Below are 144179 nucleotides of genomic sequence, written 5' to 3'. Positions count from 1 at the left end.
AAATAATATATATTATGGTCATGATACATAGAAACACTTGGTTGCCATAATATCCTTAAGAAGTTCATTAAATCTGAAGCAAGCATGATCCATCAAAGGTTAACATGTTTAGACTACCTAACTAAGGTGTAGCTTAACCACATTTACTTGAATGAAAAACTATCAAGCCCTAGATAAAATGGTGAAGCACATGAAGGTAAGAAATAAGCATAAATCATCAAAGGTTTCACTTAAGCAATGATATATCAAAGTGCTTATCAACATGCCGTTAAACCATTTCATAACCTTGCTTCCATTCTCACCATAAAAACTTAAGCAATAGGATTAATATAAGACATCATCTAAAACAAGATAATCAACTTAAAGAAATCATCCATACATATATCAACATTCATTACAAGAAATGAAGTGCTCTTGGTTATGAAAAGACCATAAAAATATACATTGTAATCCCCAAAATATAACCTAAATTAGAACATGTTTACAAGGGAGGGGCCTCATCACCTCCCTAGATGGAGGTTTAGTTACCCATGGGAGCCTTAGAAGAAGGAAGAAGCTTGGTTACAACCTCCATTTTCGAGCTCCCTTTCCTTGGCTTCAAGAACTCTATCTTTTTCCTCCTCTTTCTCTCTCCACAAATCTTGCTAAGATCATATATGATGTTATGTGTGGTCCTCTTCCTTTTGTAGACATTCCTCTCCACCAAACAAGGCTCAAAACCCCACCAAAAGACATCTCCAACCAACCCATAAAGATAGAAATCAGAGATGAGGGAAGCAAGGTGCAAGTGAGCTGAAGTGATGGTTCCCGGAGAGTAGTCTGCCCATAGTTTGAGCGCTCGAACTAAGCACTTCGAGCGCTCGAAGTTAGACCAGTATACTCCTTCCTCTTGACCTGCTTTGCACTACTTTGGTAGAACAGCCATAACTTTCTGCTCCAAACTCCAAATGACGAACCATTTGAAGATTTGGAAACTTAATTCAAAGCTCTAAATATGTTATGTTTTAATGGAAGTCCAGTTCTCGAGTTTGATCACTCAAAAATGGCGACCAAAGTCAGATTCCACTGTTGCCAGAACTTAGCCTTGGGCACATTGCTATTCAAAGATTGAATAAAACACCATTTTTGCTCCTTTTTGGCCAATGAACCTAAAAATATATAAAAATGTGCAAATAAAGATAATTTATAAAGAATAATCAAATAATGGATTTAACTAATGCAGCTAAAGGCGCTTGAATATGCAATATTCGGCGCTTATCACACCCCCAAACATACATTTTTGCTAGTCCCTTAGCAAAACTAAAATGAAAAACTCAATGAAATGACAACAATGGGAATGCTACCACAAAATCAACTATGGCAAAATGAAATTTATACATAGCTCAAATATAACTCGAAACAGACACAGGACTGTAGACGGGGTCATTGAGTAGACTACCATACATATATGAAGTATTGATACAAAAATTGGTTAAACATATTTCAATATACATGCATCAACATCCTAGTCTATATAAATAACTCAATTGTCATCTCTTGACTGGAAATTAACCCTAGCTTCAGTGAAAGTGGATTGGATTCACAACATGCGGCTTTTACTTTTTATTTTCCAATTTCAAGACACAAGTCTTCAAATCATTGAATTCCATTTTAAATGAAGTCCCTAAGGCATGAATTAATTTACAAACAACTTTGTTACTTGTTGACAATTTATTTTAACTCAAAAATGATACATAAAATGGTTGTGCAATGCTGAAATCCTTTAAGCTTTCTAACCAACCCATATAGCAAGCGTTAGGCCAACAACTCCCAAACCAGATGGCTTTAGGGTGCTGAGTGTAGAGACACTCGTAGGGCTTAATAGCTCAAATTGGCAAGGCTACGAACTCCAACGAACCATGTTTATAAAAATATTTTTGAATGACCGTGCAATATCCAAGTCTTTTAAGCTTTCTGACCAACCCATATAGCAAGTGTTAGGCCAACAACTCCCAAACCAGATGGCTTTAGGGTGCTGAGTGTAGAGACACTCCTAGGGCTTAATAACTCAAGTTGGAAAGGCTACAAACTCAAACTGGTCATTATTTTCTTTTTCTTCTTCTTTCTTTTTTTTTTTTTTTTTTTCACACCAAAGGTATCCATCTATTAGGTTCATCAATTCAGATTAACTAGGTCAAGATCACGGTTAATCAAGTTACATGCCTCACGGTTAAGTTTCCAATGTGCATCTGTGCATTGTGAAGCATAAAAGAGTGAAAAATCCAGCGATAATCTAATTGAGACATTTATACAGACTAATTTGAATCCACATGATCACTTTAAATTCACATTTTTCTTTATTTTCAAAAATTCACAATTGCTTCTATATACACAGTATTAAACATATGTTTTATCTCCGACAAGTTTTAAATTATACTGTCATTACTTAGCAAAAATATGGAACCATTAAATTATACTGTTATTGCTTAGCAAAAATATGGAAACAACAATGCAACTTGCACCCCCAAACTGGAAGTACACATTGTCCTCAATGTGGGAGACAAAGATGGATAAATAAAGGGCATAGGGGATAAAAGGAACAAAAATACCAAGTGGAGCGACGAAGGCAAAGGTTTTCAGCTATATAAAAGCGCAAAATGCTTCCCCCAAACTTGAAATGTGCCACCTGTAATGGGACAGGAAGAAAAGGCAGAATAACGACAAAAATAGTAACAAACAGTAAAATATGGACGGAAAATTGCTGAAAAGAAGATAACAGAAGTGCTAAAGGATTTTCATTCATAATAACATGATTACAAAAGGAACTGAAAGTCAATCATGTTGAACCAGAGCAACTTGTGCATAGCACAATCCTAAAGTTGAAAAGTAAAACAAAAACAGAAAGGAAACATACACAAATACGAAACAAAATGATAAAGTCCAACACTGGCAACTATCTACGGGGCCGGGGGAAAACAGGCGAAGATGGCATTGAGGAGAGATTGAGTCTCACGCCGGTCCTCCTGTGCCACGTGACTGTCCTCCGCCGCAACACGCTGGTCGTCTGCAGCAAGACGACGGTCTTCTTCGGCACGGAAGTAGTCCTCACGCACAATCCGAGTGTAGTCGGCCAAAGAAATCTCAAAACGATCCATCCGCTCATGAATACGGGCAAGAGTAGCCCGGATGAAGGCCTGGTGTGGCGGAAGATCAATAGAAGGCTCATCCCTTTCAGCGTCCTCCGCCATGGGGTCATCCTCAGAAAAATGAGGAGATGGAGAGTGGGGCAAAGGAGGAGCAGCGAGCCGAGGGTTCCGAGAATGGCTTAGAACATTGGTCCACCGGCGGAGAGTAAAAGTTTGAATCTTTTTGCCTCTTGGTTCATGAGGAGGAACAATGAAGCCTTTGTGCTTCAAGAGCTTGATAACGAAAAATGGTAATGGCAAAGGCCGATTTTTAAGACGCTGTTGCCGTGCGTTGATACACTCGTCCCAAAACCGCATAAATGTGTCCCAAATGAATTCCGGGACAGAGAACCATTTGCCTTGGTCCATGGCATACAAGGCTTGCAACATCAAGCCTCGGCGCTCGGTGCTATGCACCAAGGCGTAAACATTATGCTTGAGAACGGAGTCAAGGAACCAAACTCTTTCCGGAAGGGTGGATTTGAGGGTAAAGCTCCGAGGTCGATGAGGGTCATCCACGTTGTAAATGGCAGCGACAACCTGCTCCACAGTTAAAGTATCCGGCTCCTCATACAAAGGGAGATTCTCACGATTGACAATGTCATCGGGGCACTCCAGAGGACAGCCAGAGACCGTCACCATGTCAGCAAGAGTGAAGGAAAAAGGGATGCCATCAATGGATGTGGTGAGAGAGACCGGCGGCTCTTCGGGGCAATTAAGATTCTAAAAGAAGAGCCGCACCACACGGGGGTAGGTGACCTTTGCAACGGGTTGGCAAATGTGCTGAAGGCGCCGGTTAACTAGTTCCGCGGCAGCCCATGAAGTGGTGGGAAGAGTGTCAAAGACACCCATGAGCGGGAAGAGAAGCTCATAATTGAGCTTTTTGTCGAGCCAAGGGGCTCGGGGCTGTTCATAAGGAACGACGGGAACATCCTCAGAGGGTCTAGAACGACAGGAAGGGCCGGCACGAGACATTTGGAGAGGCGGACTTGGTTGGGGAATTTCAGCGAGCACCTGGTATGCATAAAGAAAGAGAGGATGTGAGAAGGAGAGGAATTGATGAAGAAACCCAAAAAATTTTAGACACAATGCTCTCTATGGTAGAGCATAGCAACAAGCACAACTAAACTCCAAGGATTTGATGCCCATACTCCTTAAATGTAACATAAATGGAACACAAAGATTGAAGAGAAAGAGGGAAGAGACATACCTTGAAAGAGGAGTGGAGAGAAGCACAGATGGAATGAGGAGGAATAGTGGGGGTGATGGTTATATATAAAGGGATGGATGAAGAAGAAGGAGGGGAGTGAAATGGGTGGATGAATTATGGAAGGAAGGGGAAGTTGGAAGGTTGGAGGTCGTGGGTTGTTGGTAAATGAAGGAGAGAAGTGGGATGAGTTAGGAGTTAATGGAGGAAGAAAGGAAGGTAGAAAGGTTGAGGTTGTGGGTTGATGGAGGGAGTGGGGGGGTGAAAGGGAAGTAATGGGAGAGAGGAAGTTGGAAATGGAGGGAGGAGGTCGTGGGTTGAGGACCTGGAAAGACGCGGGAGAGAGAGAAAGTTCAGATTTAAAAAGTGAGGAAGGAGGGTTCGAGCGCTCGAAGTTAGGCCTTCGAGCGCTCGAACTTGAGGCAGTGAGTTTCGAGCGCTCGAAGTGAATACTTCGAGCGCTCGAAGTAGAGGCAGTGAGCTTTTATGGATGTTCGAGCGCTCGAAGTGTGTCTTCGAGCGCTCAAACTTGAGCCAGTAGGCTCTTGAATGAAAAATGGAAGTTTCGAGTGCTCAAAGCTTGGACTTCGAGTGCTCGAAATTTGACCAGTGAGTAAAAGCCTGGGTAAAATGACTGAAATTGCCAATTTGTCAACATCTGTTCAATGCATGGATGGAATTTGGAGTAAATTTTCGAACTTTGCAACATCACTCCAATACATGGATGGAATTTGGGGAACCATGATCCAACAATGTATTAAAAATGAGAGTTTACACACATGTGCAGTATTCTAAAGATCCGATGAAATTGCTGGAAAGAGATGGAAACATCCGGGAATGAAAACAAGGGTTGAGAAGGTCTAAGAAAACCAGCCTGAATTGCGGGAACACATTTTAAAATAGTTCTAGATAAGGTTAAAGTTTTGGCTTTTCTTAACCATTTCTTAGAAAATTTCAAGGCTCAGGCAATTGGAAATGTAGAGAAGCCTGAAAATAGAAAGAATTGTTTCCCTTGCTTTGCTAAATTTAAAGTCGATAGCTAGACGAAGCTAGAGCAGGCATCAATCCTCGTAAATTGGGTCCGTCAAGAGGACTTTCTCAATTTTTCGGGTTGGGACTATGCCGTCAATGCAAGGCTTAAGCCGTTGGCCATTAACTTTAAAGAGCGATCCTTTTGCCGGATCTTGGAGTTCGATTGCTCCATGAGGGAAGACAGTAGTGACGATGTATGAACCATCCCATCTTGACCGGAGTTTACCGGGAAAGAGTTTCAAGCGTGAATTGAAAAGCCAAACCTTTTGTCCCGGGGCGAAAGACTTGCTAACAATGTGCTTGTCATGAAAAGTTTTAGTCTTTGCCTTATAGATTTTGGCATTTTCATATGCATCATTTCGGATTTCCTCAAGTTCATTCAGTTGCAAAGCACGATTAAAGCTGGCCTGTTTGAGATCAAAATTTAGCCTTTTTATGACCCAAAAAGCACGATGCTCTAATTCTACTGGAAGATGACACGCTTTGCCAAATATAAGTCGATATGGCGACATGCCAATGGGTGTCTTATAAGCCGTCTGGTAAGCCCAAAGTGCATCGTCTAGTCTTAGTGACCAATCTTTGCGGTCCGGTCGAACCCTTTTTTTCAAAATGTGCTTTATCTGCCGGTTAGAAACCTCTACTTGACCACTCATTTGAGGATGGTAAGGTGTAGCAACCTTATGGATGACGGAATAAGATAACAATTTCTGAAATATGATCCACCATCGCTGATGATTGCTCGGGGCGTACCAAAACGACTAAAGATGTTAGATTGAATGAACTCGATCACAACTTTATGATCATTGGTTCTAGTGGCCGCGGCTTCCACCTATTTGGAAACGTAGTCCACCACTATAAGGATGTACTCGTAGCCATAAGAAGGTGGAAATGGTCCCATGAAGTCGATTCCCCACACATCCAAAATTTTAATTATTAATATGGAATTGAGGGGCATCATGTCTCTTTGGGACATGGATCCGAGCCTTTGGCATCTTTCACATGATTTACAGAAATTATATGCATCTTGAAACAAGGAGGGCCAATAGAATCCGCTTTGAAGAACTTTGTTGTAATACCCCTAGTTTTCAAAAAGATAGGATTGGAAATTTAATTTTATTTTTCATTGATTAATTGATTTTGTTATGTGACTTAGTTGTTTTGTTTTTCTTAAGTGATTAATTGTGTTTGTTTAATTAATTTAATTGATATTTGTGTGTATTTAATTTACATGTTAATTGAGATTGATTTAATTATATTATTTTAATTTATTTAAATTAATTGCCTTAGTAATATGTAACTTAGATTTATTACCTGTTTAATTACTATACTTGTTGAATTGTTTTATTTAATTAATGTAATGTTTATTTATTTTCTGTATGGTAACTTAGGGTTATAGTTATATTTTTTTGTCTTATAATTCACGTATAGGTGAGCCGCCGTAGGTTAGAACTGAGATAGTTTCATGGGCCGGTTAGGATAGGGATTAGTGCTTAGTCTCTAATTATTCGTGGACTAGGGTATTAATATACACCTATAAATATAAAGCAATACATGGTTTAGGGTTTGGAGAACAGAATAAACGTATGTTCTGTAAACTACAAACAGAGCCCTAAATTGGTAGTGAAAACCAGAAAGATACAGAGAGAACTGGAGTGGGAGTTTGGGTGGTTCACAAAACAGAATCAAGGACGGAAGTTTGGTGTGTATTACTGGACTGTAGTAGGAGCAGCAAGGGTGGTTTAACACTCAGAGACGTGGAATTAGCTTTGCAAGTTTGGGTTTCAAAGGCAAGTCTTGTTTTTACTCTTTCCCTTTAATTCGTGTTCTGTACGTGCCTAGTTAAGACTCCAGGGATTAATCAAAGATTTAAAATAGATGAAACTAATTCTGTATGCATGTTTAAACCAGTTTCTGGTTCCATCGTAGTACTCTGCCTTATTGTTGCTTAAAAGTATTAACTGGATACTTGTTGTCGATTGCTTTCAAATCTGGTGTTAGATTCCTATTGTGATCGCATATTAATGTTGGAGGATTAGTCTGAGACATTAAACGAGCTCTAAAATAAGTACTTAAAACAGTGTTTGAATTCACCAAAATACTCTGTTGTGGGTTGTTTATAAATTTCAAACTAAGTTTCTATGATCAGTGATTCTAAACCTATTTTTCTATGCATGCTATCATTACGTATAAGTGATTTAAAATTTATCTATGACTGAGGTTAAACCTAGAACAGAGATTTAAAAGCATCACAGAAGCTTCGTTAATCACCGGAGTTGGAGAAGAAAACACAGAAACAGTCGACGGCGTCTAAGGGAGTGAGAGCAGGCTCAAAAAGGGGACAGAGCCGGCTCTGTAACCCTTAGAGCCGGCTCCCTAATGTTGGAGCCGGCTCTTGGCAGCCTTAGATCCGGCTCTTAGGGCCATAGAGCCGGCTCAATCATCCAAAGAGCAGGCTCCATTTTTCTAGAGCCTGCTCTTGTCCAGTTTTTGCATTTCTGTGAGGTTTTGGGCGTGTTTGGGCTATACAGTGTTTTCAGAAGCTATTTAAAGGTTATTGTAAGGTGTAATTAAATTTTGGGACTTATTAAAATAGTGAAAAACATTATTACAATATTGGATTAAGGAAAGGAGTAAAATACAGCTCAAGAAAAATCTATATGCTGCACTATTTTTGCTAAGAGATTTAATTACTGGAACTTAGCAAATTGTTGGTATATAAATTAATTATATTTAATCATATTGTCCACCATGTTATAAACATAGTGGATTAACTGTAATTTCAACTATGATTGGGTTGGAATCAATTGGTACTCAATGGTTGTTAAATGGTATCAGTTTATGGACTATATGTGGAATTTAAATGCTATGACCTATTTTAGCTACTTAAATAATTGGATCATGATATTTAGGTTCTGAAGTGAATACCTAATGCTGATATATATGTATGAATTCATATTGGTGCACAAATTTTGAGGATGGCAGTTAATTATATAGTGTTGTTTTAGTAACTATGCTATGGATTCGCTAGTTTTATATATTGGAGCTTAACAAGGTTGTTAAATATGATTTAAATATATATAATAAATCATATTTCTGGGGTATTAGAAGTAAAGTGAATTAACTGGAATGACCTGTGCTTAGCTTGGGTGTAGTTGATGCTTAAATTTCTGTTAACTGTATCAATTCATGGATTATGATGGTGAATGTGAATGCTTAAATTTATTGTAGCAATTTACATTATTGGAGTTGGATTTTAGGCTGTATTGAATGTCTAATATTTATGTATATAGATTAACTTATCTTGTGCATACTGTGGAGTGTGGTCGATGACTACTTAATATTGTTTTGTCAACTATGTTAACTGGAGGATTGTATGTACCGGTATGGGACGGTGACATACTAGGTATGGATTAGCTCAAGCACTAAATCCTACCTAATTTGGAATGAGTTGGATTAACCATAAAAAGGTTAAGTCCTACTTATATGGATATATATGAACCGGTATGGGACGGTGTCATATTAGGGATGGCTTAGTTCAAAATACTAAGACCTACCTATATTGGGAATGGATTAGTTCAAAACACTAAGTCCTACCTAATTTGGATTAAGGTATGGATTAACCATAAAGGTTAAGTCCATCACCTACTTGTGTCATGTCAATCAAATAAATTAAATGACCTATTATGATTTTAGGATGGATTTGTTATACATATATTAGACCACTATACAGATGGATGATATTTTGTATTAGGAGTATAAGGTTTTTATATATATATTATATGTGCCATGGTATGAGCCTGAGTCTCAGGACCATGGTTAGGGCGCGTATATCGCCTAGGATGGATAACTGGACATAGGTGTTATTCCCTGGTAGGTGTAGGTACTCATGCCCACCTTAGGGTGCATATTCGCATGTTGCCTTCTATTCAGGCTGAGACAGACCTACTGGACTAGTGAGCGTCCTATAGTGTGTACTATATATACATATATGGACTACTCTAGATATTGTTGAGTCTTTCTAGGATGTATCTGCGTATCGGATTACTGTTTGGATCATAGTAGATCAGGACTTGCATGTGGGCCTGACCCACTCTATTATTTTTCAGGTGTTCGACAGTACCAGGCTTAGAGCTTGATCGGGTTGATGCAGATACAGACACTCACTCTTCCGATTACATAGGATTTCCTTTCTATTTTAATTTTGGATTTTAATTCTGTAAATTTATTCAAGGATTTGGGATTAGGGGTCCACTAGGTGGATTCCCGAGTTGTACGGTTTTAAATCATATTAATTAATTTATTTCAAGTTTGAGGATTCTTATGTTAGATTTCTTTCAGCGTATTATTAATTTGTTCTTAATTCAGTTTTATTTCTACTTGTTTACATATTAATTGTTTGGTATCCCTCGGATCTGTGCTCGGACTTGATCACCCGTGGCTCTAGAATCGAGGGGTATCACATTTGTGAGCGGTCCTTTTGGCACTGAAATGGCCTCCACAAGCAAGAGTATGAGAGAAATTGAGGATGCTTGTGGTCTCAGTTTCGGGAATACATCGCCGGATGATTTGGTCCAGGCAGTATTTGAATAGCTCCGAATCTTCCCAAAAGAAATGCTTGACTTGGGAAAAGAACCGGTCCTTCTCTTGTTTGGACCAATGAGTTGGAATTTTACCTACCGCAAGGTAGTTAACAATATCCGCAAACCAAGGAAGATTTGCATGGGAAATCTGGAAGAGTTGCTCATCTGAAAAAGAATCACGGACAACAGCGAAATTGGAAGATTTTTCAATGAGTAGGTGAGAGAGATGATCGGCGACAACATTGTCTGCCCCTTTTTTATCCCAGATTTCAATGTCGAACTCTTAAAGTAAGAGTATCCATCGAATCAAGTGGGGTTTGGTCTCTTTTTTTTATAGCAAATCTCGAAGGGCGGCTTGATCCGAGAAAACTATGACCTTAGAACCTAAAAGATAGGAGCAGAATTTGTCCAAGGCATAAACTACAGCTAGCAACTCTTTTTCAGTAGTTATGTAATTTAATTGAGCATCAGAAAGAGTTCGACTAGCGTAATATGCCAGAAGAAGTTGTCAATCTGGTGCGCATTCCTTGCCCCATCATACTCCTTGGGCTCTGGCGCCTTCTTCTTCCTTGGCTTTACAACGACCTCGCGCGACTGGGAGAACTCCTTCTTGCACTCGGCAATCTCCACGCGCAAGTCGTCTACCTGATCATACAAGTCCCTTTCCTTCTCTCGCACCTTGTTGGCAATGCCGTCAATCAGCTCGTAGAGTTTCGCCATCTTTCTCTTGAGCCTGTTAAACTTGGTCTCCGTGTAAACCAAGTGTGTGGCAAGTTTCTCCTCCAAGCTCTACTCCAAGACGTGGACTTGGTGGTCTCCTCCGTTAGCCATGTCTACTCCAACAAAGCTCCCTTGACGAACCTGCTCTGATACCAACTGTCATGGACTTAGAGTTTCAGCACCACTCTAGCTACTCCCGTGCGGCACCAAGACGTTGCTTCCACTCTCGCAAGGACTTGGTCAGCCTAACTCCCGTGCACACCTTAACCAACACACTCCCCTCGTGCGCTTACTAGTGTTGTAGTGGCCCTCGCCCTCTCCTCACTTGGCTTGCACACTCACACACACTAAGGCACTTAAGTTAGCAAGGAAAGAACACTTCTATTACTTCAAAGAATGCTTTGTACAAGGCTAGCACTCAAACTCTCTACAAGGCTCTCAAGACTCACTCTAGGACTTGTTGCCTACAAAATAAAGTCCTACTCCTATTTATAGGCATCCCCATCCCTAATGGATGGCTAGGATGCATTCCAACCAATGGTGGAGATCGATTCTCTAGAATCTTCTCCCACTTTCTTCACACTTCCATACATATCTACTAGTATCTACAATATTCTAGAACTCTCCATACTACTCCACACAATTCTGGAGAACTCTAGAACCTTCCACACATTTCTACAATATTCTACACATTTCTATACATATCTAGAATCTTCCACACAACTCTAGACTACTCCGGAAGATTCTAGAAACTCCCATGCCATGCAGTCGCTATGCAGCATCCTACTCACTGCCTGCGTGTCGCCTACGTGGCGTAACCTCCATAGGCGGGGCGTGACAATAAGGTTTAGTAATTATAAAAGACAAGACAATTTAGTTGATGATACTCAAGAAGACTTTTTAACTACACTAATAGAGATATAATCTCCTGAGGAAATAAATGTCTTTTATGATAGATTAGAAGATGAAATTCTAGATAAAATAATGTACGATTTTGATAATTTAGAATTAGAAGCATTGCAAGACAAGTATCCAGAACCAAAATACCAACTTATCAAAAGTATTTATATAGGACAAGGAAATAATGATGATATTAAGAAAAATATTCTAAGTGTCGGATTTGAATCCTTCTATACAGCATTAGAATTAAATACAGTAAAAGAAGAGTTAAATGTAATAGAGCATAGAGAAGGGAAAGAACCAGAAGGATCAGACTCTCAGTCAATTGACCAAGAAATGAGTGACCAAAGAAAGACTAACACCTCAGGTAGTAATACCCTAAGTGATGACTTTACTACCAAACAAAGATTAAATCCCTCACGAGAAACTTATGTAGAAAATATAAATATACCAGATATGTACACATTAACACAATATCATAGACAATATGATAATATACTAGTGCAACAATCAGGAACAATATTAGACATAGCAAGGCACGATCCCCAAGACTGGGCAAAGGTAATTGAAAATTGGGAACAAGATTGTATTCGGCAATCTATTTTGAGCAATTTTGACAATAGAACTCGAGCCTTAACCTATTGTGAAACCCTATTGAGAGGAACCATTAATGACTGGTGGCAGGCTTATAAAGTAATTTATCCCAATGATTATGCCATCTTATGTGATAATTTTACCATTCAAAGCTTTACCAGCCTCATTAAAAAGGTATTAGTTGGTGAAGATAGATTATTAGATGACACCTTAATAAAACAAAACGAAGCCTTACGCAATTTAGAATTACTACAGATTTGTGATTTTAGATACATAAAAAACTACACCAATAAGTTTTTTGAGTATTTTGCAGCCACTGGTAAAACAGGTGATAAAACATTACTTGATCGATATCTTCAGAAGTTACCCGGAAGCGTATGAACTAAAATATGAGAAAAATGGTTAGAAAATCCTAGAAGTGATACGCTAACCATAGGAGATAGAGTTAATCATGTGTATAACATGTTAAAAGCAAAATGTCGACAACGTAAATAGTCTAAATAAATCAAAAAATAATTCTAATATACGTGTAGACAAATAGATTTTCCACCCCAGTATGGGTGTATACCTCAGAAAAATTACAATTATAAGCATAATAAACCTAAAAAAATATAATCTGCGTAAAAGCAAGACCTATAAGAACTTTCGTAATAAAAAAACCTTATGTCAGAAGTAACCCTAGGCCATTCAGAAAGTGGCCGTGGTTTAAAAAACAAAAGATAAATAAAGATAAAGACAAGGATAATAAGGTAAACACTTTACCCACAAAAGAAAGACACTGCAAATGTTTTATTAGTGGAGATCCAGGACACATTAGACCAAATTGCCCTCATCGATACAAACAGAATCATATTAAAAGGATACAAGAAAAGATCAACATACTTGAAGATCTTGAAGAACAGATAGAGGAATTATATGAACTAGAAAGTATTTATGATTCTGACGATGATAATGAAAGTATATATAGTATCGAGAGCTTAAATAGCAACTTTGATAATGATGAAGACTTTGAACAAGGGCTTCATTCACTAGAAGATTTTGTTTACACTATAAGTAATCCATCATGTCAGTATAGCTTAGTTAGTTTTTAATTTTTTTCTTATAATTGTAAACAGTGCAATACATCTATTAAAAAAGGTCATTACTGTGAAAATCATTGTAAAACTTTATTATGTCATAATTGTTACACAAAATATGAAGATAAGCAAGAAGATATTCTAGTTGAATCTATAGATTCAATATATAAACCATCTAGTCTAATTCAATTCCCAGTAACATTAGAATTTAGAGAAAAATTAGTTCAAACTTCAGCTACGCTTGATACTGGAGCATCTAAAAATATAATTCAAAAACATTTAGTCCCAGACGAAGCCTTAGTAGAGTTAAATTATAATGTTAACATGAGCCAGTATAATAATGAAAAACTTCCAATAACCCATTGTGTTCAAAACATTCCTATATTGATTAATAATGAAAAGTTTGTTTTACCCCAGACTTATGTAGTTAATAATATTCCTAGCACCTATGATTTTATCTTAGGATTAAATTTTATAAACTCACTTACCGGAGAATTTATGTATACCCCTACAGGTTTACAATTTTTTAAGAAATGAACCTTTATTCCATATAGAGATCCTTATAAAGAAAAAGGAGCTATTACATATATTAATACGTTACCTATGACAGAAGAAACGACAGAAAATTTATTTGATGTATCCGAATTTTTAGAAGACGTTTCTAAAGCCTTAATGTTTCTTAGTCATCTAGATAAACCAAAGATTTTCCTTAATAATAAAGGTATATTAAAAAACCCCAAACTAAATATTGATAATCTTATAAGATTAGCTGAAACCATAGAAATTTTAGGTGAAGACCCCCAGAAACACTGGTATAAAAATAAAATCGAAGCAAAATTAAATATAATAAATCCTTTTATAACTATAAAGACACAAGATAATCCTCATACCTTAGACGATCAAGAAGAATTCCAAAAACAAATTAAGGAACTGCTATTACTAAAAGTAATAAGAAAAAGTAATAGTAGACATAGGAGTCCAGCTTTTATGGTTAGAAATCATGCCGCAATAAAAAGAGGAAATACCTATGATGATAGTTATAAAATCCATAATAAAGATGTTTTAATAAATCGAATCCAAGATACAAAATGGTTTTCTAAATTTGACTGTAAATCAGGATTTTGGTAAATCTGGATGGCTGATGAATCCATTGAATAGACAGCGTTTACATGTCTTGAAGGACATTATGAGTGGTTTGTTATGCCTTTTGGATTAAAAAATGCGCCACAAGAATTTCAGCGTAAAATGGATGCTATATTTAATAAACACTCAAAATTCTATTGTGTTTACATCGACGATATCTTAGTCTTCAGTCAAACTAAAAAAGAGTATAGAAAACATCTTGAACTTATATTCAACGAGTTATAACACAAGGACTCATTATAAGTAGTAAAAAGATGATATTAGAAAAACAAGATATTAAATTCTTAGGTTTATACATAAAAGATGAAAAAATAGAATTACAATCTCATATTGTCAAAAAGATTTTAGACTTTCCTGATAAATTAGAAGAAACCAAGTTGTTACAAGCATTTTTAAGATTATTAAACTATAGTCGCAATTTTATTCCAAAATTAGGACAACTAGTAAGACCTTTATATTCAAAACTCGGAAAACATGGTAAAAAATATTTCAATACCCAAGATATAGAGTTCGCTAAGAAAATTAAAACTTTAGTCTCTCGGTTAGCCCCTTTATAACTCCCACTTGAGAAAAGTTATAAAATTATTCAAACAGATGCCTCATCTCAAGGATGGACAGGATTACTTCTTCAAAGACCAACAAAAGAATCTTCTCGAGATGAAGAACAAATTTGTCGCCATGCTAATGGAACTTTTAATAAAGCACAAACTATTTTACCCTCAACAGATCTAGAAATTCTAGGGGTAACCAACTCTATTAAAAAATTTCAGATATTCCTTGATAAAGAATTTCTTATACGAACAGATTGTAATAACATAGTAAAATTGGCAAACAAAGCAAAGCAACAACGGATGTCTGCAAAACGATGGATTTCCTTTATTGATTGTATTACTGGAAGATGTTTTAAGCCCATATTTAAACATGTTAAAGGAAAAGACAATTATTTAGCAGATATTCTATCCCGTTTACTAATTGATTGTTAAATTTTGCAGGAATGGCAATCAAGAGCAACAATAGCTATAGCCTTATACCAAGCACTTCTAATCTTCTTTTAATTATCCAAAACCCAGCTCAATAGTTCAGCGCTAGACATAATCTTTTTCCTGACCAAAAACTTATTTTAAATAATATTTGGTTTTCTAGAAACAACCCCGATAGAACCCTCGTCAGAAATCTAAACACTTTAAGTGAATATTTCGTATCATCTAACAAAGCGTATCAGAATTTATAGGAAGAATATGAGACGCTTATATCTCATTATAAAAAGTTAAATTTAGCTTACCAAAAGACGACAGCAAATCCCATAGAACTAACTATTTCTGAGCAACAGACTGATGAAGATGAAAATCTTCAGAAGGTTCAATTTCTGCAAGTACAAACCAAGTATGCCAAGTTATTACCCATGTTTTCTCCCACATACAGAGAAATCCTGAGACAACAAGTTGAGCTCTTTCCAGAAGACATCAAAGAACTTATCCTTGAAGAAATTAAGTTAGGTGGGCTCAAGGAATGGTTTGATATGCAAAATTACCTCAGAAACAACAGTCCATCCAAAGGAACCCGTTATAACTATACTTTCATACGATTAATACAAATAGGCACAAACATACCAATAGCCATTATCTTGTTAAATGTAGACCCTATTTTCTTTATTCCTTTTGAAATAACCAGAAAAACCCATTTCTCTACCAAAACAACCATTTGTTATTTAAGCAGGCTGTTAGAACTAGGAATGATATACAGTGTCACTATACCTAAGGACACGCCCTTAGAATATCTAAATTCTTTATATAATTTTCCCAATCGTATAAACCAAGCCATTGCCTTCGAACAGAAACTAACCCAAAATTTTATGCCAGAAAGTCCAATTCTCCTTCAAATCCACAGTACTCCCCCAAAAAACGTTGGTGACTTCTACCAACCATCCCCTCCTGTTTAGTCCTACTCCCATCTCGATATAGGAAGTGGCTAAAACCTCCAGTGATATCCAAATATTAATTTTCCACCTTGTTTGCAGATGATACATTTAGAAACAGTGATATACATGTCTCTATCCGTACCGGCTCACCAAGACGAACCTGATAAGTCGTACTATACTCCTATCCATTTAACCGTAATGCATAATTTATGAATTTTACACCTCAGTCACTCCGACCCTACTAGAATCAGAAAAACAACCACTACACCTCCTTCAGTACCCTAAACTCATCGGATTAAGGTACTACCTCCTATAGGGTCAGCCCAAACATTCAACGTTGATCGCCTCCAATTTCCTGGTAATGGCAAGTGTTATTGTTTTCTCATGCGAAAACTTAACTGACTTTCCAAAATAATCCACCCAAGGTTTAATTACCATAACAGTTGATAAAATCAACCTTCTCCCCAGCACCTCCACTAGACGCAACTTCATGCAAAGTGTGAATCACCACACCTATCCATCTAAGCCATCTCGTGATCTGTACTATTCATAGGAATTGATATCTTACCAGTTCTAAAATAGTCAACACAAAGCCGATTTAATTGTATCAGTCACCCAAAATCCTGATCCCTGTGTAGAATCAACAATCGCTCATCTAGATCCGTAGAAACTACTCTGTCAGGCCCGCTCTAGCACGAGAAATGGCCATAAGGATCTAATGATTTCTGATGGTCCATCTAGATTATTTACTAGATATCAGACTTTGCGACAAAGCATTATGTCCCTCCTCTTACTTGCCTCCCAAATTTGTCTAACGACAGTATCCCTAGTCTGGTAACACCAGCTCCCACATTTAGATGTTCGATCACACCCTTAGGAACAAAATTCATGATTAAGGATAGACTAACGAATAGTTAATCCCGTCTACTATCCTCAATTGGTGACGTTCCTACAAGTACCTAAACCAGTACCAAAATCCTCCTGCTGACTTGGAAACACCCGCTTAAAGTTTCCGAGAAGATATTCAGCCAAGTCATTTCTTCCGACAAACGTTACAGTCTATCAAATGAGTCTTTATCATTTGACTGGAACCACTAGGTTACCCATCCAATCCTTAAAACGTACTATAACTACGCATGTCTAAGTTCATTTGATTGACTAAAGTTAGATATACTAACCAAATCCTATGATCACATGCCTAAAATCCTAGCGTAATTAACGTTATTCCTCTAAAACGGTAATTAACTGATCACTCACTTGTGTCCTCAACTAAACCGTAATCTCGATCCTGAATTATTAACGAAAAGGAAACACATAAAGCACACACAATAAAACACGATAGAACCCTACGTAAAACATCATTCCTCCTAGCAAAGAAAATCTCCTTTTAGCAATCAACTTTACCTGATTGGTTCACAATCTCCCTTTTACAGTTTCAGAGAAAATCATCCAACATCAAAACATAAGCTCAAATCATAGCTCAACACAATCCATTTGCTTCAGCAATTTCCAAAGGCTTAACCTTCATCCTCCATCTACATGGAATACCAACTGTCCAAAGTAACTTTGTAAAGCAACTTAGAACGTCCCAGCCTAATCCCAATACTCCTCGGAACGTGATATAAAATCATCGCTTCGGTCTGAGAAGAATTCCATCTGATCTTAAACTCCTAAAGAGTTCACTTTATCTACCTTTTCTAAAGGAAATCCCTAAGGTTAACTATCTGTAGGTCGATCCATGCCAACTCTACTAGTATCGTTCACTATACTATTAGCGAACAAGATCACTCTCGCGTGATCCTTGCTTTTCAACATTCAAGTCCCTCTTTCTTGGACATGTTGAAATCTCCTCTACTAGAATCCTCTTTGGACTCCCATTCCTCAGTTGTCTCCTTCATGAGAACCACTGAAATCATATTGGTCTCGTTATGCAGTGACCTAAAACGTACTCCTATATCCCTCTTTGGCTTATACTTCTAAAAGTAGCGCCAACCGAAACTAAACCTTCAATCCCAAGTTCTACTTCTGATCGAGAACTCGATAATGTACTCCTCTACTCCTTCGGGTCTAATTCGCTGTCGCCGCGAACCCCATCCTTCTTCTAGTGTCAACCAATTCATAAGGACGAAAAATAATTGACATCAACTCCTCCTAACGAACCGTAAAAGAGTACAACGAATCCTAATATGGCTCTAAGTTTTTAAGAGACGCAACGCGGAAGACTTCTAACGAAAGACACTCCTAAGGACACTAGAACCTAGCTCTGATACCAACTGTGATACCCCTCGATTCTAGAGTCACGGGTGATCAAGTCCGAGCACAAATCCGAGGGATACCAAACAATTAATATGTAAACAAGCAGAAATAAAACTGAATTAAGAACAAATTAATAATACAATGAAAGATATCTAACATAAGAATCCTCAAACTTGAAATAAATAAATTAATATGATTTAAAACCGTACAACTCGGGAATCCACCTAGTGGACCCCTAATCCCAAATCCTTGAATAAATTTACAGAATTAAAAACCAAAATTTAAAATAGAAAGAAAATCCTATGTAACCGGAAGAGTGAGTGTCTGTATCTGCATCAACACGATCCAACTCTAAGACTGGTACAGTCGAACACCTGAAAAATAATAGAGTGGGTCAGGCCCACATGCAAGTCCTGATCTACTACGATCCAAACAGTAATCCGATACGCAGATACATCCTAGAAAGACTCAACAATATCTAGAGTAGTCCATATATGTATATATAGTACACACTATAGGACGTTCGCTAGTCCAGTAGGTCTGTCTCAGCCTAAATAAAAGGTAACATGCAAATACACACCCTAAGGTGAACATGAGTACCTAGACCTACCAGGGGACGACACCTATGTCCAGTTATCCATCCTAGGCGATATACGCGCCCTAACCACGGTCCTGAGACTCAGGCTCATACCATAGCACATATAATAAATATATAAAGTCCGTACTCCTCCTAATACAATATACCATCCATCTATGTAGTGGTCTGATATATGTATAACCAATCTATCTTGAAACCACAGTAGGTCATTCAATTCACAATTGATATGACAAATGTAGGTGATGGACTTAACCTTTATGATTAATCCATACCTTAATCCAAATTTAGGTAGGCTTAGTATTTTGAGCTAAGCCATCCCCAATATGACACCGTCCCATACCGATTCATATATATACATCCATATAAGTAGGACTTAACCTTTTTATGGTTAATCCAACTCATTCCATTTTAGGTAGGATTTAGTGTTTGAACAAATCCATACCTAGTATGTCACCGTCCCATACCGGTACATACAATCCTCCAATTAACACAGTTGACCATACAATATTAAGTAGTCATCAACCACACTCCAGAATATGCGCAAGATAATTTAATGCATATACATAAATATTAGGCATTCATTACGGGGCCTAAACGCCAATTCCAATAATGTAAAGTGCTATAATAAATTCAAGCATTCACATACTCCATCATAGTCCACGAATTGATACAATGAATAAATATTTTAAGTATCAATTTCACCCAAGCTAAACAAAGATAATTTTAGTTAATTCACTATACTTACAATACTATGGACATATGATTTATTATATATATTCAAATCATATTTGACAACCTTGTTAAGCTCTAATATCTAAAACTAGCAAATCCTCCAGTACAGCATAGTTACTAAAACAATACTATATAATTAACTGCCATCCTCCAAACTATACACCAATATGAATTCACACATACATATCAACATTAGGTATTCATTTCAGAACCTAATTATCATACTCCAACAATTTAAATAGCTAAAATATTTCACAGTATTTAAATTCTACGTACAGTGCATAAGTTGTTACCTTTTAACAGCCCTTAAGTACCAATTCATTCCAAACCAATCATAGTTGAATTTACAGCTAATTCACTGCATTCATTACATGGTTGAAAATATGATTAAATATAATTAATTCATATACCAACAAATTGCTAAATTCCGGTAATTAATTTCCTTAACCAAACAGTGCAACGTATAGACATTTCTTTGAGTTGTTCCTTACTCCTTTCCTTAATCCACTACTGTACTAAGTGTTTTCAACTTTAACATAAGTCCCTAACATTTAATTACACCTTACAATAGCCTTTAAACAGCTTCTGAAAACACTGTATAGCCTAAACACGCCCCAAAACCTCACAGAAATGCAAAAACTGGACAAGAGCAGGCTCTAGAAAAATAGAGCCTGCTCTTTGGTTGATTGAGCCGGCTCTATGGCCCTAAGAGCCGGCTCTAAGGCTGCCAAGAGCCGGCTCCAACATTAGGGAGCCGGCTTTAAGGGTTACAGAGCCGGCTCTTTCCCCTTTTTGAGCCTACTCTCACTCCCTTAGACGCCGTCGACTGCTTCTGTGTCTTCTTCTCCAACTCTGGTGTTTTCCCAGACCTCTGTAATGTTTTTAATAGTTGTTCTATGGTTCAATCTTTGTCCTAGATTAATCCTAACCCGCTGATATGCAACCACGAACTGAATTAGACACACAAGTCTTGAAGCAACGATTACAGAATTTCTGATAGCAACTTTAGGCAACTTACAATAGATTTATTTAGTAAAAATCTAAACTATCTTAAGATCTTGTTCTAAGGTTTAAACTCACTCCTAGATTGGTTACAAGGCATCTAACATAGAATTTACAAACCTTAGTTTAAACCAAACTTAACCTTTACCACAGAAAGAACAGAGTATCACAGTTAAGCAAAGCAGTTAATTCACGAGTACTAAACCAGATTCGTATATACATAAAACTCTGAATTAATGACTTTACCAAATTCATTTCCGTTTTCGTGTTGCACAACTTCATTAGATGAGCTCCACCAAATTCTAACATATCCAACAATATACCATGTATAAGAAAAAACATATTTGTACAACTCCCAGATTGTACCTATCAACGAACCCATCGTACCCCCATAGATCAGACGCACAGAATTCTGATACATGCAGCGCTTTAACAAGTTGGTAACACTATAGTATAAGCAACTGCCTAACTCGTTTACCAAAATCCGTGAAAAGGCAGTGTAATACAGAAAACTAACCTTCCTCCAAAACAACCATTTCCTGATAGAGAACTGTTATGTACGAGTTCAACTATCTACAAAATCCGATTGCCGCCTCAAAACCATACACACTCCTGACTAAAAGAGAGTATGTTTCTCTAATGTATCCTTACATAAAGTCAAGGTATTATAATATAACCTCGCTTCTAGGCCGGACCAACCAGTGAGAGATCGGCACCACCTACTATCCAAAATCCCAGACATTGTCGCACGAACCCTCTTGTGCCAACAATAGCGCAGATAATCTCTGAAAAGCTAAGTAACGTTTCCAATTACCCATGCTAACCTAGGATAAATCCTAAGCATATTTGTCGTGATTTAAATATAATATCACAATCGTATATCCCGTCTAGAGATGCGAAGCATAGTTGTTGCTCCAACACCTTCAGAAAACTCCTTGGACACAGCACCGGTTATCTTCTATATTGAATAACCACGTGCTATAACTCCGTTATCAACGCAATGGAGAACGGATAAGAAGCGTCAAAGTCAACGCCACTAAAGTGTAGTCCTTAAGCGAACTTGCTCTACCCACTATTCTTAAACCATATGGAATTAAAATTCCAACTAATGTTTGTGACTTCTACCAACCATCCCCTCCTGTTTAGTCCTACTCCCATCTCGATATAGGAAGTGGCTAAAACCTCCAGTGATATCCAAGTATTAATTTTCCACCTTGTTTGCAGATGATACATTTAGAAACAGTGATATACCTATCTCTATCCGTACCGGCTCACCAAGACGAACCTGATAAGTCGTACTATACTCCTATCCATTTAACCGTAATGTATAACTTATGAATTTTACACCTCAGTCACTCCGACCCTACTAGAATCAAAAAACAACTACTACACCTCCTTCAGTACCCTAAACTCATCGGATTAAGGTACTACCTCCTATGGGGTTAGCCCAAACATTCAAAGTTGATCGCCTCCATTTTCCTGGTAATGGCAAATGTTATTGTTTTCTCAAGCGAAAACTTAACTGACTTTCCAAAATAATCCACCCAAGGTTTAATTACCATAACGGTTGATAAAATCAGCCTTCTCCCCAGCACCTCCACTAGACGCAACTTAATACAAAGTGTGAATCACCACACCTGTCCATCTAAGCCATCTCGTGATCTGTACTATTCGTAGGAATTGATATCTTACCAGTTCTAAAATAGTCAACACAAAGCTGATTTAATTGTATCAGTCACCCAGAATCCTGATCCCTGTGTAGAATCAGCAATCGCTCATCTAGATCCATGGAAACTACTCTGTCAGGCCCGCTCTAGCACGAGAAATGGCCATAAGGATCTAATGATTTCTGACGGTCCATCTAGATTATTTACTAGATATCAGACTTTGCGACAAAGCAATATGTCCCTCCTCATACTTGCCTCCCAAATTTGTCTAACGACAGTATCCCTAGTCTGGTAACACCAGCTCCCACATTTAGATGTTCGATCACACCTTTAGGAACCAAATTCTTGATTAAGGATAGACTGACTAATAGTTAATCCCGTCTATTATCCTCAATTGGTGACGTTCCTACAAGTACCTAAACCAGTACCAAAATCCTCCTGCTGACTTGGAAACACCCGCTTAAAGTTTCCGAGAAGATATTCAGCCAACTCATTTCTTCCGACAAACGTTACGGTCTATCAAATGAGTCTTTATCATTTGACTCAAACCACTAGGTTACCTATCCAATCCTTAAAACGTATTATAACTACGCATGTCTAAGTTCATTTGATTGACTAAAGTTAGATATACTAACCAAATCCTATGATCACATGCCTAAAATCCTAGTGTAATTAACGCTATTCCTCTAAAACGGTAATTAACTGATCACTCACTTGTGTCCTCAACTAAACCGTAATCTCGATCCTGAATTATTAACGAAAAGGAAACACATAAAGCACACACAATAAAACACGATAGAACCCTACGTAAAACATCATTCCTCCTAGCAAAGAAAATCTCCTTTTAGCAATCAACTTTACCTGATTGGTTCACAATCTCCCTTTTACAGTTTCAGAGAAAATCATCCAACCTCGAAACATAAGCTCAAATCATAACTCAACACAATCCATTTGCTTCAGCAATTTCCAAAGGCTTAAACTTCATCCTCCTTATACACGGAATACCAACTGTCCAAAGTAGCTTTGTAAAGCAACTTAGAACGTCCCAGCCTAATCCCAATACTCCTCGGAACGTGATATAAAATCATCGCTTCGGTCTGAGAAGAATTCCATCCGATCTTAAACTCCTGAAGAGTTCACTTTATCTACCTTTTCTAAAGGTAATCCCTAAGGATAACTATCTGTAGGTCGATCCATGCCAACTCTACTAGTATTGTTCATTATACTATTAGCGAACAAGATCACTCTCGTGTGATCCTTGCTTTTCAACATTCAAGTCCCTCTTTCTTGGACATGTTGAAATCCCCTTTACTAGAATCCTCTTTGGACTCTCATTCCTCGGTTGTCTCCTTTACGAGAACCACTGAAATCATATTGGTCTCGTTATGCAGTAACCTAAAACGTACTCCTATATCCCTCTTTGGCTTATACTTCTAAAAGTAGTGCCAACCGAAACTAAACCTTCAATCCCAAGTTCTGCTTCTGATCGAGAACTCGATAACGTACTCCTCTACTCCTTCGGGTCTGATTCGCTGTCGCCGCGGACCCCATCCTTCTTCTAGTGTCAACCAATTCATAAGGATGAAAAATAATTGACATCAGCTCCTCCTAACGAACCGTAAAAGAGTACAACGAATCCTAATATGGCTCTAAGTTTTTAAGAGACGCAACGCAGAAGACTTCTAACGAAAGATACTCCTAAGGGCACTAGAACCTGGCTCTGATACCAACTGTGATACCCCTCGATTCTAGAGCCACGGGTGATCAAGTCCGAGCACAGATCCGAGGGATACCAAACAATTAATATGTAAACAAGTAGAAATAAAACTGAATTAAGAAAAAATTAATAATACGCTGAAAGAAATCTAACATAAGAATCCTCAAACTTGAAATAAATAAATTAATATGATTTAAAACCGTACAACTCGGGAATCCACCTAGTGGACCCCTAATCCCAAATCCTTGAATAAATTTACAGAATTAAAAACCAAAATTTAAAATAGAAAGAAAATCCTATGTAACCGGAAGAGTGAGTGTCTGTATCTGCATCAACACGATCCAGCTCTAAGACTGGTACTGTCGAACACCTGAAAAATAATAGAGTGGGTCAGGCCCGCATGCAAGTCTTGATCTACTACGATCCAAATAATAATCCGATACGCAGATACATCCTAGAAAGACTCAACAATATCTAGAGTAGTCCATATATGTATATATAGTACACACTATAGGACGTTCGCTAGTCCAGTAGGTCTGTCTCAGCCTGAATAGAAGGTAACATGCAAATACGCACCCTAAGGTGGACATGAGTACCTAGACCTACCAGGGGACGACACCTATGTCCAGTTATCCATCCTAGGCGATATACGCGCCCTAACCATGGTCCTGAAACTCAGGCTCATACCATGGCACATATAATAAATATATAAAGTCCGTACTCCTCCTAATACAATATACCATCCATTTATGTAGTGGTCTGATATATATATAACCAATCCATCCTGAAACCATAGTAGGTCATTCAATTCACAATTGATATGACACATGTAGGTGATGGACTTAACCTTTATGGTTAATCCATACCTTAATCCAAATTTAGGTAGGCTTAGTATTTTGAGTTAAGCCATCCCCAATATGACACCGACCCATACCGGTTCATATATATACATCCATATAAGTAGGGCTTAACCTTTTTATGGTTAATCCAACCTATTCCATTTTAGGTAGGATTTAGTGTTTGAACTAATCCATACCTAGTATGTCTTCATCCCATACCGGTACATACAATCCTCCAATTAACACAGTTGACCATAAAATATTAAGTAGTTTTCAACCACACTCCAGAATATGCGCAAGATAATTTAATGCAAATACATAAATATTAGGCATTCATTACGGGGCCTAAAAGCTAATTCCAATAATGTAAAGTGCTATAATAAATTCAAGCATTCACATACTCCATCATAGTCTACGAATTGATACAATGAATAAATATTTTAAGTATCAATTTCACCCAAGCTAAGCATAGATAATTTTAGTTAATTCACTATACTTACAATACTATGGACATATAATTTATTATATATATTCAAATCATATTTAACAACCTTGTTAAGCTCCAATATCTAAAACTAGCAAATCCTCCAGTACAACATAGTTACTAAAACAATACTATATAATTAACTGCCATCCTCCAAACTATACACCAATATGAATTCACACATACATATCAACATTAGGTATTCATTTCAGAACCTAATTATCATACTCCAACAATTTAAATAGCTAAAATATTTCACAGTATTTAAATTCTACATACAGTGCATAAGCTGTTACCTTTTAACAGCCCTTAAGTACCAATTCATTCCAAACCAATCATAGTTGAATTTACAGCTAATTCACTGCGTTCATTACATAGTGGAAAATATGATTAAATATAATTAATTCATATACCAACAAATTGCTAAGTTCCGGTAATTAATTTCCTTAACCAAACAGTGCAACGTATAGACATTTCTTTGAGCTGTTCCTTACTCCTTTCCTTAATCCACTACTGTACTAAGTGTTTTCAACTTTAACATAAGTCCCTAACATTTAATTACACCTTACAATAGCCTTTAAACAGCTTCTGAAAACACTGTATAGCCTAAACACGCCCCAAAACCACACAGAAATGCAAAAACTGGACAAGAGCAGGCTCTAGAAAAATAGAGCCTGCTCTTTGGTTGATTGAGCCGGCTCTATGGCCCTAAGAGCCGGCTCTAAGGCTGCCAAGAGCCGGCTCCTACCTTAGGGAGCCGGCTCAAAGGGTTACAGAGCCGGCTCTTTCCCCTTTTTGAGCCTGCTCTCACTCCCTTAGACGCCGTCAACTGCTTCTGTGTCTTCTTCTCCAACTCCGGTGTTTTCCCAGACCTCTGTAATGTTTTTAATAGTTGTTCTATGGTTCAATATTTGTCCTAGATTAATCCTAACCCGCTGATGTGCCAATACGATCTGAATTAGACACACAAGTCTTGAAGCAACGATTACGGAATTTCTGATAGCAACTTTAAGCAACTTACAACAGATTTATTTAGTAAAAATCTAAACTATCTTAAGATCTTGTTCTAGGGTTTAAACTCACTCCTAGATTGGTTACAAGGCATCCAACATAGAATTTACAAACCTTAGTTTAAACCAAACTTAACCTTTACCACAAAAAGAACAGAGTATCACAATTAAGCAAAGCAGTTAATTCACGAGTACTAAACCAGATTCGTATATACATAAAATTGGTTGTTATGTTTTTTTTTACAATTGTTTTAGCCTTTCTTAAGTCCCTGGGGTCTAACTAGGCATGCAAAGAACACGAATTAAAGGGAAAGAGAAGAACAGATACTTGCCTTGAATTTCAAATTTGAAACTTAAATCATCGTCTCTGAGGTTTTCCGACCACCTTCTAAACTGTCGTTCCACGCCTCTGCTACTCTTAGTTAAACCCAGAAGCAACCCCATTCCTTACTCTTTGAACCTCTCTATTAAACTCTCCAGGTTTACTCTCTGTTTTTCCTAAAATTCATCTCTGTTGCACTCTGTAATTTCTCTCTGTTTCTTAGGTACGTGAGAAGAACCTTTTGTATTCTCTAAAACCCTAAACCCCCATAAATATATATTTATAGAACCAAAATCTTAACCTAACTTTAATTCGTTTACAAACAGGAAAACAAAAACCCTAACATTCATTCCTTATTATGTCGGCGACATCCGTGTAAAATAAAACCCTAAGTTTCCATAAAGAAAAATACAGTACATTAATTAAATAAAACAATTAAATCACTATTAACAATTAATCAAGTAATACATTCAAGTTACATAATACTAAGGCAATTAATTCAAATAATATAATTAAAACAATCGCAATTAACATGTAAATTAAATACACACAAATATTAATTAAATCAATTAAGCAACCACAATTAATCAATGAAAAAAAAATTAAATTAAATTTCCAATTCTATCCTCTTGAAAAGTAGGGGTATTAAATTCTTCCCCCCTAACAAAAGGAATTCCGTCCTCGGAATTCACAAAACTCTGAATTAATGACTTTACCAAATTCATTTCCATTTTCGTGTGGCACAACTTCATTAGATGAGCTCCACCAAATTCCAACATATCCAACAATATACCATGTATAAGAAAAAACATATTTGTACAACTCCCAAATTGTACCTATCAACGAACCCATTGTACCCACATAGATCAGACGTACAGAATTCTGATACATGCAGCGCTTTAACAAGTTGGTAACACTCTAGTATAAGCAACTGCCTAACTCGTTTACCAAAATCCGTGAAAAGGCAATGTAATACAGAAAACTAACCTTCCTCCAAAACAACCATTTCCTGATAGAGAACTGTTATGTACAAGTTCAACTATCTACAAAATCCGATTGCCGCTTCTAAACCATAAACACTCCTGACTAAAAGAGAGTATGTTTCTCTAATGTATCCTTACATAAAGTCAAGGTATTATCATATAACCTCGCTTCTAGGCCGGACCAACCAGTGAGAGATCGGCACCACCTACTATCCAAAATCCCAGACATTGTCGCACGAACCCTCTTGTGCCAACAATAGCGCAGATAATATCTGAAAAGCTAAGTAACGCTTCCAATTACCCATGCTAACCTAGGATAAATCCTAAGCATATTTGTCGTGATTTAAATATAATATCACGATCGCATATCCCGTCTAGAGATGCGAAGCATAGTTGTTGCTCCAACACCTTAAGAAAACTCCTTGGACACAACACCGGTAATCTTCTATATTGAATAACCACATGCTATAACTCCGTTATCAACGCAATGGAGAACGGATAAGAAGCGTCAAAGTAAACGCCACTAAAGTGTAGTCCTGAAGCGAACTTGCTCTACCCACTATTCTTAAACCATATGAAATTAAAATTCCGACTAATGTTGGTGACTTCTATAAACCATCCCCTCCTATTTAGTCCTACTCCCATCTCGAAATAGGAAGTGGCTAAAACCTCCAGTGATATCCAAGTATTAATTTTCCACCTTGTTTGCGGATGATACATTTAGAAACAGTGATATACCTATCTCTATCCGTACCAGCTCACCAAGACGAACCTGATAAGTCGTACTATACTCCTATCCATTTAACCGTAATGTATAATATATGAATTTTACACCACAGTCACTCCGACCCTACTAGAATCAGAAAAACAACTACTACACCCCCTTCAGTACCCTAAACTCATCGGATTAAGGTACTACCTCCTATGGGGTCAGCCCAAACATTCAAAGTTGATCGCCTCCATTTTCCTGGTAATGGCAAGTGTTATTGTTTTCTCATGCGAAAACTTAACTGACATTCCAAAATAATCCACCCAAGGTTTAAGTACCATAACGGTTGATAAAATCAGCCTTCTCCCCAGCACCTCCACTAGACGCAACTTAATGCAAAATATGAATCACTACACCTGTCCATCTAAGCCATCTCGTGATCTGTACTATTCATAAGAATTGATATCTTACCAGTTCTAAAATAGTCAACACAAAGCTGATTTAATTGTATCAGTCACCCAGAATCCGGATCCCTGTGTAGAATCAGCAATCGCTCATCTAGATCCGTGGAAACTACTCTGTCAGGCCCGCTCTAGCACGAGAAATGGCCATAAGGATCTAATGATTTCTGACGGTCCATCTAGATTATTTACTAGATATCAGACTTTGCGACAAAGCATTATGTCCCTCCTCCTACTTGCCTCCCAAATTTGTCTAACGACAGTATCCCTAGTCTGGTAACACCAGCTCCCATATTTAGATGTTTGATCACACCCTTAGGAACCAAATTCTTGATTAAGGATAGACTGACGAATAGTTAATCATGTCTATTATCCTCAATTGGTGACGTTCCTACAAGTACCTAAACCAGTACCAAAATCCTCCTGCTGACTTGGAAACACCCGCTTAAAGTTTCCGAGAAGATATTCAGCCAAGTCATTTCTTCCGACAAACGTTACAGTCTATCAAATGAGTCTTTATCATTTGACTCGAACCACTAGGTTACCTATCCAATCCTGAAAACGTACTATAACTACGCATGTCTAAGTTCATTTGATTGACTAAAGTTAGATATACGAACCAAATCCTATGATCACATGCCTAAAATCCTAGCGTAATTAATGTTATTCCTCTAAAACGGCAATTAATTGATCACTCACTTGTGTCCTCAACTAAACCGTAATCTCGATCCTGAATTATTAACGAAAAGGAAACACATAAAGCACACACAATAAAACACGATAAAACCCTACGTAAAACATCATTCCTCCTAGCAAAGAAAATCTCCTTTTAGCAATCAACTTTACCTGATTGGTTCACAATCTCCCTTTTACAGTTTCAGAGAAAATCATCCAACCTCGAAACATAAGCTCAAATCATAGCTCAACACAATCCATTTGCTTCAGCAATTTCCAAAGGCTTAACCTTCATCCTCCTTATACACGGAATACCAACTGTCCAAAGTAGCTTTGTAAAGCAACTTAGAACGTCCCAGCCTAATCCCAATACTCCTCGGAACGTGATATAAAATCATCGCTTCGTTCTGAGAATAATTCCATCCGATCTTAAACTCCTGAAGAGTTCATTTTATCTACCCTTTCTAAAGGAAATCCCTAAGGTTAACTATATGTAGGTCGATCCATGCCAACTCTACTAGTATCGTTCACTATACTATTAGCGAACAAGATCACTCTCGCGTGATCCTTGCTTTTCAACATTCAAGTCCCTCATTCTTGGACATGTTGAAATCTCCTCTACTAGAATCCTCTTTGGACTCCCATTCCTCGGTTGTCTCCTTCACGAGAACCACTGAAATCATATTGGTCTTGTTATGCAGTGACCTAAAATGTACTCCTATATCCCCCTTTGGCTTATACTTCTAAAAGTAGTGCCAACCGAAACTAAACCTTCAATCCCAAGTTCTGCTTCTGATCGAGAACTCGATAACGTACTCCTCTACTCCTTCGGGTCTGATTCGCTGTCGCCGCGGACCCCATCCTTCTTCTAGTGTCAACCAATTCATAAGGATGAAAAATAATTGACATCAGCTCCTCCTAACGAACCGTAAAAGAGTACAACGAATCCTAATATGGCTCTAAGTTTTTAAGAGACGCAACGCCGAAGACTTCTAACGAAAGACACTCTTAAGGGCACTAGAACCTGGCTCTGATTCCAACTGTGATACTCCTCGATTCTAGAGCCACGGGTGATCAAGTCCGAGCACAGATCCGAGGGATACCAAACAATTAATATGTAAACAAGCAAAAATAAAACTGAATTAAGAAAAAATTAATAATACGTTGAAAGAAATCTAACATAAGAATCCTCACACTTGAAATAAATCAATTAATATGATTTAAAACCGTACAACTCGGGAATCCACCTAGTGGACCCCTAATCCCAAATCCTTGAATAAATTTACAGAATTAAAAACCAAAATTTAAAATAGAAAGAAAATCCTATGTAACCGGAAGAGTGAGTGTCTGTATCTGCATCAACACGATCCAGCTCTAAGACTGGTACTGTCGAACACCTGAAAAATAATAGAGTGGGTCAGGCCCACATGCAAGTCTTGATCTACTACGATCCAAATAATAATCCGATACGCAGATACATCCTAGAAAGACTCAACAATATCTAGAGTAGTCCATATATGTATATATAGTACACACTATAGGACGTTCGCTAGTCCAGTAGGTCTGTCTCAGCCTGAATAGAAGGTAACATGCAAATACGCACCCTAAGGTGGACATGAGTACCTAGACCTACCAGGGGACGACACCTATGTCCAGTTATCCATCCTAGGTGATATACGCGCCCTAACCATGGTCCTGAAACTCAGGCTCATACGATGGCACATATAATAAATATATAAAGTCCGTACTCCTCCTAATACAATATACCATCCATCTATGTAGTGGTCTGATATATGTATAACCAATCCATCCTGAAACCATAGTAGGTCATTCAATTCACAATTGATATGACACATGTAGGTAATGGACTTAACCTTTATGATTAATCCATACCTTAATCCAAATTTAGGTAGGCTTAGTATTTTGAGCTAAGCCATCCCCAATATGACACCGTCCCATACCGGTTCATATATATATATCCATATAAGTAGGACTTAACCTTTTTATGGTTAATCCAACTCATTCCATTTTAGGTAGGATTTAGTGTTTGAACTATTCCATACCTAGTATGTCACCGTCCCATACCGGTACATACAATTCTCCAATTAACATAGTTGACCATACAATATTAAGTAGTCATCAACCACACTCCAGAATATGCGCAAGATAATTTAATGCATATACATAAATATTCGGCATTCATTACGGGGCCTAAACGCTAATTCCAATAATGTAAAGTGCTATAATATATTCAAGCATTCACATACTCCATCATAGTCTACGAATTGATACAATGAATAAATATTTTAAGTATCAATTTCACCCAAGCTAAGCATAGATAATTTTAGTTAATTCACTATACTTACAATACTATGGACATATGATTTATTATATATATTCAAATCATATTTAACAACCTTGTTAAGCTCCAATATCTAAAATTAGCAAATCCTCCAGTACAGCATAGTTACTAAAGCAATACTATATAATTAACTGCCATCCTCCAAACTATACACCAATATGAATTCACACATACATATCAACATTAGGTATTCATTTCAGAACCTAATTATCATACTCCAACAATTTAAATAGCTAAAATATTTCACAGTATTTAAATTCTACATACAGTGCATAAGCTGTTACCTTTTAACAGCCCTTAAGTACCAATTCATTCCAAACCAATCATAGTTGAATTTACAGCTAATTCACTGCGTTCATTACATGGTGGAAAATATGGTTAAATATAATTAATTCATATACCAACAAATTGCTAAGTTCCGGTAATTAATTTCCTTAGCCAAACAGTGCAACGTATAGACATTTCTTTGAGTTGTTCCTTACTACTTTCCTTAATCCACTACTATACTAAGTGTTTTCAACTTTAATATAAGTCCCTAACATTTAATTACACCTTACAATAGCCTTTAAACAGCTTCTGAAAACATTGTATAGCCCAAACACGCCCCAAAACCTCACAGAAATGCAAAAACTGGACAAGAGCAGGCTCTAGAAAAATAGAGCCTGCTCTTTGGTTGATTGAGCCGGCTCTATGGCCCTACGAGCCAGCTCTAAGGCTGCCAAGAGCCGGCTCCAACATTAGGGAGCCGGCTCTAAGGGTTACAGAGCCGGCTTTTTCCCCTTTTTGAGCCTGCTCTCACTCCCTTAGACGACGTCGACTGCTTCTGTGTCTTCTTCTCCAACTCTGGTGTTTTCCCAGACCTCTGTAATGTTTTTAATAGTTGTTCTACGGTTCAATCTTTGTCCTAGATTAATCCTAACCCGCTGATATGCAACCACGATCTGAATTAGACACACAAGTCTTGGAGCAATGATTACAGAATTTCTTTAAGCAACTTACAATAGTTTTATTTAGTAAAATTCTAAACTATCTTAAGATCTTGTTCTAGGGTTTAAACTCACTCCTAGATTGGTTACAAGGCATCCAACATAGAATTTACAAACCTTAGTTTAAACCAAACTTAACCTTTACCACAGAAAGAACAAAGTATCACAGTTAAGCAAAGCAGTTAATTCACGAGTACTAAACCAAATTCGTATATACATAAAACTGGTTGTTATGTTTTTTTTTACAATTGTTTTAGCCTTTATTAAGTCCCTGGGGTCTAACTAGGCATGCACAGAACACGAATTAAAGGGAAAGAGAAGAACAGATAATTGCCTTGAATTTCAAATTTGAAACTTAAATCATCGTCTCTGAGGTTTTCCGACCACCTTCTAAACTGTCGTTCCACGCCTCTGCTACTCTTGGTTAAACCCAGAAGCAACCCCATTCCTTACTCTTTGAACCTCTCTATTAAACTCTCAAGGTTTACTCTCAGTTTTTCCTAAAATTCCTCTCTGTTGCACTCTGTAGTTTCTCTCTGTTTCTTAGGTACGTGAGAAGAACCTTTTGTTTTCTCTAAAACCCTAAACCCCCATAAATATATATTTATAGAACCAAAATCTTAACCTAACTTTAATTCGTTTACAAACAGGAAAACAAAAACCCTAACATTCATTCCTTATTATGTCGGTGACATCCGTGTAAAATAAAACCCTAAGTTTCCATAAAGAAAAATACAGTACATTAATTAAATAAAACAATTAAATCAGTATTAACAATTAATCAAGTAATACATTCAAGTTACATAATACTAAGGCAATTAATTCAAATAATATAATTAAAACAATCGCAATTAACATGTAAATTAAATACACACAAATATTAATTAAATCAATTAAGCAACCACAATTAATCAATGAAAAAAAATTAAATTAAATTTCCAATTCTATCCTTTATTAATTAAATTTCCAATTCTATCCTTTTGAAAAGTAGGGGTATTACAGTATAGATCCTAGAATTTTCTTGAATCCAACCAGTACAAGCTGCCTTAGTATCAATTTAGCAATTTGTTTTGTGAGTTGACTCGAACTGTTGGCTTGTTGGCCCGTTCTTGCCGGTGTTCAAGCGTTTTTACAAGGCGTTATCAGAGCGTTATCAGGTTCGGCAGTCATTTCTGTGATTTAATTGTTAAATTTATTCTATGTTATTTTGCATGCTTCTATCTGATTAGATCCAACTCAATTTTGGTATCAGAGCCTATACTGTTTCGTTAAATTTAATTTATATATATGATCTTTTGTCTAAAGAAGTCTCTAAGTCCATATTAATCTACTGTGAGAAATTTTAATATTTAATACGTATTCAAGGATCTTTTGGGAAGCGTATAGGACAATATAAGATAAAAGTATTGTTTTAGGTCTTTAATAATAATATAGTTTGTTGTGTGGTCTAAAGTATAAAGTGTGATACCCCCTAATTTCAGAACACGGGTTGATCAAGTCCGCGCACAAAATCAGAGGATATCAAAACAATTAAAGTATTTAATCAAGCACAGATTACAAAATGAAATAAAGAATAAAATAAACCGCTGAAGAAACTAATGAATAATAAATCCCTTAATAACTTCCAAATGGTTACAACTCGGGAATCCTGTAACTCAAGGACCTCTTAAACCAAAAATCCATAATCCAGAAGTTCATTATCAAATACTAATAACAAAAGAAGAAATAAATATCCTACTTTTAAGTAAACCAAAAGAGTGGATAAGTCCTCCAACTGCAGATCCTCAACCTTGAGACTTGAACTTTTAATAACCTGAAAATATCGTAGGTTAAACCCTACGAGCAAACTCTCTCTACCAAGCCTCTGAAAACCAATAAACAGATCATCTCTACCAAAACCATCCTAATATAAGTTTTAACTTTAATGTACGATGGTTCATATAAATATATATACTTATTTATATACAATGATCCTATCCATTAATAGGTTCATTAAATTATAAAACCACTAATCAGTGATTAATAAATAATCATACCTAAACCGATCCACCAACATATATTTCTTTTAAAAAGAAACTCCTCCAATCTTAACTCCCCCAGACAATAGCTTAATTAGACAACCAATTTGTTTTTTTAAAAATAACACAATACCACATTTAACCAAAACAAATAATTATTTTAATTATTTTTATCACATAGTTCATGTCTATGCTTTGACAATTAGTCCATATCTTTATCATTATTACTTACTAAAATAATAAAATGATAGCTAACATTTAGATACTAGACTATTCTAATTAAAACACATCCGGTCCTAATTAACTTATGCGTTCCATATCCATAGATGACTTTTATATCATCTAACACATCACAATTTTATTGTGATGACCTTGTGGGCGGATATGCCGTGGACAGGTGCAGGAGACACTGTCAGGATACCACACTGGCGAGTTAAGGGTGTACAGTCTCACATCGCCTGGGTAGAGGAAAGGTGAAGTGCTTATATATAAGCGTGTCATCTCCAATTGGTATAAGGCCTTTTGGAGTAAAGTTCAAGAGCAAAACCGCACGAGCTCAGGCCTAAAGCGGACAATATCATACCATGTGGTGGAGTGGATCGTTACATAAAGTAAAGTTCATTTTAGAGAAATATTGTGGTGGTCAATCCATTATTTGAAACTTCAAGACCTTGTTTCCATTTTAGTGTAACGTTTGGGCCTTATGCCCATGTATTAGTAAAAATCCCTTTTTTCAAATTTTAAATCCAAAAGGTCAATTCAATGCTTCCACATATAATATTAGGTATAAAGTAATGCTATTAAGTAGCGCCCCCTCTAGTACACTAGAGAGTTCTTTCTTTTTAGCAGTTGGATTTAAGAATATTTAGAAATTATTGAAAATTTATGACATCTGTGATTCTGTGACATGTGAAAAACAGAGTTAGTTTCCTATAAAGTAAGTATTATTTATCATGGAGTATAAAATAAAAATAAAAAAAGGAAACAAACATTCTTTTTCACCAAGGTTTACCACTTTCACATACCTCTAAACTTTCCTAATCTAACAACTAAAAAAGGAGAGAACTTGTCAATCCACTAAAGAGGGCGTCCTCTAAATAATATAATGTCACTGGCCCCCTATTGCTGACTCTAACTTCCTAAGTCCTAATAATATGGGTGGGGGGTCGACATGCCAAATCCACTGCATATTGTTTTAAATTTTGTACAAGCCATTGCTAAAATTAGTATGGAAGGCTTTATTTATTTATTTTTGGAATTAAAAATCTCAGACATGTTGCTTGCACATGATATTACCAATTTATCAGTACTCTACATATGTCAAAATTCAAAAATAGGACTCAAACATGATAGGTAGTTAGCCTGTTTGAATTGATTTTAACAGTGTTTACGTAATTATATTGTCTACTAATTTAATTAAGGGTAAAATGCAATAAAAATAAATAAATAAATAAGTAATGATACTTTGTTCGACCAAAATGACCGAATGTAAGTCTAAATTCCATGTAGTTGTTCACCTCATCACTCTATGTGCAAAACTCTTTAACGCGAGAATGACCCAAAATTTCCAAATAACTTGATCATTACGAAGGGAATACTCTCTATCTCTATCTCTCTTCGTTTGGCGTTATCAATTTCAATATTATTGACATAGCGGAAGCGATAAAAGCGTTCACAAAAAACAGGTTACTTTGAATCCACAAAGCAGGGTTTTTTGAATCCACAAAATAAGAGATAAATTTATAAAAAATTCTGAAATAGCATTGATAAAAGGTTGTATTTTGCTCTTACAATACATGAATATTTATAATAGAGAAAACCTAACACTAGAATGAAACTAAAATATAATCCTACAAGGAAATTAATCATAGAAATAAGCATAAAAATAAATTCTCTCTAAAAAAATCTTTAAAAATAGAATAAGAAACCTAATAAATAAAAAATATTAAATCTAAAATTTTAGAGCAATCCGATTTCGTTAAAGCCTTGAATAAAAATCCCGAAATAATTAGCAAGCCTAGTATAAAATAATAAAACGAGATTTTGGAGCCCTAAACGAAAGTTTTCAGCCGAAAACCACATGGAGCACAAGCTAAAGCTAGTAGGTTTTTCTCAATGCATCGTTTCCACCCAAAAAAACACTATTGGTTTGTCGAAAGCGGATTTGTCGAACTATTTAGAATTATGTCCTACATCAATTTTTGTCGTCAGTACCAAAACTCCATCAAGTAGATACAATCAATATGCATATTATGCCAATCAAAGCAACTAGAGTGAGAGAAGTTAAATGAAGAAAAGGAATTGATGGAAAAATTAGAGAGAGAGAGAGGGGTCGGGAAAAAAAAAAAAAACTCTTCAGTTTCTTTCTATATTTTTGGTTTCTCAAGGACCATTAAAATCTTCACGATTGAGGGAATGATGATGTGGCAGTTGCACGTGGGATTTGGACTAGTAGTCGGCCTCAAAGGTGGGACATGACTCAATAAATAAATAAATCTGTTCTAGTTTTAAAATAAATAATAATAAAGTATCCCTACATTTTTCAAATTGAACAAATAAAGACATTTTGTTCATTTGAAGACTGAAATACATAAAATTCCCTTAAGACATTGATTTCATAAAACATTTGATTATTAAGGGTATTTTGGAATTTTTAATAAAACATTTGGTCAAAATTCACGATGAAGAAAAAATTTGCACATATTTTCAATTGTTATTGATTTATATGCACATTCTAAACTACAACGTTGTTTTTTGCATGCTTTTTATATAGCAGTGATTTTTTTACACGTCTTTCAAAAAGTCCATGTTGTTTCGTGTTTTAGTCCTCAACCTGTTTAATACGATTAAAATTGTTTAATCAATCGTGTAGTTCAACCTGATTAATCCGTAACTTGTTTTAACCTAATTATTATGGATATTTTTATTTTTTCATTAGAAACCTAATATGAATATTGTATTTTTTATTTTTTAATTATATATATATATTGTAATTGTTTTGTCCCAATTATCCTCATTGTCGTGCATTTAGTCATTCATTAAGTAATTTTTTTTATTATATTTTGCATCTTATACTTAATATACGTGTCACATAACCCATTTAATTCAAACACTAATAGGTTATAAAACTAGTCGTATGGTCTTATGAGTTACACAACTTCTTTATTAAACGAGTCACACACAGAGGTTGTGTTGTACTATTATTTATTTAATAAACAAGTAGTGTTTGTATCAAATGGATTGTGTTTAATTTTTATATCGACGCCAACACAAATGTAACCTATATCGACATATCGACATGAATTCTCATTCTAATTATTAGTCGATATTATATATGCTGCTGCACTCAATTGTCGTAACAAAAAGTCCTAAACGTGAAATTTTATTATTCCATCGATTCTAAAATAAATGCCCCTTTTCAGGAATCTAACTTTTTAAGAGATTGAGTTTTAGTATGTTTTTATTGTATTGATAGTAAATAAATTACCAAATCTATTCATAATGGATCCGCAATGTGATGCTTTACTTTTTATAAGTTGAATGCAAGAAGGTTAAATTTGTAATACTATAAAAAATAATACTTTGACTTTTCAATTGGGATATTTATTTTGCAATAGCCGAAATTGGAAAGGTGACATTTATTTTGGGACGGAGGCAATATATGATTCAGAACTATATAATCTTGTTTAATTACATCCGGCTACATAAGTAAAAAGCTGACACATGTAGAAATTTCTCCTTTTAACATTGTTATTTAACTGACAGTCGGTATGTGACGACCCAAATCTGGGGGATCCGGATTGTTAATCAAGTCCCTACTCGGACCCGAGAGCACAGAGGGGCAAAACGGTAATTTCAAAGCAAATATAGGGACTAGTTTAGTATAAGTAGTCAAATAGGACTCTCTAACATCACATTAGCCAGTTAAGTCCACTTCATAAGTTCCTAATGACCGTAGGTATAGTTTCCCACACTTACCTACTCTTGGTTTAAAAGATTCTCCGACACCTCTTCACTAAAACAAAAATAAATCTCAGTGTGATTAGAATTTGAGGATGAAATTGACATCATTCGAAATATGACTTTTATCCGGTCAATTTAAACTGAAGAATGACCCAATTTGGGTTTAAAATGGGGGAGTTATGGCCATTTGAAATTTGGGTTAACAATCAGTGAACATGTAAGAGTGCTTGATCGATTGAGACCAACCTCGATTGACCAAGTTCAAGCTCGAACGGTGGGGTCGAGAGTATGAAATTTGAGTTTTTATCGTTTTTTCTAAGTATAGGAGGCTCGATCAATCGAGTGTAGACTCAATTGATTGAGTTGAACCCTGAAAATGGCCATTGATCTCCAAAAAAGCCGTGGTTGGTTTCTACATTGAAATTAAGACAATTGACATTCCATATACTTAAATTATGTCCTAAAGCAGTTATAGAAACATAGATACACCCCCAAAACATCATCCATATATTATAATGGTTCAAAAATACATTATTAAAGTTCATACCACCGTAAAACTTCAAAAGTATGAATATAGTTATCATCATCATGACTTTCATTCCCAAATTATACAAAATATTGTCCCAAAAGTATAAGTTGTAAGTTTAGACCCTTGAGGTCTTAATTATATCGCTTTACAAAATAATTGTCGTCTAACAGGCATTGATTACAAAAAACTACAAAGCATTACAAAAGATGGTTTCATTAACTTTTACTACACTCATGGAGGAACGTTATCAACCACTTCCTTGCTGTAACCTGAAAAATGTCAAAGGAATGGGTGAGCATGGAGGCTCAGTAGAAGATGTCTAAGGCGCCAACTTTAGGTTCCTTTGGCTCACACAACACACAATAGGGTTTAAGAGAAACCGGGATCATACTTGGGAGATTTCACGGAATTCAATTCACATTTCAATCCAATCAATGGCATAAATACAACTTCACATATTATGGATGAAAATGCAATGCAATGTATAACCATTCCTAAACTTGGTTCAAACTAACCCCAATTCACACCTAACGCTAACTGACTTTACCGAGGCTAGATTAGTTACTATCCCTGACCTCAATATGCTGACCATTTGGGGCCTAGTATCAATGTTACACGACCTATATTCAACACACACTCCTTCTAGGTCAAGTTAGCACCAGGCTTGCGATACCCAATCCATTTCTAAATTCTTCTTTCCCGCCCATTTAAAAATGGCTTACTTGTCAATCTTATTCAACTTTCACCATTCTATAATGGCCTAATGTCCTTCTCCTTCAATTTACCCACCATACCATGTATATGATTCAATTGCATCAACTTAATCCCAATTTCACTTATAGGATAACTATAGCATTAAATAATCAACTTCAAAAAATTCTTAAAATGACCTCGTCACTTCCAATTGGCTTCAAATAATTAAAAATGCATTTCTACAACCCCCAGCTCGAGGAAATACTCTAAACGGCCCTCGGGGACCGCATGGCATGCAAAATGAGGCACAAAAAATAAATAAAAGAAAAATTCGGGACATTACAATCTACCCTCCTTAAAATATTTCGTCCTCGAAATATACCCTTCTTAAGAAGAGGGCCCCTAACCATTCACTTTCCTTGAAGGATGCCTCATAAGAATGCCATCTCACGACCTTTAATGCCTTTGACACCGGATGTCAATAGGCAATCCCGCACCACCATCACCAGCAACATAATGCTCACCACCCTATGTGGGTTCTCACCATGCAACATCCTACTTCACAGACGATTGGATTCTATACCTGGTTTTAAAATGACATTAGCACACTTAACACATCTACACAAAGCCCCGACAATCGCAAAAAAAATGGTCACAAGTCCACTGAACACGACGACATCCAACCTCAGCTCATCTTTTAAAGGATACGCAAAACTCAAGGCAAAGGATCCCGACTACCACTTAATAAGTCTCAATCTAAGTCAATACATCCCTGACATACCACACATATGCTACTTAACACGTAACTACGTTATCACATAACCATACAATTAACCGCAAAATCTGTAATCAACTTACTTAATATCTCTCGAAATGGCTAAGCAGCAAATCCTCCAACGACTGCGTAAACACGAGTCACTCAAACAGTAAAATATCAAGTACTCAGGATACAAATCCCTAAAACATAACTCAAGAATCGAATGATCAAACCATCAAACTTCATTAGACACGTAACCTGCCTAAAGAACTTCGTCATCCGAAGCAAACTATTTGAATCCACAAAACACTACTGTCCCCAAATGAAAGTCTTTTTCAGACCAAATCCACACTGTCATGCTTGCTTAATGCACAGCACCACGTTCTCACTATCACTAATCACTCAGAACAATCATTGGCCTTTGACCCGACATCGTGTTAAAGAATGACCGATTCAAGAGAAATGTTTTGTGATACCCCCCAATTTCAGAATGCGGGTTGATCAAGTCCTCGCCAAAAAACTAGAGGATATCAAAACAATTGATAATAAATAAACACATAATACAAAAGAATAAATAAAGAATAGATAAAATACGGAAAGGAAAACTAAAATGATAATTAATAATTAAAATCTCTTAAATAAATTCAATAAATAACCAACTTCTCTAATACCAATAATCCTCTAGAATATAACTCGGGAATTCGAACATCATAGACCCCTAATTATCATCCAACTGAAAAAATGATAATAATAAATGTCTAGGCAATAAACTAAAGACATGAAAAGGATCGTACGTCGATGACACCGAAAGAGTGATGATAACTGGCCTCTACTCTGCATAAATTAACTTTATACCTGGTACTGACAAGGACCTGAAAAGATAACAACAAAAGTGCATCAAAACCCATGAACAAGTCCTTTATACTACATCCCAAATAGAGACTCGATAAATGATACATCCTAGTCAAACTCATGCAATACATAGTTAGTATTTGTAACGATCCAAACCTAGGGGTCCAAATCGTTAACCGAGTCCTTACCCAAACCCAAAATCATGCAAGAGTACTATAGTCATTTCCCATTAAATTAATACTTTAAGGCCGAACAAAGGCAAAATGGTCATTTAAACATAATTATGATGGTTTAAGACCCAAAAAGGTAAAACGGTCATTTAATAAGGTCATCCCATGATTATGATGAAGTTCGGGGGTAATAGGGTCATTCCTGTGGTTAAAATATAATTAATGTGTTTTACTATATCACATGGTGTGTAATGATATCCTTAAGTGAGTGGAAAAGGGCAAAAAGGAAAAATAAATCACAATGGTAAAATAACAGGAACCGATCGACGTGAAACACTTACACGTCGACTGATTTGAGTGAATCGAAGTGGCTCACGGTCTCTGCAAATGGGCGTCAAGGCACAAAGTATGACATTTGTTTGGGGATGTTCAGCATTTTTGGTTGTTGGCAGCCATTGAGAATAATGGCTTTGTTTGTGTCTTCTGCTTGAGCCGGTATTCTTTATTTTGGTTATGTTTTTCTTTGTATTTGCAGTGTAAAAAATAATAAAAATAGGCAACATTGTTGCAATGTATACTTCCAAATTGTTAGAATATGTCAAAAAAACACTTTTTGTATTGAATTACATGTTGAACAGGTACATTAGGAGCCTATTTATACATGAAAGCTAAATAAGTAAAGTGGGTTGGTGAGCGTCCTACCAGGCAATGGTGTGGTGTTCAAAGAAACATAGTGGTAGGTGAGGTGAGGGATACAATAGTAATATATAATTTAACACAAATTAATGGCATTGTTGGTAAAATATAATTGTTCTTTTATATATTATTTCAATTTCATTGGGGCTAAAAAATATTTCTATAAATAAATGAATCTGAGAGCCCATAACATGGGAAGAAGATGGAGGTGAAAGAGGAAAACATAGACGGATTTTCGTAAATTTAATTTAACTCACTACCCGTGTTTTGTGAACATGGTGAATTTATGAACATGTTTACATTGTTTAAAGTTTTCAGATATATATATATATATACATGGGTTCATTCTATTCATTTACTCATTTTATCATTATCATTCTATTCATTTACTCATTTTATCATTATCATTCAGCTTGCATGCATATATATATATGCATGCAAGCTGAATGATAATGATAAAATGAGTAAATGAATAGAATGAACCGATGTATTTATATATATATATGCATGCAAGCTGAATGATAATGATAAAATGAGTAAATGAATAGAATGAACCGATGTATTTATATATATATATGCATGCAAGCTGAATGATAATGATAAAATGAGTAAATGAATAGAATGAACCGATGTATTTATATATATATATGCATGCAAGCATGCAAGCTAATGATAAAATGAGTAAATGAATAGAATGAACCGATGTATATATATATATATGAAAACTTTAAACAATGTAAACAATTTTGCTTTGCTTGACAGTTGAGAGTCTTGAGAAATATTTCAAAATTTTAGGAAATGGTCCTGTTTTTATTTTATTTTATTTTTGGTGATTACTACATTACACGCTCCCCATGTCGCACCACTCATTTGTGCATCCCGGCATTCGAAGAATTTCATGTCCGTTGCATGAAGTCATTCATCTTGCTTCTTTTTTTTTAGGACTCAGCACTTGGTTTCAAGGGCGGAGCCCGTGTATGCCTAGGGGAGGTACGTGCCTCCTGATCTGGCCCCTCTTATTATAATACATATACTAAGTTCATAAATTTTTACATTTATATATGAAAAAATTCGTATGATGCCTCCTAAAATTTTTATTTTATAAAATTATCTCTTAAATTTTGTATTTCTTCTCTGTTTTACTCTTTAAATCCGTTTAATTTCCTTTTAAAAAGTCAAATTTTCCTTTTTGAATCAAATTCCAATTTTTTTCCTTTCAAAATTCTCTCATTTTTTCTGTCCTTTTTAAATTTTTGTTAACTGTTTATCTTTCTTAAATTACTCATTAATTGACATATTATTTCGAGTAATTTTTTTTATTTGTCTCTTGATTTATAGAATCTATATTTATTGTAGTGATTATTTAAATTTTTTTTTTTTTTTTTTACACTGTGCCCCCCCCTGAATTTAATTTCTGGCTCCGCCCCTACTTGGTTCCATACAATATAATTGGTCTAATAATGTTTCTTTAAAATTTTCCTTTACCTTATGTGTGTGTTTTATTTTTTAATTTTTTTTATCACATAATATACCCCTAGCTTTTCTCCACGTTGTCCAATCCACTAAAATTTAATTAGTTGTGTCACTATCATCATTTTTTATTAATGATTGTAAAAATGCTTGTTTTAAATAATTTTTTGATTTTGGAGTGGGATCATTAGATTTTAAATATTCATATCTTTATTAAATTACATTCAATGCAGTCAGTTTTTAATCCGACTAATTTTTAATCCTTTTGATAAATAAAATTCAAAAAAAAAAAAAACATTTTCCCACATTTCTAGTTTCATTTTTTAGTTCCCTTTAAAGGTATCCAATAACATAATATGATCATGCACCATAAAAACTAGTTTCTCTGTATATGGATGCATGCATTCACGTAATCCCGACAGTCCGTGGAGTCTTTTCTTAGATGTATCAAGAAGTTGTGCCTTCTTAGATGAATTGCAATTGCTTTTTATATATTATATAATACTCCGTATATGAACAATACTTTTCTATCTTTTCCACAAATTCTAATCTCAAGTTGTTGACACAACCTCTGCCACCCTTACCAAAGCTGTCTACATTTCGATTATTTCAGTCCTACGCTAATAGACTTTTAAAACTTCTATCACCTTCATCAAAATCTTAGATTCTCAGCTTCCATCTAAAATGTCCAAAATTCCTTGTTCGCTCCAAATCCTTTTTGGGTATGTTTGGCAGCAACGTATTGGGGCTTTGGAATAGGGATTGGCGGCCCAATTCCAAATACATTGTTTAAACCAACTTGGGATTGGGATTGGGATTGCATTGCAATCCCAAACACCCCAAATCAGCAATTTGAATCCCACAGTCCAACCAAAGATTTTCAATACCAAAACAAGCCCGATCGCAGAGCTCTCTGCAACACACGATCGCTCATTCCACCAACACTACTTCTCTTTGTCCATCGCTCACTCGACCAAGGATGGCTACACTTTCATAACGATTGGGGTTCGGATTGTAGATCTTTTATCTCAATCGAGCCTTGCAAACCCTTGGTCAAGTTCAGGTCTCTCTCTTTTGCTCTCTCTATGTGTGTTGATATTTATATGTTGATTTACAATGGTGGTAGTTATTTCCAGGTTCAAAATCTGAAATCAACTTCAATTTATCAATCGATCTAAACCTCATTTTATCATTTTTTAGCTCATATGATCGTATCCCTTCTCTAGTTAGAACTTTCATCAGTAAATGACTCAGAGACTTAGAAGAATGGGGAATTCTGCACGAGGCTTAGGAAATGGGTAGTTGGTCCCTATTTTGGGCTGAATAGTGATGGGACCATGGACAGTGGCTCGTGACCAGTCACCGTGGGCATTGCAAACTTAGGGTTCATCTATTTAAACATCTGGATTTTCTTTTGTAAATTAAGCTTTTCAATTAAGTTGCAATTGCTTGTCTTAGGAAATCCACTTTATGGGTGTGATATATATTTTAAATTGGATCTCCTAGATGTACAAATGTTTTTTTGGAGTTTGTTTGTTGCTCTTCGTTTGGAATTTTGATCATTCTATTGATATGTGAACATGCAATTAGTGGTGTATATAATTAGTGGTCTGTTTAATTATTAATTTTGGCCTTTATTTGTTGTTCGGACAACCTGTCACATATTATTGAAGTTTTTTGTCACCCAATTGGTGCTTGTGCTGTTTATGCCTACTAGTAGTGATGTTTGGTGCTTGAATTTGTTTTGCTTACTAGTGAAATTTGGACTTCTTAGCTTCACATTATTCTTCGGTGAGATAATCAAATATATCTAATATCAGCATGTCCATGATGAGCTATTTTAGATTTCTTCCATGCCTCGGGATTTTACAGCATGTCAGAATTCCTGTTTCTGTGCTGGCCATTAAATTTGAAAATTTGTAGACAATGTTGCTTATCATTTTCCTCAGAGCTTTCAACTACTTTTTGTTAGTCGCCATGTACATGAATAGCTTGCTGAACTGAATGTGTAGCTTTGTGCTATTGCCAACTAATAGTATGTGGTTCAACTGGTAGCAAAATGGAAAAGCTATGTTCATATTTTACTTGTGTTTCAGGTGATGTGTGTAAAATGATTATTTTGTTTGGCACAGCAATCTTTAAAACACTAGTTCTGTGAATTTTTCAGATCATACCTGCATTCCGAGTTTTAGTTAGAAGATATGGTGAGCAGTATTTTTAAGTTCCTGCTTTTCACACAGTAGAAGCTAAATTTGGAGCATAAAAAACGGTATGCCTTTTCCCTCTCGACATCTTCTCTACCACTCTTTTTGTTTCTGCATTGTTTTCTTGCAATATAGAGCTCATAAGCAAGAGTTGCAACTTTAGTCTGAAAATTTCAATTTTGTGGATCAGATAGAAACATGAAAGCTCCATAGCCATCACCTTTTCCACTGGAATAATTAAATCTACTTAGTCATCATTTCTGTTATAGTGTTAGCTACTTAGTTTCAGCAATAGTGTTATTTATTTTACTATTTGCAGTGGCAAGTTTAATTGGGGTGATCTTATGTAATTGATTTTAACGTGTTGAAATAATTTGCCGGGCATGGAAATCAGAGAGGGGCAGCATGGAAGGGATGTCAGCAAGATACTTTACATGGGCTGTTGAGATGGATCGTATATTGTCAGTTTTGTTAATTTGCTTAGCAATGGGTGATGGAGATTCTTCCTTTTAAACAGCATTTCCTGCAAATTGTTTTCTCCTCCATGTTGTCCTTCATAGGTGTCAAACAAAATATACATGCAAAACTTTCTATGATCATCTCTCTGTTGTGTATGGTGTGAAAATGCCCCTTGTGCATGCCTATAGTATCACTTAATATCTATGCATCAAGTCAGAAGGCAGTGAAATCTAAGGCAGAGGGTGAAATTTACCTATTGTCATTTTGTTGCAGGGCATTGTGAGATGTCTCACTTGAAGTAATAGCTAATTTTAGGTCAAAAGTTTTTTCTCTGCTAAAGAATCCATGAATCAGAGATCTTGTGTAGCCTGATTTAGTGGGCTTGGTTAATTAAGAAAAGTTGTGTCTTTTTTATATGTTGATTATGGGTTAATTAGGAATGGTCTACATTAGTTTAAATGCATGTTGACATATTGTAGTGTGTGTGTGTTTTTCTGATAAGGACATTCAAGTTTTCAACTGTCACCATGCTCATTAGGCACTTGCTGTGAGACATAATTTGCACTGGCAAACCAAGCAATTCTTTGTATTGCCCTTCCAGTGGTGAGAGGACCAAGCAATGACTTCATTAAACCTGACCAGGTTTACACCTTAAAGTCAGCACTAGGTTACTTAAATAAAGCTGTGTTAAAAGTTTCAACATGACTCTTGAGTTCATGTTTCATCAATTTCTTTAAGACATTCAAGTACTAGCAAGTAGCTCTTGACGCGCCAATTAGGTCTACCTAGTTTGACCTAAGATCTAAACACTTAAACATGAATTCATACTACCTCCATTGCAAATTAAGTGTCTACTTTGGAAATGATGACTCACATTTTTGTGAGTCAAATGTGAGTTACCGTTTCCAAAATGACAAAGGAAATATTTAAAAGCCTCAAAATACCACCACACCTTTCTAGTCTCTTGTGGCTTGAACACATTAAATCTACCCTGGTCATGGACTTGAAACTCCATTGATGCGTTTGGCCAGGGCCGGCCCATTGCTGACTACTAAGTCCTAATATTGCATACTAATTTTAGCCTAGCACATTATATTATCAGCAGTGTCATAGCAAAATTCAAAATGGTTCAAACAGTGAAGTTAGTAAGTTTGAATTGTTTTTAATCGTGTTTGTAATTTTAATCATGTTTGTATAATAACGGTGTCAACTCATTTAGACCTTGTTTGGTTTGTGTTTTATTTTTGGTATTTAGTTTTAACGTGAAACGAAATAAGTGTTTTGAATTGCATTAATCTCCCTTGCGCTATCAAAAAATTGCAAACTAGCTTTCTATACTATTTTTGTCACCAACAAACCCCTCAACCTTCCAAAAGTTGCAACATGACCCCCTTTAGCAAACAGCGGTCAGATTTGAGCTGTTAAAATGGCAATTGCTACATCTTTTGATAAAAAAAACCCTAGCAAAATTTTATCAGAAGTTTCTTTATTTGATGGTTCACATTCGTCTTAGCATAAATATTACTTATAAGAGATTCGCCAGGTGTGCAATTTTTCGCCAATTGGAATGCTTGTTTTGTATAGAATCTAGAGTGATTCAAATTATATTTACTCTTAACACTGTTATTTGTCCCGCTTAATCACCTGCGATCACATAAACAAAAATTATACTTGGGCACACGTAATGGTCGAAACCACGTAAAAATTTATCCCTAAACAATTACTCTTTGAACACTGATATTTGTCTCGAGAGCCGGTAACACGACTACTTACATTGGGCCTGTCTACCATGCATTTTGTTTGTGGTGTTTTTGTTTTTGTTGGGTTCTGTAACAGTGAACAGTAAAAATAAATAAAAAATGTTTGATAAAAAAATATTTTGTGTCGAAATGTTTCTTGAATAGAAGCCAAAAGTCAAAACATCAATTTAGGCCCTGTTTGGATTGGCTTTTCAAACGCTGTTTTTGGCTTTTTTAAATTGAAAATCATTTTAAATAGTGTTTGACTAATTTTTCAAAAGAGTTTTTGAATTTTAGAAAAGCGTTTTGAGGAAGCCGGAGGGTCCAGCTTCCTCAAAACACTCTTCCCAAAAAACACGGGAAGCCAAATGATGATTTAATGAAACTTTTAAAATTTCAAGTGTACCTTTTTTATTCGTCGCTAAGATAATAAATTCCAAGTGTGTCCCTATAAAAGGCTATTTTTTTTCAGAACCCTAATACGTCAAGACTCTTGCTCTGTCAATACGACGTTCATCATCTGATAAATTCTGAAGTTTTCCTCTCAGGCAACCATGGTTTCAGATTTAACCGACGAGGACCATCGACAAATCCCACTAGAACAAACCATTGAAATATTTTACGTTTTTTTTTTTTTTTTTTTTGATATTGTAATTGGGTTTTTGTTTCAAAAAATTTTTTTTTTCATTATCCCAGTCATAGATTTGATTTTGTTGAGATTTTAAGCAAGAGGAAGAGGAAGAAGAAATCATAAAAATTACAACACAAAAGAAGGAATCATAAAGTTACTGTTTAGCCATTTAGAAATCTGTTTCCATTGACATTTGTTTCAAAGGAAATTAGTAAACAAACAAACAAGTTCACATATATATATATATATATATGTATGTATATATGTGGATGATTCTAGTATATACTTGGAGAGAGAGATCACGAGCCGTCTTCAGAAAAGCCTTCGGGAACAGTTTGGGCATCGCGGATGTGTTGATTGTGGTCATCAAACGGCTCAAATTTGTCGACGGAGTACTGTGCTTTTTGGAGAAAGGGTTTGAAACTGATCTGTAAGGTCAGGTATCCGAAAGCTAAAGCTCCGACCACATCGCATTCTTCGGGCTCTCTCTCATTCCTACTTCTTCCGTTCTTCGTCTTCTTCCTCTCCCTCTGGGTTCCAGTATTTTTCCTTATGTTTGTTGAAAAGAATAGAGTTTCTATATGATGTATGCTAATTTATATATACAATATGTTAATTATTATTTAATTAAAAAAATTGATTTCTCAAAAATAGTGTACATCCATGGTTATACAGCTAGCTATAGTTTTCAGTAACAGCACAAAGTGACAAGTATATATGCAGCAAAATACGTTTGAATTGCAGCTTTGTTAGATCAGTGTGGAAATGATTTGACAATCTTGACTAGATAGGAACCAAAGGATGCATGGAGGTTCAAGGACGGAAGCATTTGATCTTTTCGAGGAATGTCCTCTTTTAATGTTTTTACATATTTCCACGTAACATGTATTGTAGTAATAAACAGTACTAAAAAAAATACTTAAATTGAAAAACTCTAAAATAACCTTTTTAAAAACAAAACTTTTAATATTTTTTACTAAACATGTTTTTATAGTTTTCCTTCTAAAATTTTTGCAACAGATAGACATTATCAAACATGTTTTCAATTATTATTAAATATATCTTAAAAAAAATAATTATTTTGTTTTGAATTAAAATAAATAAAAAAAAAAAAAAAAAAAACAAGTACCAAACAATTCCATCACCTATGAGTGTCACCATATGATGACTTGCGTCATGATTGTGAGTAGTCTGTACCAAGTATCACAATTAATTAAAAATAAGTGCTCTACGAGGTACATGAGCATTCCCATTTTAGATCTGTCTAACTTATTTTAAATATTTACCGTAATAACTATTCCAATTAAAAATTCAATGCACTATTTTTTTTTTTTTTTTTTTTGTGACATTCCACGGTAACAAAATTTTAGAAAGGTAAATTTAAAAATTCATTAATTATCATTATAATAAAATCAATACCTAATATTATTAAAAAGGGCGAATTTTACAAAAAATCCCACTACAATCATTTTTTGATCATATATACCTCCACCTATTTTAGAAAACTTCCCAACACTATGAAATTTGATCAAATTGTCCCAATTTTGTGATTAAATGACCAAAATTAAACTTCTGATATACTAATTTATTGAAAAAAGCAAAAATAGGTATTTTGCAAATTACAAAAATAACTTCGATCACATTTAAGCAGTCAGACACAAAACAATGGCGTTTTGATGTGCACAAAACGTAGTCGTTTTATGCACCTTCAATATATATACACACACAAAGAAAAGGGCGAAGGTGAATAAAAGGGCGTAATAGGTCTCTCTCCGAGCATGTTAAGGCCGTTTCGAAGGAGCCAAACGAGCAATTCTGACGTCGATCGACGATATCGCCGACGGAGGAGAATTGCTGATCTAAAATTGAGAATTTGGTCCAAGTCATGAACTTTGATTGGTCTTTGCGCCTGAAAATCGATTCTACTTCGTGCTCCGGGCACGGCAGCAACGATGACGGCTCTGGGAAGTTAGAAAGCAATTTTGTGATACAAACCGTCAATTGAAGACGAAATGGGGAAGAGCTGGGTTTTAAGAAGCTTGGTTGGGTAGAGTTTTGGGGTTATATTAGAAGGGTTTGGTGTTTGGGGGTGGAGAATATAAACATTATATATAGAGAGAGAGATTGTGCATACCATATAAACATTAGTGGCGGAGATTTCATTGTTGGCTATGAAATTCATTGGCCGGAAGAAACATAATGGTGGTGGTTGTTGGGAAGAGGATGGTGGTGGTGGTGAGGATGGTGGTGGTGGTGGTGAGGATGGTGGTGGTTATGGGGTGGGATGTTGGTGGTGGCGCCATGTACTAGCCGCTAGTGGTTGTGGGTTGGGACTAGTGGTGGCCGTTACGAAGATGGGGATGGTGGTGCTGCGGCGGTCGCCGGTGGTGGCGCCGTAATCGCTGGAATCCATGGTCACTTTTATTCTCCACGTACGTTAAATGAGTCATCTCTCCATATATAAAAGTTCAAAAAAAAAAAATTATTAGCCACATGAGTTAAATAAATCTTCTCTTTATATATAGAATTTTAAAAAATTTAATAATCACATGTGATTAATGAGTTTAAAAAAATATAATAATCATATATGATTAATGAGTGCATATACTTTTTATTATTTTTATACATTTTTAACAATTTTAATTTAAATATTTTTCTAAAGGTTAAACACATATCCTTATCAATATTCCCAAAAAAAAGAAAAAAAATCGTCCCACTTTTTAAAAACAGCCCATTTTCCTTCCCCAAAAATTCCATGCCCAATTCACAATATTCTAAATAAAAAAATAAAAAATCTTATTTTTTGCGCAGGAGTTTTAAGTAAATTAAAAAAATCGAATATTTTTAATAGTTTCCAAATACAATTATTATTTTGTTGGCAACTTTACTCGAGGTATATTATCTTTAAAATTCTTTTTATCTATATATTTACACTATCCATAGAAGTGTAAATTTTTTTATTATTTTTATGTACTTTTCACTATAAATATCAATTGCAATTAATTATAGTTATTAATATTATTTCTTATCCTAGAAGACTAAAATTTCTTGCATTTATTGTGGACACTTCAAAGGATAAAAACAAGGCTTTGAGCAAAATTAAATATAGTTATTAATATAATTTTATTTTCCTAAACCATCTTAATCCAAAGGAGTTTCCTTTTCTTGATATTTCCAAATGACACAAATCTGCTGCAAAATTAACTAGATATATATTTTCTTTCTATAAACAGATGATAAAACAAGATGGACGGTGGAACATATGGTTTAGATACAAATCCAAAAAAGGTACTATTATTGTTATATTAGATCTTAGGGTAAAGTACATTAACACCCCTGAGGTTTGGCATAAAAACACTCAGCTGAAAGCTATCTATTTTTTGGACAATAGCACCCCTTCAAGATTGAAAAATGGACAAAGATACCCCTTGAAATCAACTGGAATGAAAAATTGACCAAATTGCCTTTTTGACTATTTAGTTGACCTTTTTAACTTTACAAGTAAAAAAATTGGACTAAACTACCATTCTAAGAAAGATGAAATATATATATACTTTCAAGATTGAAAAATGGACAAAGACACCCCTTGAAACCAACTGGAATGAAAAATTAACCAAATTGCCCTTTTGACTATTTAGTTGACCTTTTTAACTTTACAAGTTAAAAAATTGGACTAAACTACCCTTCTAAGAAAGATGATATATATATATATATATATATATATATATATATATAACAGATCAATAAATTGAAAAACAGGTTAATAAATTGGAGAATAAAATTGAGTCGTACCAACATTGACCCCCTGAAACAGATGAAGAGTATAGACTATGTATATATATATATATACACATCGTGAAACAGATTAATAAATTGGAAAATAATACATTGCACCAAAAATTACATAACTTGTTATTACAGTCATATTACATAACCAACATTTAACTTCATAAAAGTAGCCATCCACAACCCATAATAAACTTGTACCAAGTCATTACATAACCAAGACACCAAAATTTACATAATCTGCCATTACATAACCAACATTTAAGTGTCAATTAACCATCCAACAATCAAGTGTCAACCAACTAACAAAAAATAACCCAACTGTTATGCCTATGTCATATATAGCATTACAAAAATACTTGTCCCAGCAAGTGTCCCAAAAAATGAAAACCAAATAAACCAACTGTGTTGTCCATGTCGTATGTGGCATTACAAAAATACTTCTCCCAGCAAGTGTCCCAAAAACAGAAAACCAAATAACCCAACTGTGTTGTCCATGTCGTATATGGCATTACAAAAATACTTGTCCCAGCAAGTGTCCCAAAAATAGAAAACCAAATAACCCAACTGTGTTATCCATGTCATATGTGCCATTACAAAAATACTTGTCCCAGCAAGTGTCCCAAAAACAGAAAACCAAATAATCCAACTGTGTTGTCAATGTCATAAGTGGCATTACAAAAATACTTGTCCCAGCAAGTGTCCCAAAAAACAGAAAAGCATGTTACCTAAATCCCAAATAGCCAGTCAATTGCTGATGGTCCACTAGATTGGGTGGAGGGTGTAGCTGCTGCTATACTTGATACTGCATAATTTTTGTAATGACCCAAATTTTTACGGATATTTTTTTTCCGTTGTCTTTCCTTTCTGAGTTCAGTTCCTCTTCGCTTAGTGTCGTCTCGAGTGCTCTGGAGTGATTTCCGAGACTCTTTTCTGTGGATTGACAACTTCCTTTGAGGACCGAGTCATTTCCACATTTTTCTTTTTTCGACACTATTCACTTTTCGTCATTTTCCCTATTTTGTCTTTTCCCCGTTTGACACTTTGTTGGCGTAACCACACTTCTTGTGTTCGGAGTTGGTTTTTGACTTCATGTATCTCCATCTTGAGTGGTTTCCACGAAATACGTATCTTTACTTTCACAAGAAAGTACTCTGGTTGCTCCCAGTGTCCATAGGGGCATGGATGCAAAGTTCTTTGAAATTATTTTCTTTTCTTGGGGTATTTTTTGTAAATATCTTTTGAAGATATTTTATTTCAGGGGTTTTTAAGAAAATATTTTTGGAAGATATTTTCATTCTGGGTCATAAGTGCAGTTTTCACTTTTTGAAGGGGTCATTGTACAATTAATGAAAGTTATTGCAAAATGTCTTGTTTTGAGCCTGGATTCTCGTATGGGATTCATTTTCACATTTCGTCGAGTTGTGTACTCTTGGAATTTCCTCATGTTTTCCAGTTTCAGGGTTTTTGGCCCCGGTTTGCGCCAAACTTGTTTTGGGCATAACTTTCTGCTCGGGACTCAGTTTTCGACACTGTTTCTTCCGTTGTTCATATTTTATCATTTTAAATCTTGTTTGTTCACAAAGTTTTACCATTTGAGCGCGTCTGCTCAAATTTTACTTTTTCGGACCCGGCGGGGCCCGTTCGAGGCACTTTTTGAGATTTCTATAAAAGGGGGGTGAGATATTTCATTTTTCATCTTCTCCCCTCTTCATGCACGACCTGGAGCTCCCATGGCAGCCCAAGGGATACTGCCACCTTCTCTCTCCTCTTTTGAGCTTCATTCCTTCGTTAGAATATAGAAGGGCCTTTGTGTTTAGTGTTCATGTTAACTACGCGCTTTTTTCACCCTTATTAGAACCCATTTCTGACCATTCTTTGAGTTTGGGTTTGAAGTCAAATTGTGATTTTGATGGGGCTTCCTTGGGGGTTATGTGCACGGTGTAGTCCCCGACAAAACCTAGAAGTTTCCTCGGATTCGGAGCGGTTTCTATTTGGTGGCTTTTGAGATTTTCATCTCAAATTGAGGTAGGGAATGTTTTAGTCTTTTGTGTGTGTTGTATTGAGTGTTTAGCATGATTATACAACTTATATGTATGCCTTGTATCAAATTTAAAAAGTTAGTAATTTTTATTTCTTTGTATAAGATTTAAAATTCATGATGATATATAACTTTGATTTGAATTGTGGCATGCTAGAAAATCATATTTTAATATATTTGTTAACATATATTAAATTGGTATGGATTGAATAAAAATTGCATATTTTATTTAATATTTATCTTTTGTGAAAGATTAAATTCTATGCCCGTACCTTGCATGAAATTGACTTGTGATATGCTTTTAAATTATGTCTTGGCATGTTGTTTAACATACTTTAATTTGAGAGCATTTGGATAAGTATGAAAATCTAGAGATTTTAATTAAAATGATTAATTAAAATCTAATTAAGGGTTCCATTGGCCTACTTAAGTGTTTAACTTGATATTTGTGATAACTATGACTTATGTTATAGCATATGTTAATTTGGAACCATTTGAAGTTGTTTTAGAAGTTAGGGATTTGATTATCATGATTTAATTAAATTCCATTTTATTGTTCTTATGGCCTAATCGAGTTTTGATGTGGTGTATGTAATGATCATATTATATTGTTTATCATGTATTAATTGGAGGCCATTTGATTGAAATTTGAAACCTAGGGAATTTAATTAGTTTATTGATTAAATTTCATTTCTATTGTATTATTGATTAACTCATGTATTTGACATTAATAGTATGTTTAAAGCATGACTTTTGACTTATAATGGATTTATGAGTTATGTTTCAATATTGGATTATATTGTTATAGCGCGTAACGAATCACGTTCTGAAGATTCGACATGTGATGTTATTATAGCGCGTAACGAATCGCACTCTGAAGATTCGACATTGTCATCCTATAGTTATTGTGAATTTAGAGCATGTGTTGTGTGGTTACAACCTACTTGTGTATGAAGGTAGTTTCGTGTACTGTTTAATACGTATATAAGTTGTTAACTTATTTATTTTGGAGTCTTAGGACATTGTTACTGTGATATGGCTAAAGTTTGGCTTTAGTGCGAGAGGTATGAGTTCTCCCCAATTGAGATAGTGCGCACTAGGGTGGTCTTCCCAGCGGGTTAATGCCTAGAATAACTAATTTGTTCTTGGTTTAGTCCGAGACGTGATGTCCAAGTCTTTTACTATTTGTTATCGCATTCAATTCCAAGTTATCAATCATGTTTATATTGTGACTGTGGTTTTGACTATTGGCGATTTGATGTTGTTAAGTACATTCATACTAAATTGATATATTTAGTTGATTTCACAATTTTAGATTGCTAGTTGATAACCTAAAGAATCTATGTCTTGATGTGTGGTGTTAGATATTCTAATTATGCTAAATTGTTATATTTCGTTGATGTTGCATTTTAAACTTCAAGTTGATAACCTTGAGAACCACTATGTTGTTACTTTGTGTAAGCATGCTCCTATATTGTTGCTTTGTGTAAGCATACTCCTATATTGTTGCTTTGTGTAAGCATGACCCTATGTTGTTAAAATTACATGAATAAGGTGATTGATGCTAGAAATGATCTTAGGTAGCTAGGATGCTCCCCGAGTCTCACCTTGACATAGGCGTTAGGTGGAATGAACCACAATAATTAAATCATGCAACTTGTAAAACGTAGGTCGATGCATGCTCATTTCCTACGAGTAGCTTTATGTTACTCACCCCTACGATACTGGGGCATATTTCAGGTACAGGATACAAGATTGGAGATTGCAATTGCTTGGGTGATTTGCTAAGTTGAGCTTCTTTAGAAGCTTCTTGTTCACATGCAAGTATTAGCATGTTCATGATTTGTCTATGAACTGTAATTTTTCAAACTTGGAGGTTTGACATGTCAAATGTTGTAAATGTATTGTAATGAGGCCATAAGCCATTGTAGCACATCTATTTTATCATATTACATACACTTGCATGCTCACTTTGGCAAACAATACCTTCCTTGATGAAACAAAAACCTAAAGTTGCATATTTTTTTGTTTGACCCTATTCTGTTACAGGGGCATTTTGGATATTTTAAAATAAGTTTTTTTCATTTTTCCTCGCAAGTCACGTATAAAACTTGATTTTGAGGGGGGTTTCTTTTTTGTGTTTTTCCAGAAAACATCATCCTAGCCCTCAAAAATCCATATTTTTTCAGAAAATCCTTACTGCCAGGTTTTGCAAATTTTTAGTACAAATGTAGTTGGTACTATTCATCGACTTTTTTTTTAAAATCGTCACGACCGATCCGAAACTTCCGGAGGTCTTGTGGGTGTATTTTAAGATTGCATTTTCAATTTAGGCAATTTAAAAACCTCCCGAAGCCCTATTTCCAAAACTTGGGCAGTAGCTCGGATTAGTTTTTTTCCTCTTGACCTGATTTTCTTGGGGGCATTTTGGGTATTTTACAATGCATTTTTTTTGTTTTTGTCTGCGATAGAGGTAGAAAACTTGATTTTAGTGGGGGTTTCTTCTTTGAGTTTTTCAAAAAAAGTCCGTTTAGAAGTCCGTTTTTACTCTCAGTTGCAGCAGTGGTGGGTTGTCCTCGTCGGGCCGCCACGACATCATTTTTGTTTTTGATCTTTCTCCTTCATCCGGACTCTGAACGATGAAATTCTTGAGTCCATTATGATTAATTTTTTATTGTCTTTCCAGCGGTGTGCTCGATAGTACTTGAATCCACTTTTTATAAAATGACCATTTTGCCCTAGGTTCTTTTTGTCCGTTTTTGAAACGACACTTCTGCATTTGTTTCCTTTGGGTTCTGTGACCTCATTGAGGGTCACATTGGTGTCTTAGAGACGCATTGTATCTCTAGAGACCGTTGTTTCACCTTTCGCTTCCGTATTTCGGATCCATTATCGGGTCATCTTTTGGTCATCACTGACGCACCGGGTTTACAAAACTTGGGCCGTCACAAGTGGTATCAGAGCTCCTAGGTTTGAAAACCTTAGGACAATGGGTTTTGGGTGCATATCATGCTTTTGTTGCCATGCTCTATGTGTTTATATGATTTATGATAACATGTTTTGGTTGATAACATGTTTATGTGCTTACGTGCTACATGTTGTATACCGTTCGTTTAGCATTGTTTTATTCTAATGTAAAGAGCATGACATGTGACGTATGCTAGATTAGAATTGTATATGCATAATTATGTTGTATATTTGGCATGACATGGGATTGGTCATTGAGGCACGAGTTGAGGTTGATGGTGATTGTAGTCACAGTTTCGTGGTAGTATAGGTTGTTGTCGACCTTTTTAAGGTAGGTGGATGGTCATCTTTTGTTTAGGCTCTCATGAGATGAGTTGTTTGGCGTTACCATAGTGCTGGATTTGTTGGTTTGGGACCATTATGAGATTATGGACCTCTTAGGATTCTTGATTGTTCAGGATGATTCCTTTGAAACTTGCGTTTTTCGTGGGCGGGTACGTTGCGGGCTGGTGCATGGCACTGTCATACTACCGTACTGGCATGCTACATGTGCAGTTCGGATAAAATCAGTGTCGATTTTGTTTTGATAGGCGTTGTCCTTTTGATCGATGATGATGGTGTTTGTTTTGGGGATCAGTCGTGGTGATTGATTTGGTTGTTGTTGACATGGCTATAGTTGCCATTTTCTTTGGAGTTCTCCTTGAGTGATGATGCTTTTAGGATCAAGTCGATTGATTGATGTTTCGGGTAGAGAGAGCATTGCATTGTTAGCGTCACTTGTAATGTCACATCTAGATTTGGAGTTAGATTGTTAGAGTCTTACCATTGTGGTAAGGGCTCACATTTATTTTGAGACAGGTTGTTGTTGTATTAGTTTTTGGAGTCAGTGTATGGCTAGGACTGGTCCTTCCTTTTGCTTAGACACTCTAGGACATGATGTCCATAGGGTTCATTGTTACATCATTTTGTCTTTTGCAGTTTCGTTTACTACCATGTTAGTAGTATGATTTATGATGTTGTGATATATTTGCCTTCTTATTGTGTGGCATTAGTATGCCTTCCTTATATGCCTAGAGATGCTATACTGTTATTACGCTTTAATGACATCCTTTTGTGCTTACGTGGAGACGTGTTGCATGTACCTTTGATTTTTATCTATGTGAGTAGATTTCTTTCTGGTAGTTGCAATCCTTGTCACATGCATGATTTCCAGGTTTGGGTTCCCTTTTGTTTCTCCTCAGTCACACGTAGTGTGTATGTGGGTTTCCGTAAGAGTTTCGTTGTGAGATTCCTTGTAGAGGAGTTGTCACATTTGTTCCATCTTGAGCTATCCACTTCCCTAAGGTGGGAAGGATGCTCCATTTTTTTGTTGTCATATCAACACTTGTAGGAGGATAGGGTTTCTTCTTTTTTCTTGGTTCGTGTTAAGGACTTTACAAGGAGTGAGTCTCTTCTTTTCGTTGCATTGTACACAGTTCTTGGTTGGTTGGTCCGTGAGGACCACCATTATTGTTTTGAGTCCTTGGTAAGGATTTGATGGATTTTGGTCGACTTACTTCCATGTAGGGGGTGAAGTCTTTGACCTTGTTGTCTTTCATTTCAGAGATGGGGTTGTGGTGTTGTCCTTTTTAGGACTGGTGGTTCCCTTTCTTTCATATCTTCCTTGGGGAGTTTTGCTGTGGTTATTGACGGAATTATGGTGCTCGGAGTGAGTTGATTGACGTGAGATCATTTTATGGGGACTTATGTCCATATCATTGAGGATTTATTTGATTCGTGAGGTGAGCTCGATGCACTTTTGAGAATGTCTTCCGGAGACTTGTTTTCATTTTGGAGGCCTTGATGTGGTTGACTCTTAGGAAGAATTTTGGAGGATCGCTGTTAGATATGGCTTGTTGTGGAGTTTCTCGTCTTAGTTATAACTAGGCATGGTTTTGAGGAATCGTAGTTCCAGTGGTTGTTTATGGATCGATAGAAATTGAGGAATTTTGATTTAGCTTGGTGTTGCCAAGCATGGTTTTGAGAGATTCATCTTGTGACCTTAGATGTTGGCATTTTGATGTGTGTGCCACTTGGTGGATTTGCATTTTGAGGATTTAATTATCCGTGATAGGGATGTGGATCTGATGTTTGATCATGGTGATTGGTCTTGTAGTTGATCTATCTTAGGGAGATGTGAAGGACTTTCGATGAAATGTCTTATTGTGAGGTTCGTTTTGATTTCTGTAGGCATTGATTTGCTTGTCAGGTTTTAGATTCCTGATTAATGTTGTTAATAGGGGTATTTTGAGACATTGGAGATGTTGGCTTTGTTGTATTGAGGATTTAAGGCCTTAAGCATAGCGGTACCTATGGCATTGTTGTCAGAGTTTTGGGATTGGCTAGGATGGTCTGGCCAGACATCTTTGGACCATATCTCAACTCTCACAAAATGTTGGTCTCCGTAGTGCTTTTGGCAATGATCATTTTTGACATTGATGTCATTTGTATCGAGAGGTTTCTTGGGTAGACCTAGTGGGGGGCAGATTATGAATTAGTGCCTTATACTGCCATGCTACCGTACAAAGTTGTGTGTTGTGGGCGAGTACTAGTTGCCGTTGATACTACCTTACTGACGAGTAGTGTGGGAGGGCACTAGGCACTGTCATTGCTACCTCACATTTGAATACGTCGTGGGCGGGTTCTGGTCACTATTCGTACTGCCGCATCGTCTTGTTCGGTACCCTGATATGATACGTGGTTATCTTGGAGATCTTTTGGTAGTCGTTATTGGATCGGTATGATGGTTCATCTAGAGGGATGTTTACGGTTGTTATCTTCCGTTCCTTTGTCTCACCTTGGGTTCTATGTGTGAGTTCCGACTTGTTGGGTGGCCATTTAGTCACTTTCCTTTTGAGAGGTTGTCCTGTCATTAGCACGTGGGTGCAAATAACAATTGTCTGTACGTTGTCTTTCAGCTTTGGGATTGCTTTTGTATGGCGTTGTGTGGGATACTCGGAGATGTACTCCATAGTTATCCTGGTTTCACCTTTTTGTTTTGGTTAGGCTAGATTTCGGGGACGAAATCCCTTTAAAGTGGGAAGGTTGTAATGACCCGAATTTTCACGGATATTTTTTTCCGTTGTCTTTCCTTTCTGAGTTCAGTTCCTCTTCGCTTAGTGTCGTCTCGAGTACTCTGAAGTGATTTCCGAGACTCTTTTCTATGGATTGACAACTTCCTTTGAGGACCGAGTCGTTTCCATATTTTTCGTTTTCGACACTATTCACTTTTCGTCATTTTTCCTACTTCGACTTTTTCCCTATTTTGTCTTTTCCCTGTTTGACACTTTGTTGGCGTAACCACACTTTTTATGTTCGGAGTTGGTTTTTGACTTCATGTATCTCCATCTTGAGTGGTTTCCACGAAATACGTATCTTTACTTTCGCAAGAAAGTACTCTGGTTGCTCCCAGTGTCCATAGGGGCATGGATGCAAAGTTCTTTGAAATTATTTTCTTTTCTTAGGGTGTTTTTTGTAAATATCTTTTGAAGATATTTTATTTCAGGGGTTTATAAGAAAATATTTTTGGAAGATATTTTCATTCTGGGCCATAAGTGCAGTTTTCACTTTTTGGAGGGGCCATTGTGCAATTAATGAAAGTTATTGCAAAATGTCTTGTTTTGAGCCTGAATCCTCGTATGGGATTCATTTTCACATTTCGTCAAGTTGTGTACTCTTGAAATTTCCTCCTGATCGATATTTTCCAAGATCAGGGTTTCTGGCCCCAATTTGTACCAAACTTGCTTTGGGCATAACTTTCTGCTCGGGACTCACTTTTCGACGCCGTTTCTTCTGTTGTTCATATTTTATCATTTTGAATCTTTTTTGTTCATAAAGTTTTGCCATTTGAGTGCGTCTGCTCAAATTTTACTTTTTCGGACCCGGCGGGACCCGTTCGGGGCACTTTTTGAGATTTCTATAAAAGGGGGGTGAGATATTTCATTTTTCATCTTCTCCCCTCTTCATGCACGACCTAGAGCTCCCATGGCAGCCCAAGGGGTGCTGCCACCTTCTCTCTCCTCTTTTGAGCTTCATTCCTTCGTCAGAACATAGAAGGGCCTTTGCGTTTAGTGTTCGTGTTGACTACGCGCTTCTTTCACCCTTATTAGAACCCATTTTTGACCATTCTTTGAGTTTGGGTTTTAAGTCAAGTTGTGATTTTGATGGAGCTTCCTTGGGGGTTATGTGCACGGTGTAGTCGCCGACAAAACCTAGAAGTTTCGTTAGATTCGGAGCGGTTTCCATTTGGTGGCTTTTGAGATTTTCATCTCAAATTGGGTAGGGAATGTTTTAGGCTTTTGTGTGTGTTGTATTGAGTGTTTAGTATGATTATACAACTTATATGTATGCCTTGTATCAAATTTAAAAAGTTAGTAATTTTTATTTCTTTGTATAGGATTTAAAATTCATGATGATATATAACTTTGATTTGAATTGTGGCATGCTAGAAAATCATGTTTTAATATATTTGTTAACATATATTAAATTGGTATGAATTGAATAAAAATTACATATTTTATTTAATATTTATCTTTTGTGAGAGATTAAATCACATGGCCGTACCTTGCATGAAATTGACTTGTGATATGCTTTTAAATTATGTCTTGGTATGTTGTTTAACATACTTTAATTTAAGAGCATTTGGACGAGTATGGAAATCTAGAGACTTTAATTAAAATGATTAATTAAAATCTAATTAAGGGTTCCATTGGCCTAATTAAGTGTTTAACTTGATATTTGTGATAACTATGACTTATGTTATAGCATATGTTAATTTGGAACCATTTGAAGTTGTTTTAGAAGTTAGGGATTTGATTATCATGATTTAATTAAATTCCACTTTATTGTTCTTATGGCCTAATCGAGTTTTGATGTGGTGTATGTAATGACCATGCTATATTGTTTATTATGTATTAATTGGAGGCCATTTGATTGAGATTTGAAACCTAGGGAATTTAATTAGTTTATTGATTAAATTCCATTTCTATTGTATTATTGATTAACTCATGTATTTGACATTGATAGTATGTTTAAAGTATGACTTTTGACTTATAATGGATTTATGAGTTATGTTTCAATATTGGATTATATTGTTATAGCGCATAACGAATCGCGTTCTGAAGATTCGACATGTGATGTTATTATAGCGCATAACGAATCACGCTCTGAAGATTCAATATTGTCATCCTATAGTTATTGTGGATTTAGAGCATGTGTTGTGTGGTTACAACCTACTTGTGCATGAAGGTAGTTTCGTGTACTGTTTAATACGTATATAAGTTGTTAACTTATTTATTTTGGAGTCTTGGGACATTGTTACTGTGATATGGCTAAAGTTCGGCTTTAGTGCAGGAGGTATGAGTTCTCCCCAATTGAGATAGTGCACACTAGGGTGGTCTTCCCAGCGGGTTAATGCCCGGAATAACCAATTTGTTCTTAGTTTAGTCTGAGATGTGATGTCCAAGTCTTCCACTATTTGTTTTCGCATTTAATTCCAAGTTATCAATTATGTTTATATTGTGACTGTGGTTTTGACTATTGGCGATTTGATGTTGTTAAGTACATCCATACTAAATTGATATATTTAGTTGATTCCACACTTTTAGATTACTAGTTGATAACCTAGAGAATCTATGTTTTGATGTGTGGTGTTAGATTTTCTAATTATGCTAAATTGTTATATTTAGTTGATGTTGCATTTTAAACTTCAAGTTGATAACCTTGAGAACCACTATGTTGTTGCTTTGTGTAAGTATGCTCCTATGTTGTTGCTTTGTGTAAGTATGCTCCTATGTTGTTGCTTTGTGTAAGCATGACCCTATGTTGTTAAAATTACATGAATGAGGTGATTGATGCTAAAAATGATCTTAGGTAGTTAGGATGCTCCCTGAGTCTCACCTTGACATAGGCGTTAGGTGGAATGAACCACAATAATTAAATCATGCAACTTGTAAAACGTAGGTCGATGCATGCTCATTTCCTGCGAGTAGCTTTATGTTACTCACTCCTACGATACTGGGGCATATTTCAGGTACAGGATACAAGATTGCAGATTGCAATTGCTTGGGTGATTTGCTGCGTTGAGCTTCTTTAGAAGCATTCTTGTTCACATGCAAGTGTTAGCATGTTTATGATTTGTCTATGAAATATAATTTTTCTAACTTGGAGGTTTGACCTGTCAAATGCTGTAAATGTATTGTAATGAGACTATAGGCTATTGTAGCACATCTATTTTATCATATTACATACACTTGCATGCTCACTTTGGCAAACAATACCTTCCTTGATGAAACAAAAACCTAAAGTTGCATATTTTTTTGTTTGACCCTATTATGTTACAGGGGCATTTCGGGTATTTTAAAATGAGTTTTTTTTCATTTTTCCTCGCAAGTCACGTATAAAACTTGATTTTGAGGAGGGTTTCTTTTTTGTATTTTTCCAGAAAACATCATCCTAGCCCTCAAAAATTCATATTTTTCCAGAAAATCTTTGTTGCCAGGTTTTGCAAATTTTTAGTACAAATGTAGTTGGTACTATTCATCGACTTTTTTTTTAAAATCGTCACGACCGATCCGAAACTTTCAGAGGTCTTGTGGGTGTATTTTAAGATTGCATTTTCAATTTAGGCAATTTAAAAACCTCTCGAAGCCCTATTTCCAAAACTTGGGGCAGTAGCTCGGATTAGTTTTTTTCCTCTTTACCTGATTTTCTTAGGGGCATTTTGGGCATTTTATAATGCATTTTTTTTTGTTTTTGTCCGCGCACGAGGTAGAAAACTTGATTTTAGGGGAGGTTTCATCTTTGAGTTTTTCCAAAAAAGTCCGTTTAGAAGCCCGTTTTTACTCTCAGTTGCAGCAGTGGTGGGTTGTCCTCGTCGGGCTGCCACGACATCATTTTTGTTTTTGATCTTTCTCCTTCATCCGGACTCTGAATGATGAAATTCTTGAGTCCATTATGATTAATTTTTTATTGTCTTTCCAGCGGTGTGCTCGATAGCACTTGAATCCACTTTTTGCAAAATGACCATTTTGCCCCTAGGTTCCTTTTGTCCGTTTTTGAAACGACACTTCTGCATTTGTTTCCTTTAGGTTCTGTGACCTCATTGAGGGTCACATTGGTGTCTTAAAGACGCATTGTATCTCTAGAGACTATTGTTTTACCTTTCGCTTCCGCATTTCGGATCCATTATCGGGTCATCTTTTGGTCATCACTGACGCACCAGGTTTACATAACTTGGGCCGTCACAATTTTTCACCTACAAAAAAGAATATTTGCATATATAATTACATTAGTGTCCTGATTTCCGATTGATTAATATGAGGTTCTTTGGATTTAAATGTGTAATACATAAATTTATTGAGTCAACAAACTAGGCACCAAGAAATATATGCAAGCAAAGCATGTCTGTTAGACCTGTGTTTTTGTTTGGTAGGTCAGATAGCCACAAATCCATTTTATGTACTAAATTATAGATATCATATAAGATATAAAAATTGGATATCACCAGCAAGCTGTATGATTATATATGTTGTTTAGGTCCAACGGTCCCAGCAAGGAGATTAGAAATAACTTGCAAACAAAAGAATATGAAGAGAGTAATGCTTACAATGGACTGAGTGCCCTGTGTTGTTCCTGCAACTACACTAAATTGAGTGGGTTGTGCATAACCACTGACCTAGAATTCCAAATGTACAATTCAAAAAAAAAGAAAAAAAAAAATACTAACACATTTAGAGGAAAATTTAAAATAACCAATAATAATGCTTACAGTGGACTGACTGACTTGTGTTGTTGTTCCTTTAACTATATTAGATTGAGTGGGTTGTGAATAACCATTGACTTACAATTCCAAATGTAAAATTAAAAAAAAAAAAAAAAAAATTCCAAATTTACAATTAAAAAAAAAAAAAATACCAACACATTTAGAGGAAAATTTAAAACAACCAAGAGCAATGCTTACATTGAACTGACTAGCTTGTGTTGTTGTTCCTGCAACTACACTAGATTGAGTGGGTTGTGAATAACCACAGACCTGCAATTCTAACTGTACAATTAAAAAATAAATAAATAAAAACCAACACATTTAGAGGGAAATTTAAAATAACCAAGGTTTACCATATTTAGAGATCAGGAACAAAGATTTCGTTAAAAAATAATAATAAAAAAAAAATAAAAAAAAATAAAAAAAATCCCAAATTTAGAAAACAGGAACAAAGATTTCGTTACAAAAAAAAAAAAAAAAAAAAAAAAAAAAAAAGAAAAGAAAAAAAAAGAAAAAGAAAAAGAAAAAAAAGAAGAAAAAGAACCATATTTATAAAACAGGAACAAAGATTTCGGCAAAAAAAAATCCCATATTTAGAAAACCCCATTTTAGTAAACAAAATAAAGAAAAACAAAACCGTATAAAGAAATTACCATATTTTTTTTACCATATTTTTTTGCAAAGAAAACACCATTTGTAAAGGAAACATCATTTTAGTAAACAAATCAGGAACATAATTTTTGTTAAAAAAAACCCATATTATTTTTTGTAAATTAACAAAAAGATTTCAAGAAAGATCAAGGTTTCGATGGAATCAAAATAAAGATATATAGATATATATACACACGAATAGATTAATATAATTTAGGAAAAAAAGAATAGATTAATATATATAAATATATACATATATATAAAGAGAAAAGTGTGTTGAGAGAGAACCCCATATGTGTGGAGACCAAAGCAGAACAAAGATACTGGTTGGTCTTGACGATATCGCGAAATCAGCCTCCAGAACTAGGGTTTTAAAATGATCATGGTGACTAGGGTTTCAGGCAGAGATGGTGATACAAAAAGGAGAAGAAATGAAAGATTCTAGGGTTTTTAGGCAGATATGGTGATACGGAGAGGAGGAGAAAAGAAAGTTTGCACACACAAAGAGAGAGAGAGTTCGCAGAGAGAGAGAGAGGGGCAGATGATATCTGTGGTTTTAGAAGATTAGATAGGTTGTTAATCTGGCGCCACTTGGCGCTAAATTGTGGTGCAAAATTTTGAGGGGTAATTGTGTCATTTGACATGTAATGATATTTTGCAATAAATTTGAATTTAATATTAAGGGGCAATTTTGTATTTTTATATAATTTAAGGCCTAGATTGGTTGAAATTTTTTCAAGGGGGTGTCATTGTCCTAAAAACAAATAACTTTTACCTGAGTATCCTTATGCAAAACCTCAGGGAGTGTTAATGTACTTTACCCTAAATCTTAATTGATCGTAAATAAAAAGTAATATGATTTCGTTCTAAAACATTCAGTGCAAAGAGATGAATTTAATATATTTTTCACTACTTTATCAATTTTTAATATTAATTTAAATTATTTTTCTTATATAGATCATTGTTATGGAAATTGTAAAATCATTAAAATTTAGACGGTGTTGATTCTGAGATTTTATTGCAATGTAAGGTAAGAATCTTTCTTTAATCTTTAAGTTGTAATTATTTTTATTTTTTTTATTTATTTATTTTTTTTTTTAAATGCCCTAAATGTTTTAACAGTTTAATACCGTTGTTTATATCTTATCAAATATTTGAATTGAATTATTGCAATGAATTGGTTTGCTCAATTGTTAGGGATTCTAATGGACACAATTCCTTACAAAGCTCTTTTTGGACAAGGCATGTATTACACTTCACATACTCATTCTTTTTTCGTTTGTGTATCTATAATGTTGCTTCAATGCAAATTTATGATTTTTTTCCTTCTTTATTTTCAGGTTTTGTTGCTGATGTTCTGTTCTCCTTGCAATGTCACAAACATACATGAATTTTAGTAGTGAACCTATAAGTAACTCATGTGTCTACTTAGCATTTCCTAAATATGTTTTTTTTTTTCTTCTTCATATAGAACTTAAATCATTTCTGGTTATTTGTCCTGTTGATTGTTAAATATTAATGGTTTGAGCTATATATCTTCTTTTTTTTTTTGTGATTTTTATACACTGTTTTTCTGGGTTACAAAAAAAATATATTTTTGGAACTGGAAGAGTTTTAATTCTTATATCAAATGTTGATATTTCATAGACTTAGAAGTTATGTGGAGGCATTTGATAGTCCTATAATTTTTAAGTTTATTATATATATATATATTTAAAATGTCATAGAACGTATATCAATCATTGAAGAACTAAAATAAAAATACAAATTATTTGGACTCTACAAAAGAATCTGTAGAAACCGTATCTCCCATTTAAAGCCAAAATAACAATATTATAACATTATATATATATATATAGTGGAAAGGAAAGGCAAAGAAAATAAATTTTATTATAAAATAGAATGTACAAACATCAAAGGCCAATGGAAAATTAGTTGTGTCTAATAAAAGTTCAAAGAGTGCAACATAACTAATACAAGTATTTTAATTATTTCCAAGATAATTGAACAAGTATGTGTGTTTCTATATATATACATGGATACAAAGTATGTTTTTTTTTATAGAAATTGTTTGGTAATTCACATTTATTGTAGTAAATAATTTTTTTTAATTATTATAATGTAATTGTTCGTGAATTAGTTCCTTTTTTTTCTCTCTCTGCTCATGAATTAGTTCATGAATGATTTTTCTCTTTTTCTTATATATATTCTATTCATTTATCCTTTAATTAATTTGATTTATTTATATCAATTGTACTATTTTTTCACTGCACACAAGATTGGAGTACATATTGAATTTGTTAGTTATGTGTTGATTTTATTTATTAGTTCATTTGTTAATTAGATTTATTTACTTCTCTTTTTATTTATTATTACATACCTATAGTTGGAGTTAAAGTATTAAACTTAATTAGTAAAGTATTACATACATGTTTATAAAACATATTTATTTAAAATACTTTACTAATTAAGTTTAGCTATATATGAATTGAGTTTTTTACATCTCTTATCAAATATGTTTATTTGGATTATAATATGCTATTGTTTATTATTTTTAGTCATAAAAAATATATATCTATATATTAATCACACTAAAAGGCACAAATTAGAAGAAAAAAAAACTTTTAAACGTGTAAGTTTTTTTTTTTTTTTTTTCTTATTTCTAAATATTTTTCTTATTTTTTAAAACAAAATATAAAAAATTTAAAGATAATGTTTAATGGGGAAATTGAAGGAAACACCAAATCAACTTCCCAATTTCATTTATTTATTTATACATTTTTACTATTTTTAAGTCAAGATATAAAATTCAAAGATATTATTTAATAGAAAATTTAGAGATGGTATACCCAATAAACTTCTTCACTTTCGTTTTTTATCTCATCAAAATTTAACATTATATTTACTCCATTTTATTAAATTTAATTATTAAACTCTAGCTCATCCTCTTTAGAACTTTTTCAACTCCCTTTATAAAAAGTGTTTTGAATTTATTATTGATTAATGTGTTATTTGTGTTTATTATAGTGTTGCCCATTTGTTTCTTTGATACTTACCAAGCTACACATAATTGTTTCACAGAGAAATCATAATTTCTTATTACCAACACTTTAGATGAACATGTGACTAAATTCATAAATGAATATTTGTAAGGACGAAATGTAAAAGGGGTGGTAAGCCTTACGATAATAGAAGTTTAATTGGTCCGATCATCTTGACAAATTCCTTAAGTAATAGTTGATTGTCTGTATTTTTATTTATTTATTTTTTACCATGTTTCTATATGTTCAATGTATTTATTTTATTGTGTTATTATAACCGGAAGATTTTATTAATTTTATCCGGTTACTTATGATGGACTTCTAAAGTTTAGATATGATTTCACTTGTCATGTTTATTTTATATATATATATGTGTGTGTGTGTGTGTGTGTTGCACTTAAATCAAGAATCATTATTGTTGAAGGACAAAGTATTACCCCAAATAAAAAAGAGAAAACAAAAATAATAGGAGAAGAGTCCATCAATATTGAAAACACTTCATGTATTATTGGAATACATAACGAAAATATTAATCCACAAAAATGGAAAAATATAAATTATAAGAAAATAGAGGTGATGGGATATATATATATATATATATATATATATATATATATATAAAAGTGGTGGAATACATAAAAATAAATAAATAAATAAATAAAAACCATTTTTATTTTATTAACTGACACCATTCCTAATTTTGATTTCCAATGTATATAATTTCAATCTAAGGAAAAATACCAAAATTTTTTCCTTAAAATTATTATATGAACCGGGAATAAACTCTTGCTTATATTTCCTTGAATTTTTTCAAAATGGGTTTGCTAACTATAAAGCTTTATAAAATGCCTTCACTTCAGACTGAACAATTAACTAATTAATCATCTAAAAAACAAATATATTAATCCAATTATCATATTAAACATAGTTATCCGTTATAAAATGATCAAGAGCTTAAAACATATTGGTCAAAGAGATACTAATAACCAAACCAAAAAACATTTCCCAATTTCAACAAACGGTATGTAACTAATAAGTATTTTTATTAGGCCTCACATTGAAACAAGATGACTTAGTATTTGAAATACTTACAGCAAGTACATAATGTTGCATCGAACAAACCATTAATTAAACTTGGAGCATTTTAAAACACAAAAAAAATCATAAAAGAATCAAAATTTCTTTTTCAAAATTCTAAATAGACTCAACTTTTCTTATTTAAAAAATTGAATAAGTTGACATGTATTATGTAAATGAAAATGATCCATACAATATGACAAACCCACAAACTCAAATCAAATATAACAAAGGTTATAACACTATAGTCATTCATATCGATCAATAATAATTAAAATTCACAAAGATAATGCAACGAAACATTTCACACACCTAAAAATATTTCAAATAGAAGGAAAAAGTCAAGATAAAAGAAATACATAGGTGGCAAATAAAAATAAATAGTCAAGATAAAGATATTCATGATAATTATTGAATATTATAAACATATAGATAAAAGTAATTGATTATAATCAACCAATAAAATATTTAATAAAATGTGAAAAACGCAATTCATATATGATTGGATTGATTTATATATATGATTTGTAGAGTGAATTGATTCCTCCGTGACATCTTCTAATTTTTATTTTTAATTTTTTTTAAAAAATAAAAAATTGATTATATAAAGTTTATTTGTTTTACAAAATGTTTATTTCATCACGTGCATCGCACGCGAATTTTCCTAGTATATATATATATATATATATATATATATATGAGCAAATTTCACAAAACGACTGTATTTAGTGCCAACATATTTGCACATCAAAACACGGTCGATTACTTAAATGTCACAAAGGTTATTATGTAATTTGAAAAATACAGATTTTTGCTTTTTTAAATAAATTGATATATCAGGAGGTTAATTTCATCATTTAACCACATAATTGGGGACAGTGTGATCAAATTTCATAGCATCAAGTGTTTTCTAAAATAGGTTGAGATATAAGATCAAAAAATAATAGCACTGGGGTTTTGTGAAATTAGTCTTATTAAAAATTATAATCTTAAAAAGTTAAAATTTCAAAACTAGACGCTTAAAATAATTTTTTTTATATTTTTAAAATGTACTCGATTCCAATTTCAAAATCTTCAGCTGACGGCGACCGGACAAAACCAGACCCGAACCCTAATATTAAAATTTCCTCCCAAAATAAAATCCTCGTACTGACAGAGAAAAGGATTGCTATCCTAAACTACTTGGGATTGTTGTTAGCAGAGTTTTGCTTATTTATATATGTGTGTATCGCAATTTTTTTTTTATTTTTATTGTATCTTTTCCCCTACAGTACTGAAGAAGAAAAAGAACGAGAAGGTACTTACTTTGTTCCCTAGTTAGTTTATATATATATATATATATATATATGTATGTTTGTAGAATTCTCCTACTTAGGGTTATTGCTACAAGGGTTTGATTAATTTTTATATATACACCAATATAGATATAGCAAAAATTTTATCAGAAGGTTCGTTGTTCCTTGGTTCACTTTCGTCTTAGCATATATCTCATAATTGGAATGCTTGTTTTGTGTAGACAAGAGAGAGATTAAAATTAGATTTAATTCAAGCATCAGATCTCATAATTGGAAGCAAATTCCTACTTTTTATTCACTATTATTCGTGTAACATATATTCACACATTTATATATATGAACGTGTGTTCTTTAGGTTTTATATACCTGATTTTTTCTGACTGTTTGAAATACTTTTTTATTTCTGCAGACTGTTAATTAATTTATAATCGGTGAATTTGTGAAGATAAATGGCAAAAGCTGCACAGCTTACCTCTAATTTTGTACTACAGAAGGTGACTTCTTTCCCTTATCATAAAAAACTTGGTCCCTTTTCTGTTATTGTAATTATAATCATAGTGAATTTAATACATATCTTATAGTTTTTATCTTCAACTTTTTAAAATATACTATTTGGAAATCAATTAGTTTGCCATGTTGGCTAACATTTTTTTTTTCTTTCTTTTTTCGATTGTCAGTGTAACACTAGCAGTATTTATTTGGAGGATCGGATTAGTAGATTGTCAGATGACATTCTTGTTATAATTTTGTCTCGGTTGACGATGCGAGAAGCGGCAAGAACAAGTGTCCTCTCAAGTAGATGGAAAAATCTGTGGATATACATGACTGGTAGTTTGGACTTTGATGCTTCGAAGGTGTTGTGGGAAGTTCAAAAAAGAGTGTGTGGGAAGTTCCTGAAAGATGAAAGGTCTAAGTATGTAAGCTGGGTAAATCGAGTCTTGAGCTCACATAAGGGTACAACTATAGAGGAATTCAGAGTTTCTTTTGATTTGGATATATATTATGGGATTTATATCGATGCTTGGATTAACTTCGCCATAAAAAAGAGAGTTCAAAGGCTTGAGCTGAACTTAAAACGACTTTATTATTCTCAAAGGCAGGGGCGGTACTTTTTTCCTTCAAACTCTCATGTTTTATCCAGCCTCAAAAATCTAACTTCGCTTCGTTTGAATTGCTTAGATGTGAGTGGAGAGGTTCTTGAATACTTATTATCCAACTGCCCGTTTCTTCAAGAATTGCATGTGGTAGACTCCACACGTGTGGTAAAACTAAAGGTTTCCGGTCCGTCACTCAAATTGAAGTCGTTAGTGATGGTTAACTGTTACAATTTGGAATGTATTGAGATTTCTTCAGTGAACCTTGTGTCTTTTAAATATCAAGGGGGTTCAAGCACACGCATTCTTTTGGAGAATGTCCCCCATCTCACGGATGTATCTTATGGGGGTTGCTATTCGGATTATATAATAAAAAAGTTTCGTCAGTTCCCTAGTTATATGTTTCAGCTAGAGAAACTTTCATTGCACTTGAGTGATGAGGTATGCATTAACTTGTCTGTGTGTGTCTGTGTGTGAGATATGGATTTTCAGTATATGTTATCCTTACTCTTGGTTTAATTGTTCAGGTACTTTATATCTTTCCCAAGTTTCCCAAATTAAGAAATCTCAGGCAATTGGAATTGACAGTAGAAGCATATGATAAATGGAGCCTCCTTCCCTGCATTTTTCTGCTAAACGCATCTCCTTTTCTATATAGATTTTCGCTTGCAGTGAGTACTCTTAATTTTACAATATATTTTGATAGTTACCTGATTTTCTTGACTCCTGCTGTAAATTTGCCCCATGAGATTATTTTTTGATCTAGTTATGTTTCGGGATTTTACTATTTATTCACAACAGTCTAAAAGTATTATTTGAAGTCTCTTTTTCTGTGTGGAACTGAGTTATGAGAATTCAATTTCGAGCAGACAAAACGTGCCTGTTACTCCCTCCTTTTTTCCCTTTAAAACTAGGGAATTTCTTGCAACGAAGACTATAAATAGTACTCAAATTCTTATGGATAAGCTGCTAGCTTGCCTCGAAAGAAGTACGAGTAAGTAAAGTGATCTCAGGTAAGCAATCCCGCCGATAAAGTCTGAAAGCCAAAGCCTCTAATATTTAAAGGGCCTTGAGTGTCCAGTTATCAAACCACAAGGAGATACTGGTTCCATCCCCAGGAATGTTGTGCTTGTTTGAATTAGCTTAATCATTGCTAGGTGAAGCCTGCAAGAGGACCTTGGGTATTTTATTTCCGAGACTCTAATTATTCCTCTAACTTATTGTTCAAAGTTCCAGAATAACTTGAAAGTTCATCTCATAAACCCTGCCAAGTGTCAATCAACCTCGATTCATTCCCTTATCCATTGGCCTTAGTCTAATACTAAATCTTTGCTGTCCAAAAAAAATTCAACACACTTCTTTATTGAAGTTTGCAACCTACCACGTTAAAATTTAAGCCCTCCTATTGTAAGTTTAAACTATAAATTATAAGCTTTCCTCAACAAAAAAATCAAATACAAAACTAATTGTAGGTAGAACTATTGTAAGTTTACTAAATTACTCCGTTGCCGGTGTTGGAACAATGTGAACTTCTTGCAGAAAGCAAGCCATGGGATCATCTTCATGGATGGCAGCAACTATTTTAGGAAAAAGGTATTTAAAATGTCTCTTCGAACCAAGACCAACTCTTTCATCGCTAGCAATTGAGGTGTTTAGGGATAAAACTCCTTCCTCAATGCCAGACAATAGAGGCAACCCAACAAACCTTGTAGTACTCGACAAGGCATTGTAGTCCTGCTTTGAATGCCTTCAATCACATGTCTAATGCTGAATAATGAATATGAATTATGCAATTCAGGACTTGAATTGAAGGTTGCTTCCGATTATAGGTAATCATGGGAGAATGTATGAAGCTGGCTAAGTAGGATCTTGAATCATAGGCAGTGAGCTAAAGGAAATACAAGCTTCTTTTACGTCATTGAGTAGGTACCATTTGGTATTTATTAGCGAGTTCACATATATAGATGTTTCCAACATTTTCTTCTCGGGAGTAATTATCAAGGTCAAAATGGGGTTTCCTGGATCAGTCATGATCTAAAGTATTCACTCTGTCTATCTTTAGAACAAAGTTGATTTGTGTCAACACCTGGTTTGTGTCACTAGGATAGATTTTCTCTACCTACTTTGGTTGATTTGGTTCCATTCTACTGGCTGATATATTTTAGAATGGTAAATACTTGTCTGCAACTTCTCAATTTTGCTAAATATTTAATTTAGTCACGAATACTTTGTCTAAAACTTTTCAATTGTGTTCTAATTTGGTCTCTTAGTTCTGGGTCCAACATATGGCTTTCACAAATTGCTCAGGTAAAGTGAAATACTTTTTGCTAAATATTATACTGATTAAAAGTAGCCCTTTGTTGTGGAATGATAAAATATATAACTGAAAATTTAAAACTGATAAGTGAGACCTGGAAAGTTAATAAATTGTCTAATTTTTTTTTATTGTTTTATTATTTAATTAGTGACATGTAAATTTGAAATTTTAATGCTGGACCGAACGTACAGCTTTCACGTATTGTCTAGATAGAGTGTCAAAACGTTGGTGAATAATATACTGAATAAGGAAGTACTGGTAAGCAATTGATGTTGACCTCCTTCTGCTTTTTCTTGTTTTCCTTTTTCTTCTACTTTGCCCTTCTGTTCAATCACATTTCTTTCCACATGGCATGTGATTAACTTTTGTTGCATTTCAAATTTACTTTAGATGTGAATTATTTTTTGTCACTTCTCTAAGCCTAGAGGTAGCAATAATCGAACCCTCACATTTAAAATCAAATATTTCCCATTTTAGCAACTTTTGCAGCTAACTAAATGACTATAATTCACTCTTTGTCCAAGTTTTTATGGTGCAAGTTAATTGTTGCAGTAGTAGGTGTTAATGTAACATAATGTTAATGAAACTTTGTGAAAAGTCTCAAAAGTTAAAATCAATTAAAGCTTCTGGCGGAGCTGAATCAGAACTTGGATGTGGTGTTCATGGTTTTCTTGAAATAGTTAGCTGTCTGTTCAAAATACTTGAGATGATTTTCAAAGTTTGCTTTGAAATTGCATTTCCAGTTACTCATTTATTAAGAATAAGGTATTCTTTAAATAAAAATTAACAATCTGCTACATTCAAAGCTTGCAAAAAATATAGAAAAATAAAAAATAAAAATGTTTGCATTCCGTCTTAATAGTGTCTGTTTTTTTTTTTTTTTTTTTTTTTTGGCATTGTCTTATAGAGTTCAGCAAGTTGATTTGTGTTTGTATATTTTTTTTACCGCAGTGATTATTTTTTGCTCTTCGCATGTATATGATGAGGATATCCCTAATTATCTTCTTCAAACAAGCACATTATAATTCTTATTTTTCTGTGGCAGTTTTTATCGCGCAGCGGACCTTCTATAGGAAGAAATACGGTAGGGAATTCTAAAAAACATACGCTCAAATGCATCAAAATAGTGGAATTGGTTGCATTCGCTGGGCGTAAACCTGATGTTGAGTTTGCTGAGTATATACTTGAGAAGGCCATATCACTTGAGAAGATGATTATTGATACGCGCTACCTGTATTCAGTTGGAACTCCATCCGAGAATGTGGAAGATGAGAAGAGACTAGCAGCAAAAAAGTGTGCTGAGCAACTACATACAAAACGACGTCCGGGAGTTGATTTAGTGATACTTTAAGTTATCAAGAACTGCACGAGTGAGATCTGTTTTGATGCTATATAGAGGACTCCCTTGTCGTGTAAGATCTGAGGTTGGGAGTCAAAGCACCAAGGTTATCAGGGATTGTTATATTAGTTCAAACAGGATAATAGCTTCGATCTCGACAGGATAGATGTTGATAACTGATTAGGGTTGAGAAAGGTCTTAATTCATGTTGTATGACATTCTCAATTTTTTTTTATGCATTTGCGTGAGTGCAGAATTATAAAGATCCCCTCAACCAGGATGCAGCTGCTGTGTTAAGACTCGAGACATCATCATGTACCAAATTGTTTGCATAAGGGTTCAAAAGCTTTAGATTTATATATGTGTTTTACTTCATTTATTTGCTCATTTAAGTTATGGTAAGATATGTTTATGATGTCACTAGGAATTTACTCTCTTTCTCTCTATGTATATATCCACTTCGACTTCTCTCTGCACAAATTTATATTTACAAGGGATTTCTATACAAATCTAGGTGTGGCATTTGGGCCGGTCAAAGGAGAAAAATAAATACCAAATTTCTTGGCTTGAATCCATTATGTTAGCAAGAGTTTGTGAGGAACTCAAGGAACGAGACTTCAAATTGAGCAATGCTTCAATTTATGAACAATTTGAGTGTATTCTTTTCTTTTTCTTTATGAGTCAAATATAATAAATGGAGTTGAAGTTATATAGTGATGCCAAAGTTTCGAACTAAAAAGCCAAGTCAGGTAAAGAGAGAGGTGGAGCGAGTCTTAAAGTTCAAAAAAATTTGGGAGTGGGATGTATGTCATGGGTTCTTGTCCCATATCGAATTTAAGATTGGAAAGGTTTTAAATATATGACGTGGGTGTTAGCACATCTAAATGCTTAAACTTTTGGATGAGATTCTCAAGTGTTCAGCCTTTTGACCGGAATGAATACCAAATTCCAACCCAACTCATTTGACTCATCAAACAATTTGAATGAAAATTTTTTTAAGTGAATTTTACGAGTTCTATCATACTTACTAAGTAGTGTATGGACTTTTTATCGTTCAAGTGGACTTGAAAATTTGATCTGTAGGTATTTAATTAGGGTTAAAGCATTTTTAAGATGAATTTTATGACATTTCACGATTTCATAAGCAATGGACCAATTAAATGTAAGCAATTCTACTTTTCTTGACAGATAAGATTTGTACTTGTTTTAGGAATTATTTTGGTTTCAATGCATTTGGGTGATAGTATAAAAATGAAAATTTTAAAGTTGACGTGGGCAATTTTAATATTTTAAAGAATTATGCATATAAAAATGCAATTTTTTACCCAAAGTCCCGCTCATTTCCTTATACAACGTCTCTCTGCGATTTGTTACCCAAACTCCCGCTCATTTCCTTATACAACGTCTCTCTGCAATTTGTTACCCAAACTCCCGCTCATTTCCTCATACAACGTCTCTGCAACCCTAACCCTAAGTTTCAACTACCCTTTGCAAGCTTAACCCTAAATTTCTCAACCACCCTCTGCAACCCTACCCTAAATTCCAATCCCTCTCTAAAGCCCATCCCTAAATATGGAAAGGTTTCCAAATTCTGTGGACCTACATGCCCTATTAGGGCATTTGAAGAACTATCAACGGAAAAAATCGAAATTGGATAATAAGAAAGATATTATTCTAAAGATGATGGAGTCGGTCAATGGCCAGGTGAGGGTCAAGACAGAAGATCATATCAAAGCCCTAGCTGCTGTTAGAGATTGGACCGGCAAAGACGTACAGGCCGTTATTTCTGCCATGCTCGATGAAGAATCGAAGAAAACCCTTATCAAAGCTGCTGAAGTTGCCGATATTCCATGGGTTTACCATCCGAAGATGATTCGTTACTGTGAAGATGATCCCACCTGGGAGGAAGTATGTGTTTCTTTTTTGGTAGAACCTCTGATGATGCATAAAACCAAGAAAAAGAACCTTGGCTTCCTGGATGAAAGAATCTGCAGTCTCAACGAGAGATTGAGGAAACTAGAAAAGAAGAAGAAAAGAGGATTGAATGAAAAGCTTGTTCTTGAAGAAGAGTTGAGGATTGCAAAAGCCAACCAGGAGGAGATTCTTGCCCTGGAAGCCTCAATCCGATCACAAATGGAGGATTTAACAGCCTCTGTGGTGGTCAATTCAGAGGAAGAAGTTGGGGTTGTGGAAGCAGTGAAGATATGGCTGGACAAGGAATTGGAGATTTTGATCTCTATCACTCATGGTGACTCTCTTCAGGACAGTCTGATTAGTGCTGCTAACAAAGCTAACATCCCTTGGATCTTTTATGATATATTGGCTAAAGAGCGCCTTTCCAAAGTCCGACCCCGCATTCTCACTATCCATTATTGAGAAGATTTCTGGTAAGTCACCTAGTTCTCTGTCTTGTGTTTGTGAAATTTCTATCATTTCCAAGATGTTGGCATTTGAAGTGTGTAAGTTTCTTATTTTGGTGTGACATAAATATATATATATGCAGTGGTATGGTCACAGTCTACTTTTTTGATGAAAGTCCTTCATAAACCTAAATATGCAAACTTATTTGATAAAATGCTCAAGAGAGAAAATAGCTATATGTAGGACACCAAATTTACTAGGTAAAACCCCTAATGCAGGGCAAACATCCTCAAGGCCTTAAATCCTAGTTCAAAGCAACCAATGCTTGGAATAATTAAAGACAACAGAGGCAACCCAACAAATATTGTAGCCCTGCTTTGAATGCCTTCAATCACATATCTAATGCTGAATAGTGAACATAAGTTATGCAATTCAGGACTTGATTTGAAGGTTGCTTCCTATTATAGGTAATTACGGGAGAATGCACAATGAAGTTGGTTAACTAGGATCTTGAATTAGAGGCAGTGATCTAATGGAAATACAAGCTTCTTCTACTTCTTTGAGTAGGTACCATTTGGTATTTCTTTTATTAACGAGTGCACATGTAGATGTTTCCATCATTTTCTTCTTGGGACTTAGACCAGTAATTATCAAGGTCAGAATGAGGTTTTGAAGAACCAAGAAGAGGGGGAGCGGTGTTGAACTGATTCTTTTATTCTTTTCCAAACTTTGAATTGAACTTTCACAAACCAAGTTAGGTCACTAGAGCTCTAGATATGCAGTGGTGTGGTCACAATCAAATCTTTTTGATGAAAGTCCTTCATAAACCGTAACTATGCAAACCTGTTTGATAAAATGCTCAATAGAGAAAATAGTTATATGTACGACACCAAATTTATGAGGTGAAACCCCTAATGCAGGGGAAACATCCCGAGGCCTTAAAGCCTAGTTCCAAATCCACTATGAGCAAAGTTGAAGTGTAAATACTCTCACATTCTCACTCACAGCACACACCAATCTCACCACAAGTTCACTCAAGCACTCACCCCGTCCAAAGCAACCAATGCTTGGACCAAAACACTCACAAAATTCCGGTAATGAATGAAAAACAAACTATCAAGTATACGAAATTTTAGTAGCACACAGTTCAACATGAGAGGAGAGGAAATTCTGGACTTAAATTAGTCCACTGTTTGTGCAGACTGAGGTTCAGAGGTGCCAAATTTTGATGCAGCCTCTAGTCTTGCTTGATGAATGCTCAACTTCTTTAAAGCGATGACTGATACTTGCAGAAATGAAAACAGCACAAAAAACAGCTGCACAAAATCAATCCATCTCAGTTTTAGCACTCAGCATCTTAATCTCTGCAGATTTAGGTTTTAGAAGTGAATATGCTGTGAAGACCTTGATAGAACCTCGATGATACCTTATGTGACTCTAAAAGTAAGATTGAAGCTTGCTCACAGCCTGTTCAAATCACACCACCACAATATACCATCATCTTGATTCTGATATGCATTCTGTAGGTTTAGGCACAGCAGACTAGAGGGTATGAACTATGAAATGCTGCTGTAGCTTTACTTGCGGTTTGAAATGATTACAAGAGATGTTCAGGCTATTCCACTGCTCTAATCAAGAATGAGAAGCTTTGATAGATCTCAATCCACCATTTTCAGTATACTGCTTAACTGCAGACTTAGCACAACTGCATTTTCTATCTGTTGCTTGGACCCCAGACTTCACCGGTGATTCTTGCTAGGAGTCTAGGATTTCTACAATTAACCTCTCAAGAATACAGAAGCTCTCACACTCACAAAGGTCTCTCAATTTGATGGATTAGCAGTGAAAAACCATAGCTTTACTCTCTCTAACTTGCTCAGTACAAGGCAATGTTGCACCTTTTGAATTCAAATACATGCGGCACCTGAATAGGCTAGCACTGAGACATTCTCTCTGCAATAGAACCTGCTAGAACACGAATGAGCTCACAGCACACATGGCACTACACCTGCACTCAAGCACAATTACTAGAATACCCTTGAGGGACTGTTAGTGAATATCTGAAAACTGTGAGAACACAAGGAAGCTGCAGGCATGCTAAATAGACTGTATTTAAGTGACAAACCAAATAATGCTCCAGACTAGTACTGTAATAATCTAAACGTAATGCAGATAATTAACACAGGTAAAGCTGCAGATGAGTGAGCAGAGATTTGAGATTGCAAAAATGAGAACATGAGTATCCCTTGAGAGCAAATATGATGGTGTCACACGACATATATTTTACATTAAAACAGCAAATCAGTCTCAAGAAGACCTTGGACCAAAAGGTTTTCCTGGATCAGTCACTGTCTAAAGTATTTACTCTGTCTTATCTTTAGAACAAAGTCAGTTTATGTCAACTGGTTTGTATCACTAGGATTGGTTTGCTGCTAGTGTAAAGAGCTGACACTTGTGCATAAATGTGCGCTCGTGCGTGCAATCATTTTAAATTTTATTAAACATTACCAGTCATTATATCTTTGGAAGTCGATCATTAGAGATGATAAGCACTGTATGGTAAACCATGGCTGTTTATTTAGCTTTCATGTTCATATCAGTTTGTTAACATGTCCTTGATACTTGGGGGAGTAGCCATCCCTTCTAGCTATATTTCTGGAATTCATGGTCCCTTGGAACCTGTCCAATATTTGAAGAACTCTCCTGTGCCATGTTTTCAGTTAATTTTCAAGTTGTTCTTTAGTTCTTCTCTTGTTCTTCGATTGGAGTGGGTCACGCTCTCTGCAAATGGGTGTCAAGGCACAAAGTATGACATTTGTTTTGTGATGTTTAGCATTTTTGGTTGTTGGCAGCCATTGAGAATAATTGCTTTGTTTGTGTCTTCTGCTTGAGCTTGTATTCTTTATTTTGGTTATGTTTTTCTTTGTATGTGCAGTGTTAAAAATAATAAAAAATAAAATAAGCAACATTGTTCTTTTATATATTATTTCAATTTCACTGGGGCTAAAAAATATTTCTATAAATAAATGAACCTGAGAGCCTATAACTTGGGAAGAAGATGGAGGTGAAAGAGGAAAACATAGACGGATTTTCGTAAATTTAATTTTCACTGCATCGAGAAAAAAAAACTCACTACCCGTGTTTTGTGAACAAGGTGAATTTATGACGTATATACCTTGGTTCATTCTAGTCATTTAATCATTTTATCTTTATCATTCAGCTTGCATGCATATATATATCTGGAAACTTTAAACAATGTAAATAATTTTGCTTTGCTTGACAGTTTAGAGTCTTGAGAAATATTTCAAAATTTTAGGAAATGGTCCTATTTTTATTTTATTTTGTTTTTGGTGATTACTACATTACACGCTCTCCATGTTGCACCACTCATTTGTGCATCCTGGCATGCGAAGAATTTCATGTTGTATTAACTTTCCTTATATATATATATGTGTTAACGTTCTCATCTCCGTTGCATGAAGTCATTCATCTTGCTTCTTTTTTAGGACTCAACACTTGGTTCCGTACAATATAATAGGTCTAATAATGTTTCTTTAAAATTTTCCTTTTACCTTATGTGTGTGTTTTATTTTTTAATTTTTTTATCACATAATATACCACTAGCATTTCTCCACTTTGTCCAATCCACTCAAATTTAATTAGTTGTGTCACTATCATCATTTTGGATTAATGATTGTGAAAATGCTTGTTTTGTGTAATTTTTTGATTTTGGAGTGTGATCATTAGATTTTCAATGTCCGAATCTTTATTAAATTTAGATTCCATGCAGTCAGTTTTAGTTCGTCTAATTTTCAATCCTTTCGATCAAAAAACATTTTTCCACATTTCTAGTTTCATTGTTAAGTTCTCTTTAAAGGTATCCAATAACATAATATGATCGACAAACATCATGCAACATATTATCTAGTTTCTCTGCATATGCATGCATACATGTATGTATTCCAGACACTCCGTGGAGTCTTTTCTTAGCTGTATCAAGAAGTTGTGCCTTCCTGAATTGCAATTGCTTTTTATATATTATATAATATATGAACAATACTTTTCTATCTTTTCCACAAAGTTCCAATCTCAATTTGTTGACACAACCTCTGCCACCCTTACCAAAGTTGTCTACATTTCGAGTATTTCAGTCCTACAGACTAAAAGACTTTTTAAACTTCTATAACCTTCATCAAAATCTTAGATTCTCAGCTTCAATCTAAAATGTCTAAAATTCATTGTTCGCTCTAATTCCCTTTTGGGTATGTTTGGCAGCACCGTATTGGAGCTTTGGAATTGAGATTGGCAGCCCCAATCCCAAATACACTGTTTGGATATTATAAACCAACTTGAGATTGGGAATGCATTGTAATCCCAAACATCCCAAATCAGCAATTTGAATCCCACGGTCCAACCAAAGATTTTCAATTCCAAAACTAGCCCAGTCGCAAAGCTCTCTCTGCAACACACGATCGCTCATTCCACCAACACTACTTCTCTGTCCATCGCTCACTCGACCAAGGATGGCTACACTTTCATGTCGATTGGCGTCGGATTGTAGATCTTTCATCTCAATCGAGCCTTGCAAACCCTAGGTCAAGTTCAGGTCTCTCTATGTGTTGATATTTATATGTTGATTTACAATGGTGGTAGTTATTTCCAGGTTCAAAATCTGAAAACAACTTCAATTTATCAATCGATCTAAACCTCGTTTTATCATTTTTTAGGTCATATCTCTTCTCTAATTAGAACTTTCTTCAGTAAATGACTCAGAGGCTTAGAAGAATGGAGAATTCTGCACGAGGCGTAGGAAATGGGTAGTTGGTCCCTATTTTGGGCTGAATAGTGATGGGACCATGGACAGTGGCTCATGACCAGTCACTGTGGGCATTGCAAACATAGGGTTCATCTATTTAAACATCTTAATTTTCTTTTGTAAATTAAGCTTTTCAATTAAGTTGCAATTGCTCGTCTTAGGAAATCCACTTTATGGGTGATATATATTTTAAATTGGATCTCCTAGATGTATAAATGTTTTTTGAAGTTTGTTTGTTGCTCTTCGTTTGGAGCTTTAATCATTCTATTGATATGTGAACATTCAATTAGTGGTGTATATAATTAGTGGTCTGTTTAATTATTAATTTTGGCCTTTATTTGTTGTTTGGATAACCTGTCACATATTATTGAAGTTTTTTGTCACCCAATTGGTGCTTGTGCTATTTATGCCTACTAGTGATTTTTGGTGCTTGAATTTGTTATGCTTACTAGTGAAATTTGGACTTCTTAGCTTCACATTATTCTTCGGTGAGATAATGAAATATATCTAATATCAGCATGTCCATGATGAGCTATTTTAGATTTCTTCCATGGCTCAGGATTTTACAGCTTGTCAGAATTCCTGTTTCTGTGCTGGTCATTAAATCTGAAAATTTAGTTATCCGGTGGTGCTTTTCAATATTGACTTAACAGTTTGATCAATAGCTATTGTAAAGATGGGGTATATATGTGTCCTTCCCTTACGTAGAACAATGGGAAATTCTGCATGAGGCTTAGGAAATGGGCATGCCACCATAGGGTCCTTCGTATGTTGAGAATATGATAATATGCAATCTGAAGAAGTGAGAATTGATTTGGCTTGCTGATAAATAATTACAAGAAAGTCCTAAAAGAAGAACAGGGCACTACGCCAGCAGCCTTTAGTTCGTTGGCCCTATGTTTTCGGAAGTTGACCTTGAGAGTAAGAGAGATAAAAGAAGTAAATCTTGAAAGTAATGGCAACTTGGTGAAGTGGCATGAGGATGTAAATTCTACTGAAGTACCCATGAAGAAACTGAGAAGTCTCAAACTTGTATTTTTTCTCTTTCTTGGCATAGGTTTGGGGATTATAGTCAGTAGGAGGGAGATATGTCTTGGATTTTGCACATAATGATAATATAGGTAGAAGGCAAAAGCAAATATAAATAGAGACCACGTGATTTTGGAAAAAGCATATATTGCTATCATCCATTTCCTGTAAATTTGTAGACAGTGTTGCTTATCATTTTCCTCAGCGCTTTCAATTACTTTTTGTTAGCCGCCATGTACATGAATAGCTTGCTGAATTGAATGTGTAGCTTTGTGCTATTGCCAACTAATAGTATGTGGTTCAACTGGTAGCAAAATGGAAAAGCTATGTTCATATTTTACTTGTGTTTCAGGTGATGTGTGTAAAATGATTATTTTGTTTGGCACAGCAATCTTTACAACACTAGTTCTGTGAGTTTTTCAGATGATACCTGCATGCGGAGTTTTAGTTAGAAGATATGGTGAGCAGTATTTTAGGTTCCTGCTTTTCACAAAGTAGAAGCTAAATTTGGAGCATAAAAAATGGAATGCCTTTTCCCTCTGGACAACTTCTCTACCACTCTTTTTGTTTCTGCATTGTTTTCTTGCAATATAGAGCTCATAAGCAAGAGTTGCAACTTTAGTCAGAAAATTTTAATTTTGTGGATCAGATAGAAACACGAAAGCTCCATAGCCATCATCTTTTCCACTGGAATAATTAAATCTACTTGGTCATCATTTCTGTTACAGTGTTAGCTACTTAGTTTCAGCAATAGTGTTATTTATTTTACTATTTGCAGTGGCAAGTTTAATTGTGGTATCTTATGTAATTGATTTTAACGTGTTGAAATAATTTGCCAGGCATGGAAATCAGAGAGGGGCAGCATCAAAGGGATGTCAGCAAGATGCTTTACATGGGCTGTTGAAATGGATCCTATATTGTCGGTTTTGTTAATTTTCTTAGACAATGGGTGATGGAGATTCTTCCTTTTAAACCGCATTTCCCGCAAATTGTTTTCCCCTCCATGTTTTCCTTCATAGTTGTCAAACAAAATATACATGCAAAATTTTCTATGATCATCTCTCTGTTGTGTATGGTGTGAAAATGCCCCTTGTGCATGCCTATAGTATCACTTAAATATCTATGTATCAAGTCAGAAGGCAGTGAAATCTAAGGCAGAGGGTGAAATTTACCTATTGTCATTTTGTTGCAGGGCATTGTGAGATGTCTCACTTGAAGTAATAGCTAATTTTAGGTCAAAAGTTTTTTCTCTGCTAAAGAATCCATGAATCAGAGATCTTGTGTAGCCTGATTTATTGGGATTGGTTAATTAAGAAAAGTTGTGTCTTTTTTATATGTTGATTATGGGTTAATTAGGAATGGTCTACATAAGTTTAAATGCATGTTGACATATTGTAGTGTGTGTGTGTGTTATTTCTGATAAGGACATATCATGTTTCAAGTTTTCAACTGTCACCATGCTCAGTAGCTGATGATTTCCAATTCTTGCATCACTCTAATAATCCTAATAGAAGCAGCTGATGTTTTCCAATTCATGCTCAGTAATTTGCACCGACAAACCAAGCAATGACTTCATTAAACCTAACCAGGTTCACACCTTAAAGTCAGCACTAGATTACTTAAATAATGCTTTGTTAAAAGGTTCAACATGACTCTTAGTTCATGTTTCATCAATTTTTTTAAGACATTCAAGTACAAGTAGCGCCTGACGCACCAATTAGGTCAACCCTAGTTTGACCTAAGATCTAGACACTTAAACATGAATTCATACTCCCTCCATTTCAAATTAAGTGTCTGCTTTGGAAATGATGACATGCATTTTTGTGAGTCAAAAAATTTTTGTGAGTCAAATATGAGCCGTCGTTTTCAAAACGGACAAAGAAAATATTTAAAAGCCTCAAAGTAGTACCACACTTTTCAAGTCTCTTATGACTTGAACACATAAAATCTACCCTAGTCATGGGACTTGAAAGGCCATTGATGCGTTTGGCCCGGGCCGGCCCATTGCTGATACTAATACTAATTTTTGCTTAGCACATTATATTATCAGAAGTGGCATGGCAAAATTCAACATGGTTCAAATAGTGAAATTAGTAGGTTTGAATTGATTTTAATCGTGTTCGTAATTTTAATCGTGTTTGTGTAATAATAGTGTCAACTCATTTAGACCCGGCTTGGTTTACGTTTGTGTATTTTTTTTTTTTTTGGTATTTTGTTTTAACGTGAAACAAAATAATTATTTTGAATAGTAATCGGAAACAAATACATGTCTAACAAAAAAAAAAAAAAAAAATTGTAAGTTTGAAAAGTATAATGGTTAATTTATAATTTAATTTTAATAAAATTGTATTAAACGCCCTTGAGCTATCAAAAAGTTGCAAACTAGCTCCCTATACTATTTTTTGTCACCAACAAAACCCTCAACCTTCCAAAAGTTGCAACATGACCCCCCTTTAGCAACCAGCAGTCAGATTTGAGCTGTCAAAATGGCAATTGCTATATCTTTTGATAAAAATACCCTTTCAAATGACCATTTTAACCTTTTTAATTTTTATTTGACAAAAAAAATTCTTGAACTCCCTCTATTAGCCAATACATCTCATAAATCATAACCCCATTCTTGCAATCTGCTTTTAGATCCCATAACCCCACTATTGCACTCAATCTACCTTACACCCCAAATTTATTTTCAAAAATTTTAGAAACTATTTCTTCCTAAAAACTTAAACTGTTAAAGATATAACTTAAATATATAAATTCTTCAACAAGTTAGTGGGTATAACTTAAATATATAAATTCTTTAATACGTCTTTTCACCAGTAACCTTCTTTTAATATATGTTTTTTAATTTTTTAATTAGAGTCGAACTAATTACTCTTATTTTAATATTCTTATGGCACCATTAACTGCGGACTTGAGGAAAGCTCCTTTGTTCACTATAAAATAATAAAATAAATGTTTGGAGTTTTTATAAGCTATATAGGAGTGATATGATACTCCATATCCGCGGTGTAGTCGATTCAATTTCGAACTCATTAGCCATAGTATTAAGGTTAATTTATGTAATCCGTGTATATAGCAATTGTATTTTTTTTTTTTTTTTTTAGCCGACAACGAGAAGGTACTTACTTCGTTCCTTGGTTAATATATATATATATATATTAACTACTCATATGTTTTTGGTTTGTATAGAATTACTCCAAGATTATTGCTAGCAGGGTTTGATTAATTTATATGTATACTCCAATTATAGGTAAAGCAAATTTTTTATCAGAAATTTCTTTATTTCATGGTTGTAGTCGTGTTACGTGACAAATAATAGTATTCAAAGAGTAAATGTTTAGAAATAAATTGTGATAAATAACAGTATTCAAAGAGTAAATGTTTATGAATAAATTGTTGCGCGGTCAAGTATTCAATTGTGTCAAATTTTGCTTATGTCACTGCAGGTAATTAAGTGGGACTATATAGTTCTTAACTGTATAATAAATTTTCGAGTTTAAGATTTTTTATTGCAACAACAGAGTCTCACAACAAATATAATATCCACTAATAATTTGAATGAAAATTCATATTGGTGTGAGTTATGTTTGTGCCATGTCGATATAATTATATACACAAACACCACCCTAAAAATTCATATATTCATAAATAACATGAATAATAATGAATAAAAAATAGGAATTTGCTTCCAATTATGAGATCTTTTGCTTAAATCTAATTTGAATCACTCTCTTGTCTATACAAAACAAGCATTCCAATGGCGAAAAATTGCTCACCTGGCGAATCTCATATACCAAGTAATATTTATGCTTAGGTTTTAATTATAATATTCCATTATCATTTTTTTTTTCTTTTCTCTGAAGGTAAGAGTTATATGAATAAGTTGAATGTATACTGCAAAAGCCCAATGAACAGAGGCCCAAAACAAGCCTACAGACAGAGGAACCAACAGTGGCCCATTCAACAGTTGATGAAGACAATAATATTCTAGAAGCCCTAGAATAGCTTTGTCTAAAACAACAATTCATCCGGTGTGCTCAGTGTGATGAGGCAGAGCCTCCGGTGGCGGTCTGATGAAGGACTGGGGAAGATCCCACTCTAGCATGAGCCTCCTCGCAGTGGGTGAGTCTTTTACACTTAAGGAAGTTAACCTCTGTTTCAGCATATCCATGGTGCGATTCAGCACCCTTGTTTGTGTATTGCTCTATTAATTAGGTTCTGCTCCCAATTTGGTTACTGTAGGACCTCCTACTGTTGTATATATTGTATATAATTTTGGTTCTAGTTGATCAACTCACAGTTAATTAATTCTTAAAAAGGATTTATTTAAATAGGCTCAAGTACTTCTTGATCAGTAGGATCTGAAAGGTTTTTAAGCCCACAAAAATATAATTGGTGGAAAAATAGTAATTTTATAAATTTCATCGTATCATGTCAAACTAATAGGCAGAATATAAATTATCCATTAAACATTTCTTTATTTTCATTCAATATAGGTATCAATTGCATGGTACATATTAATGTTTCCACTTATTGTCATGCATATTCATAAAAGGCCAGAGAAATCATTGAAGAGAGCTTCTTGGAGAGAGAAAGCTTAGAGGGAGAATGTTTGGTAGAGAGAGAGAGGTTCCAGTGTGTCTCTAATGGTGAACTGTTGACCCATATGAGCTTCTCAAAGAGATTCGGGTAACCCTTTCATTAGTGCTCGGATGGAGGCTTCTTGCTCTAGAATGTCATCCCTGTTCGCTTTCGCAGCCCTTAACTCTTCTTCAATAGCAATTTTTCATTCAATCCCTTCTTTTTCTTATTCTTTTCTATTTTCAGCAATTGCTTGCTGAGGGTGCAGATTTGTTCCTCCAGAAATCCAAGATTCTTTCTCTTCGACTGATACCTTTGCATAGGTTTTATCAAACAGGCAACAGAGCCTTCCTCCAAGGTGGAATCGTAGTCTCCAATTCTCAAAACCCTCGGATCTTGATCCTAGACCCTAAATTTCGGCCACTCTCTGAACCCTAACCCTAAATTTCAGCCACTCTCTGAACCCTAACCCTAAATTTCAGCCCTTTGAAATCCTTTCGCTAACTATGGAGAGATTTCCGGATTCGGCTAACCTATATGCCCATAGCAGGGCATTTGAAGAACTACAAACATGAGAATTTGAAGCTAGAGAAGCAGAAAGAGAACATTCTGAACTTGATGGAGTCCGTCAATGGACAAGTGAGAGTGAATACAACGAATCATATTGATGCTCTAGCTTCTGTGGGAGAGTGGACAGGAAGAGATGTGTAAGCTGTAATCTCTTCGGTGGTGGATAAGAAATTGCAAGAAATGCTCATCAATGCTGCTAAGAAAGCCCGAATTTCATGAGTTTACCATCCAAAGATGATACATTACCGGGATGATGATTCGAGGAGGAAGGGCTCTTGCCTATTTGATAGAACCTCTGCAGAGGTATCAGTCCAAGAGAAAGAATCTTGGATGTCTGGAGGAACAAATCTGCACCCTCAGCAAACAATTGCTGAAAATAGAAAAGAAGATGAAAAAGAAGGGATTGAATGAAAAATTTGCTATTGAAGAAGAGTGAAGGGCTGCGAAAGCGAACAGGGATGACATTCTTGCTCTACAAGCCTCCATCCAATCACTAATGGAAGGGTTACCGAATCTGTGGTGGTTGATTCGGAAGAAGTCGATGTTGAAGTAGTCAAGATATGGGTGGGAAAGCCAATAGAAATTTTGATTCCCATAACCCATGGCGACTCTCTGCAGGACACTCTGATCAATGCAGCTAAAAGAGCAAAAACCTCTTAGATCTTCTATGATAGGATTGCTAAAGAGCGACTTTCACAAGTGCGACCCCGGAATCTCACGATCCACTACTGATTTCTTTCTGGTAAGTCACCTAGCACCTAGTTCTCTGTGTGTTTGTGTGGGTATCTCTAGAATATTCCTGTCTTATTTATTTGTTTCAAATTTTTTTTTTTTCCATGTATCAACTAGTTAATATTTTAATTTATTTTCTATCTAAAAATGAATAGCAGTAGTATTTTTGGTGATCATAACAGACTAGGATTCAGCCCCGTGTGTTGTTTGATAATAGGAGGGTGGAATCACCTCACATGAGCTTAATCCGCGGAAATAATACCAAGAAATATATATCTCTTGCTAAGTTGACATAAGCCAGTTAGGTACAATAAGACCACCAATTAGGTACAATAAGGCCGCCAGTCAACTCAGGCCTAATTGGCTTTCTTCGACTTGGAATCACCTCACATGAGCTTAAACCGCGAAAATAATACCAAAAAAAATATTTCTCTTGCTAAGTTGACATAAGCAAATTAGGTACAATAAGACCGCCAATTAGGTAAAATAAGGCCACCAATCAACGCAGGCCTAATTGGCTTACTTCGACTTGGGATGAGCATCATTGCTATAATACTAAAAGCCATAAGTCTCACTCTATTTCCCAAACTCACATATTCACTTTTTTTTTTTCTTTTTTTTAATTTAATTTTTAATTTTTAATTGCCAATAAATTCACACACTCATTTTATGACTTGAACCGTCACTTCTCACATAATCACTTTTTTTATGCCATAAAATTTGATTCTAATCTTTCGCAGCTTATGTTTTGTTTACTTTATTTACGGGAACCTACTTATAAAAAAAAAAAATTACGGTAACCATCATGCATGTTGTAAAAAGCGACAAGGAACCAAAATAGAGGACTAGAAAGTCTAGAAGTTTATTCTTTTTTGGATTATTTTTCTTCCATGGACCTCCCATTGTTTAATGAGTGGTTCAAATGTATCACAAAAGCAATTAGATCTACTTCGACAATAAAACATTAGGAAAAAGGCAAATGCTACTGAAAGGATCTGATACAGAATACAAAAAGGCGACAAATGTTAAAACATAAATGCAGTTTGAACAGATTTGGCAATAATCCTACTTAGCTGAAGCTAATATTCAACTAAAAAATAAGCATATCTGCTAAAATTGTTTTCTATCTGCTAAAATGGTTCATTTGTAACTCTTAAATCACAGTTTTATTCGGGCATTGTATTGTTAATCTCAGCATAGAGCTGTGTTATAATTCAATACCTGCACTAATATTTTGTGCCAATGCTAAAAATGGAAATTGATAAGTGTTAAATGGAGCCTTATGCTTTAATTGAGATATGGGTACGTACCATTTTATGGTTAACGTACTTGTAACATACTCTTGCCTTCCATTAGAGTTCTCTATTATTAGAATCTCAAGGAGTTAGTATGATCATTGCCTTCTTTGAATGAAAAAGTAAAGATATAAGTAATTTAAAGATTTAAAGTATATATGTATATACAATGTAGCAACTTTGAGATTCTCTAGGGTGTTCTTAAGATGTGGCTTTTTAAAAATTTTGTTGGAATCTGTGGGCTCCATATCAGTTGATGCATTCTAAGCCAGACAGTGAAAAAGAAAAAGAGAAAAAAGAAGAAGCTTATTTGATGTAATTTTTCTATGTTATATATCATTCTCCATCTTTGAATGATTCTTTATTTCATTACTCTCTTAAAATGTTATTTGTGTGTGCTCTCTGAGTTTGATGAATCTGATGCTTACTTGACATATGTGCTAAAGCATAGCTACAATCAGAGTGTCCCAAAACACAAGTTAAAAGAAGATGCTTGTACTACTTTAGATTGTTCTCTCAATATCATACTCATAAATTGATTACAAAAGGAAGGGAAAAAATCATTAGATTCATTACCATGTGTATGAGAATATGCTTGTTACTTTACTGGCAAATCATGGACTGACTTATAATCAAGCATATTTAAATTAAGGTTGAAGAAATCATGATCATGAACAAGAAAACTGTACAAATATAAAATTTTAATTAATCTCTCTCCATGATGCTATTAACTCAGCACATCTGAGTTTCAGCCTTGAGTCTGTTTGGCTAAGTTATGACATGCCAGACTTTAACTGAGAAGTATCATATGTTGTGCTGATTTTTATTTTTTTTTCCTCAAGTATCATATGTTTCATCCTACTATATTTATTATGAAGTAGTAAAATTTCATTCTACTAGTGTATTTAAATGCTAATGGCTGGAGAGGGAGCAAATATGGTTATCTCTCTGTGTGTTTGTGTGCGCGAGATGAGTATTTTCAGTATATGTTATTCTTACTCTTGGTTTAATTGTTTAGGTACCTTACAACTTTCCTTAATTTAAAGGTGGAAGAAATCATGATCATTAACAAGAAAACTGTACAAATATGAGATTTTAATTAATCTCTCTCCATGATGCTATTAACTCAGCACATCTGAGTTTCAGCCTTGAGTCTGCTTGGCTAAGTTATGACATGCCAGACTTTAACTGAGAAGTTGAAGTTTTACTTTGTTGTGCTGAATTTTTTTTGTGTTGCTTTGATTTCCTCGAGTATCATATGTTTAATTCTACTAGTGTATATTTATTATGAAGTAGTAAAATTTCATTCTACTAGTGTATTTAAATGCTAATGGCTGGAGAGGGAGCAAATATATTCTTCTGTGTGTGTGTGTGTGCGGAGATGAGGATTTTCAGAGTATGTCATTCTTACTCTTGGCTTAATTGTTTAGGTACTTTACAATTTTCCTTCCCAAACTAAGTGATCTCATGCAATTGGAATTGATAGTGGGGGGCATCTGATACATGGAGCTCTCCTTCCCTACATTGCTCAGCTAGAGGCATCTCATTTTTTTTTGTATAGATTTTCACTTCAGTGAGTACCCTTCAGTTTACTGTTCTGTTCATGAAAAGCTAGAGGCATCTCATCTTTGTATAGATTTTCACTTTCAGTAGTGAGTGCTCTTCAGTTTACTGTTCTGTTCATGAAATATTGTGTGTGATTCCCTTTCAGAAACTGCATGAGATGAGCCCGTAATCTTAGTTGTCTTGGATTTTTTGAGGAACTTGCAGGTTCATTAATGCCTGCTCCTAATTTCCAAGCTGTGGATTTTCGAACTATGAATGGGATATGTCTTTTAGGTCTGAAATTGATTTTTTGCAAGATGTGGATTTTTGAACTATGAATGGGATATATCTTTTAGGTCTTAAATTGATTTTTTGTTTGGCTTATTATCTGGTATTGGCCTTTTGACTTGATTATGCCATGAAAACACTGTTACTTTCTTTAATTTTCAGCTTCTTGTGCAAATTGGGATTTAGCATGGAGAGCTATGTTAATTGTAGCATATGTTGATGTTGTAGTGTCATTTAAAATTTATTAAGTTTTAGCAGTCGAGTGTATTTTGTTAGTCACCTGATTTGCTGACACCTGCTGCAGAAGTGCTCCATGAGATCTATTTTTTGGTTAAGTTATGTTTTTGGTTTTTCTCTCTTTATTTCTCTTTATTCAGCGTAGAGTGTAGTTGACATTTGAAGTGTGTTTGTTTCTTATATTGGAGTCTTTAATCTTAGGAAAAGTAGGAGTACAACAGCCTAAAAAATATTCTTTGAAATCTCTCTCTCTGTGTATGGAACTGAGTTATGAGAATTTCATGTTGTGTCTCTTTGAATTAGCTTAACCATTGCTAGCTGAAGTTTACAGTACCTGGGGTAAGATTTCTATTTTATTTTCCACTCTCTAATTATTCTTCTTAGGTATTGTTCACATTTCCAGAATAACCTGATGGTTCATTTTTTCAAACCCTACCAAGTCTCAATCAACCTTGACCCATTCCCTTATCAATTAGTCTTAGTTTAATACTGAAGATCCTAAAATCTTTGCTGTCCAAAAATTTCAACACACTTCTTTTTTGAAGTCTGCAACCTACGACTTTATAATTTTAGCCAATTTCAACTTTGTTCAATTCCTATAGTCTACAAATTTTCTACTATCCATTTACACTACGAATTACAAGCTTTCCTCCAAAAAAAAAAAAAAAAAATCAAATATGAAGCATCAGCTCTAAGGTTTGACTTCTCTTGGGTGCAAACAATTCCTTGGGAGGGGGTGTGTGTGTATAAACTAGGAAAAAAATATCAACTTCCTTCAGAAATCAAGCAATGGGATCATCTTCGTGGATTTCCATTTTTTTAAACTCCTTCCTCAATAGTCAATGCCAGACAAGAGAGGCAACCCAACAATCGCAGTAGTACTCCATAAAGCATTGCAGTCCTGCTTTGAATGCCTTCAATCACAGATCTAATGCCCGAGTAGTGAATATAATTATTCAATTCAGGACTTGAATTGAAGGTTGCTTCCTATCATAGGTAATCATGAGAGAATGCAAAATGAAGTTGGTTAAGTAGGATCTTGAATCATAGGCGGTGATCTAAAGGAAATACAAGCTTCTTTTACTTCATTGAGTATGTACCAATTTAGGGTCACTAGAGCTCTAGATATGCAGTGGTGTGGAGTCAAATCTGTTTGACGAGTCCTTCATAAAACCCAACCATGCAAACCTGTTTGATAAAATGCACAACGAGCTAAAATTCGCTATAAGCAACGTTTTAGGACACCAAATTTACTATGTAAAACCCTAATATAGGGAAACGTCCTGGAGGCGTTAAAGCGTAGTTCCAAATCCACCATAAGCAACGTTGTAAGTGTACATACTCTCACTCACAGCACACACCAATCTCACCACAAGTTCACTGAAGCACTCACCCTGTCCAAAGCAACCAATGCTTGGACTCACCAATTTCACTACAAGATCACTCAAAACACTCACCCTGTCCACAGCACCCATTGCTTGGACCAACACACACAAAAGCAAGTAATGAATGAAAAACAAACTCTCAAGTATACAAAATAGGACTACAATATGACTAGCTTGACTTGTGGCTTGAAATAGACTCAGACAAGCTTGAAATGATTTACAACAGATGTTCAAGCTATACCACTGCTCTATTCAAGAATGAGAAGCTTTGATAGATCTCAACCCACCATTTTCTGTATACTGCTTAACTGCAGACTTAGCACAGCTGCATTTTCTATCTATTGCTTGGACCCCAGACTTAACCGGTGATTTTTGCTAGGATTTCTACAAATAAATTCTCAAGAATACAGAAACTCTCACTCTCACTCTCACTCTCACTCTCACAAAGGTCTCTCTACAGTAGCTCTTGATTTGATGGATTAGCAGTGAAAAACCATAGCTTTACTCTCTCTCTCTGACTTGCTCAGTACAAGGCAATGCTGCACCTTTTGAATTCAAATACATGCAGCACCTGAATAGGCTAGCACTGAGACATTCTCTCTGCAATAGAACCTGCTAGAACACAAATGAGCTCACAGGACACGTGGCACTACACTCAAGCACAATTACTATAATACCCTTGAGGGACTGTTAGCGAATTCCTGAAAACTTTGAAAACACAAGGAAGCTGCAGGCATGCTAAATAGGCTGTAATTAAGTGACAAACCGAACAATGCTCCAGAATAGTAATAATCCAAGCACAATGCAGATAATTAACACAGGTAATGCTGCAGATGAGTGAGCAGAGAACTGAGATAGCGAAATGAGAACATGAGTATAGCTTGAGAACAAATATGATATGATGCACACACACAGAGCACACAACATTGATTTTACATTAAAATATCTAATGTGTCTCAAGAGACCATAGACCAACAGGTTTTCCTGGATCAGTCACTATCTAAAGTATTTACTCTGTCTTATCTTTAGAACAAAGTCAGTTTGTGTCACCCGGTTTTGTATCACTAGGATTGGTTTGCTCTACCTACTTTGGTTGATTTGGTTCCATTCGACTGGCTGATATGTTGTAGAATGGTAGATATATAACGTAAGTTAACAAGTGAAGCTTTGAAAGTTAATACTTTGTCTGAAACTTCAAAAGTTAATTATTTTCGAAGCTTCACTTTCCATTAAACTAACAAGTGAAGCTTCAAATATAATTCCTTGATTCTACTTTAATTACTGAGCTTTGTCTCATTCCTTTATTATTTAATCCCAAGATCTTTTTAACCACTTTCAGAATTGTATCATCCCTCTTGAAGTTGGTACATGGATCACTCTTAGCGCTGTCTCTTTTATTCCAAATTGAAACCTTCAATGTATCATTACTTCAAGCATCAATTTATTCCTCTAAGGAGATCTGTTGATTGTTCCCCAACATATGATTTTTTTTTGGGAAATCAGTCTTTCTCAAAATGACCAAAAAAGCACACTTTAATTTTTCAAAACTTATAATTTATAAATCATACCTGTTATGCTGCCTAAATATAATCCAAGATTTTCTTAAAAAACACAAAAAGCCATTTTTCTATGTTTCTAAAAAAATTATAAAATTGAAAATAGAATCATAAAGTTGTCAAAATCATAAAAATCCTAAAATTCGTGAATGTTTTGGTCTAAGTTTCTTAAATCCCTAAAAAAAAAATTTAGTTTTCATTAATAGTAGAATTTTTAAATCCTAAAAAGCACAAATTTGCAAAAGCCTGGTCTCATAAAAACCTAAAAGCTAAGAAGCACGGACACGGATACGGGATACGGATACGACACGACACGGACACGGCGACACGGCAAATCTAAAAAAATTAGGACACGGACACGGCGAATAGTGTATATAAATATATATATATATATCAGCATTAATAATTTTTTAAAAAAAACACTGATATGTTTAGGTTGGAATATATATATATATCACTGATATGTTAGTATATATATATATCAGCATCTTTAGGACACGGACACGGCGAATTGTGGCATCTTTAGGTTAGTATATATATATATCAGCATCTTTAGGGTAGTACAAAACAAAAAATAGAACATATCACCATTAAAAAAAAATAATAATAACATATCAGCATTAAAAATTTAAAAAAAAAAAAAAAAAAAATCCCAGAAAAGTGTGTCCGAACCGTGTCCGAGCTGTCTGAGCCGTGTCCGTGGCGTGTCCGAAAAATAAAATAAAAAAAAAAAAATTCCAGACACGTTTTTTGGCGTGTCCGACACGTGTCGGACACGGATTCTTCGCCCATTTTGGAGTGTCTGTGCTTCCTAGCCTAAAAGAAAATTTTTGGGTTTTATTAATCTATGATTTTTTAGGGGAGGTGATATATGCACTCCCTTTTTCACTATTGTACTCCACTTTTCTTTTCTTTTAAATGAAATGTTAAGAAAGTCCCTAAACTTATTGATGCATCATCCCTTATTTTATAATACCATAACTACCCTTTATACATAATCATTAACTTTTTTTACCGACTTGACTTCAACTAATTTTTTAAATTGTTTTTTGTTCCTCTCAAAAAAGATAATTTACTCAAAGAAATATGCATCAGAAATTAATTTTATATTGAATTTTGTAATTAAAAATGGAAAATCTGAAAAATAAAGAAATGGTTAAGTTGCACGAAGTAATTGATCTTGTTAACACGGGAAGCTCCATTTATTTCAAAGGACAACACTATGATGGTTGGAGGGGGGGGCGTCCTGGTATCAACTTTTCACTTCTGCTAATTGAGCTTGCTAATCTTTAGTATCACTTTGATTGGAAACTAGCAAATGGCGTGAGCACAGAAAATATTGATATGGAAGAGGCATTTGGTCTTACAATGCACACAGTCACACACACAAAAAAACTCCTCTTTGCCTGGTGTCCACCCCTATATATGTGTGAAACTTAATAGAAATTAAGATTGAAGTTTAGAAATCTGAAACATGTTTTCTTATTATTTGTATGAGATTTACTAACTTTAATCCCCACATTTCCAAGTATTACACTCATAAAGACGTGTAAAAAGGAGAAATTCCAGCATATCCAACTTTGTTTGAACATTACAGACCTAAAAGGCATAGAGTCTACCAACAATCTTTCAGCAGAAAAAAGTTAGTACTGAAACTAACACGACTAATTGCCATGATATAGGTGATAATGTTATTAAGCAAATACAGTGCTTAATTTGTGGTAACTATAGCTCATAGCATTAGCAGTAAGTGGAAGTTCCGACCCGTACCTTACTATATGTTTACCCATATCATAGAGGAAGAGAGAGTGTGTGTGTGCATCTTGGAACAATGTTATGACAGGTATAGTGTGTGTGTGTGTGTCTTGGAACAATGTCATGACAGGATTAAAATATACTGATTGACAGTGACCTGGTGAGTTTTTTTTAATTCTCTTATTATTACATTCAAAATTTTTGGGGTGAACATCGAGTTACAGATCCCTGGTTCAGGATAGTTGGAAATGCTACGGGGTCTCAGACTCCTAGTTTTGGGTAGTGTAGAGCCTGATAAATACTATACACCAGGCTCAACTTCGTGGTAAGAGGGGGGGGGGGTTGGGGGGTGTATTTTGGTAATTTATGCGCTTGTTCGGTTGCCCTAGTGCATGAGGGCGCTGTATTTATTTATTCTGAACTCTGTGTATTGTGTGCTGTTTTTCTGAACATAGTGAAATCCCTACAATCCACGTAGCCCTAATTCTTTGGGTGAACCATGTAAAATCTGTGTATTCTTTTATGTGTTTGATCTATTTTTCTCTTAATTTTTGCAACACTCAGTATATAGGCTTGCTCGGATGACCGTAGTAACAGGACACGCCACAAGTGACATTAAGGTATTTGTATAATCAACCAGATGAAGCAAATCCATCATGTGAACACTGGCTAAATATTTAGATGTGGATATCAGTATTCAGTGCTAGTACTGCTCAATTGGGACTTATTTTTTAATAGACGAGCCATTATTTAATGAAATGGTAAAATTTTAGGATGACAATCATGAGCACAAGGCACATTATCTAAGCACAAGTTTCCTGTGGTGGCTTTATGCTTTAAATTAGTACCTGACTCAGTGATGCTAAAGTTTTGGAACTTTTGGTATTATATATCACCACTCTTTGCAAAGAAATGACTTTTGTCATTGAGAGGAGATTTTGGGGTTTTTCATGGAATGGTTTTGCAACCTAAGCTCAGTGAACTTTTCATGTAATCTTGAAAACTTGTGCTCCTATCGGCTAGGTTTAGAGACTTCATGTCCCAGAGTGTGTCATTATTCTCTGTGGGTACTGGAAGAACCTTTTCGTTCTTACTGTATCCTTGGCTGAATGGTATTCCTCTGAATAATCAGTTTGGCCCGAGGATTTGGAGACAGTGTGGTGTTGACAGGTCTACTAAAGTGCTGTTTTTTTAGACACAATAATTAATACTTGGTCTATTACTTCTCAATGGTTGCTGATTCGATTACCTTCAAGAGGATTGTTGCAGGTCATGAAGATGAGATTCATTGGTCTTCTGGATCCTTTTCCTTTTAAGAATGTGTGGAATGCTTGTAGGTGGAGAGGTACTAAGGTCTTTTGGCAACAGTTAGCTTGGAATTCTTGCAGGCCTAGGAGTTGTCTTAGTGCTTTTTTTATTCTGAACAATGTTGTGCCTTCCTTTTGTAACCTTCTTTGTGTCATAATTGTTGGAAGGGCTTTTTCTCTTTTGGTTCACTGCTATGTCTGTGTGGGATTGGTTCTTCTCTCTTATGGGATTCAAAGTGTCTGCTTCATCTTTTTTCGAGTTTTCTGTCCGATTTCTTCGTGTTACAGCTGGCTCTGCTATTAGAGCTCAATTTTGTAGGAATGCCTTCTATGTTGTGGTTTGGATAGGAATGGCAACGGGGCAAGTATGGCATAGGTTTGTCTAAACCCGTACCCGTCCCATTTAATTATGGACAAATCTATATCTGCCCCATAACCGCACGGTTTTAAAGTTTACAGTCCATACCCGCCCTGGAAGATGAGTGTATCCGGTCTGGTCCCCGACTGCCCTGTTTACGTTGTTGTTTTTTTTGTTATCTATTTAAATAAATTGATAAGATATATATATATATATATATGAATACAATAATGTGCATACATCTATGATACTTGTATACATCTACATATATAATATTTTTTTAAAAAATAAAAGTATAAAGTGCAGGTTGGGGCGGATTTTTATCTAAACTTGTTCTCGCCTCGTAACCCATGACAGGTTTAAAATTTTATTCCATATCCTCTCAGACCTCTCCTATGCCATTAGGGACGAGACTCTGGCAGTACAAATTGCCATCCCTAGATTTGGAACCTGTGGACAGAAATGAACTCTAGAATCCATGGTGGATTGCAAAGAAATCCTACTCAGATTGCTACGGAGGCAGTTTAATTTTGAGACTGCTTTTGGTCTTGGGCTCTCCATTTATGATCTTGTTGCTGTGTTAGTGGTGTCTAATTGGATAATTTATTTTTGATGCATGTTGCCTTTGTTGAATATATCAAGTCAAATACTATGAATTATGAAGAAATGATGCATTAACGAGTTTAATGATCTTTTTTTATTCTTTTCTATTATAAGAGAAAAAACAAAGAAGTGAATTGCAATGGTAGAAAAGGAAAGCTATAATATTGTCTCATTATTTTAGGCTCTAATTTTCATGAAGCAAGGAAAAAGTCACAAAATATATATGTGGAAATAGAATGTTAGGATTTTTGAAATTTAAGGGTTTTAGTTCGAATATATATATATATATATATATCTATACACACACACACACACACACTACATATTAGGTATATATGTATATATAATGGTATAGCGGTTAAGGGTATCTTTGGAATTCTGAATTTTGGCCAAGTCACGAGCCATGTGCTTCCAAGCCTTCTATTTAATGTTAAATATGAGATGCTGAACTAACTCTTTACAACAAACTAGATAGTTCCAAGGCTTAAGTATTACAATGATAGTTCAGGCGAATTTCATGAGAGAGAAGAAACTAGATAGGGTTTAGTGCACTTAACCCTACAGAATATGCAGCCTTTGTTTTTTTTTTTTTTTTAACCTAATATGAATATTATATATATATATTTTTTACTTATACATATATTTTTTTATAATTGTATTGTCCCAAATATCCTTATTGTGCATTTTAGTCACCCATTATATCAATTTTTCATTATATTTTGCATCTTATACTAAATATTCGTGTCTCATGACTCATTTAAAACAGAAGTAGGTTATTAAACTAGTCATACAGTCTTATGAGTTACACAACTTCTTTATTAAACAGGTTATATACAGGTTGTATTGTTTACTTATTTAATAAACAGGTGGTGTTTGTGTCAAACGTGTTGTGTTTATATTGATCAATATAATTATATCGACACGATACAAATGTAACCCACAACAACATGAATTTTTATTCTAATTATTAGTCGATATTATATTTGTTGTGACACTCGGTTGTTGCAGTAAAAAGTCTTAAACTCGAAAATTTATTATACGGTTCAGAACTATATAGTCCCGCTTACTTACCTGCGGTCAAATAAAAAAAAAATTGACACAATTGAATAGTTGACCGCACGTGATTGGTCGAGATCACATAAAAATTTATCCCTAAACATTTACTCTTTGAACACTGTTATTTGTCTCGAAAGCTGGTAATACGACTACTTACATTGGACCTGTCTAGTACGCGTTTTATTTATAGTGTTTTTGTTTTTGTCTGGTTTTGTAGCCGTGAACAGTGGAAAAAACACGTGTTTTGTTTTATAGTGTCGAAACTTTTCTTGAATAGTAGCCAAAAGTCAAAACATCAACATGTTTCCACACTGTTGTATTATAGCAATGAACAGTACCAAAAAAAAAAAAAACTCTAAAATGACCTTTTAAAAAACAAAACTTGTAATACTTTTTTACAACATGTTTTTATGTTTTTGTTTCCAAAAATTTTACAGCAAGTAAATATTACCAAGCATGCTATCAATTACTATTAAATATATCAAACAACAAAACACTTATTTGTTTCAAATAGAAAACAAAAATATAAAAAAAAAGTGAGTAGTCTGTTCCAACTATCACAATTAATTAAAAATAAGTGTTGTATGAGGTATATGAGCATTCCCCCTTCTTAGATTTGTCTAATTTATGGTCCTTCCATTTTAAATGTTCGCCTTTTGGGTGTACCAAAATAACTGTTCCTTGTTCCTTGTTTTGTATAGACGAGAGAGATTAAAATTAGATTTAATTCAATCATCAGATTATTCGTGTAACATATATTTCACACATTTATATATATGAATGTATGTGTTCTTTAGGTTTTATATACCTCTATCTGTTTGAAATACTTTTTTTATTTCTGCAGATTGTTAATTAATTTATAATCTGTGAATTTGTGAAGATAAATGGCAAAAGCTGCACAGCTGACCTCTAATTTCATACTACAGAAGGTGACTTCTTTCCCTTATCATAAAAAACTACGTCCCTTTTCTGTTATTGTAATTATAATCATTATATTATTATTTTCATAGTGAATTTAATGCATATCTTATGGTTTATATCTTCAACTTTTTAGAATATACTATGTGGAAATCAATTAGTTTGCTATGTTGGCTAACAAATTTTTTTTCTTCTTTTTTTCGATTTCTAGTGTAACACTAGCAGTATTTATTTGGAGGATCGGATTAGTCAATTGCAAGATGACATTCTTGTTATCATTTTGTCTCTGTTGACAATGCGAGAAGCGGCAAGAACTAGTGTTCTCTCAAGTAGATGGAAAAATCTGTGGATCATGACTGGTAGTTTGGACTTTGATGCTTCGAAGGCGTTGTGGGAAGTTAAAAATAGAGTGGATGAGAATTTCCTGAAAGATGAAAGGGCTAAGTATGTAAGCTGGGTAAATCGAGTCTTGAACTCACATAAGGGCACAACTATAGAAAAATTCAGAGCTTCTTTTGATTTGGATAAATTTTATGGGATTTATATTGATTCTTGGATCAACTTCGCTATAAAAAAGAGAGTTCAAAGGCTTGAGCTGAACTTAAAACGACTTTATTATTCTAGAAGGAGCGGGCGTTACTCTTTTCCAAAACATTCCCATGTTTTATCCAGCCTCAAAAATCTAACTTCGCTTCGTTTGAATTGCTTAGATGTGAGTGGGGAAGCTCTTGAATACTTATTATCCAACTGCTTGTTTCTTGAAGAATTGCATGTTCAAGACTCTGAACTTGTAGTAAATCTAAAAGTTTCTGGTCCATCACTCAAATTGAAGTCGTTAGCGATGGTTAACTGTTACAATTTGGAATGTATTGGATTTCTTCAGTGAATCTTGTGTCTTTTAAATATCAAGGGGGCTCAAGCACACGCATTCTTTTGGAGAATGTCCCCCATCTCATGGATGTATCTTATGGGGGTCGCTATTCGGATTATATAATAAATGATTTTCGTCAGTTCCCTAGTTATATGTTTCAGCTAGAGAAACTTGCATTGAACTTGAGGGATGAGGTATGTATTAACTTGTCTGTGTGTGAGATATGGATTTTCGGTATATGTTATCCTTACTCTTGGTTTAATTGTTCAGGTACTTTATAACTTTCCCAAGTTTCCCAAACTAAGAAATCTCAGGCAATTGGAATTGACAGTGGATGCATATGATAAATGGAGCCTCCTCCCCTGTGTTTTTCTGCTAAACGCATGTCCTTTTCTATATAGATTTTCGCTTGCAGTGAGTACTCTTAATTTTACAATATATTTTGATAGTTACCTGATTTGTTTCACTCCTGCTCTAAATGTGCTCCATGAGATTATTTTTTGATCAAGTTATGTTTTTGGGTTTTTACTCTTTATTCACAACAGTCTAAAAAAGTTATTTGAAATCTTTTTTTCTGTATGGAAATGAGTTATGAGAATTCACTTTTCGAGTAAAACAAAAAGAATCTGTTACTCCCTCCTCTTTTCCCTCTAACACTAGGAAATTTCTTGCAATGAAGACTATAAATAGTACTCAAATTCTTGTGGATAAGCTGTTTGCTTGCCTCGAAAGAAGTACGAGTAAGTAAAGTGATCTCAGGTAAGCAATCCCGCCAATAAAGCCTGAAAGAGAAAGATAAAGCCTGAAAGTCAAACGACAAGGAGATACTGGTTCCATCCCCAGGAATTTTGTGCATGTTTTAATTAGATTAATCATTGCTAGGTGAAGCCTACAGGAGGACCTGGGGTATTTTATTTCCAAATCTCTAATTATTCTTTTTTTATTTATTTTTTATTTTTTATAATTAAGCAAATTCATTCAAAAAAACCTTCAAAAGGGGAACGCATCCCATAAACAACAAAGGGATCCTATGGTCCCAAGGAAGAAACAAAATCAGTCCTCTCCTCCGGGGAGGAACAATGCCTACCCGAACCCCAAAAACATAAAGATGTAATAAAAACTGACTTAAGAACAACAATCGAGGATTCCTATCCTTCAAAGGATCTATTATTCCGCTCCCTCCACAAACACAACCATAAACACAAAGGCACCATCCTCCAAAACCCACGAGCATGACCTACCACATAGCATCCTCTCCAAGCCTCCATCAGTCCCCTCGCAGATCTAGGCATCACCCACGAAACCCCAAACATAGCTGACAAAAGACACCAACAGCCAAAAGCCACTGGACAGTGAAAAAGAAGATGATCCACCGATTCGCCATTGCACTTGCGCATACAGCACCGTTGACTGTGATTTGTCTTCGCTGCCTCAAATTGTCAAGTGTCAAGATCTTGCCCCACACCACTATCCAAGTAAAGAACGCCACTTTAAGCGGCACCTTAGATATCCACACTGTTTTCCATAGAAACGTAATCCCTGTAGAATCTGAGAGGCATCGGAAAAATGATCTCACTTCAAACCTTCCCCGAGAAGAAGGCACCCAAACAAGCGAATCTCTCTCTCTGCCACGGGTCTCATGCCGATACAAGCATTCTAACAAACCGCAAATGTCATCCAACTCCCAATCCTGAAAAGCTCTCACAAACCGCACATCCCACGTCAGCCTCCCACTATCAAGCCGATAGCAGTCAGCAACCGAGGCATGCCTGTCAACAGCAATCCTAAACAATCTCAATCCATCCCCTTATCCGTTGGCCTTAGTTTAATACTAAATATCCTAAAATCTCTGTTGTCCAAAAAATTTCAACACACTTCTTTATTGAAGTCTGCAACCTACCATGTTATAATTTAAGCCAATCTCAACTTTGTTCGAATCCTAAAGTCTACAAATTATACTCCCTCATTTTAAACTATAAATTACAAGCTTTCCTCAAAAAAAAAAAAAAAAAAAAAAAAAAAAAAAAAAAAAAAATCAAATATAAAACTAAGTGTAGGTATAACTATTGTAAGTTTCAAGTAACATCCTCCATTCTGGTGTTGGAATCCATCATTAGACAATATCAACTTCTTGCAGAAAGCAAGACATGGGATCATCTTCATGGATTTCAACTATTTTTGTACGAAAAGGTTTCTAAAATGTCTCTTTGAACCTACCAACTCTTTCATCGACAGTGATTTGATGCTCAGCATCTGGTGTTTAGGGATAAAACTCCTTCCTCAATGCCAGACATGAGACAACAGAGGCAACTGACAAACACAGTAGTACTCCATAAAGCATTTTAATCCTGCTTTGAATGCCGTCAATCACAGATCTAATGCTGAATAACGATCTTGAATTATGCAATTCTGGACTTGATTTGAAGGTTGCTTTTGATTATAGGTAATCATGGGAGAATGCATAATGAAGCTGGTTAAGTAGAATCTTGAATCATAAGCAGTGATCTAAAGGAAATACAAGCTTCTTTTACTTCATTGAGTATGTACTATTTAGTATTTGTTTTATTAACTAGTGCACATATAGATGTTCCCTTCATTTTCTTTTCGGGACTTAGACTAGTATTATATAAATATAAAAATTCATTTTCCTAAGCATTACTTGTCGAGGGGAGAGAGTCATTATTTTCATAATGGATACCATTGAACCTCTCTTTCTTGAGCCAATCAAATATATCACAATTTCGATACCGTGGAGTTACTTTCTCCAAGCTGGAAAGGCAAAGGGTGCACAGGTGTCCGTATAAAGATCAAAAATGGGGTTTCGTGGATCAGTCATGTTCTAAAGTATTCACTTTTTTTGTCTTCAGAACAAAGTTGATTTGTGTCAACACCTGGTTTGCGTCACTAGGATAGATTTTCTCTACCTACTTTGGTTGATTTGGTTCCATTCGACTGGCTGATATGTTGTAGAATGGTAAATATATAACAAAAACTAATAAGTGAAGCTTTGATACTTGAAAATTAATACTTTGTCTGCAACTTCTCATTTGTGCTAAATATTTAATTTAGTCATGAATACTTTGTCTAAAACTTTTCAATTGTTCTAATCTTCTAATTTAGTCACTTATAATTTGGACTTTTAGTTCTGGGTCCAAGATACGGCTTTCATTTAATATATTCAAACATTTCATAGTCTTCAACTAATTAAAAAATTTGCTTAGGTTTATTTCGAGTTTGTTGGTAAGCTTGAAATGTATATTACTTTCCCCTTCTGATAGTATGCATGAAAATTTCCTTGCACTCATGTAAATATATTGCGTTTCAAATTTCCTTTAGATGTGAATTATTTTTTGCCATCTCTCTATGCCTAGTGGTAGCAATAATCTTGTACTGAAAATTGCTCAGTAGAACTCTCACAATTAAAAATCAAATAATTTCGGTTTTGGCAACCGACAAATTTCATTAGTTTGAATCTGAAAGTGAGTTGAATTTTGAGAGCTCAGCGAGTGTTATATATTTCTCTTACTTGTTTCCCTTTCATTCACAACCAGATAAAAGTAATTCATTTGGACATTTACACTTAACTTGGACAACTTTTGCTGCTAACTAAATGACTATAATTCTCAACTCTTTGTCTGAGTTGTTATGGTGCAAGTTAAGCGTTGCAGTAGTATGTGTTAGTGTAACATAATGTATAATGAAACTTTGTGAAAAGTCTCAAACTTAAATCAATTAAATCTTCTGTCTGGTACGTGTTGTTCATGGTTTTCTTGAAATAGTTGGCTGTCTGGTACGTGGTGTTCATGGTTTTCTTGAAATAGTTGGCTGTCTGCTCAAAATACTTGAGACGGTGTTCAAAGATTGCTTTGAAATTGCATTTCCAGTTACTCATTTATTAAAAATAAGGTATTCTTTATATATAATTAACAATCCGCAACATTCAAAGTGTGCACAAAAATACAGAAAAATAAAAAATAAAAATGTTTGCATTCCGTCTTATAGAGTTCAACAAGTTGATTTGTGCTTGAATATATTTTTCACTGCACTGATTATTTTTGCTCTTTGCATGTATATGATGAGGATATCCCTAGTTATCTTCTTCTTCGAACAAGCACGTTATAATTCTTATTTTTCTGTGGCAGTTTATTCAGTGCAGTGGAACTTCTATAGGAAGAAAAACGGTAGGGAATTCTAAAAAACATACGCTCAAATGCATCAAAGTAGTGGAATTGGTTGCATTTGCTGGGCGTAAACCTGATGTTGAGTTTGCTGTGTATATACTTGAGAAGGCCGTGTCACTTGAGAAGATGATTATTGATACACGCTACCTGTATTCAGTCGGAACTCCATCCGAGAATGTGGAAGATGAGGAGAGACTAGCAGCAAAAAAGTGTGCTGAGCAACTCCGTACAAAACGACGTCCGGGAGTTGATTTTGTGATACTTTAAGTTATCAAGAACTACACGATGATTGTTGTATTAGTTCAAACAGGAAAAGAGCTTCCATGACACTTGTTACTATTTTTCTTGTAAATACTTATGAACTAGTACATTCTAATGGAAGTCTCTCTCTATTGAAAAGGGCAACAGAATTGTGTTTCAAGCATTTATTTTGTGATTATGGTGATAAATTACTGATTGGTGATTTTAATTTACTACTGATAAAGTTTGATTTTTTCGATTTGAGTAGATATTGATAAATGGGGAGGATGACTCCCAGCAAGAGAGATTTTGGTAACTGATTAGGGTTGAGAGGGGGTTGAGAGTGAGTTTGGTGCTTCAAAGTTGAGGGAATCAGTTTTGAGGAATTAAATTCTTGATCACTGACTACTCACTAGGTTATCCATATTGATCACTGATGTGTCTAATCACATGCACAAATAATTCCTAAATTTTGTTTATTTGATTTTAGATTCAGAACACAGCTGTCATCATTTTTTTTTTTTTTTTTTTTAAACTTCAATACTTGTTGATGTTTTATTGGGTCACATCATCGTAAGAAGGATCCTTCTTATGCGGCCTAAGACAAACATTGTTCATTAATTATTACAAAAATTAGGAAAGTGATAAATATATATAAAAAAAAACAATGCTTGCTTTAGGTCGCATAAGAAGGAACCTCCTCCTTATAATGAGGTGGCCCAATACATATTATTTGTGGGTTTTGAATCTAAAATTAGACATTGTTCAGGAGGAATATATATATATATATATATATAAATTCATGAAAAATGATATATATCATGAATTCATTTTCATGATACCAATAGTGAAAGACTGGCACTCTATTTATTAGCCATGTATATTTTTTTTTTCTATGTTTTTTCGTTGATATAGAAATTAAAAGTTTCCTCCTTTTTTATTTTTATTTTTTTCATTTATGTATAAATTTTAAAACTTTTCATGTTCATCTTCCCTTCTTTTTCTTTTCTTTTCTTTTTCTCATCCCAATTTCTTCTAAATTTCAAAACATTCCATGTTCTTCTTTTCTTTTGTATCGAATTACAAACTTCTCATTCAAATTTAATTGTTTAAAGATGATTATCACCAAATAAAAACAATAAAAGTAGTTCTATTAGATTTTTCTATGAAAAAAGTTATTTAATTTGGTATAATGTGTCGTTCATACATTATATATAACATGTAATTCTGTACTTGAGAGAGAGAACATGATGATAGAGCCAATGTATGCCTAGAGTCATTCCCCCACTCGGCCCCACTCTTTATAATATGTGGTGTGTGTGTGTATATATATTCTCTAGAACAATATTTGATTTTCGATTCAAAACACAAAAATTATATGAGAGAGAGAGGGAAGGGTCTATTTTTATTGCCTGTAGTCATCGAAAAAAAAAAAAAAAAAAAAAAAAAAAAAAAACGATGTTTTTATTGGGCCCACTCATCATAACAAGGTACGACCTAAGGCAAACATTATTCATATAAAAATGAGAGACATTTTAAAGAAGGGTAATGCCAAGTCCGACCAAATAAAGGTTTTTTTTTTTTTTTTTTTTGGTAAATACCAAATAAAGTAAATTAGGACAAATAAGTCTTTTACTTTTGAGGTTTTTTCCCATTTAACTTATAAATAACTAAATATTCCATTTATATCCTTACTAAATTATATGCACTCTTGCAAAATTAGATATAAAATCAGACTTTCATATATAACAAAATTAGACATAAAATTAAAAAAAAGAAAAGAAAAATATACATTTTATTAAATTTTTCATAGAATAATTAATTTTTTATACTAAAATAGTGTATTGTATTATACATGTGTTTTTTTAATTGAATTTAAATTACATTAAATTGTTATTTCAACTCATAATGAAATATTATTATTAATTGACTAAAACTTAAAAGAAAAAAAGAAAAAGAAAAAAGAGATTATATATCAATTGTTGAATAATTTATAATTACAAATATTTACTTGTATTTATTAAGAATATAAATGAAAGATATAGAGTGATTTAGGAACTAAAAAGAAAATCTCAAAAGTAAGATTTATTGGTTCTAAAGAAATTCTTTAGTACTTATTTGTCTTTCAATCAGAAAATTAGTACTTGATAATAATTTTTCCTAGATAAGATAGCGTAGAAACCTCTTTCTACAAAGAGAATATTTCATTATGAGTTGAACAAAAGAAACAAGATAAAGAATCATCATACCAGAATCAAAATCAATCTACAAACTCAAATGCTAAAAGTCTTTCATCCTGCAAAATAATGTCATAAAAAGTTTCAGTGCTAAAAAGCAGTGTGCATCTCAGCAAAAACTAGCAGATTAGAATACAGCCATTGGAGAATGGAGATAGTCACACACCAACGTTAGGCCCCAATAGCAACTTTTGGTTCTGGCTGACCAAAAGTCTAAGCTCCAAGTTCACTTTGGAGACAAGCTACAGAACTTAGAGAAGAATGAAGATGCAGGGAAAGTAGAGCTGAGAGACAGAATGTTCAACATGATCGAGTCACTTCTCTCTTATCAGATATCCATGCCATTTAATTGAAGCTATATGCCCTGTATGTTGAAATCTACCGCTAATAAAATGAATCATTTACAATAAGTGTGTGTGTCCATATATATATATATATATGGTATGTATAAGCTTACCAGATCTGAGAGTCGTGATTATATTAACTTCAGCGCACTCCAATGGCTTCCCTTTTCATTTGGGTTTGTTTTGATCAACCAGAGAAACCCTAGAATGAATCGGTAAACATTTTTAAGTAGCATAAATAGAACTTCAAACGATGTCGTTTAACTACATACAACGACCATTTTGTGACCAGCGTCGCCGCATACCTATATATAAAGAGACAGCTGATTTTCAATAAATACTAATCTTTCTTTTAATATTTATTAAAACATTAACATGTCACATGTGCTAACATTAAATTTATTATTATTATTATTTTACATGGTCTTTGTATAATTACACGTTTCCATTCTAATTTTGAGTAATATATAGTAATGGTTTTTAAAAAAGAAAATTTCAAATTAATAAATAATATTAATTACTGTCCACCATGAAACCAAATGGTTTGCTAAATGGTATAATTAATTATAAAGAAAAGAAAAGAAAAAGTCTAATTTTCATTATTAGTTTTGTTACTTCTTAATTCAACTACTCCTTACAAAACCCATGTAATTTTATTATCTAAATTGTGTAAACAAAACACGGTTGATTCACTTGCTTTAAATTTTAAGTAATGTTATCATGATGTCACAGTTGCTAAGAGTTTGTAATCTTTTTGTTATGATCATGTACAAATATTAACGCACGCATCTAACTGTTTGAAAGATGATTTGTATGAGAATTATTTAGTCCACCACATGACTAAATAATCCATTACTCGAAACACATCTTCCTTTGGCTTCCTCTGTTCTAAAACAGAACACAACATCAAAATTGGGGATGGAAAAATATACCTAAACCCAATTACCCTCCCAAACTTACCCACTAATTAATGATTATTGAGTGGGTAGTTCAGCTGAGGGGTTACTAATGGGTCAATCATTAATAGGTATTATATTTAGTGGGTTGGTAGCGGGTTAAGAGTGGATTACTAATGGGTCAATCATTAATGGGTAATATAATAAGTTTTTCACCGCCTAGGCACGCCTGGCTGTGTTTTTTTTTTTTTTAAATGATTATTTTGTCTCTTAAGCCAAAAAAATGTACTTGTGTCAACTTAATAAACAAATAAAAAAGCTTAAGCATATGAGATAAGGATTTTTTTGTTCAAAAGAATTACAAATAAAAAAGTCTAAGCATATGAGACAAGAATCTTTTGTTCAAAAGAATTAACAAATAAAAAAGTTTAAGACCGAACATAGATAGAGTGAAAGTGTGAGACTAACGACGTAGCCATGTCAATTCTTTCTCTCTGTCTAGTTCTCTTCTCTCGTCTTTTTTTTTTTTGGCGTCTATTTTTTTCTCATTTTTCTCCATTAACACTTTCTCTCTCTTCTCATCTACTTCTTGTCTCTATTTTATTGTTGTTGAATGCTTAAATAGTTGATGAATTTATTTTTTTTATATTTGATATTAATTTTTATAATATTGATATGACTTATGAGATACGAATGCTATTATGATAGTTTTAAATTTTAATTGTGCGCCTAAGGTGTTAAAGAGAAAAAGTAGAGAGAATTTGAAAGAAAAAAGTTAGGAGGGTGGGTTATTTAGATGCTAATGTATAAAGTTTTCTGACAAAAATTTATTCATAATCATAAAAAATATATATATATAAAAAAAAAAAAAAGAAAAAGAAAAAGAAAAAGGAAAAGAAATTCGTGATAAAAAAAACTGTCTTCTATACTTTCATCGTTTTCGCTTTGAAAAAAGAAATGAAAATGGAAACTGCAAGTTGCAAATTATTGATGAAAAACTATATCAAACTAGCCGTGTTTCGGCCCAAATTCAAAATTTTTAGCTAAAACTAGAATATGATTCGGGCCTATTAACAAATTTTCAAAAAGTTCTCTCATCTCCTTTTTCTCTCCCCTATCTTCTCTCTTCTCTCTTCTCTCTTCTCATTGAGGAAATAAATTACAAATCACAAATCAGACAAACAAAATATACCTACATATGGTATGTATTTTTATTTATAGGAAATGTTCTAAAAATAATACTATACATACATACATATACATATATATATATATATAAAGGTTTTGTGTTTAAAAATATTCATAATTGGGTTAATAATGAATTTACTAACTCGTTACTTACTCGCCCATTCAAAACCCATCCACACCTCTAATCAAAATTAAGTTTAACTCTATCAACTGAAGGAGGATGTCACACGCCTCGACATACTAATATGAACCATGCTCACCTCTGACCAACACTTGATCTACAACCCTTGCTATGGTTATAGAAGGATGAAACCCTAAATACAGTAAAGACTAGGCTTACTAAAAGCTCACTTCCAGAAAAATAACAACAAAACAAAGTAACCCTTAAAAGGCCACAGCACAACCAAATACATACAACATAAATGGGGACAAACCCAAGCATAATCAAACAAAACAAACAAGCCATCATCACCTATTCTCCACAACTTGTTCTTGGTCAATCTGGATACTTAAAGCTATGCTCATACTTCAACTACGCTTCGAACGCCACATCTGCAGCTTTAGTACAGTAGAAGTTCAATTCGTTCCATAAAGCCCCCTGTTTCAATATGCAAAAGTAGCACTGATATCGCAGTAGCACCTCTGTTATGTCTGATCGGGAAATCTTTGGATGAGTAAAAGCTTCAAATGTTGGTGTATCTACCACCAATCAATGAAGATACAAAAAACATAGGTTGGGGGAAGCAGAATTTGAATAGAAGATAGCCATTAGAGAATGGATAGTCACATACCAACGTTAGGACACATAGCATCTTTTGGTTCTGGCTGATCAAAATTCTAAGCTCCGAGTACACTCCGGAGAAAAGCTACAGAACTTAGACAAGTCTAGACCAAAATCCACAAATTTTCAAAAAGTTTTTCTCTTACCCTGTTTCTCTCTCAAATGGAGTTCAACCAGCAAGTAGAGGATGCCAGCCATTAGTAAAAAGCAACCATCTAACTAAAATTTCTCTATTTGAGAAAATGACATGTAAATGGCAAGACAACAGGAACAAAATTACAGTTCATATGAGTGAAAGCAAAACAAAGTACCAATCAAAAATATATATATTAGGAGGAAAAAAATTGAATTATCCAGACATCATCGTACAAGAACAAAATGATGCTTAAATTTCACAAATTGAAGTCAATCAATCTTAAAGCATAAAAAGCAAACGTCCCTTGGTATTTTATATTGCCACTGCCGCTACTCCATACAACTTCCATATGCACTTCAAAACCATTTGCTATGCACTTCAAAATGATGCTTAAATTCCCCAACTACTACAACCATTCATGTTCTTAAATTAAAGGGGAACCCTTGAAATTGTGTCTTGCCTTGATGTGCCTCAATGACTTCAGGAATCACATTCTGATACTTGCTCACAAACTTCCCCGCGAATATCGTTTCAGTCATTCGGAGTGCAGAAATTAAGCTCAGGTCTCCCTTGATCAGATTTCTCGACATCAAAAGTTGCAGAACTGCACACCTCGGAACAATCCTCTTCTCCAAGCTAAATAGCAACAGATTTGGATGCTTGGAAATTACGTTAGGCTTCAATTTCAGCTGATTAACAAAGAAGTCCATTAATTTCCTGATCTTCTCCGCTGAAGTACTCATACACATTGGTTGTAACTTGAATGCTGCGATAATGTCATCTTCTGACAAACCAAAACTAGAATAAACTCCCAATTTTTGCTCCCAAAGTGATTTGCTCATCATTGCCATTGTATCCATGGCTAACATGAATTGCCGGGTTGTGGGATCAAAATTCATTTTTTCGACTTCCCTAACCACCTCACTAAACCGATCACTTTTTAAAAGTAGGGACTTTGGTTGATACATGAACCATTTTACAACTAATGACTTGGGTACACCATGATTCAACAAGATTGCAATATTTGGTTCCAACACCTTCTCCAATTTAAATACAAGTATTCCATACCACGCCCTGATTGGTTTCAAGAAATCCTCATTGGTGCCAACAATACTTCTAATGACCTGAACAGCAGGTATGAGTTGGTTTTCAAGGCTGCTTTGAAGGATAGAAGGTATAGATGACAATATCTTTGCAATTTCTTCTTCTGAAAAGCCCAAAGATTTCAAATATTCCAATTTTGGCTTAAAGTTTCTCTGTGCATTGAATAAATATAATTTTGGACACTTCATGGTTAAACTTGAAATTTGCTTTTCACTGAAACCACAAGTTTTGAAAAACTCAACAACTGCATGTGCATCAATTCCAAGCACACGCGGCTCTATTTTGAGCACTTTGACAAGGTTAGTGCCAGAAATTCCTAAAGATTGAAACAACTCAATATTGGGTTTGAGGGTTTTGTGTGGATCAGCTAGAAGTATCTGAGGACGAATTGCTATCAGATTTTGTATATGGTTCTGAGTCAAACCATGGGTTTTCAAAAGGTTTAACACTGAATTCGAACTACTAGAGACGGGATTGACAGATGAGGTTGAAAACAAATATGCATGCCATTTAATTGAAGCTATATGCCTTGTATGTTGAAGTCTACTGCTAATAAAATGTATCATCGAACTCATTTTCAACATGTGTGTATATATATATATATGGTATATATAAGCTTACCAGATCTGAGAGTCGAGATTATATAATCTTCAGTGCACTCCAATGGCTTCCCCCTTCGTTTGGGTTTTTTTCGATCAACCAGATAAACCCTAGAAACAATGGGTACACATTTTAAAGAGGCATATATATTACATAGACTTCAAACGATGTCGTTTAACTAAATACAACGACCATATGTGATCACCGTCGCCGCATACATATATATATATATATATATATATATATATATTGGTGGAACCCACTTACTTATCTTGCTTCTGGCCCTTCGATTTCAAGAAATTATAATCACATAAATTCCAAGTGCTCCTGAATTTATATATTGGTGTAGATGCACCTAGGTCACCTAGTTCATCATTATGATTTTATAAATTATTATTGTGCCGTGAAATGATATTGAACCTTATATATAATACTTCATCTTTTTCATGCAATGTAAGATCATGATATTGCTTCACATTCGTTCACAAAAATCTTCACAAATAACGTTTAAAGAATAGATGGATAGAATTAACCGAATAGAAAAAAATTAGAATGAAAAAACAGAAAATGTATTTACAATTTTTTTAAATAGATACTATTGTAAAGAATTATAAAAATATAAATTTAAAAATTATTATCAAATTGTCAATGAAGATTTTACAAGTGGGACCTTGTAAAAAATGCATACAATATTAAAGGCTTTGTTTTTTTTTTTTTTTTTTTTTTTGGGAAATTTAGGTTTAAAAAGAATAAACCACCTATACATGCTTTGTGGGATTCTCAAAGATTGATAATAAAAGCATTCTAACTAAAATTTATATTTAATGCATATCATATAGGAATTTTCAAATTAAAACATGAAATTTAAGAAATATAGGACATAAAGAGAGTATTTTTTTTAGGGGTGGCAAAATGGGTCACAACCCATCAACCAGCCTATATTCGCCCACTTTTTAATGATTTTGGGTGAACTATATTTAATTTGAGGGGTGAAGATGAATTGGGTAATTTTTAACCACTTAATTTGAGGGTCAAGATGGGTTGAATATGGCCTCATTATATAATAAAGACACATCTATTCTATTGAACTCAACTCATTTCTCTTTCTCTAAAATTCTGTCTCTAAATTTGTCTTTCATCAATCCTCTGTCTCTAAGTTTCTCTCTCTAGAAATTTCTTCTCTTTCATTCACTTCTTCTCTCTAAAACGAGTCAATAAATATTACTGAGTTTGAGATTGTTTCTTTTATTTGTTATTAAATAAAATTTTAAAACATTCGCAAAAAAAAAATTATTAAAAAAAATAAAATTAAAATTAAATTAAAATTAAAATTAAAATTAAAATTAAAAATAAATAATAATCAAATAATTAAAAATTAAATAATTTTAAAATTTTAAAAATTATAAAAATAATTTAAAAAATAGTTAAAAAATAATAATTAATGGGTCCACGAGTCATAACGGGTTGATCCTATACATTTTGACCTGCCCATTTTCAACCCGTTCTGAACGGATTGAATATGGGTCTTGACCCATGAACGGGTTGAATATGGGTCTTGACCCATGTTTGACCTGCCCATTTTCAACCCAACCCAAACCCGGCCCAACCCATCCATTTGTCACCCTTAATTTTTCTACACTAAGGGTATAAAGGTAATCTGATATTAACCAAAATTAGTAATCGAATTAAAACATGATAGTAATCGAATTTTAAAAATTAACTAAATTAAAAATCAAAATCAAAATTTTTTTTTTTTGAAAAGTAATAAAAATCAAAGTTGCAGACTCTAATATTGATAAACAAGATTTGTCATTCTAACTATTCTTAGACCTGAATGAAATTAAATAAATAAAATTAACAATTCTATTTCTCATAATCCTTTGGCTTTGCCTACAATTTGAGTTCAATTTGCATTATTTTAGGTACTTTATACACTATTCTAGTGCATTACTATTTTAGTTACACTATTCTAGAGTATTGATCGACATCTTTATTGTATTTTTTTTTTTCCCTTCTAGTTGGTACTTTCATACGCATACGTCTCTGCTGAGACTTGAACCTCCCTTTAGGAAGTAAGAGACCGATACTGCTAGACCACTGGCCCGTTAGTCATCTTTATTGTATTTAATTTTAGTCATTTATAGAAGATAAGAATAGGGCATCTAATTTGTTACAACCAAGTTATTAACTTCATGTATAGATAGTTGTGCATAACAAAATTTATTTTTACATTAGTTTTACAAACAAAAGTTAAAATGGAGAATAATGAAGATGTGTAAATCATCCACTTCGAATATGGCCTACCGGTTGGCTTGCTGGACTGTGGTGCTTTGCAAGTTCAAGGTCTAGGTTTTGAATTCCTGCTGGATGTTCTTTGTGGCTAGCTTGTTCTTAAACCACTCCAACGCTACCCTTGATGACCAGAGGATCATCATAAGGGAGTTGTACCCTAGATAAGTCTTCATCCCCAAATTTGATTATGATATTCCCAGATACGATGGTGTTCACGGTAGCGAGTTTCCTCAGCTTATGTACCGCTCTCAGCCTGGACCAATATACCTCCTCTGATTCCTGGTCTTTTCTAGTTAATCGTGAATTGTGTGGATCACCTTCATGTGATTGCCCTCCACCTTTCTGGGGTTGGAATTTGTCTTCCTCTGCCTCGGCTGTTCTTTCAGCACGATATAATCCTCTAGTTCACCCCTCAATATCATGGACTCCACCTATCTTTTGAGGGTTCTACAGTCATTAGTGGTGTGCCGTAATCTCTTTAAAAGGAACAATGTTTGTTCTTGTCCCTCTACTCCAAAGGTTGCCCCATCAGTGGTGGGGCTGAGAACCTTGCCTTATTTTTCTTGAAAAAGCCTGGCTAGTGTTGTTTTGAAGGGGTTACCTTTTCTTCGGTTCTCTGCCTTTTCTCCAAGGTTAGTTAAGCCGAAGCTAAAACGGGATGGTTCCTCGGATTCTTAGAACCCGAAGCTTTTTCCTTCGGCTTGTTTTCTATCGAGATGAGGGTAGTGTGTTGAACCTGATTGGGTACGTTCTCCTCGAGTTGAACGTATACCTGAACTCTAGAGTTCAGAGTAGGCATGTTCGGAAGGGAGTACTTGATTAAAGAGGTATGAAATTTAGTGCCTTGGATCATGGCGATCTTGAACGTTTCCATGGCCATTGTAGGGTGACAGTCTGGTATTTTTTATGCTTCTATGTTGTATCTAGTTAGGAAGTCCTATAGTTTTTCTCCCCTTCTCTGCCTAATGGTAAACTGGCTGGAGATAGTCTTCTTCTGCTTTTTATTGCCGCAATACTGGTCTAATAATACGGTACAGAGAGTCTCGTAATCCGGAATCGACTTATGTAGCCTATTCTTAAACCATTCCAACACTGCCTCTGTCAGACTGGTGGGGAATACCTTGCACATGAGCGGATCGTTGTGATTATCCATGGCCATCTTTTGGGAATAATGGTCCAAGTGCTGGGAAGGGTCCCCAGTTCCGTCGAACTGTGTGAAAATTGGCATGGTGAACTTTTTTGGCCTTTCGACATAGTAAATCTCGTAGGTGAAGGGGGTCTTGATCAGTGAAGACTTGTGTGCTTTGGTCATCTCTCCTAGCGTTTGTATCCTCAGCATCTTTCCTTCATCGAAGTGAGCTGGGACGCTATTGGACCACACCGTGAGTTTGCGGCTTAACTCGACCTGCTCGTTATGTGTCTGCTGGTGGGGATGATTCTCCAATGCTCCGGCCTCAGTTCTCGCCTTCCTTCTCTCTGGCCTTCACTGGTTCGGGCTTCCGTCGCTCTAGGTACAGCAGGGTTGGGGAGGTTGCCGTGAGCCTCATCCGACAGATCAGCCTGAAGCTACGGCAGCTGTGCCGTGATCTGCTCTATAGTGGCTTGGAGAGCGTCATTCCATTGTCGAAGCTGTGTGATTTGAGCCAATTTGGCTTCGTTTGCATGGCGGAGTGCCTCAAACTGTTGTATGAACTTCTCACCCATCTTTTGCATCAGTTCCATCTGCTGATTGTTTGTGGCTTCTCCTGTCGACATCCCTGAGCGGAGTTGCATATAAGGTCAATAACTACTTCTGGGAGTATATCTTTATACGATTCCCATAGACGGTGCCAAAGTGTAGGTGCAAAAAATCGTTAACTTTGAAAAGTCAAAGAACAATTGCCACACACTCAATGAAAATAATGAACATAAGAAAATCAGATTCCACTGTCTCCCTTTACTTGAGGTCCAAACCTCTATTTATACAGGTTTGTGGATGAATTAGGGTTGGACTCGCATTATTTGCTCTCCACGATCCTTCCATAGTTGATGGTTTCCTTCTACAATTCTTCCATATAAGAATTCTACTATAATCGCAACTCTAGTGGTTAATGAAGTACACAAATGGGCTTTTTATTTCATGGATTATGACTTAATGGGCCGAAGATGGACAATTTAGGCTTGCATTCTTACATGGCAGGCTGAGAGATGACGTCTTCCCTTTCTTTAGGCTTACTTCTTTAGGCCTTCATAATTGGGCGGCCCAAGAGAAATATTGTATAAAATTTCTCTTGATGAAGTGGTTGACTGTTACGGGGTTTGGACGTCGACAAGCCCCCTGACAGCGATGGGATGCTGTCAGCATGCACCCTGACTCTGATTGGACAGTGAGATTTTTTTCCCCCACAGCTGCATAGAATTTGAGTTTCGGAATTGGAATTGAAATTGAAGAAAAATTTAGTTCAATTTTTTAAGTTACTTTTTCTCCAATTCTACTAATTACAATTCTCAACTCCAATTTCGTGCAACGAAACATAGCCTAAAGAATAAATAGGGTAAAATGCACATGCCTCCGAATATAGAAATGTTGTTTCCTTATTTTAGGGCCTCGTCTTTAAAAAAATAAAAATAAATAAGAAAACTACTCATTCTCCCGTAATTCAAAAATATAGAAATCATTGTTCAAGATGGACTGAGCCTCTCATTCTCACTGAGTTGTAGCGGTGTTATCCGAGTGGTAAAGGGTCAGGTTTTAAGTGCCCTCAAGTCTATGATCCTAAGTTCGAATTTACTTCCTCTTGCCATATCAAAAATTTATAAATAAAATAAAATTATTATAATGATGTGGGAACATTTTTACAAGGAGAAAAGAATACATATTTATGGGACCCATTACAACTATTGTCGTATGGATTCACTGGCAGATCCAGAGCCCATCCCAAAAAAAAAAAAATTAGTAGAAATAATTTTAGTTCAACCCCAAAAAAGATAAAAAAATAAAATAAAAATAATAGTAGTACTAGCCCACCTAAGAATAGATTAGCCCACCCCATCATGTATTTCTGGATCCGCCTTTGTGTAGATTCCATATTTTGTGAGTAACTTTACAGAAGTAGTTGGGTGTAGATTACAATAACATCAGTGTTCTATTTTACGTGAATCTTACATGATATATTGTATCAATAATAATCGACCACTTGTGTTTTGTAGAGTTTTAGCTCACATAGGAGGGTTGGAATGTCTACTTTGCTCTTTCACTTGCTAGATAGTGGATTACAAAATTGCCCAATATCGAAATAAAATATCATTTCATACTTAATTTGCTGATGTATGACAGAATTCTGAACAGCTTGACAAATCTATTTTTGACTCAAATGAAGTGTTTTTTTGGATGGAAACGATGTATTGAGAAAACTCACTAGCTTTAGCTTGTGGGCCATATTAGTTTTTGGTTAAAACCTTCGTTTAAGGCTTCGAAGATATCTGCGAATGGCTTCAACATCACCTTGATTTTGATTTGGTAGTACATGCCTGGAGCAGGGAATGAAGTTGCCTATGTAGTTGCTGGTCACACTTTAAAGGAGAAAAGTACATGTTTATGGGATGATAGTTTTTCAGATTTTGTTTTGCACAAAGCTCGTTTGGATGTAATTTCATATTCTAATCAATAAATATATTTTCTTGCTCGTGAAAAAATAAATAAAATCAAATCAAATTGTAACCCGGCGTGTAAATTAATTAGATTCGGACCAGAGCGATCATAATCCATATCTGATTTGTTTAAATAATGAATTATTGAATACGGATCATTAACGAGTTAACAAATCCTCAATAACCTAATTATTGACATTCGAATTCTAATTAAAATCGTAACGTTAATATATAAGATGGTGCATCATATAACTATGCAATCAAATAAATCTAATGATAAATAATTCATATAGATAAATTTAATGGTAAATAATTAATACATATACCATATATATATATATATATATAATTAATCAAATCGGATCAAATTACCTTTAATCTATATTCGATTTATTAAGGTATAGGTTACCAGATTCCGATCATTATTGGATTGCGAGATTTATTAGTAGAATTTGATCATATTGGATTTGGATCAAAATGTGATCGGTTAACAAATGTAACTCTCAAGGTGAGATTTATTAGTAGAATTTGATCAGATTGGATTTGGATCAAAATGTGATCGGTTAACAAATGTAACTCTCAAGGTGAGATTTATTAGTAGAATTTGATCAGATTGGATTTGGATCAAAATGTGATCTGTTAACAAATGTAACTCTCAAGGTGAGGTATTCGAGTTTGACATTTATGGGTGTGTCATGCGTATAAGTATTTTATTGAACTAAAAGGAAATAAATTACTATGAGTAGAATTGGATCAGACTGAACTGGGTTTTTAATGGCAAATTGGTTTTTAGCTAACATGAAGTATTGCTTACCCCAAAATCATAATTTTCACTTCCATTAGAGCCTCCGAAGCACGAAGATCAGTATTTTCATTGGCACATTCCGGAATAAATAATTCTTTCGTTACAATTTGCTCAAATATTGATATTTCAATAATTTGAAGCTCGAATTCTTCCATACTATCTTAGACATCTGATTTGGAAAATCATTAACATAGTCCTCCCATTCGGGTATTGATTTATGTTGGTATATATTTTTTTACTGCACTGACAATTTTTGCTCCAAGCTTCAAACAACTGCTAGTTTCTTCCGCATCCATCTCTTGGATCAGGATCTGCATCACAACTGCTAGTTTATGTGTGTCTATACATGGGGAACTCTGTGGTTGTTTCAAAAGCAATAAAGGTATGAGACAAGGGGACCCTTTATCCCCCTATCTCTGTCATAGTTATGGATGTTCTCTCCTCGATCACCAAACATATCACCATCTCTAACCCTCTCTTTAGTCATCATTGGAGACGCAAAGACTTGAACATATCCCACCTCTCACTTGCCGATGACATACTTATGCTATGCTATGGGAATCTTTCTTCTGCACAGATCCTCAAAAATTCTCTGGATACTTTCAGCTCACTCTCTGACCTAACCCCAAACCCCTCAAAAAGCCAACTCTTTAGGTGACTGCAACCTATAAAGGCCACCCTATTCAGCATACACACATTTTCCAAAAGTATGTGAACAAATTAACACTATTCTTCAAAGGTTTCTATGGGACTGGACCAGCTATGATAAGATACAAAGCAAAAGTGCAGTGGGATCATGTTTGTATACAAAAAATGGGGGAGGACTTGGCATTCCAGACTTACAACTTTGGAACAAGGCATCTGTTCTTAGAACAGAAATGGGGACAAACCCAAGCACAATCAAACAAAACAAACAAGCCATTATCACCTATTCTCCACAACTTGTTCTTGGTCAATCTGGATACTTAAAGCTATGCTCATACTTGAACCACGCTTTGAACGCCACATCTGCAGCTTTAGTACGGTAGAAGTTCAATTCGTCCCATAAAGCCCATTGTTTCAATATGCAAAAGTAGCACTGATATCTCAGTAGCACCTCTGTTATGTCTGATCGGGAAATCTTTGGATGAGTAAAACATAGGTTGGGGGATGCAGAATTTGAATAGAAGATGGCCATTAGAGAATGGAGATAGTCACATACCAACGTTAGGACACAATATCATCTTTTGGTTCTGGCTGACCAAAAGTCTAAGCTCCAAGTACACTCTGGAGAAAAGCTACAGAACTTAGAGAGGGTACAGAGAGTGTTCAACACCACTGAGTCACTTCTCTCTGACTCTCTTATCTGAGGAAGAAGTATACAGAAATGCCAGATAATGAAATGCAAGTCAGCTGGTTGGGAGAATGCAATTGTTTGCCATATGCAATGGGGCTAAGCTTAAGCCCCCGAAACAGGCACCACGCATATGATACAGTAATGCCATTTACTTAAAATTAAATTAAGAATAGTCGTGCTTAACATGTAATGCCCATCAAGCCACAATCTCTCTAAAGAAGTCAAATAATTTAATGATCAACCTGGAAACTTTTGAAAAAGTGTAGTTCAACCAGCAAGTATAGGATGCCAGCCATTAGTAAAAAGCAACCACCTACCTAAAATTTCTCTATTTGAGAAAATGACAGCTCTGTACAATGTGCTATGCAGCGAAAGCACACAACAGGAACCAGTAAATATATATATTAGGAGGAAACAAATTGAATTATCCAGACATCATCGTACAAGAACAACAAAATGATGCTTAAATTGCACAAATTGAAGTCAGTCAATCTTAAAGCATAAAAAGCAAAACGTCTACAAAATCCCTTGGTTTATTGAAGAAAAAGAAAATCGCTTACAGGACTTCACAATCCTTCAATGCTGTTCCTCCAGAACTAATGGATGAAAGGTTACTTCTCCTGAGCTATATTTTATATTGCCACTGCCGCTACTCCATACAACTTCCAAATAAGCTCCCAATAACCATTTGCTATGCCCTTGTTGTAAATTCCCTAACTACAACCAGTCATGTTCTTAAATTAAAGGGGAACCCTTGAAATTGTATCTTGCCTTGACGTGCTTCAACAACTTCAGGAATCACATTCTGATACTTGCTCACAAACTTCCCCGCGAACACCTTTTCAGCCATTCCGAGGGCATAAATTAAGCTCAGGTCTCCGTTGATCAGATTTTTTGACATCAAAAGTTGTAGAACTGCACACCTTGGAACAATCCTCTTCTCCAAGCTATATAGCAACAGATTTGGATGCTTGGAAATTACTTTAGAATTCAATTTCAGCTGATTCACAAAGAAGCCCATTAATTTCCTGATCTTCTCTGCTGAAGTACTCATACACATTGGTTGTCGCTTGAATGCTGCAATAATGTCATCTTCTGACAAACCAAAACTATAATAAAGTACTAATTTTCGCTCCCAAAGTGATTTGTTCATGACTGCCATTGAAGAAATGGCTAACATGAATTGCCGACTTGTGGGATCAAAACCCATTTTTTCAACTACGCTGACCACCTCACTAAACCGATCACTTTTTAAAAGTAGGGACTTTGGTTGAAACATAAACCATTTTAGAACTAATGACTTGGGTACACCATGATTCAACAAGATTGCAATATTTGGTTCCAACATCTTCTCCAAATTAAATTTAAGACTTCCATACCACGCTCTGATTGTTTTCAAGACATCCTCATCAGTGCCAACAATACTTCTAATGACGTGAACAGCAGGTATGAGTTGGTTTTCAAGGCTGCTTTGAAGGATAAAAGGTGCAGATGACAACATCTGTGCAATTTCTTCTTCTGAAAAGCCCAAAGCTTTGAAATATTCCAACTTTGGCCTAAAGTTTTTCCGTGCATTTAATAAAAATAAAGTTGAACACTTCATGGTTATGCTTGAAATTTGCTTTTCAGTGAAACCAGACGTTTTGAAAAGCTCAACAACTTTATGCGCATCAGTTTCAAGCACACGTGGATGGTTTTTGAGCACTTTGACAAGGTTAGTGCCAGAAAGTCATAAAGATTGAAACAACTCAATATGGGGTTTGAGGGTTTTGTGTGGATCAGCTAGAAGTATCTGAGGACGAATTGCTATCAGATTTTGTATATGGGTCTGAGTTAAACCATGGGTTTTCAAAAGGTTTAACACTGAATTTGAACTACTAGAGACGGGATTGACAGATGAGGTTGAAAACAAATATGCATGCCATTTAATTGAAGCTATATGCCTTGTATGCTGAAGTCTACTGCTAATAAAATGAATCATCGAACTCATTTTCAATATGTATACATATATATATATATATATATATATATTTATATATGGTATATATAAGCTTACCAGATCTGAGAGTCGAGATTATATAAACTTCAGTGCACTCCAATGGCGTCCCTCTTCATTTGGGTTTGTTTCGATCGACCAGAGAGACCCCTAGAAACAATTGGCAAACATTTAAAAGAAGAATATTACATAGAATTTCAAACGATGTCGTTTAACTGCATATATATTTTGGTGCTTTGAAGGTATAAATAATCGCATAGATTCGTTCTCGTGTAAATGTACCTAGGTTAGTTATATTGGGACACAAGAAAAATTACGATATATATTTTATATATAAAGAAGAGTTTGATAGAAGAGAGTTGATATTGGCCCTTCATCAATTTTCTTAGGCTTTCCTACTTTTTTACCTTGCAATGAAATTATTAAATAATTCATATATAACAACAAACTAATTTTTTATATTTTTAATTTTATACTTGTCCTTATCTTTTAAAATTTGGACTGTTAGAGTTTTAATTTATTATTCTATCTCACTCGTCTCTCTCACGTTTCTGTCTCTCACTATAACGAAATTAGAAGGCATAACAGAGGTTTAGTACTTTAAAAGATTTTCATAAAGGAAATAAAAAAAAAATTTTATATATAGGTATTGTCAAACCAATAAACACAAAATTCTATCCCAGAATAAAAACGGAAAGAAAATTTAATTTGTGATTAAAATTTGTTAAAATTATACTATTCAGCGGCAATAAAATTAAAATTTCCAAACACTGAGTTTTTCACAAAATGAGTGAAAGAATAATTAATTGAATTGATTATGTCATCGATCATTATTAAATTACAAAATATCTCATAAATTTATAATATTCTTTTTTTGTGGTACTAAATTTACAAAATTCAACATACAATAAACAAAGACTCAAATAATTAGTAAATGCTTTGTACTATGTTCAGCAAGGTTAAACTTGCTTGTAAAAAATTTCCAATTATGTTTAAAAAAATTGTTGCTCGTCTACAATCAAAAGTTAAGTTTGTAAATACTAGTATTTGTAATATTCATAACAGTAGTACCATTATTATTATTTAAATTTTTTTTTTTTCAAACCAGTCTCAGTATTTTTCTGTCTACCCAAATACTGGTGTTATGAATATTACAAACTCCTAATTTTAATAGATAAGGGTAAATATGAAATTAAAAATAGAAGAAACTAGTTTATTGTTATAAGTAAACTCTATAATATTTTCATTACAAGGTAAAAAGAGGTTGGAGCGCCAATATTAACTCCCTTGAGAGAATTGGCCAAATAATTAAAGAATACAATGAAAAATGAAAATGTGTTTTATATTTTTTGAAATAGATGGTATTGTAAAGAATCACTACAAAATTATTATAAAATTTAAAAACTAAAAACTATTATCAAATTATCAATTGTCAATGAAGATTTTTCAAGTAGGACCCAGTATAAAATGCATACAATATTCAAGTTTTTATAATTACAAATATTTACTTATATTTATTAAGAATATAAATGAAAGATATAGAGTGATTTAGGAACTAAAAAGAAAATCTCAAAAGTAAGACTTATTGGTTCTAAAGAAATTTTTTTTTAGTACTTATTTGTCTTTCAATCCGAAAAATAATACTTGTTAATAATTTTTTTTTTAAATTTCGAGTTGTTGGCTTAGTTGGAAAAGGCTAAAACTTTGGTTTCACTTGAAGTATCGAGTCTCAAGATCGATTCCTACTAAGTGCAAACCCACTTCATATGTATAAAATGTACAATTAGCCCCATATTGTTCATAAAACCCGCAAAAAAATATAAGTGAAACAAATAGGAAAAAAATTGCTTTGTGGCTTGAATATTTCTACTGCTTTTGCTCCTTGCATCTTGTTTGTCTAAATGGCCTTTTAGACTATCTATAACAATTAGTGTGTCTAAATATTGTATTTTGGTAGGCTAATTGTATCATCTTATAACTCAAGGAATTTTATTTGCTAACTACTTAGGATATAAGATAGAATAGTATTTACCCCCTTGGATATTTAGGAGAGGAAAAAAATTACTTGGGCTTTAGTATCTACTAGCACCATGGTTTGAGGTTCGATTCCATTAAGAGTTTACGATTACTTAGAGTCACATTTCCCCTGTCATATTTAGCGACTTACCCAGTCTCAGGGACTATATTTGAAAAATATGACAAGGAGAGGGTCACGTTTCCATTGTCATATGTAGCGATTTACCTGGTCTCAGGGACTATATTTGAAAAATATGACGGGGAGGAAAAATAATAAATTCATTTGCCGAAGATCATTGGTTAAAAAAAACATTGTCCGGTGTTTTTTTTTTTTTTTTTGATAAATATTGTCCAGCTCAATTTAATCTACCTAATAGTACATACCAATGACAAAGATTAAAGTTAATACTTTTTTTTGGGTAAGCCAAATTTTATTAACAAACCAGCAAAAAAAGAACAAGAAGATATAGAAGGATGAAACCCTAAATCTAGTAAAGACCAGGCTTACTAAAAGCTCACTTCCAGAAAAATAACAACAAAACAAGTAACCCTTAAAAGGGCACAGCACAACCAAATACATACAACATAAATGGGGACAAACCCAAGCACAATCAAACAAAACAAACAAGCCATTATCACCCATTATCCACAACTTGTTCTCGGTCAATCTGGATACTTGAAGCTATGCTCATACTTAAACTACGCTTTGAAGGCCACATCTGCAGCTTTAGTACAGTAGAAGTTCAATTGTTCCATAAAGCCCATTGTTTCAATATGCAAAAGTAGCACTGATATTGCAGTAACACCTCTGTTATGTCTGATCGGGAAATCTTTGGATGAGTAAAAGCTTGAAATGTTGGTGTATCCACCACCAATCAATGAAGGTACAAAAAACATAGGCCGGGGGATGCAGAATTTGAAGATAAGATTTGGAGAATGGAGATAGTCACGGACCAACGTTAGGACACAGTAGCCTCTTTTGGTTCTGGCTGAGCAAACTTCTAACCTCCAAGTACACTCTGGAGAAAAGCTACAGAACTTAAGGGTACAGCGAACTAAAGGCCGAGAGAAGACTGAGAATGTTCAACATGACCGACTCACTTATCTCTTATCAGAGAAAGACGTATACAGAAATGCCAGATAATGAAATGCAAGTCAGCTGGTTGGGAGAATGCAACTGTTTTCCATATGCAATGGGACTAAGCTAAAGCCCCTAAAACAGGCACCACGCATATGATACAATAATGCCATTTACTTAAAATTAAATAAAGGATAGTCGCGCTCAACATGTTGAGTCTTGCATTACTAAACATGACAACTGACAAGTCTTCCATAATGCCCATCAAAGCACAATCTCTCTAAAGAAGTCGAATAATTTCATGATCAACCCGGAAGCTTTTGAAAAAGTGGAGATCAATCAGCAAGTAGAGGATGCCAGCCATTAGTAAAAAGCAACCACCTACCTAAAATTTCTCTATTTGAGAAAATGACAGCTCTGTACAATGTGCTATGCAGTGAAAGCACACAACAGGAACAAAATTACAGTTCTTATGAATGAACGCAAAACAAAGAACCACTAAATAAATATAAATAAATAAAAAATATTATGAGGAAACAAATTGAATTATCCAGACATCATCCTACAAGAACAACAAAATGATGCATAAATTGCAGAAATTGAAGTCAATCAATCTTAAAGCATAAAAAGCAAACGTCTACAAAATCTTTTGGTTTATTGAAGAAAAAGAAAATCGCTTACAGGACTTCACAATCCTTCAATGCTGTTCCTCCAGAACTAATGGATGATAGGGTTACTTCTCCTGAGCTACATTTTATATTGCCACTACCGCTACTCCATAAAACTTCCAAATAAGCTCCCAATAACCATTTGATATGCCCTTGTTGTAAATTCCCCAACCATTCATGTTCGTAAATTAAAGGGGAACCCTTCAAATTGTATCTTGCCTTGACATGCTTCAACAACTTCAGGAATCACAATATGATACTTGCTTACAAACTTCCCCGCGAACACCTTTTCAGGCATTTGGAGTGCATAAATTAAGCTCAGGTCTCCGTTGATCAGATTTTTTGACATCAAAAGTTGCAGAACTGCACACCTTGGAACAATCCTCTTCTCCAAGCTAAGTAGCAACAGATTTGGATACTTGGAAATTACGTTAGGCTTCAATTTCAGCTGATTAACAAAGAAGCCCATTACTTTCCTGATCTTCTCCTCTGAAGTGAGCATACACAGTGGTTGTAACTTGAATGCTGCAATAATGTCATCTTCTGACAAACCGAAACTAGAAAAAACTCCCAATTTTTTCTCCCAAAGTGATTTGCTCATGAATGCCATTGAATGGATGGCTAACAAGAATGTCTGCTTTGTGGGACCCAAACCTATTTTTTCAACTTCGCTGACCACCTCACTAAACCGATCACTTTTTACAAGTAGGGACTTTGGTTGATACAAAAACCATTTTAGGACTAATGATTTGGGTACACCATGGTTCAACAAGATTGCAATATTTGGTTCCAACATCTTCTCCAAATTAATTCGAAGTATTCTATAGCACGCTTTAATTGTTTTCAAGACATCCTCATCGGTGCCAACAATATGTCTGATGACTTGAACAGAAGGCATGAGTTGGTTTTCAAGGCTGCTTTGAAGGATAGATGGTACAGATGACAATATCTGTGCAATTTCTTCTTCTGAAAAGCCCAAAGATTTGAAATATTCCAACTTTGGCTTTAAGTTTTTCTGTGCATTTAATAAAAATAAAGCTGGACACTTCATGGTTAAGCTTGAAATTTGCTTTTCACTAAAACCATAAGTTTTGAAAAGCTCAACAACTGCATGTGCATCAGTTTCAAGCACACGTGGATGGTTTTTGAGCACTTTGACAAGGTTAGCGCCAGAAAGTCCTAAAGATTCAAACAACTCAATATTGGGTTTGATGGTTTTTTGTGGATCAACTACAAGTATCTGAGGACGTTTTGTTATCAGATTTTGTATATGGGTCTGAGTTAATCCATGGGTTTTCAAAAGGTTTAACACTGAATTCGAACAACTAGAGACGGGATTGACAGTTGAGGTTGAAAACAAATATCCATGCCATTTGATTGAAGCTATATGCCTTGTATGCTGAAGTCTACTGCTAATAAAATGAATCATCGAACTCATTTTCAATATGTAAAGAGATATATATATATATATATATAAGCTTACCAGATGTGAGAGTCGAGATTATATAAACTTCAGTGCACTCCAATGGCGTCCCTCTTCATTTGGGTTTGTTTCGATCAACCGGAGAAACCCTAGAAACAATTGGTAAACATTTATAATAAGAATATTACATAGAATTTCAAACGATGTCGTTTAAATACATATATATATATATATATATATATATATTGGTGGAACCCACTTATTAATCGTGCTTCTGGGCCCTTCGATTTCAAGAAGGTATAATCACATGGATTCCAATTCAAAGTGCTCGTGAATTTATATTAGTGTAAATGCACCTAGATTAGTATTGACTATATATATTTTTAAGAAGAGAGTGAAAGAAGGGAGTTAATAATATTGGCGCTTCACCAATTTTCTTAGAGGTTGCAACCTTTTAAAATCTTTACATGTAACAACAAACTAAATCTTATATTTTTTATTTTATATTTGCTCTTATCTTTTAAAATTAGGATGTTTAGAATTTCAATTTATTCTTTTATCTCAATTGACTCTCTCACGTTTCTGTTGTCACGTTTATGTCTCTAGCTATAACCACATTAGAAGTAAAAGATTTTCATAAAAAAAAATTTATATATAGGTATTGTCAAACCAACAAACACAAAATTCTATCCCAAAATAAAACGAGAAAGAAATTTTAATTGGTGATGAAAAATTATATCTTTCAGCTGTCAAAATTATGCTATTCAGCAGCAATAAAATTAAAATTTTCAAACACTCATTTTTCGCAAAATAATTGAAAGAATAATTACTTGAATTGATTATATCAACAATTGAACAAACAAATACTCAAATAATTAGTAAATGCTTTGTACCACGTTCAGCAAGGCTAAGCTTGCTTGTCACGAGTTTGCTGTCTTTTTATTTTGACCATGTACAAATAATGAGGCATGCCTCAAATCGTGTAACGATGATTGTATGAGAATTATGTAGTCCAAAATTCATTTGCCGAAGATGTCATCTTCTCTTTCTTTTAACTTCATTTTATCAAATTAAACTATTATCTTTGACCCTTCATATAATTTTAATTTATCATATTTTAAACACATCCTCCCTGGCTTCCTCTGTTCTAAAATTAAGTTTAATTCTATCGGCATACTAATATGAACTATGCTCACCTCTGACCACCCTTGTTTTACAATCCTTGCTATGATTATGGTTAAAAGAACATTGTCCAACTCAATTTTTTTGTTTTTGATAAATATTGTTCAGCTCAATTTAATCTACCTCTTAGTGCATACTAATGACAAAGATTAAAGTTAATTTTTTTTTCTTTTTTCTTTTTTTCCGTAAGCCAAATTTTATTAACAAACCAGCAAAAAAAGACAAGATATGGAAGGATGAAACCCTAAATCCAGCAAAGACTATGCTTCCAGAAAAATAACTAAGAAAGTAACCCTTAAAAGGGCACAGCACAGCCAAATACATAGTAACAGAAATGGGTACAAACCATTATCACCTGTTCTCCACAACTTGTTCTTGGTAAATCTGGACACTTAAAAGCTATGCTCATACTAAAACGACGCTTTGAACGCCACATCTGCAGCTTCAGTACAGTAGAAGTTCAATTCATTCCATAAAACCCCCATTTTTTCGATATGCAAAAGTAGCACTGAGATCGCAGTATCACCTCTGTTATGTCTGATTGGGAAATCTTAGGATGAGTAAAAGCTTGAAATGTTGGTGTACATGAAGGTACAAAAAACATAAGTTGGGGGACACCAACGTTAGGACACAGTAGCATCTTTTGGTTCTGGCTGACCAGAAGTCTAAACTCCAAGTAAACTCTGTAGAAAAGCTACAGAACTTAGAGAAGGTACAGGGAAATAAAGGCTGAGAGACTCAGAATGTTCAGCATGATCGAGTCACTCCTCTCTAATCTGAGAAAGACTCGAATAAAGAAATGCCAGATAATGAAATGCAAGTCAGCTGTTTAGGAGAATGCAATTGTTTTTCAGCTGAATCAAGAAAATGCCCGCTTATCTTGAAAACAAGCTGGTTATTCATACAAATGCAACTGTATCATGTGCATCTAAAACTAGCTGGTTAGTCAAAATAACGCAAGTTACGAAACGGTATCATGTGCTGATAATTGATCACAAAACTCTCCACAAAATTTTTGTTTCAGATGCGAAGGCTCAAAAATTCAAGTTTGTTCGCAAGGAAAACCATAATTTCCCTATTTTACTTCTTTCAAATGCTAAAAGTACTCTTTCATCCTTGGACAAACCAAAACTGACAAATAAGTTTACAATTCTTTTTTCCAGAGAGATCTTCTAATGACTGCCATTGATGGGATGACTAGAATATACTGTGGGTTCGAACCCCAACTTTGTAAATTCCTGGACAATCTTGCTAAACTATTCAGTGGTTCAAGGAAGCAAGATTTGATAAAAACTGTGAAGAAGATTTGAGCTGAACAGGGCTACCTCTGTTATGTCTGAGGTCTGCCACATTGTACAACTGGGAAATCTTAGGATGCGTAAAAGATTGAAATGTTGGGGTATGTACCAATCAATGAAGGTAGGAAAACCGCAGAATTTGAAGAGAATATTAGCCAGCGATTGGAGAATGGAGATAGTCACACGCCAACATTGGGACACATAAAGACTCAGAGAAACTCAGAATGTTCAACATGAATGAGTCACTTCTCTCACATCTGAGAAAGACAGATGTCTGATAATTACGTCTAAGTCAGCTGGTTGGGAGAATGCAATTGTTTGCCAACTGAAGTAAAAAAAAAAAAAAAGTGTACTTCATCCCACTTAAGGATGGCCACACATTATCATACCTTTCTAGTGGATAGATGCAGGTAACGCCAATGCATGGGGCTGAGCTAAAGCCCCTGAAACAGGCGCCATGCATATGATACAATAATGCCATTAGATAAAATTAAATTAAGAATGATCTTATGAATAAAAGTAAAACTCATATGAGTGAACGCAAAACGAAGGACCAGAAGTTCAAATAAAAAAAAAGATTAGGAGGAAACAAATTGAATTGTCTAGCCATCATCATATAAGATAAACAAAATGATGCTTAAATTGTAGAACAAATTTAAGTCAATCAATCTGAAGCATAAAAAGCAAATGTCTACCATGGTACTGCTAATAGGACTTCGCAATCCTTCAATTGATGCCGTTCCTCCAGAACTAATGGATACTAGGGGAACTTCTCCTGAGCTGTATTTAATACTGCCACTGCCACTACCCCATACAACTACGTACCATATAAGTTCCCAATGGTATAGAGAAGCTGTTCTTACATTCCACAAATATTAAAACCATTCATGTTCTTAAATTAAAGGGAAACCCTTGGAATTGTATCTTGCCTTGACGTGCCTCAACGACTTCAGGAATCACACTCTGGTACTTGCTCACAAACTTCCCCGCGAACATCTTTTCAGTCATTTTGAGTGCATAAATTAAGCTCAGGTCTCCCTTGATCAGATTTTTCGACATCAAAAGTTGCAGAACTGCACACCTTGGAATAATCCTGTTCTCCAAGCTAAGTTGCAAAAGAACTGGATTCTTGGAAATTAATTTAGGCTTCAATTTCAGCTGATTAACAAAGAAGCCCATTGATTTCCTGATCTTCTCCTCTGAATTACTCATACACAATGGTTGTAACTTGAATGCTGCAATAATGTCATCTTTTGACAAACCAAAACTAGAATAAACTCCCAATTTTCGCACCCAAAGTGATTTGCTCATGAGTGCCATTGAATAGACGGCTGAAATGAATACCTGATGCGTGGGATCAAAACCCATTTTTTCAACTTCGCTGACCACCTCACTCAACCGATCACTTTTTAAAAGTAGCAATTTTGGTTGATACAGAAACCATTTTAGAACTAATGACTTGGGTACTCCATGATTCAACAAGATTGCAATATTTGGTTCCAACACCTTCTCCACGTTATTAAATATAAGTATTCCATACCACGCTCTGATTGCTTTCAAGACATCCTCATTGGTGCCAACAATACTTTTAATGACTTGAACAGCAGGTATGATTTGGTTATCAAGGCTTGATTGAAGGATATAAGAAGAAGACGACAATATCTGTGCAATTTCTTCTTCTGAAAAGCCCAAAGATTTTAAATATTCCAACTTTGGCTTAAAGTTTTTCTGTGCATTTAATAAAAATAAAGTTGGACACTTCATGGTTAAGCTTGAAATTTGCTTTTCACTGAAACCATAAGTTTTGAAAAACTCAACAACTGCATGTGCATCAGTTTCAAGCACACGTGGGTTCTTTTTGAGCACTTTGACAAGGTTAGTGCCAGAAAGTCCTAAAGATTCAAACAACTCAATATTGGGTTTGATGGTTTTTTGTGGATCAACTAGAAGTATCTGAGGACGTTTTGTTATCAGATTTTGTATATGGGTCTGAGTTAAACCATGGGTTTTCAAAAGGTTTAACACTGAATTTGAACTATTAGAGACGGGATTGACAGTTGAGGTTGAAAACAAATATCCATGCCATTTAATTGAACCCATATACCTTGTATGTTGAAGTCTACTGCTAATAAAATGAATCATCGAACTCATTTTCAATATGTATATATAAATATATACGGTATATGTAAGCTTACCAGATCTGAGAGTTGAGATTATATAAACTTCAGTGCACTCCAATGGCTTCCCCTTCGTTTGGGTGTTTTTTTCGATCAACCAGGGAAACCCTAGAACCAATGGGTAAACATTTTAAAGAAGCATATTACATAGAACTTCAACGATGTCGTTTAACTACATACAACGACCATTTGCGCTCAGCGTCGCCCCGCATACATACATATATCGGAGTATATATTTTGGTGGAACCCACTTACTTATCTTGCTTCTGGTTCTTCGATTTCAAGAAATTATCACATAAGCACCTAGGTCACCCATTTTTGCTACTACTAGTACTGCACAGTAAGCAAATTTAATTTTGTAATTTTGATTGATTTACGACCTTTATGACTTTACACTCTATTACTGTGTCGTAAGAGGGTGTTAAAGCTTACATATAATAATTCATCTTCTCTACGCGAAATAGAATCATGACATTATATCACATTCGTTCACAAAAATCGTCATAAATAACTTTTAAAGAAGAGATTCAAATAATTAGCCAAATAAAAAAAAATAATAGAATGGAAAATTGAAAATGTATTTTACTTTTTTTTTAAAATAGATACTATTGTAAAGAATTACAAAATTATTTAATTTAAAAATTATTATCAAATTGTCAATGAAGATTTTACAAGTGGGACGGGTAAAAAATGCATACAATATTAAAGATTTTTTTTTTTTTTTTGGGGGATTTATAATATGAAAAGCTTTAAGGAGAATAAACCATCTAAATTAATGCGTGCTTTGTCAGATTCTCAAAAGAATGATAGTACAAGCATTCATATGCACTACAATCGTGGTGTGAAATGTTTATATTTTGTGAGTTAATTAGACACAACTAGTTGTGTCAGATTCTCAAAAGAATGATAGTACAAGCATTCATATGCACTACAATGGTGGTGTGAAATGTTTATATTTTGTGAGTTAATTAGACACAACTAGTTGTTTTGAATGACAGTACAAGCATTCATATGCACTACAATCATTTTGGTGTGAATTTTTATATTTTGTGAGTTAATTAGATATAACTAGTTGGGATCTATTACAATAATAATGTTCCATTTTATGTGAACCTCACGTGATATCATCTTATCAATTATTATAGAATATTTATACTTTTGTATTGACATGTGCATGTTAGAGTTGTTTTAGCTCGTGTTGGGTTGGAATGTCTACTTTGCTCTTTCAATTACTAGATAGTGGATCAAATGTCTACTTCGCAAAATTGCCCAATATCAAAATTAAAAATCATTTCCTGTGTAATTTGTTTAAAAAAAATTAAGCATTTTTTCTCAACAACATACATGTGCTGGATTATTTAAATTATAATTTAGAGCAAAGAAAAAAAAAATTCCATATATGCCATATATGCAAAATATATAGAGTATGTTTTTTTACTGTTTAATTTTGAAAATGAAATTGATATCTTGAAAATTTTATCGATGTATCATAGTATCCAACAAATTTATATTTAATGCATATCAAATAGGAATTTTCAAATCAAAACATGAAATTTAAGAAATATAGGACATAAGAGAGTTTTTTTCTATACTAAGGATATAAAGGTGATACTGATATTTCAATTCACTCACCAAAATTAGTAATTTAGTAATCGAATTTTAAAAATTGATGACTAAACTAAAAATAAAAATCAAAGTTGCATACTCTAATTTTGATAAACAAGATTTGTCATTCTAACTATTCTTAGACCTGAATGAAAATAAATTAATAAAATTAACAATTCTATTTCTCATTATCCTTTGGCTTTGCCTACAATCTGAGTTGTAATATTTTAGGTACTTTATAGACTATTCTAGAGTATTAGTATTTTAGTTATAGTATCGATCTAGATCTTTATTGTATTTAATTAATGGCTGGATCTTTATTGTATTTAATTAAATTTAGCCATTTATAAAAGGTGCCTACATTATAATTAAACAGATACCCCGACTCTGAACTGCTATAATTGGAGGGATTCAGGACACATTCCCTTATATTATTTGTAGAATTTTTTTTCCCTTTTTCTAATTATTTTGGATGACTATTATGGTGTCAAAAATATCCAACGGAAAAGAAATTTAAAATGATGTTAATCATATGATTTAAATTATATCATTACCATTATTGTTACTTTAATCCCATATGAATTAGGTGACTTACATGAATTCTCTGTCTCTAATATTTTCAATTACACGTTAGTTTTTTTACTATGTTTAACTTTTTTAAATCATTTTTAATAAACTCATTCCATGTTATTTTATTGCCGTCCTATCGGTCTATTACTTTTTAATAAATAGTGTTTTTGGCATAATAATTGGCATATTCCAAATTAAAAGATTTTTAGTAGTGCATACGCAATTATCCATTATTTTTATTCTTGATAATAGCTTTAATGACCAAAAGAGAAGATACTTTAATAAGTTAGGCATGCCATGTTATTAATATATTCGGTCAATAGAAATACATTATTCTATAAAATTGATCCTATTTATTTTTGGAAACTACTCTCATGTTATATTAATTTTCATTGGCTGATATACTAATGACTTGATATGCTCAACGTACTCAATACCTATTCAAAAGAAGAAATTTAGATAATGATTTACCATGCTCTACCCAAGTCCACTATCTTCTCTAGTGAACATCCGAGTCATAGATTGGAGTTTTGGTTTGGCTTGTTATGGCTGGTCTTAAAGAGCTGCCATAGAAACAGGAACTAATAACAGCAAATCAACTTTTATAGGTTTATGTGTCTGTATTTATCACTTTGCCTCCCATTAGTGTCACATATTTTTTTAAACCCAAATAATTAACTACTAATCTTCAAAACCCAATATTATAATTCACCTTTTAAAGTCCTTGAAGCTTCCTTCATGTCAAGAACAACTTTTGAAGATCTTAGTACTCCCAATTCCAACCATGTAAGATTATTTATTAATTGTGTGGCTCACATGATTTGGACACGTGATTTACTTTTATTATTTGGTAGTTAAATAAAATAGATATCAGATTAATATTATATTATTTGGTCAAACTAATAAATTACCTTTATGGTAATTAATTATTGAAGAAGTGTTTTCCTATTTATTCCTTATTTTGATGAAAAGTGGAATTAAGATTACTAAAAAGGAAAACTGGTCATCTCTCTGCCTTTATAAAAGTGCATATATCCCATCAATTATGTATGCTAATGAAACAACACAAATAAAGTTTTATGTGTGCAAAAGGCTAAGAGAGAGAAACTAGTTTCCACGCTTTGTCTATTGATCAAAGTTGCAGTTTAGTTCATGGTTAAAGGATCTGAACGTTGGACTTAATCTCAACAAGATTTTATGGTTTGGGAACTCATTATTTTTCACTAAAGTTTGCATAAATAATATATATATAAATTAAAATTAAATAATTAAATTTGTTTTGGAATCGTGGGTGCATAATGAATTAGTATGATGGATCAGTTGATCAATTTATTTTGGTTTGCATGATCGATTTTTGAGCCTGTAAATTGATTTCTTATCCTTATTGAATTATCTGATAGTTGAATTATATGTATGAGTTTGGTTTTTTATTCCGTGCACAATTAGAATAGCAATTGGAATTGAAATAGTTGATTTTGCTTTTTGCGTAAATCGAGGTGATGAATTTTAATGCTAACTAGTGGTTTATGTACAAACTTATGTATATACTTGTTATCATATATCATTAATTACATATATGATAAATTAATGGAGAATGATTTATATTATCGTAGAAAATTAAATTTTTAGAATAATGTGTGAGTTTAGAAATTTAATTTAATTTTGTTACACATACAAATAAATTATTATTTTGTATCTAAACATACATACATATTAGAGAATCAATTTTAAATTGATTCAATTATGATCTTCAAGTCCGAAAATAAAAATAATATATTTTATTATGTATATAAAGTAAAAAGATATTTTTTATTGAATTTTTTGACTATTAAGTTTCTGGGATCGAACCTACCTAAATTTGGATCGATTAGTATGAGTACGTGTGTATAATGTTAAATGGGTAAATTAATAATTAAATAGTTACTAGCTAATTTAATATTCATTTTATGCGAGGGTTAGTAGCTACCAAAGTGGCCTAACCATAATGGTGTGGCCTAACCATAATGGTCGATGAATATTAATTTTAGAAGTAAATATAACTTAATGATGAATTAATCACTGTCTAATTTAATATTCATATTATGTGAATATTGGTAGCTATCAAAGTGGCCCAATCATAATAATTGATGAATATTAATTTTTGTAGAAGACATAATTAATTATAAATTAGTTACTATCTAATTTAATATTCATATTAAGTAAAGGTTGATAGTTATCAAAGTGGCCTAATCATAATGGTTGATGAATCTTAATTTTAGTGGTAAACATAATTGCAATATTTCATAAATTATGATGCTTATAATTTTTTATGATATTCATGAATATTGGGTTTATTTGACCATAAGAAATAATTCTCCAAAGGGAATTGATTTTCAAGTGATTAAATAAAAATTAAAGGGTTGTATGTATTTTTTAATTAGGTAGATATAGGATATCCAAAGGTAACTTATTTGTTTAATTAAAAATGCATCACCAATGAAAGTATACATATAAATACATGTAAGCATCATTATTAGTATTTTATAGTTGTCACCCAAAGGGGTACTATAGTTATACATTGTATTTATATTTTTAAGTTATATATACATGTTATTAACTCAAAGCACTTATTACATTTCTTAATACGCATGATACATCTGTTCTGGTTTTTAATAGGACTAACTTCTCATAATGGAATGAGTAAGTTAAGTTCAAAATTTAGGTGTGCTAAATCTAAATTTAGCATTTTAAATTGAGAAACCTTCTGTTATTACTGATAAAGACAGTGAGAAAAAAAATATTCTCCATAAAGCTTGGGAGAGATCGAACAGGTTAAACATTATGGTTAAGCGATAATTGTTCCCTATAGTGATAGTGCTAAGAAATATTTGATTATAAAAATATTTTCTTATTGTAGATATATATCTAAAATGAAAATTATTTATTGATATCACTACTATATAATTTTTTTGTTAGTACTCGTACCATGTATAAACATATTTTAGGAGATGAATAATGTTACTACAAAATTAAGAACCTTATGGATGATTGTGGATGAGAATTTTCTTATTCAATTTATTCTTAATTTTTTGTTCATTCAGTATGGGTCATTTCGAATTAGCACTATTAAGACAAGTGGAAAGTGAAAGAGTTGATCATTATGTTAATTTAAGAGAAGACAAGGCTTAAGCAGCAAGATAATCATTATGTTCATCTGATGACTCAATAAGTTAGAAAGAAATTTAGGAATAAGCCTGAAAAGGTATTAAGTGAGCAAAAATTTAGGTCAATCTACTAAAAGAAAGGAATGTAATAATGTAAAAGTGTCATTTATGTATTAAACACTTTTAGAAAGATTACATGAAACATAAAGAATGATTCGAAAAGAAAAATAAGTCTTTTAACTTTTGTATATTTCGAATCACTTATTGATATTCCTTCTAATATATAATAGGTTGACTTAAGTACTAATGTTTATATTAATAATAGATGCAAGAATTTCTTATGACCTAAACCACAAATTCAAATAAGAATTTCTTATTTATGATAATTGAGAAAAAGTTTTGTTGAAACCATTGTGACATTATGTTTAATGTTAGACAGTGGATTTTATTTAAATTATTTTAAACTTTTTATGTTTATTCAATTTCCCATAATTTGATTTTATTTCAAAATTTTATATTAATGGTTTTTCATTTAAATTTGATAATGATGTTTATTCAAGAAATTTTAATTTGTGAGTTATGGTATTATTGTTGATAATTTCTATAAATTCAAATTTAATAGTTTATTTTTAAATTCTTTTTTTTTTTTATCTTGCATCATAATGTTAGAATTAAGCGTAACTCAATTAATAGAAAATTTATCTTTCTCGTAGCATAAAAGACTAGGTCAATATCTAGTGAAAAGTTAGGAAAATTAGTAAAGAATGTGATTCTTCTGAATCTAAACTTTACTGATTTTGGTGTGTGTGTATAGATTATATTAAGGGTAAACAAACCAAACACACATAGAAATGAGCCACAAGAAGTATAGAGTTTCTTGAAATTATTCATACAAACATTTGTAGATCTTCTGATGTTCCATCTTTTGGTGGAGAAAAGTATTTTATCGCCTTTATAATTGATTTTTTCACGTTAAGGATATATCTATTTGTTGTATGAAAAAATTTCAAACAGTGGGTACTTTTGAAGTATACATAATGAGGTTGAAAAACAACTAGATAGAAAAGTGAAAATCATAAGGTCATATAGAGGTGGTGAATATTATGGAAAGTATGATGAAACGGTTTAATACTTTAACCGTTTGCTAAATTCCTTGAAATATATGGCATTTGTGCTCAATACACTTTACTATACATGCCACAACAGAAGCGTGTAGCTGAAAGGCTTAATCGTACTTTTATGGATATGGTTAGGAGTAAGTTAAGTAATTCCTCATTACTTATAATGTTGTTGATGTTAAGTAATTTAAAGGGTACAAGTTTTATTATCCTAAACATAGTACGATAATTATTGAAATCGGTAATGTTAGATTCATTGAGAATGGTGAAGTCAGTAGGAGTGATAAAAATAAGAATGTGATCATTCAAGAAGTTCGGGTACAAATTCATTTACCCATAACTTCTAAGAAAATAATTGTTTCTTCAGTTGTTGAACCGTATAACAATGAAGAATAATTGAATGATCAACAACTCCATAATGAGATTGTCACCAATGAATAGATTGTAGAATAATCATAAGGAATAACATTAAAATTATTTCAAAGAGAAAGGAGATCTGCTATTCCGGATGACTATGTGATATATTTGCAAAAATCTGATTTTTATATATAGTGAGATATATACGGATCCGGTTACATATTCACAAGCCATTAACAGTAATGATTTTACTAAATGAATTAGTGCCATGAATGAAGAGATTATAAAGAAACCTTCTCTCCAATATCTAAGAAGGAATCTTTTAAAATATCATGTCATTAGTAACTTATTATGATTTTGAGTTACATTAAATGGATGTGAATACAACTTTTATGAATGGGAGTTTATAAGAGGAAGTCCATATGTGTGATACCCCTCGAATCTGAGACACGGGTTGATCAGGCCCAGGCCCAGGCCCAAACCCGAGGGAATATCAAACAATTAATATTTAGTGAACGAATACAGAATTAAAAAAAAAAAAATAGATTTACAAATTAAATAACGAAGCTGAAAGAATTACTAAATATAAAAACCTCCAAAGTTAAAGATTTATAAAAGCCAACTCTTCAAAATCTTCAAGAGTACAACTCAGGAATCCATCTAATGGACCCCTAATAACAAATCCCAACCGAAAATAAAATAGCTGAAATCAAAAACAAAGCTAATAAGGAAGCAATCCTATATAGTCGGTGGAATAGAAGTTTGTATCTGCTTTACACGATCAAACTCTAACCCTGGAACTGACGAGCACCTGAAAAAATAAAAGAGTGGGTCAGGCCCACATGCAAGTCCTGATCTACTATGATCCAAACAGGAATCCGATACGCAGTTACATCCTAGAAAGACTCAACAATATCTAGAGTAGTCCATATATGTATAAGCACACACTATAGGACGCTCACTAGTCCAAAAAGTCTACCTCAGCTTGAGTAGAGATACCATGCAAATCACACATAATGTGGTCATGTGTACCTAGACCTACCAGGGAACAACACCTCTGTCCAGTTATCAATCTTAGGCGATATACGCACCCTAACCATGGTCCTGGGACTCAAGCTCATATCATGGTATCATATCATACGTATATAAAGTCTGTGTCCTCCTAATACAAAATATCACCCATCTGCTATAGTGGCTTAATATTTGTATAACAATCCATCCCAGAAATCAAATTATGTCATTCAGTTATTTACTGACCTGACACCGATAGGAGTTGGACTTAACCTTTATGGTTAACCCATACCCTAATCCATTTTAGGTAGGACTTAGTGTTGAACTAATCCATACCTAGTATGCCACCATCCCATACCGGTGCATACTATTCTCCAGCTAACATCGTTGACAAAACAATATAAATATTTATCAATTACACCCCAAAATAAGCATAAATACATTTTAACATGTATATAACCAACTTATGCATCCACTATGAGACTTAGAATACCAATTATAGTCCGTTAAATTGACAAAGCAAGATTATGCAATTTACTTCTCCAAACAGTACCATAACTGATGCAATCTATAGCAAGTTTAAACCATCAGTTAATTCCATCCACGCATACACATATTTATACTACTATATGCTTATACTGCAACTAAAACATGACCAGCAATTTAAGATTTTTTAGAGAAATCAAATTTCAAAAAAACAGTAGACAATAGAAATTAATTCTCCAATCATCCACCTACTGGTTCTCTGTTTAAACTTAGGTTAATTCCATCCTT

The 144179-nt window shown here is 34.3% G+C and overlaps 4 protein-coding genes and 1 long non-coding RNA gene across 8 annotated transcripts; 3 read left to right on the top strand and 2 right to left on the bottom strand.

Annotated features, from left to right (window-relative positions):
* Positions 1–71747: 71747 nt before the first annotated feature.
* LOC132284925 (F-box/FBD/LRR-repeat protein At4g26340-like) lies at positions 71748–77084 on the top strand. Its single transcript, XM_059787068.1, has 5 exons — positions 71748–71979; positions 72387–72471; positions 72655–73512; positions 73599–73742; positions 76434–77084. Exons 2-5 carry the CDS (start codon positions 72427–72429, stop codon positions 76737–76739), a joined length of 1353 nt encoding a protein of 450 aa, XP_059643051.1. The 5' UTR covers positions 71748–71979; positions 72387–72426; the 3' UTR covers positions 76740–77084.
* Positions 77085–78135: 1051 nt separating this feature from the next.
* Positions 78136–85462, top strand: LOC132286630 (uncharacterized). 2 transcript variants are annotated; one of them, XM_059788992.1, is made up of 2 exons: positions 78136–79114; positions 85357–85462. In XM_059788992.1, the coding sequence occupies exon 1, from the start codon at positions 78300–78302 to the stop codon at positions 79101–79103; it is 804 nt and encodes a 267-aa protein (XP_059644975.1). In that variant the 5' UTR covers positions 78136–78299; the 3' UTR covers positions 79104–79114; positions 85357–85462. The 2 variants fall into 2 exon arrangements, with proteins under 2 accessions (XP_059644975.1, XP_059644974.1); XM_059788991.1 differs by having other exon boundaries at positions 85286–85456.
* A 3466-nt stretch (positions 85463–88928) lies between these two features.
* LOC132284926 (uncharacterized) lies at positions 88929–108944 on the top strand. Of its 3 annotated transcripts, none has more exons than XR_009472397.1 (7): positions 88929–89058; positions 90706–90829; positions 93545–93687; positions 103049–103133; positions 103334–104187; positions 104264–104407; positions 108136–108944. XR_009472397.1 is itself a non-coding variant. In XM_059787069.1 (7 exons), the coding sequence occupies exons 5-7, from the start codon at positions 103987–103989 to the stop codon at positions 108439–108441; spliced, it is 651 nt and encodes a 216-aa protein (XP_059643052.1). In that variant the 5' UTR covers positions 88929–89058; positions 89492–90829; positions 93545–93687; positions 103049–103133; positions 103334–103986; the 3' UTR covers positions 108442–108944. The 3 variants fall into 3 exon arrangements, 1 of the variants encoding a protein (XP_059643052.1); XR_009472396.1 differs by having other exon boundaries at positions 89433–90829; XM_059787069.1 differs by having other exon boundaries at positions 89492–90829.
* Positions 108945–110692: 1748 nt separating this feature from the next.
* LOC132284927 (uncharacterized) lies at positions 110693–111248 on the bottom strand. Its single transcript, XR_009472398.1, has 2 exons — positions 111109–111248; positions 110693–111015 (listed from the first exon to the last, which is right to left on the bottom strand). It is a non-coding gene; the product is annotated as an uncharacterized LOC132284927 (long non-coding RNA).
* A 2363-nt stretch (positions 111249–113611) lies between these two features.
* LOC132281147 (transcription termination factor MTERF9, chloroplastic-like) lies at positions 113612–115675 on the bottom strand. Its single transcript, XM_059782879.1, has 2 exons — positions 114457–115675; positions 113612–113778 (listed from the first exon to the last, which is right to left on the bottom strand). The coding sequence occupies exons 1-2, from the start codon at positions 115673–115675 to the stop codon at positions 113612–113614; spliced, it is 1386 nt and encodes a 461-aa protein (XP_059638862.1).
* Positions 115676–144179: the final 28504 nt, after the last annotated feature.

The sequence above is a fragment of the Cornus florida genome, unplaced genomic scaffold (genome assembly GCF_030987335.1).
Source record: "Cornus florida cultivar Cherokee Brave unplaced genomic scaffold, ASM3098733v1 CherokeeBrave_3.0.0_Hap2_Chr11, whole genome shotgun sequence".
Taxonomy (NCBI): Eukaryota; Viridiplantae; Streptophyta; class Magnoliopsida; order Cornales; family Cornaceae; genus Cornus; species Cornus florida.
The sequence above is the reverse complement of the archived record's forward strand: the minus strand, read 5'-3'. Positions and strand labels throughout refer to the sequence as shown.

Coding starts and splice junctions, on each gene's coding strand:
- LOC132284925 (XM_059787068.1), top strand. CDS start 72,427: ATGGCAAAAGCTGCACAGCTTACCTCTAATTTTGTACTACAGAAG. Junction 73,513..73,598: donor CATTGCACTTGAGTGATGAG/GTATGCATTAAC, acceptor TTAATTGTTCAG/GTACTTTATATCTTTCCCAA. Junction 73,743..76,433: donor TATATAGATTTTCGCTTGCA/GTGAGTACTCTT, acceptor TTTCTGTGGCAG/TTTTTATCGCGCAGCGGACC.
- LOC132286630 (XM_059788992.1), top strand. CDS start 78,300: ATGGAAAGGTTTCCAAATTCTGTGGACCTACATGCCCTATTAGGGCAT.
- LOC132284926 (XM_059787069.1), top strand. CDS start 103,987: ATGTATTGGATTTCTTCAGTGAATCTTGTGTCTTTTAAATATCAAGGG. Junction 104,188..104,263: donor CATTGAACTTGAGGGATGAG/GTATGTATTAAC, acceptor TTAATTGTTCAG/GTACTTTATAACTTTCCCAA. Junction 104,408..108,135: donor TATATAGATTTTCGCTTGCA/GTGAGTACTCTT, acceptor TTTCTGTGGCAG/TTTATTCAGTGCAGTGGAAC.
- LOC132281147 (XM_059782879.1), bottom strand. CDS start 115,675: ATGAGTTCGATGATACATTTTATTAGCAGTAGACTTCAACATACAAGG. Junction 113,779..114,456: donor AGTCATTGAGGCACATCAAG/GCAAGACACAAT, acceptor GATTGGTGGTAG/ATACACCAACATTTGAAGCT.